At 47.1% G+C, this 142,417-nt stretch overlaps 6 protein-coding genes across 8 annotated transcripts in view; 3 read left to right on the top strand and 3 right to left on the bottom strand.

The window, feature by feature from the left end:
• Positions 1 to 35,196: 35,196 nt before the first annotated feature.
• mrpl19 (mitochondrial ribosomal protein L19) lies at positions 35,197 to 37,276 on the bottom strand. Its single transcript, XM_084700291.1, has 6 exons — positions 37,155 to 37,276; positions 36,766 to 36,892; positions 36,553 to 36,671; positions 36,304 to 36,438; positions 36,000 to 36,181; positions 35,197 to 35,824 (listed from the first exon to the last, which is right to left on the bottom strand). The coding sequence occupies exons 1-6, from the start codon at positions 37,231 to 37,233 to the stop codon at positions 35,603 to 35,605; spliced, it is 864 nt and encodes a 287-aa protein (XP_084556417.1). The 5' UTR covers positions 37,234 to 37,276; the 3' UTR covers positions 35,197 to 35,602.
• Positions 37,277 to 37,790: 514 nt separating this feature from the next.
• eva1aa (eva-1 homolog A, regulator of programmed cell death a) lies at positions 37,791 to 96,567 on the top strand. 2 transcript variants are annotated; one of them, XM_084700800.1, is made up of 8 exons: positions 37,791 to 38,064; positions 53,880 to 54,100; positions 55,586 to 55,712; positions 56,852 to 57,004; positions 65,036 to 65,179; positions 90,018 to 90,152; positions 92,478 to 92,669; positions 94,300 to 96,567. In XM_084700800.1, exons 1-8 carry the CDS (start codon positions 37,956 to 37,958, stop codon positions 94,677 to 94,679), a joined length of 1,461 nt encoding a protein of 486 aa, XP_084556926.1. In that variant the 5' UTR covers positions 37,791 to 37,955; the 3' UTR covers positions 94,680 to 96,567. The 2 variants fall into 2 exon arrangements, with proteins under 2 accessions (XP_084556926.1, XP_084556927.1); XM_084700801.1 differs by lacking the exons at positions 37,791 to 38,064; positions 53,880 to 54,100 and adding an exon at positions 54,930 to 55,093.
• Positions 96,568 to 97,099: 532 nt separating this feature from the next.
• Positions 97,100 to 103,548, top strand: lca5 (lebercilin LCA5). Of its 2 annotated transcripts, none has more exons than XM_084700814.1 (9): positions 97,100 to 97,442; positions 98,374 to 98,772; positions 99,016 to 99,245; positions 99,323 to 99,628; positions 100,350 to 100,487; positions 100,625 to 100,721; positions 100,940 to 101,076; positions 101,363 to 101,525; positions 101,731 to 103,548. In XM_084700814.1, the coding sequence occupies exons 2-9, from the start codon at positions 98,397 to 98,399 to the stop codon at positions 102,621 to 102,623; spliced, it is 2,340 nt and encodes a 779-aa protein (XP_084556940.1). In that variant the 5' UTR covers positions 97,100 to 97,442; positions 98,374 to 98,396; the 3' UTR covers positions 102,624 to 103,548. The 2 variants fall into 2 exon arrangements, with proteins under 2 accessions (XP_084556940.1, XP_084556939.1); XM_084700813.1 differs by having other exon boundaries at positions 98,360 to 98,772.
• Positions 103,549 to 104,488: 940 nt separating this feature from the next.
• fam167ab (family with sequence similarity 167 member Ab) lies at positions 104,489 to 110,310 on the top strand. Its single transcript, XM_084700315.1, has 3 exons — positions 104,489 to 104,668; positions 107,983 to 108,720; positions 109,599 to 110,310. The coding sequence occupies exons 2-3, from the start codon at positions 108,331 to 108,333 to the stop codon at positions 109,860 to 109,862; spliced, it is 654 nt and encodes a 217-aa protein (XP_084556441.1). The 5' UTR covers positions 104,489 to 104,668; positions 107,983 to 108,330; the 3' UTR covers positions 109,863 to 110,310.
• A 4,505-nt stretch (positions 110,311 to 114,815) lies between these two features.
• ccm2 (CCM2 scaffold protein) lies at positions 114,816 to 123,178 on the bottom strand. The gene is made up of 10 exons (XM_084700618.1): positions 122,603 to 123,178; positions 118,734 to 118,910; positions 118,528 to 118,611; positions 117,963 to 118,146; positions 117,320 to 117,456; positions 117,088 to 117,223; positions 116,694 to 116,751; positions 116,469 to 116,607; positions 116,110 to 116,248; positions 114,816 to 115,965 (listed from the first exon to the last, which is right to left on the bottom strand). Exons 1-10 carry the CDS (start codon positions 122,630 to 122,632, stop codon positions 115,664 to 115,666), a joined length of 1,386 nt encoding a protein of 461 aa, XP_084556744.1. The 5' UTR covers positions 122,633 to 123,178; the 3' UTR covers positions 114,816 to 115,663.
• A 6,834-nt stretch (positions 123,179 to 130,012) lies between these two features.
• Positions 130,013 to 142,417, bottom strand: part of xkr6b (XK, Kell blood group complex subunit-related family, member 6b) — a 36,653-nt gene continuing 24,248 nt past the window's right edge. The window contains exons 2-3 of the mRNA XM_084700191.1: positions 132,253 to 132,449; positions 130,013 to 130,983 (exon numbers count right to left, since the gene is read on the bottom strand). Coding sequence (XP_084556317.1) covers positions 130,013 to 130,983; positions 132,253 to 132,449 — 1,168 coding nt within the window. The remainder of the gene's footprint in view (positions 130,984 to 132,252; positions 132,450 to 142,417) is intronic.

The following is a 142,417-nucleotide window of genomic DNA, read 5'->3' as shown; positions in this document are numbered from 1 at the left end:
CTCCCCCCATCCTCCCCTCTCTCAGCATCTCTCATCGACTCTGAGGGCTGAAGGGCCACACTGACACAGCTCCAACACACCCTATTTTACAATCACAGCCCTTCTTACAAGCAGCATCACAAAGGGCTGAACACCTCCCCTCAGATGCCCTGAGCCTACGTGGACCCTCAGAACAAGGAAAACCTCTGACAGGGGGGGGGGGGGTCAGATGGCTGAGCGGTTAGGGAATCGGGCTATTAATCAGAAGGTTTCTGGTTAAAATGATATTGTGTCCTTGGGCAAGGCAATTCACCCTACTTGCCTCGGGGGGAATGTCCCTTTACTTACTGTAAGTCACTCTGGATAAGAGCGTCGGGTAAATGACTAAATGTGAATGTAATGTAAGGAAAACATACAAGTTCAGAAAAGCACATTCTTCGCAAGAAAAATTAATTTAGAAAGCATGTTAAGTTCAGAAGAAGACATCATTGATGTGCATTGATGTGCATAATATATTGATGTGTTAAATGGAGTATAACCAGTTGGAGCAGATAATAAACAATCCATAAATAATTACAGTAATATATGCATATTATGCAGTCTGTGTGTGTGTGTGTCTGCATATATGTGTGCATCTGCATATGTGTGTGTACGTCTGCGTATCTTCGTGTATGTGTGCGTGTGTGTGTATGCTTGTGTACGTGCAGATGTAGCAGTGTAGCTGCAGTAATAAAGTTCCACAGTGGAAAGAAAACCTACCAGACACGACGCACAGCTCCATCTGTCCAGACTTGGCCAGACGTGTGTGTGTGTGTGTGCGGCGATGACGTACACACCAGGAGTTACTGATGGTTCCCGGTCATCATGTAAGCATGCTGACACACACACACACACATACATGTACACTAAAATGTAGAAGCACACTCACTTGTCAATATTGTTATTGATTATTGAAGGAATTCCAATGAGGGTTTTAGTGGTTGGGTTCCTGAATGACACTACAGGCAGAAGACCTGTGCCCTGTCTGGCCTGTACAAGGTTAGTAATCTCACCCTCCTCAAAACCCACCAGCTCCCTTCTCCTGTCTACTCCACTCCAGTATATATATATATATATATATATATATATATATATATATATATATATATATATATATATATATATATATATATATATATATATATATATATATAGTATATACAGAGAGAGAGTACAATTCTTGGTCCACTAATGGAATACTTCCATCAATATACAGTGTCTGTGTGCCTCCTCGGTGTGTGGCTCCCATATTAGTTCCTAAAGAGAGCAGGGCCAGTAATCTCACAGTAATCACTGGGCTAAATGTAACTGGGGGGGATATCAAGCTTAAATCACAGGCCTGTTTATCATTCTCTGTTGTGTATGCGGCTGGATCAAACGGAATGGCGATCTGATAAACATATGGGCTTTGTGTGTGTGTGTGTGTTTGTGTGTATGGCTGTGTGTGTGTATGCGTGTAACCCTCAACAAGTGTTGATAGAAAAGAGGGATTGAAGAAGGATTTTGTGTGTATCATAGATGATGCGTGTGTAGATTATGTGTGTGTTTTTGTCTGAAAGAGAGTTAAAAGCGAATGGAGGAGTGTGTTTGTGTGTGTGTGGAGTGCGTACAGTGGGAGTCGTGACTCGTGCAGCGACGGGATAAGGAAACAGTTACCTTGGGGACCGATTGTGCTTGAGTGGAACGGGGTGGGGGGGCGAGAGGAGAGCGTAGTGAAGCAGGAAGACAGATCGCCTGTGGCAACCAGGACTTCCTGTAAAAGTCAGGCTTGAGAGTAGGAGCATGACTCAGGGGGAAATGGTCTGTAATCTCAATAATCAGCGTGATTAGACTCTGCTAGACCCAGCCCCGGCAGCGACCTACCACCCAGCTCCAGCATTAGCTCCAGCGCCAGCCACGTAACAGAGAGCCGGCAGTGTGTTGCATTCAAATAGCTCCCCCTGGAAAACACAACAGCATAAAATGCATCCACAGCAAATACAGCAACATTTCTGTTGCTTTCATTAAATGTTAGATTCCCATTCAGAAACAACAGGCTGGCCAGATGAGGAATGATACTGCTGTCCAGATCTCTTCTGTCTATATCTTTCATGTCCATAGCTGCTGTCCTTTTCTCTGTTGTAAATAGAAAAAGAAAGGGCGCAGGAAAGGAGGGCGTGGCATAAAAGAAAAGAAGGGGTGAAAGTGAATAATGTTGTGAGAGGCAGAGATTTAGAGACAAAGAGAGAGAAGGAAAGTCAGAGCGAATGGCCAAGTAAGAGAGAGAGAGGGACGAGGGATATAGAGAGAGTTGGGGTCAGGCAGGAGGTTTATCAGTGACTCTGCATTCTCCCAGTATAGATCCTTTGTGTATAAACAGCCTGTCAATCATGGCCTTGACTCTTCCTGTTTACCTGTCCCAGTGACCTCCGTTTTGAGAGTACCGAATGAGTGCTCTGCTCTGCTCTAAACATACACATGCACACACACGCACACACACAGCAGCACATAGAGATGTACACACACTCACTAACGGGGAGACAGAACGTTGTGGGGAGGCATTCTATGATTGTTTTCGTTCTGGTTTAACAACTTTGTGAACTTTTAGGGTCTTTACTAATGTGGATTTGCAAACAGACAATCTGAGCTGTGTGCGTGTGCACGTGTGTGTGTGTGTGAGTACACAAGTGATGGTGTGTCCATGTGTGTGTGTGGCCTCACATTTGGGATCATGTAAGGCACTGCAGAACGCAGAGAGAACATGCAGAACGTAGAGAGAACGTAGCCAGCTCGAGGCCTCAGCCTCTCAAAAGCCCTTTGTAGGATCACAGAGGGACTTCCAGAACATCTCAACAGTTGACCCATTGAGTTGGAGGGGAGCCTCTGGTGTTTGCTCTGTGCTGTACAGAGAGCTAGATGGCTATCTCCAACTTCAGTCGGGATCCTGACCAGCATGGACGGGGTCTTTTGGTGGTCTTGGTGCATGTGCGTGTGTGTCTGAATATGCGTGTGTGTGTGTGTGTCCGTGTTTGTGAGTGCATCCATGTTTGTGTCTGCGTACTGTACATTCGACTGAATATGTGTGTGCATATGTTTCTCTCTCTGTGAGTGTGTCTGTGTGTGTGTGTGACTGGGCCTGTGACCGAGGCCTGAACCTGGACATAATGGCGTTTCTGTTCCTGCCATCCCTCACTGTAATGATACTGTAAACCAAGGCTGCAGCCCTGAGCCCCTGTCCCTCACTGCTGCCCCAGCCCCTGCCCCTGCCCCAGCCCCTGCCCCTGCCTCTGGACCTGGACACACCAGCCCAGTGTTGGCCTGTCTGTCAACATGATGGGTGACAGGAGGAGAGAGGCCATTTCAACTTAATGTATTTTAATTAGCAGCAAACGGAAAAGGGGGGCCTTCCTCGCTCCCAGTCCTTCTTCCAGTGTGTGTGGGAGTGTGTGGTGAGAGGGGAGGGGGGAGTGTCTTACCCCACCACTGCCAAAGAGGTTGTGGGGTGAAATCAGCAGTGCCTTGTAGCTACTATTAGTAAATGAGCAGTAATGTTGCCTGATCATCTGTGCTAGACAGGACGTTTGATTTAGATTGGTTCCTCTCCCTAGCTGGGTCCGAGTGCACACAGGAAGTGCTTGTTTGTTCCGGGCTGTGCTGTTTCCTGTCCATCCGGGTGTGTGGGAGTGAGTGTGTGTGTTTGAGTGTACTTGTGTGTGTGAGACTGTGTCCGTGTAGGAATTTTGTGTATTTGTGGAAGTGTGTGTGTTTCCAGTGTGGTAATCAGGCCTGTAGTGTTACTCCAGAGCTTCAAAGAACCTTCCAACAGCAGGATGGAAGCGGGTTGCAGCCAAGAATGACATCACTACTTGCCCCAAGAAGGGACTTCCTCCCCACACAGGAAGTGAAGGCGCAGCTGAGAGGGAAAGGGCTCTTCCTCTCCTCTCCCCTGCTCTTTTCCCGACCTCCTTCGTGTTTTGTCTCAGAAGTGAGATAAAGTATTTTCTCTCTCTCTCTCTCTCTCTCTCTCTCTCTCTCTCTCTCTCTCTCTCTCTCTCTCTCTCTCCCTGTGTCTCTTTCTCTCAAAGGAAGTGGAAGCTGCTGTGTTAGTGAACTGCAGATAAAACCACACACATGCACACATACACACCCACTCAAATACACGTGCAAACACGCCCACACACAGTCCCATTCAAACACACACACACACACAGTAGAGGCCCCTATAGGACTTGGGAATCCCCCTATAAAGAGATCATCCATCATGGCTGGACAGGAGAGGGGACAGAGAAAGGCTGTGTCGCTGGATCAGAGAACCACAGAACATGGCCCTTTTCTGGCCCCGGAAATCCTTCCCTTCTGTTCTCCAGAACCTTCCATAGCAGAGACAGCTGAACTGCAGCAGTGTTGGACACATTGGTTCTTTACACCTAGGCCTACGCCTCCAAGTCTGCATGTTTGTGTGTTCATATTAGTGTGTAGCTGTCGCACACTTTCACCTTTCACTTTTATTTGGAACTGCAGCTGCCCTTACAAAGTATGTGCTGCTGCATGTAGTAGGCAAGCTGTTGTCTTCTTGGTTGATACCTCTTCAGCTGCATAGCTGTATGGGTCAAAATAACCAAAAAAGCACGATTGTTCACACACTGCAAAGTTCTACCGGATGTTGATGGTATTATCTGGAATTTGGGTGTACTTTAACTATGTATTGGGGCATACTGCATCTTTTTGTTGCTCCCTAAAAAGAGTTGTTGTATGGGATGCAGCCCCTGTCACCATGAAAGATGTGTGTGTGTGTTTAAGACACAGAGAGCGAGAGAGAGACAACTGCCAGCACAATATCACTGGCCGGTCACTTAAAGAATTGAGTTTCATGCCTCGGTTACAGGCCTGAGCGGCCCAACCGGGTGGAGCGCGGGTGCATCAACAGTGAGGGGCTTCTCCCCAAGATGACGCAGAGGAAGGACATGTTCAGCTTGTTTTGAATCTTGTTTCTTTTGATGAGTCTCCGTTGTCTGTCACAGACCTCCTGAGATGTCTCATCTGGGTCTCTGGGGTTGTCATAGTGTGTGTGTGTGTGTGTGCATGCGTGTGTGTGTGTCAGAACATGTCCTGGGGGGTGGCCAGGCTCATGGGCCTCATGTGACTGATTAGAGAAGGGGAGGGGTTCAACAGAGACAGGGTCTGTCTGTCTGTCCTAACCCTGCCCCTACCCTGGAACCCCTCCACTCCACTCCCCCCTTCACCCTCCACACTGGGAGATCATGATGGACTGGTGTGCCCTCACCCTATATCCACACACTTCCCGTCTGTAGACAGGTTCCAAGGTTGGACTGGTTAGCGACTGAGTGAATGAGTGAGTCAGTGAGTGGAAGTGTGTCATAAGTGTCAGTGAATGAATGAATGAGATATTGAAAAAGGGATCTGTCATGTGGGTTGTGGGGATAAGGCATCAGGGCCCAGACTTGAATCTGTGTTTGAGACACACTGGAGGTTGGGAGGGTCAGCGGGCAGAGCCCGGTGGGTCCCCTGGTCCTGGGTGGTGGGGCGGGGTGGGGGTGGGGCTGGGGGGCTGGAGGAGCAGCCAGGGGGTCTGTTGGCCCAGGGACATGGTGCTGGAGGTCACCGGGTCCAAACGGGCCAGCTGGAGAACCAGTGGGACCCAGAGCATAATGAACAGCATTCATTTATTACAGGAATCTCACAACTGATGCTTATCTAAAGGATACATTGTTCAAGTCCACTATACAGGATGTGGAGCACTGTTGACCGTGTGTATGTGTATGTATAAGTTAGAGTGTGTGTGTGTGTGGGGGGGGGGGGGTCTGTGTCTGTTAGTGTATGTGTCTGTGCCGGATCTCTGACAAAGGAACAATCTTCCCTGTTGCTTTTCAAGGCTGTGTCTGTGTCTGTGTGTGTGTGACAGTGAGGGGATCACACTGTCATAATGTTTAAAGGAGTTTGACCTAAAGCTTTCCTGTGTCTGTGTTCACTGAGGGGGAGTTTCTGTGTCTCAGCCAGCACTGGGAGAGAGGGAGGGTAAAAAGAGTTAGCCCACACCCTGCATGGGGCCGCTTACCCTCTGTCTGCCATGCTGTTTAAAGAGCGCCCTGTGATCAACACTTCACCCGGAGCTTGTCTTTACCCCTACGCCCACAAGTAACAGCCCACTGTCCCATTAGAAACCATTTAGTAACAGTGTATATGGATGCGTGGGTGCTTTTGTATTGGGTGTGTGTGTGAGAAAGAGATAGAGAAACAGAGGCAGAAAGAGAGTGTGAGAGAGAGTTCTACATGTGTGGATGTTTGAATCTCGGGAGGTTTCTGACCGTATGGATGTTTGGATAGCAGATGTGTTCATGTTTGGCAGATTGAGGATGATAAAGCCGGGTTGGAGAGCACGTCTGTGGCATGTGGGGTGGGCTGTGTTAATGTGTGACCCAGCCAACCACATCTACAAATCTGTTACCATTTACCCCAGTGGGATCCTCTGGGCCTCATGAATGCCAGACCAGTGGTGTTTGGGATGGGGGCAGGGGGTCACTGACCTGGATGCACAGAGAGGAGCCCTGTAGCTGGGCTCGGCCTGGGAGGACAACCCCTAGGTGCTGGAGGTGGTGGTGGTGGTGGTGGAGGCCAGCTGTTCTGAGTTAGCACTGTCATCCCTGTGCAGAGAGCCTTCAAACAAGGCACTGGGACTACTTTTTCTTCTCGTGTTACACAGCTGACCACTCCAGATCCCTCAGCAGACATGCAGGAGATGGGCGGGGCTTCACCATGGCAGACACTTGACAGGACCTCAGAGAACCCTCCTGCTGTTCAATCAATAGAGACAATCAATAACCCAACAACTGTCCCGCAATGTGTTGATGTGGTTCTTTTACGACAAGGAGTATGTGTATATGATTGCAAACACAAAGTTTGACCATACATAGCTTCTCTTCAGAGACAGCAGAACTCGTACCCATCTCCGCACACACACACACACACACACACACACGTAGCAAAGTGTCAGGACCCGCTTTCAGTCTTCATCTCCACTGTCTCATCATCATGGTCGTGTTTCTCATGGGAACCACGCCACTGTGAGCGTGCAGGGTCTCCTCTCAGCACCGCACACTCTGGGGTCACCTCCCTGGGGCAGCTCCAGGGGTCACAGGTCACAGGATCACAGGCTCCACAATGGCCAGGACTGTTGATTGTTGATGCTGGGCTTGAAGCGTTGAGAGGAGAAGGAGGAGGGGTGAGGACGAGTGGATTAAAGGAGTAGGGCAGGGAGGGGGATGGTGAATTGTGTGTATATATATGTGTGTGTGTGTGTGTTTGTGGGGGATGGGGGGTTTGAAGTGGACCCAGACTTCCTATTCGCCAGACCACCATAGCAGAGGAAGCCTGGCGGACTGGACTGCCCTCTAAGCCTGTGTTGATGGGATCTCGGCTCTTTGACGAGGGAAATTCAATTTCCTCCCTTTGCACTGGGTCAGGGTGGGCTCTGATTTTATAGCTTGGCCTAGGAGTGATGCTAAGACACCAACCTGGTCGCAATGACGCCATGCTGAGGAACATTCACCTGGCGCTCAATCAGTCAGTTGGTCTTGAAGTCAGCCCGTCATTTCCAAAGCATTACCTTTATGTTGTATACATTACACAGACACACACAAGACAAAGGGAAAAAAAATGAATTCTACCACACGCACGCACACACATTCACGCCCAAACACACACAGACAGACAATGAAAACAAACACTAACACACTCTGCCAGGAATGTCAATTACCTTTGTGGTGTCATTTGTGTTGTTGTTGACTGTTTGTTTAGGTCGGTGGGGGGCCAGATTTGGATCTCTGAGGTGGTAGAGAGAAGATGGGGTAAAATTATCCGTCTCTCTCTCTCTCTCTCTCTCTCTCTCTCTCTCTCTCTCTCTCTCTCTCATAGACACACACACACTGCATTCCTACGTCAGTGTGGCTGGGTTTTGTCCCTCCCAAATTCGAGTTGTTCCTGCTCTCGTGGTAAAGATCTCGTTTCCCAGAGATCCCTGGTAGAGAGGTACCTGGAGGGCCCTGGTTTGACCTGTGACGTTGAGGGATACGGAGACAGCAAAGCACAGTGGAGCTGAAAACGTGAGGGTGTCGTGTTTGTGCTAGCAGTGACAGTAAACAGGGAAATTAAGAGATAGGGCTGGAGACAGAAGGAAAAAGGACAGAGGGGGGAGGGAGAGAGAGTTGAAGAGAGACACAGAGAGTGGGGGCTGAAAGTTCATCTCCGCTCTGGTATGCTGTGCTCTTTGGATTCGACCACTTGTCCTCTTCATTGGCTTTCTGAATACACACACACACTCTCTCACGCTCACACACATTCAAACACACTCAAACATGCATGCATGAGTGCACCTAAATCCTAAATGTACACACATCCAGGTACACACAAACAGGCACACACACAGTGCCCCCCCCCCCCACCCCCCGAAATCCTGAAACAGGTCTGGATATGCCTTGGCACCCCACTATCCAACCGTGTAGACGGTAACAATAAAGACCAGACAGAGAGGTGTTAAATAGACTAGAGCAGACACATACAGAGGTGTTCTATAGACTAGAGCAGACACATACAGAGGTGTTCTATAGACTAGAGCAGACACACAGAGGTGTTCTATAGACTAGAGCAGACACATACAGAGGTGTTCTATAGACTAGAGCAGACACACAGAGGTGTTCTATAGACTAGAGCAGACACACGGAGGTGTTCTATAGACTAGAGCAGACACACACAGAGGTGTTCTATAGACTAGAGCAGACACATACAGAGGTGTTCTACTAGAGCAGACACACAGAGGTGTTCTATAGACTAGAGCAGACACACAGAGGTGTTCTATAGACTAGAGCAGACACACAGAGGTGTTCTATAGACTACAGCAGACACACAGAGGTGTTCTATAGACTAGAGCAGACACACAGAGGTGTTCTATAGACTAGAGCAGACACACAGAGGTGTTCTATAGACTAGAGCAGACACACAGAGGTGTTCTATAGACTAGAGCAGACACACAGAGGTGTTCTATAGACTACAGCAGACACACAGAGGTGTTCTATAGACTAGAGCAGACACACAGAGGTGTTCTATAGACTAGAGCAGACACACAGAGGTGTTCTATAGACTACAGCAGACACACAGAGGTGTTCTATAGACTAGAGCAGACACACAGAGGTGTTCTATAGACTAGAGCAGACACACAGAGGTGTTCTATAGACTACAGCAGACACACAGAGGTGTTCTATAGACTAGAGCAGACACACAGAGGTGTTCTATAGACTACAGCAGACACACAGAGGTGTTCTATAGACTACAGCAGACACACAGAGGTGTTCTATAGACTACAGCAGACACACAGAGGTGTTCTATAGACTAGAGCAGACACACAGAGGTGTTCTATAGACTAGAGCAGACACACAGAGGTGTTCTATAGACTAGAGCAGACACACAGAGGTGTTCTATAGACTAGAGCAGACACACAGAGTGTTTCATTAACAGACTCCACTCATGGAGCTCAGGAGACCTGAGAGGAACCAGAGTGGTTCTCAAGTGGGCATCTGATTGGACATTGAGGTTAAGTTGATGAGTGAAGGAGATTACAGGGATGCTGGTCTATAGTGCTGTGGCCTACTGTCTCAGGTCACCAAACCTCCACAGTGTCTGTTGGTTTTATTATACATGTGAGTGCATCTGTGTGTCAACCCAGTGCGTGTGTGTGTGTGTGTGTGTGTGTGTGTGTGTGTGTGCGTGTATGATGATGATGATAGTGTGTGTAAGAGAGAGAGAGAGAGACGTTTCTGTGATTGGTGTGTGTCTGTGTGTGTGTGTGTGTGTGTGTGTGAGTGTGTGTGTCTGTGGATAGTGTGTGTCTAGCTTATCTTTACCTTATTCACCTAGTTTATTTGAGTATGTTTCACTAGTCTCTTTAATAGAGCTGTGTCATTATGTGACTTCCTGTCGCAGTATACCCCCCCCCCCTCCCCCTTCAACTCCCCACTTCAGCGGCTCAAGAGGCAACAGCACTCAGGGTTCACGGGTCAGGGGTCAGGGGTCAGGGGTCAAATGCTGAGGGTCGTAACAATGTCCAGACTTAGAACCACTAACCAGAGATTCTGTGTGCGTGTCGAATGTAGTGTGTGTGCAGTGTGTGTGTAGAGGTATTTAAACGGTTGAAAGGAAACTGTCTATCAGTATTAAATCTGAAACCAATTTGACTGTGTCTCTGCATTTACATCCTCTGATTTCCCTTCAGGCCTCTCATCAATACCCCCCCCCCCCCCCTTCCACCAGACACACAGCAGGGAGGACAGGCAGCCCACTCTGTCACGCACTCATTCCTACTTTCATTTGTCCACTCAGTTCTTCATTTACACATTTGTTTATGCATGTATTCATTCACTATTGATTACATTTGGATCCAGCTGTCATCAGTTCCCAAACAGATGATCAGTGTGGCCCTGTGTGTGTGTGTGCCGCGCATGTCAACACATTATGTGTATGGTCTGAAAGTGTGTGTGTGTGTGTGTTTGCCTGTCAACACGCGTACATGTGTAGTCTCAGTGTGTGTGAATGTGTGTCCGTGTGTTTGTGTCTACAATGTACGTTAAGGTCTTAGCGTGTTGTGTGTGGGCATGTTTGTTGTAACACTAGGACCTAGTGTGTCGGTGGTGTGTGTGTATGTTGTGTGTGTGTGTGTGTGTTGTGTAGAGCTGGGAAACCCAGGGAAGGTGTGTGAGTGTTAGCAGACTCTGCAGCTCTAATCTGCTCCACTCTGTCATATGCTCACCTGTCAATGAGCCAATAACAGATAATCACATGACTGATAACCAAGTAAGTCATGTGACCCCTGCTATGAGTCCTGCTGTGAGGCTTCATCCATACATCTGCTCACAGGCCACTCCTTACACTGTAGAGACATCCATTCATCTGTATCTCACACAGTTTATAAGTCAACATTTATATAGTCCACTTTAAGGCATAGCTGTGACACATTTAAAGATGTGTTTACAGTGTGTGAACGGTGTCATTGTGGTGTGTGTTTTGGTTTACTATGGAGGCTCTGTGTTAATGCTAGCTAGTTAGCTTCATCACCCCGCCCATGTTTAGCAGTGTCATGACAACGCTTCCATCAGTGTGTCAGCCTCCATTCTCCGTAAACAAGACACTCATTAACATACATGAAAAGGCAATCATTATCACACGCACTCACACACACACAGACATTGAAACACACAGACATGCAAACACACATTCAAACAAACACAAACACTCCTCCCTGCATCAGTTCCCAGGACCAGAGCTGTAATCCCAGTGTGTAATCTCTGATCTCTACAGGGATGATGATAGACCTCTCTCTCCAGTCCTCCATTAGAAGGGATCCTGACTCGCCCCACTCTCTTATTATAGCCTCCAGAAGCAGCCACACACACACACACACAATTTGGGAGAAGACCCCTTTGTTTTCACCAGGCGCTCATGCTCATGTGTGCACGCATGGTTCTCCCAAACAGACGTGATGCACAAACCACCATGACAAAGTATGACCATGGAAAGAGACAGGCCCAACCACTATCTCTGCCAAGCTCAACTGATCCAGAAGCTCCTATTCTTAGCACCATGCACTCCCAGACCCACACTCTGCTCTGATCTGGCTGCCAGAGCAAGGAGCAGACAGCTCATGTTTGTCCAGCACTCTGAACAGTTTGTAAATCAGAGTCTGGCTTTGGTTTGTTGCTTTTTTCTGTATGACCAGTGTGTGTCTGTGTGTGTGTGTGTGTGTGTGTGTTTGTTTGTGTGTTTAAGGCAAGGGTCTTGAGTTTGAATAAGTTCATGGATCAGAGTGCCATGTGTTTAAATACCCATTGATGTTTAACAGTAATCTATCAGCCAAACACCACTGATCAATACACATGTTTAATGCTAATCATGTTAAATGCTAATCTTGGGCTACGCCCCTATTGATCCCTCATGTCCTGGCAACTACACCAGGTGGAGCAAGTTTGACACAAAACACACACAAACCACACACACTTACAAAAACATGTGCAGGCAAACACACACACACACACACAGACGTACGTGCAGAAAACACAAAAGTACACACACATCTGAGAGAGTTTGTTTGATGAAACTGGGGTGTGTGGAGACAAGCTGTTGTAGTTATTGATCAGCTGCCATCAGAAGGACAAGGTCGCTGGGTCATGTGTCACTCTGGTGGACGCTGCTTCAACACACACACACACACACATTTCAACACATTTCAGTGCACAAACGTCAACACACACCTACACACATTCAGTGCACACATCAAAGAGGTTGGAGCTGGGCGGGGCGGATAGAGTTGGGCACGAGTGTGTGGGAGGAGGCTGAACTAACATCATTATGCAGTATTTGATCATGTTGAAGGCAAGGCCAGTGAGGTCACTGATAGCTGACCACCACAAAGACCGTCAGACTGGACAGGAATGGGTGAGTTAGGATGAGGATCGGGCTTAGGGGTAAGGTTTGGGTTTTGGTTAGGCTTGGGTTAGGATGATTGTGTATAGGTGTGTGTTTACAAGTGTATGTGTGTTACAGTACATGATTTCACAGCTGAGAGTCTCCATCACTGTGTGTGTGTGTGTGTGTGTGCGTGTGCGTGTGTGTGTGTGTGGAGTACATTCTCCAGCCCCTCCCCTGTGAGAGCTGTGGCTGAATGTGAGCTATGCAGCTGACCCAGCCTGAAAAACATGACTGCTATGCTTGCATCTTTCACACTGCTACATCCTCACTCTGACGCACACACACACACAAACTCACGCACGAGCCCGGACACACACTCTCGCAAACACACGCTCACACATGCACTGAATTCCTAGCTCTGTGTAGCTTCCAGCTCTCCTCTCCCACACTGCAGCGTGGAGTGAGGATGCAGGCTGACAGACAATGCTGGGATTGAGGCTCTATGCATGGGGCCCTTTCACACTTCCTATCTCCACTATCTGCGACACTAATGACTACGTAACCCAGCGTCTTCACGTTGGGCATGGAGTCGTTTTCTCTCTCCTCTTTTTCTCTTTTCTTTTCCTCTCTCCCTCCCTTTTTTTCCTCTCTCTCTCTCTCTCTCTCTCTCTCTCTCTCTCTCTCTCTCTCTCTCTCTCTCTCTCTCTCTCTCTCTCTCTCTCTCTCTCTCTTCCTCTCCCCCTCTCTCTGTCGATGTGTGTTCCTCTTTCTCTCTTTTTCTCTCTCTCTTTCCCTCTCTATCTTCCCGTTCTCTGCATTTGCATAGGAGGACATTTAAAACGGCATCAAAGAGTGTGTGTGTCACGAGGAGGCGGGTGACTCAGCTGACTGGCATGGTGACCGCTGGTCAGAGGTCTTTAGTGGCCGTTGATGCCACACATTCCTCCATGCTTCTTGGTATTTGGTCTGAAGGCTTTTGTCCCAGATTTACAGATCTATTGTCCCAAATTCACAGGTCTTTGATGACAAAAACACTCCTCAAACTTTTCGTCTTTGCTCCCTTTCTTCTTTCACTCTCTTTCCATTTTGTTTTCAAAACTTTTGTCTTCCACAGAGTGCTCGCCAAGCTTGTGAGGTGCACCAGTCATTGAGGTGTGTGACACACATCCACACATGCACACACATGCTATAATTAACAAAGACACACACAATGATCAGCGCACACCTCATTAAGTCATCTTAGGTGATCTGGTTGGAGCATAGGGCAACCTCCATCTTTGAAACTCCTTTTCCCACCATCCTCTCTGTTTCCCCCTGGCTCTGACCTCTGACCCCCAGGCCCAGGAAGTGACCCCTGAATAGGTCACAAAAGGTCATCAGGGGTCGGCCCAGGTCCCTGGGCTCTGATAGGATGCTGATGGTAAGCTATTAGAGGGAGTAATGAGGGGTAAAATCAGACAGGCTCCACGGAGGGGAGGGTGAGTGAGGACAAGGAAGAGAGAGAGAAACCAGATATAGAGAGTGGGTTTGAAGCAAATAGTTGCCATCCAGCCATTACTATTTAAAAAAAAACATGATATATGCAGGTTTGTGATTGGACAAGACAGCTGGTCACTGGATGTATGGAGGGTTTTGATTGGGCATGACAGCTGGACCACCTTAGTTTGAGTATGGTCTTTTAAGTGTGTGTGTGTGTGTGTGTGTAGAGTGTTCTCTATACTGTGTGTGTGTGTGTGTGTGTGTGTGTGTGTGTGTGTGCTGCCAGGAGGTCATAATGTGACCGGAAGCCTGGTTACATGTTTGGTCAATCCTCTCCATCTACTGAACAGGATGTACTGAAAAATTCCACTCCAAGTATTCCCCCCCCCCCTCTCTCTCTCTCTCTCTCTGTCTCTCTCTCTCTCTTTTCTTGGAAAGAGAAGAACACTTAAAAAGGAGCCCTCTGAGCACACTTCCCTCTCCTCCTTTTTATAGGGGGGGGGGGGGGGATCCAGTTGTCCAACCTCCCCCCACTCCCAGCTCTAAAAGCAACCGCGAATATGAGAGCACCCAACAGCCGGATAATCCCCCCCCCATCCCTTAACACCCCCCCACCCCCAGCACTCCACACCATCATCCTTTATACTTCCATAGACTACTATTGTTCAACAGCTCTTCAAAACCGCCCGCCCGCCCGCCCAACCAGCCAGCACCCCCCCCACACCCCCCGCCCCCCCCCCCCCCGTGGTGCAGTGTGAGCTCTCCCGACAGCTGAAGTCATTACATAAGCGTCCTCACACAGCAAACCGTGCCGCTGGTGACTAGAGGGGGGCTGCAGGGGACTCTGACGCAGATGGCTGCCCTGTCTCCACCACACCTGTGAATCATTTGGCCACAAACTTGTTTATTTGGCTTTTCTTGAGTGCTACCAGTGTTTCCTCTGTGTGTTGTGTGTCGCCCCCCAACCTCTTTCCTCTAAACGTTCATCCCCCGCCCTCCTCCCCCCGCCCCGCACCACCTAAACACTCTGTCCCTCTGGGCAATGTAGCGATTGTAGTGCGACCACCGACAAAATAGGGCCAAATTATCTCAATTGAACCCCCCACCCCTACTCCTCCACCCCCCAACCCCTGCTCAACCTACAGCCCCACCTTCCAGAAACCCACAGTCATTGAAGACAAATGGAGAAGCAGTTTTAAAAAGCCCTTTAAGGGCTTCATGTTGTCGTTTGTTATTTTACTGTCCCTTGATGCTGGTGTTTCTTCATTTGCACTTCTTTGCCAGAGGAAAAGTTGCTATGTATTAGTTGAACACTTTTCTCACTCAACTCAGTAAACACAATTACTCAGCATTTCCACATCTACATAAACTCTCCATAAAAATGAATGAACGAAGCATCTTTACATTTTAAAGAGAGGAGTTCTGCTAGCCAGACCATTAGCTTGATGTTACTGTCAGCTGTAGTCAGGATTGTGTGTGTGTGTGTGTACTGTAGTTGTTAAATGGCTTCCAGTCAGACTGGTGGTGCTCAGCTTGGCTCAGTGTTCACGTTGTTAAGATGCCTCTGGACGTCCTCCTTTCTGTGGACCCGTGAACAAAGAAGCACGTCCACAACCTGCATTATCCTGGCGCAGTTCACCCACGCTAACGAGGTCCATTCAATTAGCTAACGAGATAACGAGCATGCTAATGAGCCAGTTTACGAGGGGTCATGATGTAATGGAGAATGAGACCTTCCCCCTCCACATACACACTCACAGACACACCGACACACACGTTCACACACATACACACAGGGGAGCTGAAGTGAGCTCTTTGGGGGAATTAAAGGCGTCTAATAAAAAGATGCTCTGCAGTGTTTTATTAGAGCTGGTCTCCAGAGTTACTGCCTGCCTAATAAGAGCTTTGAAAGGTGTGTGTGTGTGTGTGTGTGTGCGTGTGGGGGGGGCAGGGCAGGTATCTGATGAATGATGTTCCTTCATAACTGGAGGATCAAAACAATTAATGCTGCATACTATTCTCTAGGGAGAGAGCAGAGAAAGTGAGGGGGAAAGAAGGAAAAGGAGAGGCAGAGAGGGAGAAACAGTGTTGGATAGTTAATTAGATGGTTTCAAAGGAATGTGCCAGCTCCAGGTGGTGTTCATCAGATCGTTTTGGTAACAGAAATCAGTTTGATTGTGTGTTCCAGTCTTTGAGGACATTATTATTCTAAGTTCGATATACAGGTGGAAAAGGGAAGAGGAGGAAAAATGAATTTGGGCGTAGGGACGGAGCCTTCACACTCAAGAGCAGCCTTCTTGGTTTGTCTTCAGAAGCTTGTACGTCGTAAACACTTGTAGTACAATGTTTGTGCGTGTGTTTGTGTGAATGGGAAATGTCAAAGGAGATAAGAAATACCTTGTCTGTAGTGGTAGAGTAGATAAATAAACAATAAACAAATAAATGAATCCCCTCCACACACATGCACACACACACACACACACACACACACACACATACACGCATAAAATAAACAAATGGAGTGTCATGCATACACAAGGCCTGGCTCTCTGTGGTCAGTGACGGTCAGTCCCTTGTGTGCGGCTCCAGACCTCAGCAGCCAGCCTGCGCTGTTTGGGAAGTGTTGAAGGAAGCCAGCGGCTCTCCAAACACACAACACACTAAAGCAACAATAACACTGTCCATGTCGAACTCATTGGACACACGCCCAGGAAGATAAGCATCCTCCGTGTGTGTGTGTGTGTGTCTGAACCATACTGAAATAGACTATAGAGAGAGTGTGTCCGCTCTTGCACATTCCCTGCTCATGTTTTTAATCTTCCCATCCGTTTGTCCATCACTGACGGGAAGCTACTTCCTGTCTGTGTCGCCGTAGTGATGAGTGCATTGCCAATAAAAGTCCCAGAGGAAACGGAGCCCAGAGCCTCTAATTGTTCCTGAGGTGTCTGGAACGGGGCTCCCTCACACACATCCGCCTGGCTCTTTCCCTTTTAGACACACACACTCCTACACTCAGAAACACACACACTCAGACACACACACACACACACACACATCAAGACAGAGAGACACACCCAGATACACAGACACACAGACACACATGCACACGCTCACACATACTGTACATTTCTATACAGTCTGTCCCTCACACAGGCAGTCACACAGGGGCTCTTCAGGGGGGTGGAAGTCAGTTATAAAGAGGCAACAGGAAGAAAGAGAGATGGCCCAATGTCAGGGGGGTGGGGGTGGGGGGCATGGAAAGAATAGGCCCCAGACAGGACACTGCAGAGGGGCTATGTGTCGGGGGGTGCCCAGGCAGGGTGTGTGGCACTGGGGCAGAGGGACAGGCAGACCCCCAGTAAAAGGCAAAGGCCTGGACCTTAACCCTGCTAGGACAGGGAGTCAAACTACAGAGAGAGAGAGAGTAATGGGAGTAATGAGACAGAGCTGGCTGTTAGCGTTTGTAGTTCAGAACTTATTCTGTTGTCCCTCGATTTTCCAAGTGGATCCTGTCCACCTCTCCTCCTCACTCCTCGTCTGCGTCCCTCCTCACTTCACTAGAGGAGGGCAGTGAGGGGAGGAGGGGAGGAGAAAAGACTAAGAAGATGTGGAGAAAGATAGACAGAATCCCAGTCTGAGGAAGAGGAGTACTGTTCATTTTATATTCATGGTTGGAGCTGACATGTGCCAACATGCGCCAATTACCTCTGGCACCCTCTCTAGTCTCTCACCATGACTGCCAGTCCTCAGACTACGCACACACATCCTGTTTTCTTTTAACTTTTGTTTTCACACAATATACACTCACATACACACACATATGCACTCACACACACACACACACACACTTCCACTAATTACCAGTGGAATATGATTATATAATATCTGAATGTTTATAGATGTGAGCCATATAAAGATGCTTGGCCAGACCTCAGTGCTGCTAGTTAGTTGCACAAGTCTTAATTGCTAGGAACTCTGAGCTGTGTGTTTTCAGGGAAACAAAGTCAGAGAGGGTGTGTGTGTGTGTGTGTGTGTGTGTGTGTGTTTGTGAGAGAGTGGGAAAGAAAGGGAGAGTGTATGTGTGTGTGTGCCTGGGTGTGTGTGTGTGTGAGGAAAACAACTCAACTCAGACAACAACTGTGAGTGTCACCACTCAGAGAGAGAGGCCTGTGTAGTCGAGTCCCCGCTCGGCCTCCAACACCTCAGCTCTCTCTCTCTCGCACGGCGAGCAGTTAGGAAAGAAGCGCTGGTGCTGTTCTACGGAACGCAGACGTCTCCAATCTCCCACGTTTGTTTACATTCTCCCTGTTTACCCAGAAGCAACACACGTGCTGCGTTTGGCTCGCCCTCTCGGCGTGTCACAGTTCAAGACAACACTCACTTCCTGTTCAGTTGTATGCCTTGCCTTAGGAAAATAAACATGGTTGAGGTTGAATAAAGGATAAACAAGGTGGAAACAAACAATAGATAATGATAATCAACCTGTAAATAAGTAGACCAGGATCCACACACATGCGGAGACACACAACACACATACACACAAAGGTCCCCCAGCACACACCCATGCACACGCATCCCCCCAACACACATCCTCATACACGCATGCACAACCCCACACATTCACACACAAAAACACAACCCATCTAAGTCCATCAGCCAATCAGGACAGCTCTTATCTTGATCTCTCATTCAGCAGGGTCCATTCAGTCTATTAATGGTTTAATTTCTCATAATACACTCTGTGAGTCACTTCACTGTGAAGGACTCTTTTGGAGCACACAGATGAAGGTCTACACACATGCACACACACACACACACACACAGCACACAGATGAAGGCACACACACACACACACAGTACAGAGAGAGAGGTACACACACGCAGCGCAGACAGGGAGAAATAGTAACGTCAACCCCCCCCCCCCCCGGCACCCCCTGACCCGGTGACCCCGCAAACTGAGCATGTACGGATCCTGGGCGGAACTAAAGGAGTGTCTCCTCCGGCGTCATGAGAAGAGTCTGCCACCATGCGTGTAGAATGCGTGTAGAATGCATATCAGGGGATTGGGTAACTCTGTCCGCTGAGAGGACGGGCACAGTACACACTGAACACATTGTTGAAATGAAAGACATCTCACTTACACATGACGTGTGTCTGTGTGTGTGTGCAAGGCTTGAGGAAGCTGGGTGTGTGGTGGTGGTGAGGAAGTAGTGCTGGTTGTGCATGCGTCTGAGTGTGTTGTATGTGTGTAGAGGCAAAGGGGTTGGATATGGGGTTGTGTGGTGTCTGTGATTGTGTTGTGCGTTTGTGTAGAGGCAAGGGGATGGTGTGCATGGGTATGGGTGTGCGTGGCAATGTCCCTGGTCTTAACCCCGCCAGAAAGCAAACATAATTAGCACAACCAAATGACCCCATTACTCAATGTGCCAGAATCTCTCAGGCTGTGGAGGGCCAGAGTGCTCTGTGTGTGTGTGTTTCATTTGTCATTCATGCTTTGTGTTCTCTCAGAGTGTTGGTGTTTACCTGTTGGGCTTATCTGATCTCTCTGCCCGCTGGCTGGCCACACACCAGGTCAGACAGCAACCCATCAACCCTGGGGTAAGATTATGCTTGTCCAGCACCCCCAGGGGCTCCTTCTGTTTGACAACTTTTATGCTTCATTAAGCTCTAGCTATGGCTCAACCAGCTCAAACATTAAATGTTGGCCGGCAAAACGTTTTCCTGAAAAGAAACGTCATGAAGCAGTTGCACCAGAGGAGAGGAGTCATGAGGCAAAGTCCTGGAAGGTCGTGGCTGTCCAAGGTAAGGTAACAGTGATGGATGTTAAACAGTCCATCCATTCCCTCCCGTCCATCCCCAATTCTCTGTCTATTTATGTGGGTTCTTATTTTGTATCCTTGATTTATTTTGTGTGTTGCTTTTGATAAAAGTAAATGAGTGAAATGTGGATGCAATGTTTTGACTAGCTCAAGCGTTCGTCATCATACTTGTCTTTTTTATCTTTAGAGTCCAATCATCATCTCCCCCTCCTTTCCCTCCTCCTCCTCCGCATCCACCTTCTACCCGTCCTCCTCTTTCACCTTCAACTTTTACCCCAATCCTCTTCCTCCTCTTCACCATCGCTGTAACCGCCATCCCCTCCCCCCTGCCGCCCCCCCCCCCCCCCGTGCTGACAGAAGCTCTCGTCCCTCCAGGAGATGTCTTCTCCTGAAGCCCCCGTCAGGACCTTCCTGAGCTTCCTGTCTCACATTCCAGCCAAACCATCCAGGCGAATGATGCTACGGCATGTGCCCCCCCCCCCCACACTCCAAAGCCACCCGCGCCCACGATCCAACCCCACCGCTGCCCTGCCCCGCCCCTCTCACACACCTCCAGGCACAGTCTTCCAGCCTCAACCCCCCCCCCCTGTCCTCCACCCCCCCCCCACCACCCCGTATCGGATACCCAGGAGCGCCACGGCTCCACACGTCTCACAGACAGCTGGCTCCCATAATCAGGGGCTCCTCGTTCCCTGGGATATCACTCCCAGAGTTCCCAGTGTTTCTGACAAGGGGGGTGGGGGCTGGGGGGGGGACGTGGGGGGGCTGCGGAACTCAATAATGGGACGGACAGATGTTTAGATGTAAGGAGCCGAGGGGGCGAGGGGGGGTCTGCCTGTATGGCCTGACATAAACCAATCAGCTTGATCTAAGAGGTACATGGTACTGTTCGCTACAGTCCCCGAGATTGTGGGGTACAGGAAGAGGGAGAGAGGGGCATGAAGACAGGATTAGGGGAAGGAGAGAGAGGGTGAAAGGTAGAGCGTGGGTGGGAAGGTGCCGTGAGGGAGCAGGGGTGGAAAGATATACTGCAGGAAAGACAGACAGAAAAAAAAATAGATAGAGGGAGGTGGGGTGGGGGTGAAAGGAAGAAAGAAAGAAAAAACGAGTTCAGGAAAACGATGTTGAGATGGAAGGAGGTGGAGAGCTGTGGACTGAAATAAAGAGAGAGAGAGATGTTGGAAAGGAAAAAGGGAAGAAGGGATATAGAGGAAAAGAGGAGGGAGAGGGGGATGAGAGTGAGTCATGTTGGCAGGGGAGGATAAGAAGGAGAGGAGGGGGAGGAGGGGAGGGAAACAGCTGAGTGGCTTTTGAAGTGTGTCTTTGGCTCCGATCACGCTTTTATTTTGGCTGTGGTAAGAGGATACTCATGACTGCTGGGGTCTTTCTCTCTGTTCTCTCTGTTCTCTCTGTTCTCTCTCTCTCTCTCTCTCTCTCTCTCTCTCTCTCTCTCTCTCTCTCTCTCTCTCTCTCTCTCTCTCTCTCTCTCTCTCTCTCTCTCTCTCTCTCTCTCTCTCTCTCTCTCTCTCTCTCTCTCTCTCTCTCTCTCTCTCTCTCTCTCTCTCTCTCTCTCTCTCTCTCTCTCCCTCTGCTCTCTCTCTCTCTGCTCTTTCTCTCTCTCTCTCTCTCTCTCTCTCTCTGCTCTCTCTCTCTCTGCTCTTTCTCTCTCTCTCTCTCTGCTCTCTCTCTCTCTCTCTCTCTCTCCCTTTCACTTTCCCTCCTTTGCTCTCTGTCTCCTCAGTCTCTCTCGCTTTTGCTGCTCTTATTTTGCGGTCTCTTGCTTTCATTCGGTAGTCTATCTTTCTCTCTTTTTTTTCTGTGTCTCTCTGCAAAGCCCCTGTCCGAGGTGGAGTGTGTTGGCGCATATAAGAGCCCTGTGCTACTGGTTTGGCCTGTCTCTCCGGCTCCGCACAGGGGCTCCACAGAGAGGGGCAGTGAGCAGGTGGAGGTCCAGGATTAGCTCACTGTACCTGGGTACTGGACACAGAGTCTGTGTGTGTGTGTGTGTGTTTGTATACATTCACTGGTGTGTGTTCATGTATGTGGGTTTGTGTCTGTTTTCATGTATGTGTCACTGTCGGTGTGCATGCGTGTGTTTGTGTGTTTGTGTGTGGCTCGTGTGTGGGCGTACTTCCAGCCCTGTGTGCCCAGGGGAGTCCCAGCCCCTGTTCCTGAGCAGCCAGGATATGTCTGTTAACCCTCTATCTATCACACAGCACTACACACAAAATCAATGTGTGAGTGTGTCTGTGTGTCTGTGTGTGTATCAAAGGTTCAGAGGTTAACCCCGGCCCCCTCGTGGTGTTGGTCAATAAGTGACAGTGAGAGCCGGTGACAAGGCCGGTCAGACACCCTGGTGCTGAAGCTGAACCTCCATCCACCCCCTGGGGACAGGGGCGGGGGGGTGGGGGGGGGGGTGGGGGAAGGTTGGATAGGTACATGGATGTGCTGGGCTGTACCCCCCCCACTCGCCAAACAACACACACACACACACACATTATCTCTCTGTGTTTAACCAAAGGGTGTGGTGATATAAAAGGCTTTAAGACGCTAGCCAACTGAAACATTGCCCAGAGTTATAAAAACGCAGCGTTCACGAGGGTAACAGACAATACAGGGATTTGGTGTGTATGGTTAAGTGTATGTTCGAGGAGCAGGCTGTTTGTGGTTAAGTACGTGTGTATGTGTGTGTTTGAGAGACGCAGAGTCAGTTTGGTTAAGAGTGTGTGTCTGCTCGAACATGCACAGCTCACACACTCTCTGTCAGCACTGCTGATATAGGATCCAGCTAAATGGAGTATGTGTGTGCGGGGGGGGGGGAGCAGTGAGGATTGAAGCTGGCTGCCTGGATGATGGTGGTCACAGAACTTGGGGGGGATGCGTTGATGACAGAGCTAAGGAGGGGAACACTGGCCTTATCTGCAACAGACATGTGTACACACACTAACTCACACACACACACTCTCCCACACACACACACCTTGTCTTGTGTCTTCTCTGTGTGACCCAGCAGGCATAGTGGGAGGCCCCTGGTCTATGAGAAGGTGGGGGGGGCGGGTGGGGGTTGAGGGGCAAGTGGGGGGTGGAGGGGCTGATGAAGGGGAGGGGGGAGGGGGGGAAGGAGAGGACTGGGGGGCTGGGGTGTGGGACTGGGGGCTAATCCTACTGGAATGTTACAGGAATGTGAAAGTTGAGTCAGGGATCGAACAAGAGAAGGCTGGTCTGACCAGGATGGGGAAAAGAGAGGGTATAAAGAAAGGAGAAAGAGAGAGGGGAGGGGGGCTATAGATAAAAAGGAGGCATTCAGGAATAAATGTAATGAAAGAGGGAGAGAGAAAGGGAGGGAAAAGTGGGTTTGAAGAGAATGGAGAGAGTCTGGGTGAAAGAGAGGTGGAGAGGAGAAAATGTTGAATGGGGGAGAGAAGAGAGGTCAAAAAAGAAAGAAAGCCGGGAAGAGACATGCAGAATGAAAGAAGGGAAGGAGTCCGGGTCTTGTTGTGAAACTGTGGATGTTCTGCATGGTCTTATTTCAGTGTTGTATCTGTGTGTTCAGGAACAACATGTCCTGTTTGCTAAGAGATGCCGTTTCTGTCAGTTGAAATGAGCAGCCCTCACAGACACCACACCAGCAGGTGAAACCTGTCTCGTCATGAGGACAAAGTGAACTTTGTGCAGACTGTGGTAACAACGGCAGTGAGGTGTGTTCACATGGAACAGAGCTGCCAGGATGAGTTCCTGCTTGTCTCTGCTTCCTGCTCAACAGACAGGCAGGCAGGGAGGCAGGGAGGGAGGGAGGCAAGTAGGTGGGGAGGCAGGGAGACAGAGAGGCAGCCAGGCAGGGAGGGAGGGAGGCAGGCAGGGAGGCAGGTGGGGAGGCAGGTGGGGAGGCAGGGAGGCAGGTGGGGAGGCAGGTGGGGAGGCAGGTCGGGAGGCAGCCAGGCAGGGAGGGAGGGAGGCAGGCAGAGAGGCAGGCGAGGAGGCAGGGAGGCAGGTGGGAAGGCAGGGAGGCAGGCAGGCCAATAGGAACACAAGACAAGACGGGATCAAATCCAAGACATTTTATATGGTATGCTTCCGATATCTCAAGAGCTCCTGTTGTCAATGCATGTGTGTGTTGGCGAGTGGTTGTGTGTGTGTGTGTGCATGTGGGTGTTTGAGTATGTGTGTGTGCATGTTGGTCTGTCTGGACAACATCCTGAGTGTTTCTGTGTTCTCTAGAGCAGCATAGCAATAAGTTACAGTTCAAAAGATCGAACAATATTTGAAAGTGCAATATTTGAAACAGGGCAGCTGTCCTGTCTGGTGTATGTGTGTGACTGTGTTTACATGTGAGCGCGCGTGTGTCTATGCGTGTGTATGTGTGTGTATGTGTGTGTGTGTGTGTGCGCGTGCGTGCGTGAGGCAGGCAGGACGTGTTCCCATCATTAGGCAGTGTGACGCGCTGTGCTGCTGTGGTCTCTGAATGCCCCCTGAGGCACCCTGAACCAAGGACGAACATCAGACAGACAAACAATACCACAGAGAGGCCGGAGGAGAGGAGGTAGAGGAGGGGGGGAGAAGAGAGAGGGAGAGAGAAAACAAGTAGGAAGCAAAGAAGAGAGAGGAAAAAGACGGTTGGAGAGGATGAGGAATGGGATGAGGGAAAAAGAGAAGGTGATAAAGGGGAGAAAAGGAGAGAGAGAGAGAGGAAGTCAGGAAAAGAGGGATATATGTTGGAGGAAAGAGACATCAGTAATGATGATTGGGTGTTTGAGGGACAAATAGAGAGGAGGAGGAGGAAGGGGTGTGGTCAGAGAAAGAGAGGAAATGGAAAAGGAGATGGGGAGGAGATTCTTCTTCAAAGAAAGGAGAGAAAGAAAGGATGGGGTGACAGAGAGAAAGGAGGAGGAAGGGATTGAGTGAGAGAGAGGAGTGGGAGAGGAAGCTGGCAGATTGAAAGAAGGCAGATGGAAATAGAGAGGTGATGAGAGGTTTTACAAGGAAGGGATGGAGAAAAAAATGAAAACAGAGAGAGAGAGAGAGAGAGAGAGAGAGAGAGAGAGAGAGAGAGAGAGAGAGAGAGAGAGAGAGAGAGAGAGAGAGAGAGAGAGAGAGAGAGAGAGAGAGAGAGAGAGAGAAAGAAAGAAAGAAAGAAAGAAAGAAAGAAAGAAAGAAAGAAAGAAAGAAAGAAAGAAAGAAAGAAAGAAAGAAAGAAAGAAGGGGATTGGCAGAGACAGAGAGTAAGAAAGACAAAAAGAGAAAGAGAAAACAGTCACAAAAGAGAGGGAACAACAAAGAAACAGGTAGAATGGGAGAGAGGGGCACAGAGAGAGAGGGACAGAAAGGGACAGAGGGAGAGATGGAGAGAGAGAGAGAGACATCATGAGAGGAAGGGGCTGCTGTAATAAAAGTCTTCCTGTCTCTGAGTGTCCGTGTCCCTGCTGGGGTTGACGCTGGCCTGGTTGACACCAATTAAACTGCTGTAGGATGACTAGACCCCAGAGGGCCCACCAGATGCACTGACACACACACACACACACACACACACACACACACATGGGGGGCTTCCTCTGTACCAGATTAGGACTACACTCACACATTTTCCAAAGCCATATGTGCAGTAATCTCATTAGGCACATGTGTATCCGCCTCCATCCATGCTTTCACACTGAGGTCAGGGTGGCATTCAGAGGAGCTGAGGAGGGGACTGAGGGGGGGAGGAGGGGGGGAGGAGGCCAGGGCCCGGAGGGGTGAACAGATAGACGGGCTGAGGGTAGAGTGATAGAGCGATAGAGAAGTAGAGGAGTGGAGGGATGGAGGGGTGGAGAGTTAGAGGAAGGTTAAGGCTCTGGTCCTGGGCTCACTGCCCATCCCAGCATGCCATGCTCCGCACCGGCACCCAACACCAATCCAGCTTCAAAGAGAACGTAAATCTCTCCGGAGATCCTCAGACAAATTATAGCAATAAACAACTGCCCCCCCCCCGCCCGAACACACACTCACTCACTCACACACCACTACCACCACACACACTCACACAAGCATACACCACTACAACCACACACACACACACACACACACATCCCTGACCACCGTCTTCGTACCACCCATTGAGGAAGACAAAGAAGCCGGATCCTGAACTCTGACTGGCCCGTCCTCTGAGGCTGGGACCTTCCATTCATGCCTCCTCGTTTGTTTGTTTGTTTGCTTGTTTGTTTTTTATTGTTTTAGTTTTTAATGTGTTTGTTTGTTTTTGTTGGTTTGTGTCTGTTTGTTTGTTGGCTGTAAGACAACTGTAAGGATTAGCTTCACAGACCTGAGTAGAGCAATGGAAAAAACTATGTTAAATTACATGTGATTTTATCGACCCTCTAGGGATAATGGTCTGGGTCATTTGATTGGTCAAGATAAGCGGGATTGTAAGTCAGATGTGGTGATTGGACAGCCAACGGGAACAGTTGGTGTGTGTCATTGGCTGGTTGCTTTAGGGTAAAGCATGAGTTTCCACTCAGAATGGAATGTGAATATGAGACTGGAAAGTTGTAAACAGTCAACAGCTTTTCGGCAAAAATCAAGGGAAAGACTATGGTTGTCCATGTTACACACATATACACATGCATGCCTCACACACACACCGGCCACACATGCCGCACACAGAAACCTGCCACACATACACATACAAACATGCCACACACAAATATACACACTGCCCCCAAGACCATGTGGAGGTGTAGAATCTGACAGGGTGATAATTTGTCACCAAATGAAAACCCTGCCAGGATCTAGGAGACAGATAGGTAGGAAAAGTGGGAAAGAATTAGAGAGAGGGTGGGAAAGAGATGGAAAACAAAGAGAATGAGAGAGTGGGACGGATGGATTAAGAAGAAAAAAGAATAAGAGAAATGACTGTCTCTATATCTTTCCATCTTGGTCCACCTCAGAGGAACCCCAGATAAAGGGGACTGGTGTTGTCCTCAGTAAATCTCCTTATCCCACACCTGAGATAAAGGCTAATTTAACCCTAACCCCACTTGACACAAAGGATACCTCAACACTAACCCAGACCTGAAATAGAGGCTAACTTAATACTAACCCAGACCTGAGAAATAGACTAATTTAACACTAACCCAGACCTGAGATAGAGGCTAATTTAACACTAACCCAGACCTGAGATAGAGGCTAATTTAACACTAACCCAGACCTGAGATAGAGGCTAATTTAACTCAAACCCAGACCTGAGACAGAGAATACCTTAACTCAAACCCAGACCTGAGACAGAGAATACCTTAACTCAAACCCAGACCTGAGACAGAGAATACCTTAACTCAAACCCAGACCTGAGACAGAGAATACCTTAACTCAAACCCAGACCTGAGACAGAGAATACCTTAACTCAAACCCAGACCTGAAACGGAGGTAGGGTAAATGTTTGGTTGGGGAGCGGAGGAGGGGCATCCTTACTGAACTCTCACAGATCAATCACTTTCATATCAGATGCTTATAGGAGGAATGTCAACAGCCATGACCTTTGACCCTTTCCTTTTCCTAGCTCCCCCCCCCCACCCCTCTGGTGACCCCCCAGGACGTCCTAATGGAGACTTTCTGGTATTTCACTGCAGCGACCCTGGGAACCAGGGAAAACTGAATTGGATTTAACTACAGTAGTGGTGGACGTGGTGGTGATGATGACTTCTTCTCGAGAAAGGAAAAAGAGAGAGCGATAGAGAGACAGAGAGAGTGAAGGAGAGAGAGAAAAAGAAAGAGCAAGAGAGAGAGAGAGAGAGAGACAGAGAGGGAGGGAGAGATCAGATGTCACATTTTAACTGGCCTGGAAACAGCAACCACAACTAACAAATGAAGAGACCCGTCTCTCTCTCTCTTTCTGTCTCTTTCTCAATTTCACACTCTACTTTCTCTTCCCTGAAACTACTCTGAATATTTGTGTGTGTGTGTGTGTGTGTAGGTGTGTGTATTGTTAAACAGTCCTGGCTTGGTTCAAAGAAAGGTGCTGCTGGCTGGCTGGGCCCAGACCTGCTGTGGCTGTAAAAAAGGAATAAAAAAGGAGTAAAATGAAATGAATGTGGGGCTACTGCCTCTGAGCTTTTATACCCTGGGGGGGCAGCAGATGTTAGTACAGGGGGGGGGGGGGGAGACAGTCAGGTAACTGGCGTGTGTGGGGGCAGAAGGAGGGTTATTGAGGGCAGTGACTGAACGGGGGACGGAGAAGAGAGAGGGATGATGGAGGAGGGGGAGGAAAGGAAGGAAGAGAATGGAGGAGCAAGGGAGGAGGGAGGAGAAGAGAGGGAGTAGGGAGGGAGGGAGACGTTGTGTGTACTAATGTCTGTATTGAGGACAAGGCCTGCTGGTTGACAGTACATCTGTAGTCCATTTCCCTTCTCCCCAGCTGTGCACACTCACGTGTACACTAACAATACAAATTAAGACCATAAAATCCCTCACTCCCTCTCTTTCTTTTCCCCTCCCCACACCTCGACCTCTTTCTTTCTCTTTTTCTTCCTCTGTCCGTATCTTCTCTTTGTCATTTTTTTAGCTTTATATATTTTCAGCAGCCCCCCTGCCAAGTGCAGCATCTCTGCTCTGTTCTCTCTCAGAGTGCTGACTATGTACATCCACAATCGCAGACTGTCCCCCTCTCCCAAGCACACAAAAAAGGTCTCAAGTGAATGAAATGAATCTCCTTAAGGGGTGGGGCATGGAAAGAGATAGGGAGCTTGCTCTTTAGTTTCCGACAAGACGCCAACACCCCCCCCCCCACCACCACCAGCCGCCACCCCTCCCGTCGCCCCCCTCCCTTCCGACGGCCAGCGGAGGGTGGAAGTATCAGTTGGCTCTGGCGAGGTCCTCTGGGGTCTGGGGCTAGCGCGCTAGATGAAATATGTTAGCTGTCGCATTAGGAAAGCCATTGAAGTTAATGAAGGCCGGTGTACTCTGTGGAGACACAGCTGCTGCTGGTTAGACCCACTCCTCCCCAGACCAGACACAGCCAAGGAGAGAGGCATGGAGGGGGGGGGGGGGCGAGAGAGAAAGGGATGGTGAGATGGAATGGAATGAGAGAGGGAGGGATGGATGGAGAGATAGAGCGAGGGAGGGATGGAGAGATAGAGAGAGGAAGGGAGGGATGGAGAGATAGAGAGAGGGAGGGAGGGCTGGAGAGATAGAGAGAGGGAGGGAGGGCTGGAGAGATAGAGAGAGGGAGGGCTGGATGGATGAGCGAGAGAGGCCGAGGTGAAGAGAGGAAGGGAGACATCGAGGCTAAGTTGAGAGATGGCGGGACATCAAGGAATAGAGGGAGGGAGAAAGAAAGGGATAGGGGGTAGATCGATGGATGGAGATGGGAGAGAGATATGGAGGGAAGGGGAGATGGGGGCGGGAGTAATCCTACCCGGGTATTAAGTGCTTCTGGATAGGCGGTACTGTGTGTGGGGTGGTCAAGGGGTCATAACCTCTGGGTCATAAAAACTGTCTGGATGGAGCATCAGGCAGCAGATATTTCAGATGGGTGAGGAATGGGTGGATGGAGAGAGGGAGGGAAGAAGGGGGGAAAGAAGATGGGCAGTGTGTGTGTGTGTGTGTGTGTGAGACAGAAAGAGAGAGAGAGAGATAGGTTTACCATTCATCCAGCTCCGTCCTAGGACCCCCAACACTAACCTCCTCAACCACACCATCCCATCCCAACCCCTGTAGTTATTACTCATGAAGTTCCTCCAACCAGCATTGTTTGGTAAGTCACGCCAGAAGGCCAGAACGAGTGACTGAGCCCCCCCTCCCCGCCTGTGCAGCTTCATCTCGTTCATCTTCACTTTGTGCAGTCCCTGTTTATCCTTTTCAGTGTCTTTGTGTGTGTGTCTGTATTGACACCATTAGTCAATAGTTCAGAGTGCATCTCCAGTCATCTGTCTTCACAGCACATTCTTACTGTCTGTCCTTGGTCATTAGTGTTGCCTGTGTGATGGATGGATGGATGGAGAGGTAAGTGGCATTCTTAACAATTCATAATAATACAATATGAGCTTCTGTCTGTCTGTTGATCTTTAAATAATGTGGATCATTGTACAAACAAACAATGTATATAGATTCCTCTGAAACAATCCAGCTCTACGTGGGAAAAGACAGCATCAGAGTCTGAGAGCTGCTTCCTGTGTGTGGACATCTGGAGGAGGAGAGAGGGAGAAGGGAAGAGAGGGAGAAGATAATTGAAGAGGGAGAGGTGAGAGGAAAGGAGCAGAGAAGACAGGGAGAGGGGAGAGGAAAGGAGCAGAGAAGACAGGGAGAGGGGAGAGGAGAAGAGGGAGAGAAGACAGGGAGAGAGGAGAGGAAAGGAAAGGAGCAGAGAAGACAGGGAGAGGGGAGAGGAAAGGAGCAGAGAAGACAGGGAGAGGGGAGAGGAGAAGAGGGAGAGGTGAGAGAAGAGAGGGAGAGGAGAAGAGGGAGAGGTGTGAGAAGAGAGGGAGAGGAGAAGAGGGAGAGAAGACAGGGAGAGAGGAGAGGAAAGGAGCAGAGAAGACAGGGAGAGGGGAGAGGAAAGGAGCAGAGAAGACAGGGAGAGGGGAGAGGAAAGGAGCAGAGAAGACAGGGAGAGGGGAGAGGAGAAGAGGGAGAGGTGAGAGAAGAGAGGGAGAGGAGAAGAGGGAGAGAAGAGAGGGAGAGGAGAAGAGGGAGAGGTGTGAGAAGAGAGGGAGAGGAGAAGAGAGCAGAGGTGAGATGAGGCTACACATCCTCCTTCACTCCTACATAATGTGGACTGTCTGTAGTGTTGGCAGAGGATCAAGGTGAATACAAAGTGAGTGTATGTGTGTGAAAGAGAGAGAGAGAGAGAGAGAGAGAGAGAGGGGGGGGGGGGGGAGAGTGCACTGCGTCTGTGTTTAAAGCCCTCATTAGCAAATCGTTCTCCCCTGACTTCACCAGTTTAACACAGCCACCCTCCTCCCCCCCTCCCCCCGCTTTCTGCCTCTCAACTAAATGAGGTTAATAAACCTGAGCGTTTACAATCATCACCAACCCCCCTGCCCATTCTCTCTTCCTCTCCATCTACCTCCACCTACCTTCATCTTTTCCACCACCTCTGCACACCCTCTCTTCCTCTCTTTCATCTGACAGTCTTGCTTTTCCTTCCCCTTGTGGATCTCTTTCTTCCCCTCTGCCTCTCGCTGCTGTGCACCAGGGGTCTGGGGCTTCCTCCCAGAGCACCAGCCCTGCAATTACAGTTCTGGGAGGAGAGGGATTCCAGCTGTGAGGGGAAGTGGTCCTCATGTGGAATGCCCTTGGTGCCCCGTAGTGGCCAGGTTAGGTAACTGCATCTCTCAGTTTGAGTGTAGCCCTCTGTTTGTCTCCCTCTCTTTATTTCTCTTGCTCTCCCTCTCTCTCACTCGTATCCCTACACAGACGTACACGCACACTCATGCACACGTGCAAAAACACGCACACCCACACACATAGCTAGACCACACAGCTGCGAGATCCCAGTCATGGGAAGGGTCAGGATGACCCAACAGGTATTCTAACCCATCAAGGAGAACAATTTCACTTATTTTGACCCGACTGGCAGGATCTAAGCGATGCAACCACACACAAAAAAACACACTTACACACGTACACACAATTACAAGCACACAAATACAAACACACACACACAGTGACAGGAACAGGGGATGATATGAGTCAAATGGGAGGAATGCATCAAATAGCCTTGGCCAGTCTTATCTTAGTTGAATGTGGGAGAACCTTCTCAGAAGCACATGGATACATGGTCCCAGACCTGCTTTTGACCCGGGCCAGGGCCAGGCAGCTGGGGACTGTGTACTGCATGCAGATGGGAATGTGCTGTGTTGTGGCGTGGTGGTGGTGTGGGTGTGGCTATGACAGGAGTAGTGTGGCTTCGGGATACGCACTTATACGCACGGCGTCATGAAAAAACGGTGAGAGTTTGCAGCGTATATACTGTATAAACACAAACAGCCACACACAGGATCAACGTCTGACCTCTACCACACACACACTGCCAAGACACCATCAAAAAAGCTACATTCCCTTTACCTTCTCTCTCTCTCTCTTAGACAAAAACAACACACCACATAAACACACAAACACACTCACATAATGTATAAAGACCCCCCCTCCCCCTCTCCTTCCCCCACACACACCTCCCCATCCCCAGCTCTGCAGCCCTAGCCTGTGTAATAGGCATGTAGGTGTGTGAGGGTGATTTCCTGCTGTCAAGATGATTAAGAGAATCTTTTGCTCTCGGCCCAACCCCTTTCCTGCCTGGGACTGGTGTGATCTCCTGTACTGGGCTGCAGAGCTGGGGCTGCAGAGATGGGTGCTGCAGAGCTGGGGCTGCAGAGATGGGTGCTGCAGAGATGGGTGCTGCAGAGCTGGGGCTGCAGAGATGGGTGCTGCAGAGCTGGGGCTGCAGAGATGGGTGCTGCAGAGATGGGTGCTGCAGAGATGGGTGCTGCAGAGCTGGGGGCACGATCAAAGACACTTTTACTGCTGCTCCGCCCCTTATGGGCTAACACAGTGCAGTAATGTAGCCCATGATTATAACCCTTATGAGATTATAGGCTGTACGTCTACACAATCACTCATCCTGATCTAACACAGGCATGATGCTATCACCTTCAAGACCTCTCCGCTCTATTACATTCTCCAGTATGATTACACTGTAAAGCTGTCTGTCTGCTCGTCTGCCTGGAGGTCAGCGAGTCAGCCAGGGGCAGCAGCTGCTTTTCTCGAGAACCCGTGAGGAAGAAGCAGCTTCCTAACAGCTGTCTGTGTGTGTGTGTATGTGTATGTGTGGGAGAGAGAGAGAGAGAGAGAGAGAGAGAGAGAGAGAAAGGGGGGCGGGGGGTGTAGAGAGAGTGAGAGAGAGTGGGAGGGAGAGATAGTGGGAAAGAGAAAGACAGAGAGAGAGAAAGGGAGAAAGAGTGAGAAAGAGAGAGATGGAAGAAAGGAGAGAGAGGAAGGAGAGAGAGAGAGAGAGAGAGAGAGAGAGAGAGAGAGAGAGAGAGAGAGAGAGAGAGAGAGAGAGAGAGAGAGAGAGAGAGAGAGAGAGAGAGAGAGAGAGAGAGAGAGAGAGAGAGAGAGAGAGAGAGAGAGATAGAGAGAGAGAGAGAGAGAGAGAGAGAGAGAGAGAGAGAGAGAGAGAGAGATGGCAGCAGGAGTCCCAGTCTGGCCCCAGGGACTCAGAGACAGGAGCAGACGGGCCTGTCGTTTCCCTGGTAACATATGGTGAAACTCAAGTGTGTAATTTACCTAGGTCTACGGGTGGCCCAGAAGAGAACACACACAAACACACACAAATACAGTGTCCCACAGTGTAGCTCGAGTGTTATTCACCTGGGTCTATGGGTGGCCCTGTATCCCGTTGTTTATGTCACACACACACAGTAAAAAAGAAAAAAAAAATCACCAATCAGGTACTGGAACCTTAAATCAGACACTACAGGGGGATGCTGGGGGCAGACCATATTCCATTTAGAGGGAGGGCTGAGGAGAGAAAGTGAGGAAGAGAGACAGAGGAGAAGAGAGAGTGAGATGGAGAAGGAGAGAGATAAAGGTGAAGAGAAAGACATAAGGAGAGAGGAAAAAGGAGGAGGAGGGAAAGAGCGAGGGGAGAGCGAGAGAAAAATGGAGAAACAGAGAAAGAGACTGAGTAAAAGAGATTCCATTCCAGACCCTGATGGATATGGAGCTTTCATCAGACCACCATGCTCTGCACTTGGTTGTTATGGAGAGGCGGGATTAGAACCCTCTCGCCTGCATGCCCTACCCTGATGCCAAGGTGACCATGAAGGGGCCTATCTGGTTTCACCGATGAATTGTCACCGTGACAAAGTTGACTCTTCATATTGTTTGGGAAAACTGTCTGTAAGGCTTATATACATTTTCAAGTGCAGTGTATGTGTGTGAGACACTTCTTTTCCAAGCCAAGGGTTTAACATAGCTCCAGGTGCAGTCCACCTGAGGGTCTAGGTGGGACACGCTGTAAGAATCACTTCCCCGCATCATACCCACACACCATTTCCTCTTTTCAGTTCAATCTTTGCAGTTCAATCTGATTTACCGGTTCCGCTGTGTCATTCTGGAATGTGTCTGCAGATGTCTCCAGTTCATACACATGCTACCTTGTACACACCTGGACATCACTTAACCCATCTACCTTCCACACACCTGAACATCACTTAACCCAGCTAAGTAGGTTCTAGGAAAGCACAGAGATGTGGGGTGTGGAGTATGACCAGCATAGCATAAATCTTGGGAAAGAAACATGGACTCAATCATATATAGAGGGGAAAAGAGAGAGAAGAGAAGGGGAGAAAGAGAAAGACGAGATACAAAATATAGTATTACTAAGACAAAGATATCAACAGAGATAAGGAGAGGGATCCAGAGATAATAGGGAGACAGGCAGCTGAAGTAAATACAACCCATTTCTGGTTCAACTGGTTGACTTCGGCAGTCAACAATTCTCAGAACTCCTGATGAAACTGGCTTGGATATAAATGATATCATTGTGTATAGACATACGTGTTTCACTGCTATGGACCCAGACAGTCCTGGGGTTCATTCCTGGGCTCAGCTGGGTGAGGTGCAACCTGAGCTGCAGCCAGGAGGGTGTGTGGTCCAGATCCTGCTCATGTGGCTGGGCTGTGTTAGAGGCCATTATCTCTGTCTGCTCCTGTAATGTGGCCAAATTAGAGTGCAGGGAGTAAAAACACACAGATAAACACACACACAGGACATGCATACACACACACCAGGATACACACACACATAGCAGACTTTACACACCCGGTCCAACGGTTTTTACACGCCATACTTACACTCTGCAACATACCATCTCCCAACCACAATTTTCCATCCCCAACAGTTAAACCTTGTCATAAAAACCTTTGTGAACTCCCTTTCCTACAGCTTTCAGTAGAATGTGGAAGATTTCCTTTGGTTTTTCATGGTGTTTTGAATACTTCCATTCTATTTTTAAACTGTCATTCTATGAAACACCAGCTGAGTTTACTGAACTCTTCACATTCTTTAGGTGTCTGTGGAGACGGCTCCTCGACGTTCAACAGACCAACATCGCCACCTAGAGCAACACTGAAGTATGACTACACAGAACCACTACATCAAACATATGCTATTACTGTCATATCTTGTGCACCTAAAATATTAGGTGCTAAAAATATTTATTGTAGCTCATTTAGAGATGGTCGAAACCTACTGATTTCATATCTGCACCCAAATACAGAGCGCAAAATGCAGAGACTTGAGACAAGACTTGACAGCTAAGAGTAAAAAACCTGGAGACTTTGTAAGCAAGTGCAGTGGCCATGTATAAATCGATCCTTGCTGAACATCATCGATGCAATAGGGGTTCATGCTATATATGATTCCAAACACAATATGCACTATCAAACTGAAAAAATCCCCAAATTATTGATTTTTTTTATTTATTAACAGGATGAATTGACTTGAATTCTGGTAATACAACAAACACAATGGCAGGGACAATAAACTCAGTTCCATAGAATAATAGAAGACATAATCCATCATGATCTCACAGTAACACAGACCTTCTGTCCTGGATAGACCAGCCTGCTCAGAGACAGGCTAAACATGGGCACACCAAACTATGAACACAGAGCAGCACTGTTGAACTAGGTTGTTTTAGATGCAAGGTCAGCAGGGAAGTGTCTGTGTCCTAGTGTCTCTGCTGGTCCTCAATGCCAAGATGCCCCTCTAAGTGATCATGTCAGAGTCATCTACAATGGTTAAAGGCTTTATTTCCTGCTCCAAACAGCCGTTTGTTTGACTGATCAGGCCGGTCTAGGGACCCATCACTTGCTCATCTCCTGCTTCACCTCCTTCAGGATGTTCTCCTCCAATTGGGATGTGTCGTACTCCTTCAGCATGTCGTACTCCCTCCAGGGCTGTGCCCACTTCTGGGCATGCTCCATCTGCTCTGGGGTGAGGCTCAGCTCGAAGCGGATGCCCTTTATGTTGAATATGGGCCGCTCCCAGCGCTTGGACCAGGGCTTGGGCCTCATACGAACTCTCATCTGGAGAGGAGGGGAGGACAGATTGCAGGAGGTTTCGGAGAAAAGAAGAGTTCAAAGAGGACGACAAGTCCGATTTAAACAGCTATACATTTGACCTAATCCAAACTGACATCGAACTATAGAAGCCGTACGAAAAATGGTTACGTCTGTCTGCCCCCCGTGTGGTCCAGCTCACCGTGTTGATGGGCACGTCTCCAGTGGGGGAGGAGGAGACAGGCTTCATGTCTGGGTCCACAGTGCTGTACTCCGGAAGGGCATCTCTCAGGTACATCAGGTTCTCATCCAGCCTCTTTTCCAGCTTCAGAACCTCGATCTTCTGAATTAGAGGGCTGTACATTTCATAGCAGATTTCTACCCCTGGAGTTGGGGGTACAGGGAAGGAGGGAGAACGATAAAGTTATAATAGATCATTATTTCATGTTTGATTGGTTTGTATTATTAATTTAATCTATGTCCCTTTTAATCTAGGTCTCCCTCACCTTGGTTTTCAATGATGTTTCTTAATATAAACGTAGCACCAAGTCCCTTGCCACCTCGTTGGAGGCAGATGCCCACAAAGCGGTTGCTTTTACCGCTGGCATACTGGTCCGTCTTTGTCACAGCTAAGATACTACCTACACAGAGTACCGCAATAAAGCGCGGAACTTGGTTTTAAAAGTAGCAAGGGAGAGCAAAAATACATCTACTACTTTATTATTAATATGGAACATTCGGCATAAAAGTCTTACCAACATAGAACTCCGGAATGTTGAGCACCTTCCTCCGACGATACATGTCTTTCCTCTCGATGGCAGCTTTCAACGGGTTTATCCTCTGACGAATTGGGATGAACTCTGGGCTTAAAAACCTGCGTTTAGAGATGCACAGCGCAAACTTGAGCACAAGACGGGTAGTTGTAGCATTTTGAAAGAATAATATCTGATTCGTTTAATTTGGCATACTTCCGCAGTGAGGCAGCGGTCTGTGTTTTGTCTATAATGACAGGTTTTGGTGGCGGGGTAAACTTGGAAGGTTGGTCAGTTTCGTCATTCCCAAGGGCGAGGCGAGGCAAAGATGTGGACAGGAATCCTACAGTTAGACAAATACATGTAACAAAACACCATTTTGCCACCTTTAAATTTGTGCAGGAAACTAGCAGCTAGCTAACGATAGAGTTTGTCACGGTGACTTCTCCTTACACTCTCGGAGTCAAGGAAAATACCAGATAGGCTATGGATGTTAACTTGCTACTTCAAGTTGAGTATAGTCAGACAACTATTCAAATATACATAACCTAGAATGCAAAATTCACATAATCACCTACAACAGTACGCATATACGTGTGACTTACGTTCATTTTGATGGTGCTGATACCGTAATAATCTAACTGAACACAGAACATTATTGAGCCTCCTTGCGCAGGCAGCCATGATTGAATTGCTGACCTTCTGTTGTCACATGTGAGTACATGGTACGGAAGCCGAAAGAAGAACACAGTGTCAAAAATGCAATTTGTATTTTAACTGCAGCTTCTTCCATAGCCCACAAGATGTCACTAATGTATTATATAGATCCTGTCCAGAGACGCTTTGCATGGATGTGTGACAACCACAGGCCAAAATTTGTAGTATATAATACATTTATTGGAAATCAAGAATGCGATGAAATACATTATTTATTTGTTGTTGGGGATGGAAAGCCTGGTGAGGATGATGATGATGATGATGATGATGATGATGATAATAATTATATGTTGGCTATTACTTTCAAATGTATACACATTTTTGTAATTGCTGATCGAAATATGTTTGATTGTAACAGCCACTGTTATCCTATACAAAGCAATGAAATAACAAGTTGTAACGTGATTGTAAATAAAGATAGAAATTGGGGGCTTTGAGACCACGCGGACAACGCTCCAACAGGTGGGCTGCCGCTCCAGTAACACGCAGTAAGAAATCGGGGCAGTGTTCCGCCGCCACTGTCCCGAGCCCTCGTCCCTACCCTAGTTGTCCTGAAATGGAATGATGAGGAGATTCAGAGCACGAGCCATGGGACAGAGCATCTACTGCTTATGACGCAGACCCTAAACGCCACGCGCCTCCTGGACCTTTTTTGAGGAGAAACTCCGCAACTTCTTAATGTTTCAAGGATGTTCTTCCCAGATGGGAGTCTCTCAGCTATAAATTATGCGCTCGTGTTGGGAATAATGTGCCTTACCGTCTTCTGCAACTTCACCAGAAGTTCCTCCGAGTTTTCAGGTGGGGAAGCATGATTCATATAGTGTGCAATCGTTTGTTGTTGTTGTTGTATGTGCTGCAGGTATAACTGTTTATGATAATGATGATGGTGAAAAGTTATCATCTCGTCTGGAAGAAGCCCATGCTGCTTAAGGAGACCCTGAACACACCATGCTCTTTTAATTGTAATTCTTTACAACTGGTTTTGCTTGCCGTCTGTTCAGTCTGTTCTTCTGGCGTGTTGAAACACGTAGTGTGTTTTCTCTTCATAAATCATATACTGTAACCTTTAAACATGCGGAAAAGCGCGTGTATGGCCTGCAGTGCTGGGGTGTTGTGCTTCGAGCTGACCCACATGCGGAGCGGAGGGATCAGAAAATTAAAGTCTGATCGAGCTGCGGTAATCAGCGAATTGTATTTGCTCATACACAGATTTTAAATAATCCTCATGATCCTGTGTAGGCGAGAGGACGAGGTATTGTAGCTAATATTTTACTACAGTCGTATGGTGTTGTGTTGAGAAGTCTGTCTGCCACAGTCCAGTGTAGGGATGAAGTTTTACACTGCTCCGCACTTATGTGAGAGTTCTGACCTGCGAGACGAAAGTCTACAGGAATGCAGCCCTGTGACAGGTCTACCGGCCGTCCGTGTTTGCCTTGAAATTTTACAACACAAACATGGGGATGAACAGCGCTGGCCCAACAGTGTCAGGTAAATAAACCAAATGTTAAGTGCTTCAACCCTTCCCCTTATCGTAACAAATCGCTAGGCTCTTCTCACCTTGACAAGTTATCATAGAGAAGACATAGTAACATACAAATATACAAGATTGATCAATTATAAGGGAGCCCTAAAGACAGAAATGAATGATAAGAGGATAAAGACAAGTAGAACACTGGCAGCACCCTAGGAGAATGGTGAGGCCCACTGTGCATAGAAAGTATGGATACAATTCAGATTTTTCTTTTTTTAAGGGACACATACTTCAGCACCATAAGGAAGTGTAGGGTAAAATGAGCCTCCTTTGTGAGAGAGGAGAGCAGCTATCTCCACCAGGACTGAGGAGGGAGAGCAGCTATCTCCAGCAGGACTGAGGAGGTAGAGCAGCTATCTCCAGCAGGACTGAGGAGGTAGAGCAGCTATCTCCACCAGGACTGAGGAGGGAGAGCAGCTATCTCCAGCAGGACTGAGGAGGTAGAGCAGCTATCTCCAGCAGGACTGAGGAGGGAGCGCAGCTATCTCCAGCAGGACTGAGGAGAGAGAGCAGCTATCTCCAGCAGGACTGAGGAGGGAGTGCAGCTATCTCCAGCAGGACTGAGGAGAGAGAGCAGCCATCTCCAGCAGGACTGAGGAGGTAGAGCAGCTATCTCCAGCAGGACTGATGAGGTAGAGCAGCTATCTCCAGCAAGACTGAGGAGGGAGTGCAGCTATCTCCAGCAGGACTGAGGGGTTTTGTTTACAGTGTAGTAAAGCAGGAAGGAGGCTTTGTGTCCATGTGAATGGTCCCTAATGACTTTTCTAATGGGGTCAAATGAGCTGATAAACACACTACGGCCCAGGGGAAGGTGCCAGGGAACAGATGTGTTAAAGTGTGTGCGTGTCTAATGAGCCATTAATGGTATCGGTGTCGACACAGGTGGTTTTCAGAAGAAAAAAAAGCACCGAAAGTTTTAGCTCTCTTTTGCATAAAGGGCTCAGGGTTGTCCGGAAACTGACCGAGATTGTGTTAGTCAATAGCCTTTCATATACGAACACAACAGTACCACCCACAGAACATGTTTGTCTAAACCAGTTCCTTCCAGATTTGTGTACCAAAATCCCATCTCAGAAGCGCTTATTGAACCATTGTAGGCAGGAGTTAATGTGCTGAAATCTCGAATTCTCAGCTTTTGAGTAACATAAACACATTTCATCCATTAGGGGACTTTGCCACAGGACTTTTCAATGGTCCATTGACTCTACTTTGTTCTTCTGGGGGATGGGAGGGAAACTCCATTGTCATACAGACTATGTTCAAACATTCCAAGTTCCCAACATTCTACAGGTCATGCGATGTGTAGCCTGGGTGTTCTACTGTGTAAGTTTTGTTCACCAGGAACTTGACACAAGCCTCTTATATGGCATCATTCTGTTTGAATCAAGAGTAAGTGCAGCCTCAGCATTCCCCAGGGGACACAGGGACCCCCAGCCGGCACATTCCAAGCCAGCTGGAGGCTCCTTGGAGACGGAGACTGGCAGGGCAGGGCTGGGATGGACAGATGCTGCGGAGCTGGGGACAGGAGATGACAGAGACATGGCATCTGTCAGGAGAAGGGATAGAGAGGGAGTGTGGGGGGGGGGGGCAATGGGTTGATAGGGATGAGTGTGATAGAGAAAGATGTGGGGAGGGGGTTGTCGAAAGAAACATTGAAATAAGTGAAAGAGTGAGACGTGAGTGAGAGTGAGAAAGTGGGGTAGAATCAAAAGGGATTGAGAGGAAGTAAGTGTGTGTTTGTGTTCCAGAATTAGTTATAAGTCTAGTATATGTTTTATGTTTGCAGATCACCAGTAGGATTGACTGAATACTGGTTTTAGTCTGCAGTCACAGTACAGTACACCTTTTTTTATCAAACCTTGATCCAAACGTAAAAACAAAATCTGCAGGAGGTTAAAAAAACTCATCAATCTCCCTAAGTTATCATGTGTTATTCCAGCACACAGCTGTCTGAGAGACTAATTAGAAGTGAGGAGTGAGTGTTTCATCTCAGTAGGCCTGGGGCAGAGCTAGCTAACACTTAGCACTTTAATATGTTCCCTCAGAATCATCCTGTATCACCTTCCCTTCATTGTTTAAGTGCTGATTAAATTAAGAAAAGAAACATTAGTCATCCTCAGAATGGAGGGCTTCAAGGGACAAACAGTTGTGATAAACCGTTGGCCTGTGTTCTTTTCTTTTGAAGGATACAACCGCTTTCTCTTTCTCCCCAACACACACCTGCCAGTATGACCTCAGCTGCATGCATATGTAGAAGTCTCTCCGTCAGTGTCACCCAGGCCCTGGCCCCATGGAGGGTCCTTGCTAACGCCCCATAATGGCAGACCCACCAGGGTGTCTGAGTGAAAAATGCACCCCTCCCCCGTTCCCCCCCCCCCCCCATACTGTGTCCTATAAAGCTGTAACTATGAGACCCATTCAGCTCTCCACCAGTGAGATGTGGGGCTGTTTAAAGGTCAATGGGTCAACCGAGGTCAAACCATCCCAACTTGTGTGTATGGGCGTGTGTGTAGCTGGAGGGCTAATGATCCATCTTCTCCTCTCCTTCTGGTAGGGAGGCTGCGTGCTCAAGTGAAGAGAAAATAAACACAACTTGAATGTTTTATTCTGCACTTACTTTTTCTTCAGCTCTGTACTGTTGGATGCACAGATATGAACAGAACATCTTGACAGTTGTTAACCAATTTTTTACTGACAAACTGCTATTACCAAATCATCTTTTTACTCTCACACATGGTAGCATGTGTTAGCAACAGCCCACATCATCAAGACCAGTCTAATATCACTTGCATCACTAGTCCAAAGCCTCACAGTCATTAAAGTAACACTAATCTGTTTTGTGTGTGTGGATCCATCGTTTACCTTGTTAGCTCTGTGATGCTAAGTTGGCGCCCGCCAGCCACAGAAAGGTCACTCTACCCTAAGCCTCTGCTGCGTGGTTAGGGCTGTGACATGGGCCGGCCCAGTACGGTCAGCTGTGGGTCGTGCTGGTGTTGCCATGTTCACTAATGGTTGCAGAAAGGCCTCTCGCACCACTAACAAAGCAGCCAGAAGCTTTATTGGCTGGCACTGAGACAAAGAAGCACTGTGGCTCGATGGAAACTCAGTGTATCACAAAGACTAAGTGTTGGCTAAGCTGCATGGCCAGTGTGACTCTACCAGGTAGGACTGGGGAATGCAGTTCAATTTTCTCTACTGACTTCACAAAAACATAATTATGTTGCTGAACCACAAAATGATTGTCTGTCTCAGGAGGTTGGGCCGACGCTGAGAGGGCAGAGAAGAGGGGGATCTTAAGGAGAGGAGGGAGGAAAGTAGGGGAGGGAGGAGGAGAGGAAGGGTGGGAAGGAGGAAGGAAGGAGGAGAGAAGGGAGGAAGGAGAGTAAGAGGGAAGAGCGGGGAGGAAGGAGATGAGGGGAAGATAGGAATTAACGAAAGCTTGACCATTAGGTTTAGGTCAACACACTCACCTCTGGGCATGTTTAGGATTACCTTTCTAAACGCTGATTACTATCTCTCTCTCTCCCATACGCACAGTCACACACACCTCCTTGAGGCCTCTCATATCTTAATCCTGCTCTGGGTTTGGGAGTGACCTGCCCCCCCCCCCTCTCCACTTCTCTACTCTCTCAACACCCCCCCCCCCCCCTCTGCTGTGTGTTTTACTTGACCCCCTTCCCCCTTAAAAAAAATAACCACACTCCCACCCATCCATATTAATGCTGGATGTTCCCTCAGCGCTGATTAGATGTCTCTCCTTCAAAATGACATGCCAATCCACCATGTCCAACTGAATACTTTGTTTACAATGGTGCCCTGTCTAGACCAGAGTCAGACTGGCTAGTCTGCCTACATTTACCTTTACGCCCATTTACTTCCCCTTAACACACACCTACACACACACACACACATACATATTCACACACACATATTCACACACACACACACACACACATTGCTCCTCCCAGGGCTTGCTTGATCACTGTTTCTGTGTCAGTGCTCCAGGTGAGCTCTGTCAAAACAAATCCTGCCTCCTGTTTGTTATGTCTACAGAGAGAGGGGGGGGGGGTGAGCAAGGGGTGCCACATGGACAGTGTTCTGTAGAACTGGAATGAAAGGAAGGAAGAAAGTTAGTCAAACAGCATCTTTTGTATGCATGTTTCTAGGGAGTGGATTGTGAGACATTTTGTCTTATCCCTGGGTTCTAAAGCTTTGTGTTTGACTCACAGAACCACTTCTATCTTGGTTCTAGATATCAATAAACATTTGAGCTTTTATTCGTTTTCAGTAAAAGGTTTTGGCAGTGTACTGTGTTTGACTTCTGTGTTTGTGTTAGCATGAGGCCCTTTGTTGTGTTTGATGTACTGTTTTACAGTCAAATTTACCACATTACAGTATTACTCTAATCCGAATAATAATAATAATCCGAAATAAGTGTGTTCACAAATGTACGTGTGAGTGTGTGAGCGTTCCCATCAACACTAGCCTGTCGTGTCCCTCCCTCCCCTCCCTTCACATACACTCACATTGAGAGTGCAGAAGATGACCAGATGTTTGGCTGTGTTGGGTTCTGTGTTGTTTGCTGAGGGCCCCAACTCTACTATTTTCTCTCTGTTTCTTTTCCATGTGGTGCAACATTAGTCCCATAAATGCCACCACAGGACAAATATCACTCTGTCTTTCTTTGAAAGCCTGGACAATTTACAGCAAATGAGATTCAGCCAGTTGAGGCTCTTTCTACTGCTTCTGTCCTATGCAGTTACCTTCGCCTACGGACTCCAGCTACTCTCTACAGATGTTCATCATGAGATGCATTATCTGAGTGTTTAAATGTATAGCCTCCTAAGTATTTACAGTCGAATGAGACAGAGTTATTAGGTTTTGGCTAGTCTTTTCAGGTCTAGGCACGTTGACTCCTCCTGAGGCAGAGTGCCGCGTCAGCCCGGTGGCCAGTAGACGCGAGCGAGGGAGCAGAGAGCATCCTGAAGGAGCTGACGCCTGCTACATGGTTTGACTGCAGCAGCTGTAGTCATGAAGTGATGAAATGTGAAGACAAGAACAAATACTGTTCAGGAGCCCAACCCCAGCACCAGGGTTTCAGCACAGGGCCTCTGGATCTGAATGGGAGATCTGGATGTTATAATCAACCTCTAGGCAGTGGAGGATTCTTCCAGTAAATCTGTTCACTCCACAGCCAACCCTAACAGGCCAGCCCCTGCATTCTAATACTTGTTTAAGAAAAATGGAATTCTTGATTCCAAATCCCAGTTGAGGCTTAGACAGAATTCTAAATCCCAACTGCCACACACTTAACTAGTAATTCTGTAGTGACTATCTCAAACAAAGACTTTATTCAGCGTTTCACCCCCTCTCCTACCCTCCAACCAACCCACCAACCCAGTGTTGAATCCTAATATGATAATCATTATTTTAACGTAGGCTGCTAACCATTCTTAAAATGACTCTAATCGTCCAATCAGAAACAGTGGTTATGGTAAGTACTGTTATGGTCTGAGTTTCACTCCTGACGTTTTTAAACTTCGACCAGTTCCAGTCCCTACAGGTGTGTTCATGTTTGGGGCTGGGGTTAAACAAACACACACACACACACACACACACACATTCTCACACTGGCGTTTAGGAAGGATTCTTTAGTGACACTCTAGGACAACACCAACTTGAGCTGCTTGTCTCAGCTTTCTCTGTTTAGGAAACAGTGGCCAGGATCTCAGACAATAATGTCTGTTTTGATATTTGACACTTGGTATGTGAACTCAGAACCATGTATAAAAGTAAAAGCTTGAGGTTGCAGTCACCCTCGGCCTTGTGAGATTTCTGTGAAGAAGGGACTATTTTCATCCTGCCTCTATGGCTATGAGAGTATACAACTTTGTCGTTTTTGTATCAACCAACCAGCTTTGTGCTACGTTCCTCGACAGAATCAGTCTACCTCACTGTGTCCTAGAGACAGTAGCAGAATCGGCAGAGTGGAACAGACAAAGTAGACCATCAACGCAGACTGTGTCTGGAGCCAGCTCCTACAGGTGGAGAGACACACACACACACAGACACACACAGACACACACAAGCACACACTAAGACACAACCTATTAGACACAGTCTGTCTCTGTGTCTCTTTCGCAGACTGTTTTGTATGTATTTAGCGAGTATAATGCGTTTGTATAGGTTAGTGTAGGGAGGAGTTGTGGTGAAGCACATATAGACTGATGTGTGTGTGCAAGCGATTATCTACTCTCTTCCACACCACTTACGTGTGGCTATCAAATGATCCTCTCAGCACCCCCTCTCCCCTCCCCCAATCCCTGATCTTGTGTCTGAGGGAATGTCAGACACTCTTTGATGCACCCCTCCCTCAATCTCTCTTCATCCCTTCTTCTCTCAATCCCTCCCTCCCTCTTTCTCTCTCCCCCTTTCTCTCTCTCATTCTCTCTCTTTTTGTGTCTCTTATAGCCTCCCTCTATCTTTCTATCTCCCCCTCACTCCTTTATTTCTCATCTGTCTCTCTCTTTCCCCTCTTCTCCTCGTTATACTTGCCTTACTCCCCTTCCTAGGATCTGATTTATGTTTGACTTAAGAGCCAGCTTGTTCCGCCCCTACCCAACCCCTCTCTGTTAACTTCTCTAATGCTCTCTCCCTCCCTCCCTCTCTCTAAACTCCTCGAACACTCTCTCCCTCCCTTTCCCTCTCCTCTTTTGACTCCTGCAATGCTCCCTCCATCCCTATTTCCTTTCATGTGGCGTTCAGGTGGGAACAGAACAGTGCTATGAAGGAGGAGCTGGAGGTTTTAAGCTCCACTGGAGATGTGCAGGGGTATGGTATGAGGATACCCCTGACTGTGTGTATGTGTGTGTCTACAGTGGGAAAAGGAGAGGAGTAAACCGATAGAGTCTGAGGTAGAGAGAAAGAGAGAGATTGTTAGTTGGAGAGGTAGAGAGAGAGGGGGCAGGAGGATCAGTCTAAACAACGGGGTATTGTGCATGCCCCCCCCCCCTCCCTCCCTCCCCCCCACACCAGCCCAGACTGACAGGCTGTATTACAGCATGCTGTAGCACTCCTGTCTGTATTACAGCATGCTGTAGCACTCCTGTCTGTATTACAGCATGCTGTAGCACTCCTGTCTGGGCACTGCTAATCTGCCCCCCCCAGCCCCTCCTTAGGCACACACACGTCACATAGGCTGGGAGGGAAAAAAGGAGGATGAGGAGGAGAAAGAGAGAGAGCAAGAGAGGAGCCCTAGGAGGAGGAGAGAGAGCAACGCAAGCCGGTGGAGAGCTAGAGAAAGGGACAAGGAGAAGGAGAGAGAGACAAAGGGAGGACATCAAAGTTGAAGCAGGAGTGGAGGGGGGGGGGGGTTAAGGGAGAGGTGGAGGAGCGATGGAACGAGACAAAGTAACAGGTTGAGTTTGAGAGGTGAGACGTCGAGACACGAGCCGCATCATGAGAAGCCGCATCATGAGAAGGAGACCATTCTTCTTCAGCACGTGCTTGACAGCGTGTTAGGGTGACCAAGGGAGCGATGACGGGATGGAGGGATGAGTTTAGTAGGGGGAAAGGGCACCGGCAGGGCACAGGGCCCAGGGAGATGGGCCTGAGCTGGGCCATGAGCAGCAGGGAGAAGAGCCCGTGTCTGGACGTCTGGAAGTGGGCAGCAGTTTGACAGGAAACAAGACGTTCTGAATTGAGGCACAGAGGAGAGTCCCTAGATTTTTCTAGGGTCAGAGGTCACTATACATTGATCACGATGGCTGAAAGAGGATACATCTGTCTCCCCTTTATCTCTGTCCCTCTTTCTCACACGCACACACACACACACGCTGTCTGGTTTTGACTGAGCGGGCTGTCCCCTTACTTTCCAAGGCTATAAAAGTGACTATTAAAAGTGACTGATTGTGTTTGTGTGGGTGTGTTTGACCCTGTGTGTGTGGGGGTGTTGCACATGTTGGGTGTGTCCCGCCCCCCTACAGAGGACACAGAGAACCTCTCAGGAGGAGAGTGTCCCTGAGCTCACAGGAGGGAAGTGACCTCTGACCCCCCAGGGGTCCTCAGAACAGGCACACACTAGCAGGGAGGGCGCGGGAGACGGGGGAATAGTGTGCAAGTTTGTTTGGGGAAGAGTTGGGGGAGGGGAGGCAGTTAGCAAACAAGAACCCACTGAGAGGGTTTCTAAGACCCCCAGATCAAGACTTGGCAGACGTTATGCACCCACACACACACACACACACACCCACGCACACACACACACACACACACACACACAGCCCCAGGAGTAGCTTAGAGTAGAGATCCTTCTCCCAGGTGGGCGTTGTTTTCATCCTGATCTCTGGATGCTGTGGCCCAGCCAGCACGTGTGGACCTGCAGAGCTGAGTCTGGTCTACAGGCTTTTCCTCAAGCTTCCCAGCTTACCTTAGATTAGCCTAGCCTAGCCAGCAGGGTGCACAGCACCAGCCCATTCTCTGCTCCAGTCCTCCTGGGTTCCCAAGCCCATGGTGTCCTCTGTCTCCTCTCTGGTGTGTGTGGTAATGCACAGCAAGCTCTGGCAAACTGCACCATGAGCAGTTACTTGGCTTGCTGTGCTGTGCTGTATAGTGCAGTGTCCTGCTGTGTCTTGCTGTGCTGGGTTGTGTTCTTGGAGAGGTCTTGGTGTCTGTGAGACCCCAGCCGTGCTGTTTGTTTTTGTGTCTGCAGTGTTGATAGTTTCAGCTGCCCCCGGTTCCATTCTCGCACAGGGGGGGGGGGGGGGTAGGAGGGGGGGCGGCTATTGCTAAACTGATACCCCCATGCCCCGACCTCTGACCCCGCCAGAGCGGGGAGGAGTCTGACCCTGCAGGGAGAGCTGGCTGTCATGTCAGTGCGCTGTACTCCTGGGGTGAATGCCCAGGTTCGTTTCAGCTTTCTGTCTCCACACACACATATACACACACACACACACACACACAGGATCAGCTGAGGAGGCTTACTCAAACGGAGCCCCCCTGGCTTGGACTGAAAAAAATGGACTTAACCCCATCAGAGGTAAATAGTTCAGTATGGCAGCGTACGCACACACGCCATAACCACTCATTGGAATACTTTGTGTGTATTTGCATTGTGTGTGTGCTAGGCACCACCCATCACAAGCCATCCATTATATACCATAAGTTCAGCACACACACACTCCCAGTCCCAGAGTTTGGTCGTCAGTTCAGCACACACACACTCCCAGTCCCAGAGTCCCAGTTTGGTTCTATTTTGGGGCTGGGGCCTCCAGAAAGGAGGGGGGAGAAAAGAGAAGGAAGAAAGGAGGGGGAGAGTACAAGAGGAGGTGATAAGGACACAAGAGGAAGAAGGGGAAAAGAGGAGACTGAGTGGAGGTGGAAAGATGGAAAAGATGAGGCAGAGAGGAGGAGATAAGGTACAGGAGAGGAGGAAAGGAGGAGATAAGGTACAGGAGAGAAGGAAAGGAGGAGATAAGGCACAGAAGAGGAGGAGAGGAGGAGATAAGGTACTTAAGAGGAGGAGAGGAGGAGATAAGGTACAGGAGAGGAGGAGAGAAGGAGATATGGTATAGAAGAGGAGGAAAGGAGGAGATAAGGTACAGAAGAGGCAGAAAGGAGGATATAAGGTACAGGAGAGGAGGAGGGAAGGAGATAAGGTACAGAAGAGGAGGAGATAAGGAACAGGAGAGGAGGAGATAAGGTACAGGAGAGGAAGGGAGTAGGAGAGGAGGCACAGAAGAGGAAAGGAGGATATAAAGAGAGAAAAAGAAAAAAAAGGAGGGGAAACGAAGGAGGTTAATGAGAAGTGGAGTTAAAGCCACCAGGCCTGGCCACTACAGCCACATCCTGCAGATCATGCAAACGTGCTTTTAAAAGATCTGGTCCGTGCACTTGCTCTCTCTCTCTCTCTCTCTCTCTCTCTCTCTCTCTCTCTCTCTCTCTCTCTCTCTCTCTCTCTCTCTCTCTCTCTCTCTCTCTCTCTCTCTCTCTCTCTCTCTCTCTCTCTCTCTCTCTCTCTCTCTCTCTCTCTCACTCACTCACTCACACACAAACACTTTCTTTTTTCAAATGCTCCCCACTCATCCTTACTCTAGAGACTCATGTCTCATTCAAGTGCTAGCGGAACGTGACCTGTCTCACTTTGTCTTGCCCTCACTTGCTCCCCCCCCCCTCCCCCCCCACTCTCTCACTCTCCAAACGTCTCTCTGCCCTACTCTCTCCATCCCTCTATCTCTCCCCTTCCCCACCCCTCTCTCTCCCCCTGCCCCCCTCTCTCTCCTCCCCTCTCTGGACGTGCTCCCCTGGGCTCCAGTGTGTTTCTCCTCCTGCCTGTGAGGAGAGCTCTTCCAGAGCGTCTGTGTGGAGGCCCACCTCAGCTCGGCCCCTCAGCGCCACATGAAGGAGGCTCCTCCTCCCGGCCACTGCCTCCACAGCTGGCAGTGGCTCCAAATAACACCAATAAAGTCCCGTTTGTCTGCAAATGTGCCATGTCCAGAAGCGCCAGATGAAGAGCGGCTGGTGCCTGCCGTCTCTGGAATGCTCTGGACGCTCACATGGGTTATTAGTTGATGCTATTCTCAGATGGAATTGCATGAAACCCATTCTGGCATGAAATACCACAAACAGTACAGTGTCCAACAGAAGCCTTTGTGGATGAATTGTTCAGGCTGCTAAATTGCATGACAAATAAACTGTACCAATGCATCGTGTCATGGCTGCACCATGAGAATTGTTTTATTTTGTCTTGTACAGCTGTAAAGTTCAGCTGATTGTTGCTACCTGTTAGTCCAATAGGAAGAGTTGGCATCTTTCAAATCCTGGGGAAACTTGTGAGAAGTCTTACACCTCAGACACCCAGAGACAGACACGGCCCTGAACAGCACCGTGGAATCCAACCTCCATTTTCTCCAACTCCTCCCTCTCTCTTCTCCTCCCACCTCCTTCCTTCTTTTCTCTCCTCTCTCCTCTCCTTACCTACTCATCTCAACCCTCCTTGCAGACTTGAGAACTGTCCAGTTGTGCTGGTTTCCTACTAAACTAGTTGATAACACATTCCCAAATGCACACATACATACACATGCGTAGTATTTACTCTAGGGGCAGGACCATGCCTGTGTGATGACCTTTTCCATGTTTGATCTAATCAGTTATCCCTGTGGAGGAAGTCTCTCTCTTTATCTCCCTCTCTCTGGCTCTGCACCTCTCCCTCTCTCTCTCTCTGTCTCTCTCTCTCTCTCTCTCTCTCTCTCTCTCTCTCTCTCTCTCTCTCTCTCTCTCTCGCACGCTCTCTCTCTCTCTGTCTATGATGTTGACAAAGCACAGCAGTCCGTCCCTAATCCTCTTCCTACCTGACCCCTCCAGTGCCGGGTCAAGCTGTCCTCAGGTCACATGACCACAGATGAGGAATAAATCACTATCCTCTATGATTGGCTGACAGGTCACAGGATTGTAGTGGTTGTCCAATTTCGGGATGAGTTAACATTGTTGGCTGTTGTGGGAAAAATGTGACAATAGCTCAGTCTAGGGTAGCATTAGATGTAGAACTAACATAAATGTATTTGATGTCTGCCAGTACAAGAAGGAAATGTCAGCTTATGTTTGCAACCATGATTATAGTCCTTCTTTGCATGCTTGAAGTACTTGCTAACATGACAGGCCTGGTGGGATGTTGTGTTGTTATCATGCTGGTCTTCTCCTCTTGTGGATTCATACAAATATTTATCCATTAATTCACTCACTTATTCATTAATTCATATATTCATTCATTTTGTCCGCAGACCTGAGATGGTTTCTTTAGTTTCTGTGGCGTTTTATGGAAGACAAATAAACCAGACAGTCATACATACCAGCCCTCTGGCTTTATGGAGGGAGAAGGTCAAACAGCCAGTAAAGGAGGGAGAGATAAAAGGAAGAGATTGTAGAGGAGGCGGAGGAGGAGGCGGAGGAAGAAATACGTCTGGCTTTGTTCCGCCACCGCTGCCTCTGAGGGACAGCTGTCATTGGCTGGCTGGTTTACACAGGTGTCATAACCCCGCCCCATTGTTCACTCTGAAAGGAGGCTTCAATCAACAGGTGGAACGCAGGAACAATGACCACGCCGCCAGAGACAAGGAGAGAGAGAGGGAAGAGACAAAGAGAGAGAGATAAAGGTTAAGAGAGTTGGGAAAGGAATGGGGAAAAAAGAAAGAAAGAAAGAAAGAAAGAAAGGAAGAAAGAAAGAAAGAAAAGAAGAACAAGGCAAGTGAGAGAGGGGAGTGTGAAGCGAGAGACCGTAAAAAGAGAGACAAACAGAGAGTGAGGGAGGGAGGAATGAAAAGAGAGAACGAAAAGGTGTAAGAGATGAGGGAGATTCTTGAGAATACGCCTCAAGGCATGTGTGAGACAATCGGTTTGTTTTTACCCACAATCCCCGAGCAGCGGCCGTGGAGGAAGGTGTATCAGTGTGTCTGTGGCTCCAGAGAGGCTGTTGCTGAAGGGGCTCCAGGCGAGCGACCTACACCTCGGAGAAGCTCTTTATTTAGCCTGTAAGATAGAAGGACAGCTGTTCTTCAGTGTGGTTGTCTTCAGTTTCACCACCCCACATGCCCGTTGTCCTGGTTCAAATGTGTGCTTTTGGGGCATATTGTTCCACAATTCTGTGCATCAAATTTTCTTCCTTGAGATCTGTATGATAAAGACATAAGCACAAGTGTTTTTCCTCAGGATTAGGTTTGTTACTGCTTTATGACAGGAATGATTTTAGAAGTAATCAGACATAAGTCATATTTCAAAAATCTGCTCTCCAGTCATGACTCCCGGTACATGACCCAGAGGTGGTTGCACACTGCCCCCGACACCCTACAGGCAAACACACACCCACACACACCACAACAAGAAGAGCCAGGGTTGTAGCTTAACACTGTTGCATCAGGCCATCATCGCCTGTTGGCTTGAGTGTGGTGATCCTAGTTCTGCTGAGGGCTGCGTTGTTGTTATTGTTTGTCTGTGTGTGGTCCTTTCAGATGCCAAGTTCCCACTCACCCTCTCGGGGAATGTAGCGGGCAAGGCCAACACGCCTGTATGTGTGTGTGTGTGTGTGTCTGCACCTCATTCTGCTACAATGTCAACTGCAGCTTTCAAGATGACATCAGTAAATTGGAAGCGTCTTATTGGAGCTGTCCTGCTGATGCTGTTGTGCCCTAGCCTTCATGACCAGCGGGGGATTCCAGAAAGCAGGTCATGTGACAGACCCGGGTAAGTTAACTCCCCAGCTGACACCCAGCGTTGTAGCAACATTGCCAGTAGGTTGCTGCAACATTGTGAATCAGCTGGTGGGTTAACTAACCCGGTTATGTTGCATAACCTGCTTTTTGGAATACCCCCCTGGTCTGGTTTTACTGCTGCAGAGGGCAGCTCACACATATCAGTGTGCTCTCAGGGCTCCACACACACTCCACACACACCACACACACACTCCACACACACCACACACACCACACACACACTTAATGATGTAGCTGCTTAGGGTTGGTGTACCAATGGACTGATAACACAGTGTCTCAATAAGCTTGTGAGACCGGTGTCAGTTTGTATGTGTCTATACATGATTTGACATGTACTTCTCTACACTATCCAAAACAATAAATAAGCAGTGTTTATCCATACACTGGAGTTATGAAGCTTGTTTTTATCAATGAAGTCCTGTGAGTAGACATGCATGACTGGAAGCAGTTCCCAGCTCTCTGTAGGCTGTGGTCTGAATGGTCCTTCACCAGCTGCCAGTCAGCTTGACTGAAAGGTTCCGGAAAGAAGGAGAAATAGACACCATAGGAAAGAAAGAGGGAAGGAAAGAAAGGAAGGAAGAAAGCAGTACTCTCCCCCCTTTATCTCCTCTCTCCCTCGCACAGGCAGGAATGTTAATGGTGCCGTTGCTTTGTGAAGAGGTTAGGCCATTTGACTGACGGACAAACAGACTGACTGACAGGCAGACAGACAGACAGACAGACAGACAGACAGACTGACTGACAGACTGACAGACTGACAGACTGACAGACTGACAGACTGACAGACTGACAGACAGACAGACAGACAGACAGACAGACAGACTGACAGACTGACTGACTGACTGACAGGCTCTGACAAGGCGTGCAGTGCAATCCCTGGAACTGAGCTTGAGAAGAGGCTCCAAACAAACCTCTCTCAGATGGAAACAGGCTGAAACACTAGACTTTAGCTTTAGTCTTGGTTAGCTAGGCTTACAGGCAGCTTTCAGCTAAGCTAGAGAGTCTTAACCAGCTCCCAATACACATGGTCTATTCTCCAGCAGGGCTGGTTGCTAATGTAGCTAATGACGGTGAGGGTTTATCCTAGCATCTGTGTGGTGTGTGGTATGCCAGGCCTGGAGCCATGTCTGAGATAGTTGACTGAAGGCACTTGTTTGTCAGGGCTTGTTGATATGTAACACAACTAATGGACCATGGAGGGATCTTCCTTAAGGTTCCTCTCACGTGTATTTGAGTGTGTGTGTGTGTGTGTGTGTGTGTAGGAGAGACCACAGAGGCGTTCCCCTTGGTTTTCATGGTGTTTGTTCCACAAAGCGTGGTACTGAACAATAACAACAAACAGAAGTCTTCACACCCGCTACACAGTCACCACGCTACACGATAACGCCTCTCTGGATGACATCACCATGAAATTAGGGATTAGGAGAAAGGAAAGAGGTGAGAGGAGGCCCTGAGGTTGTCCAACTCATGCAAGACTAAGCAAGCAATACTGAACTGCGTGTGTGTGTGTGCGTGTGTGTGGATGCACTAGGTTTCTGTCTGCTTTGCTAAGCTGATTCTATTTATTCTGAATGATGTTTTTGTACAGTGGACCGATTGTAAAGACGGCTTGTGTAAAGACACAGTGTGAATGGTGCGTTTGAACTTCCTGGTGATTTAGACACGCACAGGCCTCCCCCTCCACCCTGACAGACCTCACACACACACAATCATCCCAGCTGTCAGGATGGGTTTGCTCAGAGAGATCAAAACAAGAAAGCCACAGATTGTTGCCTTCCGGGCGTGTCCTTAGTAACCGTTGCTGTGGCATCCTTTCCTTTTAGGTTACCTGTCCAAAGTGTTGAGGAACTACACCGAGCAGGCGTGTGACGGAGACATCCTGTCTGTGCGCTGCCCGCCCCGCACCACAATCACCGTCCAAACAGCTTTCTACGGCAGGAGAGGCCCCTCCCACCCACTGCAGTGCCCGGCCTATCACCAAGCCTTCACAGAGACACGCCCACGAGAGGATGACTCACACTGTTCTGTGTCTACTGCCCTGCAGGTACCAGTGCTGTCTTAGCTGATGTGGTGATGTTGGTTTATCTTCATGGGATTCTCTCACTGTTCGTATCTCTGCGTTTCTCTCTTTCTCCGTCTGTTGCTCTCTCCCTTGCAACATCTCTCCCGATCTTTCCCTCCCTCTATGTCTCTCTTTCTTTCGGTGTCTCTCTCTTACTTTCCCTCCCTCCCTTAATAGACTCCAGGGTCAGTACTGACACCCCAGAGTTGAGCTTGTTCCTCTGTAGGGAGTCAGTCTGGCCCTGGCCCCCACACACAAAGCCATTCTCTCTTCAATTGATTTGGTTGTGGCTGGACCGGAAGCCTTTTGTGTGTGTTTTTTGTGGAGAAACAAACACACACTTACAGACATACTCCAGTCAAGGTTTCTGCTACACAGCCATCTCCTTGGTCACCCCATGAGAGACAAGGGTGTTTTTTTCTCCTCGTGCTCCTCCATGGTGTGGTGTCTGGTTCTGTCTCAAGCCAGCAGGGTTCTGAGAGCGTACCCTCAATCCCCAGCTTTACAACCTGCTGAGAGAACTTCTTATAGTACCTGATGACATCACCCTCTTGATTTACTGCAGAAACTGTGCTCCACCTGTGGTTAGTGATAGGTGTTTCCAGAGATCGAGTGAGTCTGGCAGCATGTGGGGTGGGAGTGTGTGGGGTGGAGGTGTGTGGGGTGGTTGTGTTTCATTTCTCCGCAGCGTCTCCCTGAGCGTTGTGTTCCTCTAATGACGCGTGGCAACATGTCAGCGTGCGCTTTAAGGCTGCAGACACGCTTCAAATCCACGTGGGCGGCGCGTTGGATTTTTACAGGAACACTCGCAGGTCACCTGGCGAGATTCACCCCATGGCGGTAAACCACAAGTTGTAAATACCCAACACAACAGGTGGGCAGTACCGGCAACAACAAAAAAGAGAAGAGAAGAGAAAAGAAAAGAAAAGAAGAAAGAGAAGACAGGAAAGGACTCTTGAGTCTAAGGGAGGAGAGGTGGGTAGGGCAGTGGAGGGGAGAGGTGACTCATGGGAGTTCTCCGAAGCATTTTAATTTCCTGTGGGTCCTGGGAATGATATGCCGAGGGAGAATTCCCGTGTTGTGGAATGCACTTACCTGTGTGACCCAACCACGGGGAGGTACAGGGGAGTAACTGGAGACAAAGAGGAGAGGAGAAGAGAGGAGAAGAGAGGAGGAGAGAAGAGGAGAGAGGAGAAGAGAGGAGAATAGAGGAGGAGAGAGGAGGAGAGAAGAGGAGAAGAGAGGAGAAGAGAGGAGGAGAGAGGAGAAGGCGGGGTTAGCTCTTATGCTAGGTAGTTTCCTGTCAGTAGCAGTATTCCCATAGAAGACCCGCCTTGGAAGGAGGGCGTTTGAAGTGGTTTTAAGTTTGTTTGCCGCCAGTCTCACCAGCGCTAACTTTGTTCTTTGAATTGTTCTCTCTCTCCCCTTCCTCCCCCCCTCCCTCCCCCTCCACCTCCCTCCCTGTAGAAGATGTTGGATGAGTGCCAGGACAGGAGGAGCTGTCAGGTCGTGGTTAACAGCCGTCTCTTCGGGACAGACCAATGTCCTGGCAGCCCCAGCAGACACCTCACTGTGGGCTACAAGTGCAGGCCTTGTAAGTCTCTCAGTGACACCTCCCTCACATTGTCCTCCTCTCTGTTCTTCTTTTGGTCTCTCTTTCTCTCTCTCTCTCTCTCTCTCTCTCTCTCTCTCTCTCTCTCTCTCTCTCTCTCTCTCTCTCTCTCTCTCTCTTTCTCCTCCATCTCCCACCCCCCCCGTTCTCCCTCCCACCCCTTGTCACACTCACCCCATGCCTCTCTCTCCGGAGGTAGCAGAGTGGATCATTCCAGAGGAAGCAAAACAGTGTTCTAATCCCACCCAGAGTGAAGTCACCTTTTACGACCCTGTGTGTGTGTGTGACTCTACAGTGGACAGGCAGTCACACTCAACTGACCAGGAGCGGGCACTAATCCACTGACCCCTCCCCTTTCTCTTCTCCACCAGAAAGCCATCCAATCAACAGCTCTTTGTTCTTTGTCACTTAACCAATGACTTCTCTCCGGGCACAGCAGAATGGCTGCATGGGATGCTAGTGAGGTGCAACGGGCAGGTGTCACTGCCCATGAAAGGAAGGAAGGAGGAAGGGAGGGAGGGAAAGAGAGAGAGAAGGGGAGAGGGGGGAAGAAATGATGCTGGAGCCGCTCTCTCTCTCTCTCTCTCTCTCTCGCTCTTTCTCTCTCTCTCCCACTCACTGCTGCATTCCTTTTGAGCTCCCCTCAGAGCCAGTAGACCTACTCTGTTACAGGTCAACTGTTATGTGTCTCATCTGGAATGCCAGTACATGGCTGCACATGCCCACTGAAAAGCACATCTCTGTGTTTTCCTAGTTATTATGAATCCATCCCTTTCTCATTAGTTTATGACCACCATAAATGGTTTCTAAAGACAGGACTTCTCCCCAAATTCACATTACTATGCAGTCTGCTGCAGCACAAAAGTAATATCCAAGTGTTTTTGTGGCTAACACCCTCATGCTCTACCTCTCTCTCTCTCTCTCTCTCTCTCTCTCTCTCTCTCTCTCTCTCTCTCTCTCTCTCTCTCTCTCTCCTCTCTCTCTCTTGCTTGTTCTCTCTATTCCTCCCTCTCTCCATCTTTCACCCACCCATCTTTCCTTCCTTTCCTCTCCTTCCCTCCAATCCCTTCCTCCATCCCCTCCATCTGTCCACCCGTCCCTCCTTCCCTCCATCCTCTCAGATGAGTATAAGAGCAAGGTGGCGTGTGAGGAGGAGAGGATGAAGCTGAGCTGTAAGCAGGGCATGCAGATCGCTGTCTACTCCGCCATGTTCGGACGGACCCAGCAGGGCATCCTGGAGTGTCCTCCCCACCACTGGAGGGCGCCGTCCGTAGGTGAGACCGCCACTCTAGTCCCCTCCGTGTCCCTCTGCTGTCCCTCTCCACCACCTCCTGCTCCTCGACCACTGCCGCTGCTGGGCCTGGATCTGTACCTGTATTCGTGAACAAAATGAACGTAAAACTTGAATACCCTCCAACACTCTCTTACCAATCACATTCCCAGACACTGTCATGTCAGCCTGTCTCCAATACAGGTTAAATAAATGGTACTCTACCTTCCCTCACTGGCTGCCTGACTAACTGTGTGTAGAGGCTTGTGGTGCAGAGTTGTGGAGGCTTTGGGACTAAACTTCAGATCAGATCTGGACTGAGAAGCAACCAGGTTCACTCTACAACACCTGTAATGGTCCCAAAGCCACTCTGAGGCCAGGCTCAGACAGAGCCACTCTGAGGCCAGACTCAGACAGAGCCACTCTGAGGCCAGACTCAGACAGAGCCACTCTGAGGCCAGGCCAGACAGAGCCACTCTGAGGCCAGGCCAGACAGAGCCACTCTGAGGCCAGGCCAGACAGAGCCACTCTGAGGCCAGGCCAGACAGAGCCACTCTGAGGCCAGGCCAGACAGAGCCACTCTGAGGCCAGGCCAGACAGAGCCACTCTGAGGCCAGACTCAGACAGAGCCACTCTGAGGCCAGGCCAGACAGAGCCACTCTGAGGCCAGGCCAGACAGAGCCACTCTGAGGCCAGGCCAGACAGAGCCACTCTGAGGCCAGGCCAGACAGAGCCACTCTGAGGCCAGGCCAGACAGAGCCACTCTGAGGCCAGGCCAGACAGAGCCACTCTGAGGCCAGGCCAGACAGAGCCACTCTGAGGCCAGGCCAGACAGAGCCACTCTGAGGCCAGGCCAGACAGAGCCACTCTGAGGCCAGGCCAGACAGAGCCACTCTGAGGCCAGACTCAGACAGAGCCACTCTGAGGCCAGGCCAGACAGAGCCACTCTGAGGCCAGACTCAGACAGAGCCACTCTGAGGCCAGGCCAGACAGAGCCACTCTGAGGCCAGGCCAGACAGAGCCACTCTGAGGCCAGGCCAGACAGAGCCACTCTGAGGCCAGGCCAGACAGAGCCACTCTGAGGCCAGGCCAGACAGAGCCACTCTGAGGCCAGGCCAGACAGAGCCACTCTGAGGCCAGACTCAGACAGAGCCACTCTGAGGCCAGGCCAGACAGAGCCACTCTGAGGCCAGGCCAGACAGAGCCACTCTGAGGCCAGGCCAGACAGAGCCACTCTGAGGCCAGGCCAGACAGAGCCACTCTGAGGCCAGACTCAGACAGAGCCACTCTGAGGCCAGACTCAGACAGAGCCACTCTGAGGCCAGGCCAGACAGAGCCACTCTGAGGCCAGGCCAGACAGAGCCACTCTGAGGCCAGGCCAGACAGAGCCACTCTGAGGCCAGGCCAGACAGAGCCACTCTGAGGCCAGGCCAGACAGAGCCACTCTGAGGCCAGACTCAGACAGAGCCACTCTGAGGCCAGGCCAGACAGAGCCACTCTGAGGCCAGGCCAGACAGAGCCACTCTGAGGCCAGACTCAGACAGAGCCACTCTGAGGCCAGTCCAGACAGAGAACACCTGGACTGAAGACACTTTGTAGCTCTGCTCTGTTGTGGCATCACATGGGTTTGGTTTGAAGTGGTTCGTGTCATGTTCATGTTAACTGTTGCTCAAGTTTGAGAGGACATTGAGATATCTATTTACAGTATCCACATACATACACATACACACACACACACACACACATACACATACTGCCAGGGGAATAGGAGTGGAATGTATATCAGATGTCTCTGTCATCTGGAGAGCTTGGCTCGTAGTAAGGGACAGTATTAAGTTTTGTGTGTGTATGTGTACATTGTGTGTGTGTGTGGGTGTGTGTGTATGTGGATACTGTAAAGAGATGATCAGATGTAGCTCATTCTTGTTGAAGGGAATTTTAATAGCTGCATTCTTGGAACCATGACAGGTGTCACTGTAACCATGGCTACTGCTGTGTTGTCCAGGCTCCTGCGGAGCGTAGTGTTAGCTGGGCGCTGTCACACAGGGCCGGGGTTTGAAGACAATAAACGCAGAAATAGGTTTATCGATAATTACACATTAAGACCTTTTCACAATTTCCCGAAGGAGAAGAATCACCCGATGTATCTGGCATTTCAGATGTTTTGTGTAGAGTGTTTGTGTGGAGACATTGCCTTAATATCAGAGACATAGTGGCCCCTGGTGTGTGTGTGTGTGTGTGTGTGTGGAGACATTGTGTTAGGTAGAGGAGGGGTCTGGTTGAAGGTGTGGGTCAGGCAGGACTAGTGTCCGGTGTCATTTGTCATGATTCACTATTCAAACAATGCACTGGGACATGCCCTGGAGTGGGATGGTGTGTTACGCATCTGTGAGTTCCTGTGTTAGTGTGTTCCTGTGTGTTCCTGTGTATCTGTGTCTGTGTGTGTGTGTGTGTGCTCGCACGCCAGTGTGTGTGTTGCGCGCACACATCTGTGTGAGTCGGAGGCGTCACGACTGGGTCAGCAGGCTGAATCAGATGTCAGTCACATGGTAATCAGAGACAGATATGAAGAACTGCATTGTGTGTTTGTCCCCTTTGTGCCGTGTGGGAGCAGGTTGTGACGGGATGCCAGTGTCACCACCACACCGCCAGGTGGTCCTGGGATGAAAGACACAGAGAGTTTCCCAGGGAGAACGAACACAGTAGCTTGCATCTGTGCATTAGACTGATTGTCCTGTACTGTAACAGTAGGAGGATGTTACAATAGGCGAGATAATCGTTTCAAATACGAGTTAGACACACACACACACCATATACACATCCTTCAGCTTCTGTCTTTCTCCATTCTCTGCCACCCCCCCCCCAACACACACACACACACACCAGCACACACACAGGCACATTCATTCAGTGACAGACAGTACTTAGTGGTGACCAAGCAGGAACCCCTGTCACTCAGGCTTTGATGTGTCGTCTTTGTCACTGGAGGAGGAAGATGGCTGTGTTGAGTGACAGTTCTGAGGAACAGTGTTCATTATCTGTAAACGTTCTAACCTCTCTAAGTTTTGTGTGTTTGGTCAGAGCTCTTTATCCATGCTGTATTCACTTATAATGGAAATGTCGGTCTGTGATAGTGTGCATGTGTTGGTGGTGTGCATGTGTGTGAAAACCAACCTGTGTGGGTCTGTGGGTGTGTACGTATGCGTGTGTGTGTGTGTGTGTGGTTAGTGGTTGAACAGTAAGTTGCCTGAGGAGCTCCACCTGTACCACCTGAACCTAGACTGTTCCTGACACCTGCTCACACACACACACACACACACACACACACACACTGTACACATACTGTAGACTGGTCCTGTTTGATCTGTGCGTTCCTCTGGCCTGGTGCTGGGCTGTGGACAGAGCTGTCGGTGTGGGGAGAATCCTCAAAGAGCACGTCCAGCACTCCTCTCTCCTTTCTCATCCCTTCAGCCCTCCTCCCTGCTCTCTTATCCTCTTCCTTTATCTGAGGAAGAGGATAAGAGTCCAGGCCAGCTCTCTCTCTCTCTCTCTCTCTCTCTCTCTCTCTCTCTCTCTCTCTCTCTCTCTCTCTCTCTCTCTCTCTCTCTCCCTCCCTCCCTCCCTCTCTCTCTTTCTCTCTCTCTCTCTCTCTCTCTCTCTCTCTCTCATCTCCTCCATTAGTGTCACACACACCTCCTGACATCCAAATTGGCCTCCATGTTTGGCATGTGTCTTTTCTTTCTTTTTTTCTTTTTTCAAAAACGTACTTTTCTTTTTATAGTCTAGAGTCTCTTTGTTTGCTGGGCACATCACTAGCCTGGAGCTGGAGTCTTGGTGGTTTGAATGAAACACAACTTTATTGTCCATTTTTGTTATGTTATGAGACTTGTTGACCATGTGAGATTACAGAACACAGGGTCTAGATACAGAGTACAGCATGATTCAGCCTGCAGACTTCTCCGGGGTGGCGTCAACACACACAAACATTCACACACTACTCTGTCTGTTTGCTCAGTCCTGGAATAGTGTGAGCAGGTTTGATCGTTCTGGGGTTGTCATAGCAATAGCAGCGCCCAGGGTCCATGCCTGTGTGGAGGGGACGCTGATCCTGAATACCAGGAAGTGACCCCAGGAACTGGCTCGGCCGGCGGGACTGACACATACTGTTTAGACTGGGATTGTTTTCACACTCAGCCCCCCTCTGACTCAACGGATAATCTGATATCAACTTACACACACACCCACGCAGCAGACGTTGCGTGTGCTTGTCTGTATGTGTATACATGTATGTACATGAATGCATATCTACTGTATTTTCTGTTTCTTTGATGTGTGTGTGTGTGTGTGTGCTAAGAAGACTGGGTATCTCCCAGTGACTGCAGATAGAGATATGCGCGTGGTATACCTACTGTAGCTCCTGCATCCGTTTCAAAGGAGTGTTTGTGGTCGACATCCCAGCACCAGGTTGAGGGGCCCCATATCAGATGGTAGAGATGACTCAGTCATGAGAGGAGGTCCAGGCTCCCTCTGGACAACATGTCCTCTCATTGTCTTGTGCCTTCCAGGAAAGTTATGTGTGTGGGCGTATCCTTTTGTGTGTTCTTGCCAAAATATTTGTTTTGTTATAGATCATTCAGGGAAAGTATGTTTAAGGTAGCAGGAAGTACTGTCAGATCAGTTAATTTGCTGCTCTTGATCAAGTGGCAGGTTGTGAGGTTATAAGAGAGTGTGTGTGTGTGTGTGTGTGTGTGTGTGTGTGTGTGTGTGTGTGTGTGTGTGTGTGTGTGTGCGTGCGTGCGTGCGTGTGTGTGTGTGTGTGTGTGGACAGGGGCCTTCATATACGACCCTGTTCTGGGTAGGTGTAGTAGGTCAGGTGAAAAGTTATTTGATTTGGGGGTGGCGGCAGGGGTAGAAGAAGAAGATAGTGGGTACACATGGTCTTCTGTGTGTGTGTGTGTGTGTGTGTGTGTGTGTGTGTGTGTGTGCGTGGACTGCCTGTCACATGCCTGTCTGTCTGTGTTACCTCTGCTAATGGGAGCCAGTGGAGGTCAACCTCCAGGAATGCTGTTTTAATCTGTGCAGATTCTCTGTGTGTGTGTTGTGTGTGTGTTGTGTAGCATGATCATGTTGGTCAGGGATAGGCTTGAGAGAATCTCTAAGATGAGCAGAACTTTGAGGGCTATCTTTGTGTGTGTTTGTGTGTGTGTGTGTGTGTGTGTTTGTGTAGACGGGGGGTGCAGAATCCTCCTCTGTCTTTGTCTGTGTCTGCCAGACTGCTTCCCCCCCCCCCCCCAAACCCCCTGGCTGGGCCCCCTGCTTCGCTAATCACCATGACGGCGAATCAAAGGCCTGGCTAATGGGGGCCTGTCTATCACTCAGCCTTGGGGTCCTGGGGAAGGCTTTCAGCGTGACACGCACTGATAGAATCCTTCAGGAAAGGAGGAGAAGTGGGAGTACACAACGAAACACGGCAGGAGTCGAGGAGATTTACAGAGAGAACACAGACACCTTCACACACACAGACACACACAGACGCACTCACACAAATACCTACACACACACAGACACACACCCACACGTCATCTGCAAGGAAATATTTGTAAGCATAGTCCTTGCATGGAGTGCATTGATCCATTCATTATGATCACACGGCTCTGCGTACTTCAACACCTTACTATCAAAATCAAACCCACCTTCAAACTCCCTTCAATGCTCCCTACAACTCATGTGTTAGATTGCAATTGTGGTCTCAAGCTTCCTTACAGGACTGGAGGAGAGGGGGACTTCCGAGTGGGTTGTGTGTGTGTGTGTGAGTGTGTTTGTGTGTGTAAGGGGTCAAGTAGACAGTGAGAACTGTCCGACCTTCTCAGTGTCGGGGTGTTTTCCCGTGTCTGGTTCCCAGGTTGTGTTCCAGCAGCACCCTGCTACATCCTGGGTGAGGGATTACACTGTGTCAGCCCCCACTGGGTGACCTGGGTACGTCCTCCACCCCCCCTTCATCCAGGACCGGGTCCAAGCGGATCCTCACCACCTGGAGGTCAGCATTCAGCAGGGGGCTACAGATATCTATAGTTCATACTGGTGGGAGCCAGGAGACGCTGGGGAGGGTAGAGGACCGTTTTAGACCCTCTACTACAGAGTTCATGCTTATAGGAAGTTAGGATACTGTTATTTAATGCCTGCCCTGGGGGAAGTTAAATAATAATGATGTGTGTTTGGATAGTATTGGATACTCAACTGTATACAAGTGTAGAATATGGTCTATGTATAAATATAGTTGCAATGTATCCATATATAGTATATCATTTTTGAGTCATTCATGTATTATAAACTATTTGGGATTGGAGCCCGTTTCAACCCGAAGAACATTACTCTTTAGGTATATATTTTGGGTTTTACTCCAAAATAATGATATAGTACATTTAGATTGTGTTTCTGTCAGCTGGTTAAATTGATAATATGTTGAACTTGAAGAATATGCTTCAGTGTGTTTATACATAATGTATATAGATTTGTCTAATTATCTTTGATCAGAAACAGGTTTATTGTCACGGTCGGCGTTCTCTGTGTTTAGTGGACATCTTGGTGTTCAAAACCTTTAAGACGCAGCTTTGATTTTCTTTTATGGCTCCTGCAACCCTTCTGGTTAGAACATTCCAGAGAGGTTAGAACCGGATATGGAGACGTCTCACAGACACTCCCCCGATTGGCTGTCCTTTATTTCCTGAATGGACAATTTGACCCCTGACCCTCATCATCATTCGTCGTAGGCTTGTTGACGTGTGGGTTGACTTGTGACATGTGGGTTCTTACCCCCTCTCATCTCTCAGGGGGCATGGTGTGTTTGGGGGGTGGGGGTGGATTGGGGTCCCGTATCCGGGTTCAAAGGGGGAAGTCCTCTCTCTCTGTTTTGAGTTTTTACGGAGCGTGTCGGACAGGTCTGGGGGGGAGGGCGTTCATGCAGAACCAGGCCTTAGCAACATTCCCAGGGGGGTCGGCCGGCGAGGGGAGCGGGCGGCCTACTTCCAGATGGGCCTGTGGAAAGAGACAAGGACTTGCTACTAGCAGGGGTTGGAGTGGGGCTAGGTGTGATGAAAGTGGGGATGGGGGGGATGGGGGGGACGGGTCAGAGGGAACCGTGTCCCTCTCTAGGTGTTGGGGGTCATCATTGTCCAAATCAGGTTCTGTTGGTGGATTCCATTCGTCTGGTTGTAGTTCCTGTTTATCCAAGTTTACGGAGGTTAAGTGTATTCTAATGTGAACACAACCACACTGTTAATGAACTGTCCTGATCTGTATTAGATCCAGGACATATCTGGACATAGATTTGAGACATACATCTGGATTTAAGGTGCTTCGCTTTGTAGCTTCCCAGGGTCATGGAGTAGATATGCTGATAGAGCTCGGGGGTCAGTCTGAGGAACAGGGATCCTCACAGACAGCTGCTCTGGGTTCTATCTCCTCTGATGGGCAGCCGGTCAGCGTCCTCCATCATACTGGTCTGAGACAGGGATGGAGGAGGGACAGGGGAGAGGAGAAGAGAGGTGAAGAGAGGAGAGGGGATGAGAGGATTGGAGAAGGAAGGAAAGGAGGAAACACGAGAGGAGAGACATGTCCGATGCTCAGTTCGAAGACGGATGACCCTCCCATCCATCACGGTGACAGGGGGTCTGTCTCTTTAAACACACACACACAGATCAGGTGTCAGGAGACAATGGGGGGCCAACGTTGGCTGACTTTTGGGAAGGCTGTCGATAGAGGCCCCTGTGCTGCAGCCATTGTAGGCCAGAGTGTGTCTGAGGTGTCGCTCCCTCTGTTCTCAAAGTGTGTGCACCTCTTTGACTATGGCGATGCTCTCTGTCGCAGCTGACAGAAGCTCATGTAGCCCTTTGTCCTCCTCTGAAGTGCAGCAGCTCGATCAGCACTCTCACATCGCTCATAGACGCGCTGGTTGTTGTACAGTGTACAGTAGACTAGACAGATGTAAACCTAATTTGGCAACTCTTTCTTTGCCCCCTCACTCTCTCTCTCCTAGATTGCCAGTCGGGCGTGTCTCTCGAGGTCTTGACGGCCCGTTGCCAGGGGAGGAAGAGCTGTTCGGTTCGAGTGTCCACAAGGGAGTTTGGAGACCCGTGTTATTCCGGGACAAGGAAGTACCTCAGTGTCATCTACACCTGTGGTGAGTCCCTCACTCCTACCCTCACCCCTCTCTCCCCTCCTTCTTCTAAACTGCAAACCCTTCTGCAGAGTTAGAGCAGTTCTCTCTCTGGCCAGTAGGGGGTGGTGGTCTCTCACATTTGAGACGAGGTATTTCTCTACGTTGCAGATCGTAAAAGCTACAGGTAGTAAGAGCATTGTGTTTGATTGGTCCGTCTGTCTTTCTCAGCTTAGCTCTCTCATTCTCTGTCTCTCTTCAAACACCACTGTAGGAAACAACGTGCTCTCTGCTTTATAAAACTCCCTTCTCTCTTTCTCTTCTCTCTCTTTCTCTTCTCCCTCCTCCCCCCCAGCCCCCTCCACCTCTATCCGTGTGTGGTGTCATCAGGGGTGGAGTCTCCACGGTTGTTAATCAGCTATGTGATGATGGTGAGAGGAAGGGAGGGGTGGTGATGTTCACTTTTGAGCAGTTCCTTTTTATAGCCCCCCCTCTCTCCGTTGCTCTCTCTCTGTGTCTCTCTCTCCCCCCTCGCTCTCTCTCGGAGGAAAGAGAGTTTCCTCTGTCTGTTCCCCACCCCCAGGCCCATCCTGAACTGTCAAACCATAATTCATTAACCACATACACACGCACTCACACAAACACACACTCACATTGTCCAGACGCCCTCAAATCCAGGAATCGATCCATCAGTGACAAGCTCTGGAGCCTTTCACACCAGACATATCATTCACTCACACACACACACTAAGACATCCACACAGACGCATGAACACACATCCATTACCATCTTCCCCAATCCCTCACACCTTCAAATGCTTTCTGAGCCATTCAACCCTTCTCAAGTATACAACTGTAAGAGACCCTGGATCAGTCTAGACTGTGTCCTCCTAAAAGCTCCAACAGGTTGATGTGTGTGGGAGAGAGAGAGAGAGAGAGAGAGAGAGAGAGAGAGAGAGAGAGAGAGAGAGAGAGAGAGAGAGAGAGAGAGAGAGGGCCAGGGGGGGCATGGAGAGAAGAGAAGGCTGGGGGAGGTGTAATGTGTTTGACATTACATGGAGGGAATGTATGTTTGTGTGTGATGGAGGGGGGTGGGGACAGGGGTTTGGGTGGTTAGGGGGCGGAGGCTGGCAAGACTAAATCATTCTAGCTGTAGTAGACATGAAGTCACTTGAGGCTTGAAAAAGTTGTAATTTTAGGGTATCATTTTTCATGGACGGTAATGTGTGCTATATACAAGGAAGAGGGGCAGACTGTGTGTGTGTTTGTAGTCAGGATGTGTATGTTTGGGTGTGTGTGTACCCTATGTATGTGTTTGTGTGTGTAGCCTTGGAGTGTGTTTATGTGTGTAGCCTACTGTATATGTATGTGTGTATGGACGTTACCTTGGTGTGTGTTTGTGTGTATGTAACCTAGGTATGTGTGTATGTAGCCTAGGTATGTAGCCTAGGTGTGTATGTGTTTGTGTGTGTGTGTGTGTGTGTATGAAGCCTGTGTGTGCATGTGTGTGTGCGTTAGCCTAGGTGTGTGTTTGTGTATGTATATAGCCTAGGTATGTACATGTGACTGTGTATGTAGCCAAGGTTTGTGTGTGTGTGTGTGTGTGTGTGTGTGTGTAGCCAAAGGTATGTGTGTGGTTTTGTTTGGTTTGCAGTAGAGGTCACTAGCAGCCCCACGTTCTGAAGAACTTCCATTCCATGATTCAACTATTGGTCATAGATCCAAAGGGCAGCCCCCAGGTCCTGACCCCCCAGGTCCTGACCCCCCAGGTCCTGACCCCCCAGGTCCTGACCCCCCAGGTCCTGACCCCCCAGGTCCTGACACCCCAGGTCCTGACACCCCCAGGTTCTGCTGGATCTCAGAACCAGGAATACCTCCAGTGGAGTTCTTCTAAGAGGGAGGATAACAACCAGAAGGCTTCTTCTTCACGTCATGTATTTGATAAATGGGCCAGCCTGGGGATGTTTCCTTTAATGGGCACAGCTTTGATTCACTCTGTTTTTTCGCTCTGCTTTGAAGTTTCTGTTGTCTGGACATGTCCCCCAATCCATGACTCCCCCAGTACTGTTTGCCCTAGAACTCATGGCCATCATGCTACTCTATACAGTACAAAAGTGGTTTTCAATGGGGGTTCATTGGATGAGAATATAAATATACACTAGATTATGACAGGAGAGGGACCTGCTTTGTTGGGCGCAGGGCGCAGGGCGCAGGGCGCAGGGCGCAGGGCGCAGGGCGCAGGGCGCAGGGCGCAGGGCGCAGGGCGCAGGGCGCAGGGCCATTCTTTATGCTCGGAGATATGGTGTGAGTTGTGTTGGTTCATGTGAGCGCTGATCAAATCATCTCCTCAAGGAACTTCCATTCTCCCTCTCTTGTTCTTTCTCCACCCCCCCTCTCACTCACACACCCACTCAACTTCTCAATCTCTTCTTTCACTCATTCACAGTTCTGTCTTTCACTTGCTCACATTAGTTTTTTGTTTTTTCACATCTTTCTTTGAATCACTCTCTAGATATGTCTCTCTTCCTCTCCCCTACTTTCCCTCTCCTCCATCTCTCTCTCTCTCTCTCTCTCTCTCTCTCTCTCTCTCTCTCTCTCTCTCTCTCTCTCTCTCTCTCTCTCTCTCTCTCTCTCTCTCTCTCTCTCTCTCTCTCTCTCTCTCTCTCTCTCTCTCTCTCTCTCTCTCTCTCTCGTCTTCTCTCTCCCTCTTCCTTTCTCTCCCTCTCTCCCCCTCTCTGTCTTTTCTTTCAGTTCTCTCTGCGCACACACACACATGCATACGCATGCAAGCACACACACAGGACCCAACTCAGGGTAATGAAAGGTTAAGGAAGGCCTAATGAACAGCCAGGATTTCTGGGAGGAAATGGATTAATTGCAGCACTTTGCCTGAGCAGAGAGCCCTGACAGCTCCGGGGCTGACAGCTCTGGGGCTGACTAGAGGGGGGGGGGAGAGGGCAGAGGGCTGGGGGTTCGAGGCTAGGGTAGGGGTAGAGGGTAGAGGGCTGGGGTAGGGGTAGAGGGAAGAGGGCTAGGGTAGGGGTAGAGGGCAGAGGGCTAGGGTAGGGGTAGAGGGCAGAGAGCTAGGGTAGGGGTAGAGGGCTGAGGGCCAGGGCAGGGGTAGAGTGAATAGGGCTGGGGTAGGTGGCTGCAGGCCTGGAAACAGCTGCATAGCATGTCAGTAGCTGTGTGTCCTATCAGTAGTTATAGCTCTTGTAGCTGTAAAGTGTGTCAGTAGCTATATGGTGTGTGAGTAACTATGGTATGTGAGTAACTATGGTGTGTCAGTAGCGGTCCCTCTGAGAGGGGTTTGCTGCAGGGCAGAGGTGGGGGGGGGGGGTCTGGAGGAGCCTGCAGTCTTTCAGTAGGAGCACACAGAGATGCAACCCCCCTCATCACAGCAGTGCTGGAGACTTGGGGAGGGAGGTGTTTATTTTGGCTGGGCCTTGTGTGTGTGTGTGTGTGTGTGTGTGCACGCGTGTGTCTCCAGCTGCAGTAGTAGCCACTTGGCCTCCCTTGGAGCCTATATCTCATATCACAGCTGATGCAGTAGGATACAGTTAAAAAGCTACACACACACCTTTCCATTTATACAGCACATACACACATGCACACACACACAATCCTACTCGTACAGCACACATACACTCACACACACATGTTGGGGTTCAGAGAGGAGTAAGGGGGCGTCTGAGCTCCCAAGCCTTCCATCCTACAGACCAGGCCAGACCAGAACAGGCACCGTGTTGACACAACATCACCTGATCCCCCCAGAACACAAACATCACATCAACCCTTGTGATCTCTCTCTCTTTCTCTTTGTGACTGTGTGTGTGTCTGTCTGTGTGCGTGTGTGTGTGTGTGTGTGTGTATGGTATGAATGGGAATGTATGTGTGTGGGTGCATACATACCAATGCCCATAAAAGGAAGTACATTTGATTAGGATAACGTCATCCCTAAACAGTTCTCTCGTTCGCTCTTGCGGATAAACACACACTCACTCGCTCGCTCACACACATGAACACACACACACGAACACAAACAATATGAAAACAACTCTGGTAGTTGCTCCAGAGCCAAGTAGTCTTTTCCAAGTCTTTCCTTCTCAGCCCAGAGAGGAGGGTCTGAAAGAGGAGCTGGTTTCTGAGCAGACCCAGATCAGAGGGCATTGTTGGGGGTGTGGCCATGAACATGGTTAGGGGCTGGGCCAGGAGTGTTAGGGGCGGGGCCAGGAGTGTTAGGGGCGGGGCCAGGAGTGTTAGGAGCAGGGCCAGGAGTGTTAGGAGCAGGGCCAGGAGTGTTAGGGGCGGGGCCAGGAGTGTTAGGGGCGGGGCCAGGAGTGTTAGGGGCGGGGCCAGGAGTGGCCGTGGCTCATTCGCTACTCTGTCCTGTTATGTCACTCTCAGCAGCGACCCTGCCCGCACACAAGGCTGTTTGTGGCACTGATGAACTGTTGCCGTGGTGATGTGCTGATGCCAGGGGTCAGAGGATTGTGCCCGCTCAGCATGTTTAGTCAGCTGATGTCTAACCCTCAGCAACTGATGTCCACACTCACCACCCAGTACCTGCCAACTCTGGGAAACAACACACACAGACACATGCTTACTCATACGCACACTCACGCACTCACACACTCACTGCATCTCAATATTTCACGCTGTCTCTCTGTCTCATTCAGTTTCTTCTTTCTCTCTTACTCAGTGTTCATAATGCAGCTCAATTATCTTTACACAGCATGGAAACAGCCTGTTTGCTGCAGTGCATTATGGGTGTGGTGGTCTTGTCAGTCATTAAAATGTTTCTCTAACAAAGTGGACTACATCACATTACACTAGGTGTTTGATTAGAAGTTCCTAGACTTTTCTGTATTTCCCTTTCTGGCTAGACTGATAGACTGCAGTGGTAAAAACAAGGGATAGCCCTCTCTCTCTCTCTCTCTCTCTCTCTCTCTCTCTCTCTCTCTCTCTCTCTCTCTCTCTCTCTCTCTCTCTCTCTCTCTCTCTCTCTCTCTCTCTCTCTCTCCCTCCCTCTCTCTCTCTCTCTCTCTCTCTTTCTCTGTCTCTGTCTCTGTCTCTGTCTCTGTCTCTGTCTCTGTCTCTGTCTCTCTCTCTCTCTCTCTCTCTCTTTCTCTGTCTCTCTCTCCCTCTCTCCCTCTCTCTCTCTCTCTCTCTCTCTCTCTCTCTCTCTCTCTTTCTCTGTCTCTGTCTCTGTCTCTGTCTCTGTCTCTGTCTCTCTCTCTCTCTCTCTCTCTCTGTCTCTCTCTCTCTCTCTCTTTCTCTGTCTCTCTCTCTCCCTCTCTCTTTCTCTCTCTCTCTCTCCCTCTCTCTCTCTCTTTCTCTTTCTCTCTCTCTCTCTCCCTCTCTCTCTCTCTCAATTCAATTCAATTCAATTCAATTGGCTTTATTGGCATTAAGAAACAAATGTTCATATTGCCAAAGCAACGCTGGAACCACAGAACACAATATTAAAACACAAAACAATATTCATATCGTTACTATTGATGTCAGTATACTATTGATGTTACCGGATAATACAATTTCAATCAAACATGACAAATTCAATTGAATTGAAAGATTAAAGGAAACTTTACCATAACCTTAAGTACCTTATTATATATACATATATACACATACACGTCAGTCACACACACGGTATATGTTGTGCTTGTGCTTTGTGTGTGTGCATTGTGTGTCCAGGTCACTCACTGTCTCTCAGGTTGTGGCATACTGATACATACTGGGCAGCAAGGTATGCTCTGTCTCCTTCTCCTAGGAGTATTTTTACCTTTGAGAGGTCACCAAGACCTTTGAAATCTGAGGTTACAGAGTGGAATTTGTTCCAGTAACCATTTCTTACATCACTGAATGTTTCACATTGTAGGAGGAAGTGCACCTCTGTCTCAACCTCACCTGTCGAACAGTGACCACATATTCTGTTTTCTTTTGGTTGCCATGATTTTTGGTGACGTCCTGTTTCAATTGCCAATTGGTGGTCACTGAGCCTGTACTTGGTTAGGATCTGTCTCTGCTTTCTATCTCTGACGGTAGAGAGATATTCTGCTAATTTATAATCTCTTTCTAAGGCCAGATAACATTCTAATCTACTTTGGCTTTTAGTTTCTTCTTTCCAATGTTCCAGGTAGTTTTTTTTACATTGTGTTATAATTTGGTTGACTCTGATTGGTGTCTGGAAAGCAGTGTTGGTGTGAGACTGGTCAGGGTGTGTCTGAATGGGGGCGGTTAGTCTCAGCACCAACTGACATAGGGGACTCTTATCTGGGTTCAGTTCTTGGGTTTGGAGGGCTTTGGAATGGAGGGTGTCTAGAGGGCTGGATTTAAGGTGATTGAAGAAATTTAGTGCTCTCTTTTGGATATTAATTATCAATGGGTATCTGCCTAATTCTGCTCTACATGCATTTGTTGGCGTCTTTCTGTGAACATGTAAGATGTATCTGCAGAATTCTGCATGTAGAGATTCTGTTGGGTGTTTGTCCCAGCGGGTATAGCTATGATGACTGAGTGGACCCCATACTTCACTACCATACAGCGCAATGGGCTGGATTACACTATCAAATATTTTAAGCCAGATTTTAATTGGAACTTGCAAATTATAAAATTTTCTTCTAATTGCATTTAGGGCTCTTCGAGCTTTTTCTTTTAGTGCATTCACTGCCATGTTGAAACTCCCTGATGCTGTTATGGTTAAACCAAGATAGTTATAACTCATAGCGTGTTCAATTACATGATTACTTATAATAAACTGGTATTTCTCTTCCTGGCATCTGGGGCGTTTTTGAAATATCATGATATTAGTTTTCTTCATATTTATTGCAAGGGCCCAGTTTTGACAGTATTGTTCAACAATGTCCAGCTGTTGTTGTAGTCCTCGTTCGGTGGGAGACAGTAGGACAAGGTCGTCAGCATAAAACAGAGACTTCACCTCTCTGTCTAGGAGGGAGAGGCCAGGAGCAGTACATTGATCAAGCTTAACAGCAAGTTCATTTATATATATATTAAACAAAGTTGGACTTAAATTACAGCCCTGACGAACACCCCTTTTTTGAGTAAAGAAATCTGTTTGTTTATCCCCAATTTTGACAGCACATTTATTTTCTAAATACATCGATTTAACCAAATCATATGTTTTGCCCCCTATACCACACTGTAGGAGTCTATAGTAGAGTCCTTCATGCCAAATAGAATCAAAAGCTTTTTTGAAGTCAATAAAACAAGCAAATATTTTACCATTTTTTGTTTGGTGTACATGTTTGTTAATTAGATTGTGAAGGGTATATACATGATCGGTGGTTCGATGTTTTGGAACAAAACCAATTTGATTTCTGCTCAAGATGGTGTGTTCGTCAAGGAAACCTAGTATTCTTTTATTTATTATACTACAGAATAGTTTACCTACACAACTGCTGACACAGATGCCACGGTAATTATTAGGGTCTGATTTGTCTCCATTCTTGTGAATGGGGGAAATGAGCCCTTCGCACCAGATGCCAGGAAAACATCCTGACTGTAAAACTGTGTTAAACAACTTCAACATTGCACCTTGCATCTCTGGAGTGCTGCATTTAAGCATTTCATTGGTAATGCTGTCTGGACCACAAGCTTTCCTTGACTTGAGACATTTTGTTTGTTGTGTTAATTCTTCCCAAGTAATTTGGAAATCAATAGGGTTTTGGTTGTCTTTGATTGTTTCTTCTAATTTTTTGAGTTTTTCTTTTATAATACATTGATCTGAATTCATTTGATTGATTGGTATGTCTTTGTACAGATTTTCAAAATGTAGTCTCCAGATGTCACCATTTTGGATGGGTAATGCTTGAGTTTTTTTTGTGTTGAAGTTGTTCCACATATCCCAGAATTGATTTTGATTAATTGCGTTCTCAATATCTTCAAGTTTCATCTGGGTATAGTTTTGTTTTTTGTTTCTAATTGTACGTTTGTATTTGTTTAAAATGTCATTGTACCTAATGCGTAGGGCTGGATTTCTTGGTTGGCGATGTTTTTCATTTGCTATTTTCTTTAGGTCTTTTCTAATGGTTTTACATTCTTGATCAAACCATTTTTCAGTATGTTGCCTTTTAATTGGTTTCCGTTTGTGTTTGATAAGGTCTGCTTTGATAGCTGCTTTGTGAAATATCTCTCTCTCTCTCTCTCTCTCTTTCTCTGTCTCTCTCTCTCTCTCGTTCTCTGTCTCTCTCTCTCTAATGTCTCTCTCTAGTTCTGTATCTCTCTCACCTCTCTTCTATGTAGGTTTGTGCTGCTTCTCAGTGTGTGGCCTTTTCTACACAATGCCTTCCTTCATGTTGAAACTTTTGAGTTGTGTTGGTGCACATCAGCACTGATCAAATCATCCTCTTGAGGAACTCTCTTTCACTCTCACTTTTGTTCTCTTGCTTAGTCTTTTTCTTTCATTTCCTCTCTCTTTACTTCTCTCTCTCACTCTCTACCTTTCCATCCATCCCCCTCTCTCTCTCTCTCTCTGGCCCTCCATCTCTGATCATTCATCTCCAGTCATTACATCCCAGGTCTGATCCACAGTCTTGCTCGGGTCATGGAGTTTGTTCAGTTGCACCCTCATTTCCCTATCCCTTCCAGAACCCAGGGATAATGGCACACCAGAAGCTGATTGGGCAGGCCAACAGGAAGTCTGGCCAGCGCTGCCTTCTGTGGCATGTGTCACGTTACTCGGTCTTTGAAGGGTTAGTATGAAAATAGAGAGAAACCATGCTGGGTGCCAGCAAGCAGCTTTGATCTGTCTATCTGCTGAAGGTTTAGGAAACATGGTGGCGATAATCAGCAGAGGGGAGGAGGGGGGTGAAGGAGAGAGAAAGAGAGGGAACAGACATAGCCGTCTGTCTGTTTCACCTGCACGTCTGTGTGTCTCAATCAAATGGCTGTCTGTCTATCTCACCTGACCCCCCTCAGCCCAGTTTTCACCCCACAGGACAGAGTGCTGGTGTGGTGTGGTGGGTGGGTGTGTTGTGGTGGTCAGAGATATTAATGTAATGCTCCAGACGATCCCACCATCTCTAAGTTAGAGACTTACATGTAAGCTCTAACATGGTTGGTGGACAAAACAGTGTGCACATACCCACGCATACACGGTTTGGAGTGAAAGGAAAGCCCTCAACTCACAGGACAGAGCTGCATTGTTGTGTTCTTCTGGTCAGGTTCTAGAATCTTCTGAAGCCACCCCCTACCTTACTGTGCTGTAGCGCTGTTGTCCTGTTGTATGTTTAGTTTGTGAAGAACAGAGGAACTAATGCAAACCAGTCTGTGGCTGGTTGCAGTTTTCCTACTGTGGTCGAGGAGAAGGAAACAGAGTGAAAAAGCGAGTGAGCGGGAAAAAAGTTAGTGAGGGAGTGAGAGAGAGAGAGAGAGAGAGAGAGAGAGAGAGAGAGAGAGAGAGAGAGAGAGAGAGAGAGAGAGAGAGATAGAGAGCATATAGAGAAAAGAGAGAAAGTGAAGGAGAAAAAAGATAGGGAGAGAGGGTGAGAAAGAGAGGAAGAAGAAAAAAAAGAGAGATCCCAGGGCAGTCACAGACCAGATTCCAAATCTCAGCTGAATGAAATTCTCAGGTCATTTCCTATATCTGCATGCTGAACCCCCCTCCCACCACCAACACCATCTCTCTCTCTCTCTCTCTCTCTCTCTCTCTCTCTCTCTCTCTCTCTCTCTCTCTCTCTCTCTCTCTCTCTCTCTCTCTCTCTCTCTCTCTCTCTCTCTCTTCCCCACATACACACACCCCCTTCTGTCTACCATGCGGTCAATCTCAACCTCCCTCCCTCTCTCTCTTTCTCTCTCTCCCTCACGGGCTCCACTCACAGTAGTCTGCTGTGTAGGTGGACACTCCATGCCTTGCTGTTCTCCCTCTCTCTCTTTCCCTCGTTCCCTCCCCGCCTTTCTTTCTCCCTCTCTCTTTCTCTCTCTCTCTCCCTTCCACTCTTACGTTCCCTCGCTCGCGCTGTCACATTCCAGTCGTCTACAGCCCAGGTCTCACTTTCTCTCTGCGAGAGCAGGACGGAAGGAGGGAAGGAAAAGCAGGAAGGAAGGAGGTAAAAACTAACAGAAGAGTAAAGAAGAAAGCAGCCAAGAAGCCCGTCTCCTCGACGCTCCCCTGCTCTCCTCTTTCTGAATCCCTCCCTCACTACCCATTCAAAAAGAAAAGGAAGAAACTGAAACCCGGTCCATACTCTGGCAGGATTAAAGGGGGGGAGAGAAGCAGTGAAGGAGTTTACCTTCCTAAAGGAATTCAATTTTTCCGTCACCTTCACCTTTTTTTCCCCCTTCACCTTCCATCTCTCCTCTTTTGGGACTGGTGGCTCCGGTTCTCCTCCACAGCACGGTGAGGACTCACGTGAGCGTCTGTTTTTCCTGTCTGTCCTCTCCGACCCCACCCCTCCAGCCCTGCTCGGGTGAGGGCACACACAGACACTCACACCCAGGGAGAAACGGCACTCGTGCCGGGGAGCTAGAGAGAGACTTATTGTCTAGACCTCAGGAGGATTTCCACTCAGTCATGTGTGTGTAAGTGTCATCTTCTCTCCTCAGAACAAGGCTTCACACCGTCCACTGTCAAAAGAGGATTCTCTCCTCGTCGCTAGAATGTGTGTGTAAGAACCTGAGGAATGTGGCCATCCTGAGGCTTTTTGTCGTGTGGTTCCTGTGTTGTGCATGTCTCCCTCCAGTGAGGTGATTCTGCATTACCACACCACTATGCTAAAGCCCTGTCTGGTCAGCCTGTTGTGTGAGGCTGAGTTTGGGTGTTCACCACCTTGGCTTGCTGAGGGAACACTGTTGAGTGTCTTGTAATTGCTGGCTGGGTGCTCTGTATCGGGTTTCTCCAGGTTTTTCTGGGACCAATGTGGAGTCTATTCTGGTCTCTCCTCCATGAGATACCAGTGTTGAGTATTTGTTGGTCTCCAACCAAAATACATTAGTGTTGGCTCCCTGTTGGTCTCTCCTGTAAGTGAGCTCAGTATTGAGTCTGCGTTGGTATCTCGGAGAGATTATTATTGTGTGTATCTATGTTGGTCTCTCTTTGTACACCCTGTCTCTCTCTGCTGTTTCAGTGTCTGGGGAAAGCAGCAAGTGTGTGTCTGTGTGTGTGTGACTTTAGTGTGTTACCTTCTGTGTCTGGTCTCTCTAAGGACGGGTGAGTGGTCAGGAGCCAGGCCTGGGCTGAGTGAGTAGATGACAGGGAACACTGACAGCCCAGCGTGTGGACTGTAGAGAGAGGCACGACAACAACTGTATGACACACACACACACAACTCTTTTACTGTGTGTGTGTGTGTGTTAATGTCATGGAAAAAGTAATTAAGAATGAGAGTTGGTTAGTATGATTACATGTTTGGAAATATGTGTGTGTGTGTGCACACTGAAACAGTTTGGAACCGCAGGAGAGAGCATGAGAACTCTGGTGTGGTTACCATAGATGGTCAGTGTGGTCAGTGATGAGGTGTTGGTCGTATTGAAAAGAGCAGAGCAGCATAGAAGAGTAGAGTAGAGTAGAGTAGAGTAGAGTACAGTACAGTACAGTACAGTACAGTACAGTACAGTACAGTACAGTACAGTAGACCAGAGCAGGCTAGATCTGAGTAAAACAGAGTAGAGCACTCTCTGTTTATTAAACCAGACTTTTGCACTCACTGTGCCACATATAAAACAGTGTGGATTTCTCCCAAGAGTGGTCTGTTGGAGTGTGTGTCTGTGTGTGTAGCAAGCTGCCAGCCAGGTTCCCTCTAAGCGGTGTGCATGAGCACCAGTAGAGGGCCTGTCCCTCCCTAACCACAAGGGACTCTTTGTTTGTCATTTATGAATTAGTGTGTGGTTTGGGTAACGAGAGGCCTGGTCGAGTTAGACGGCAACTGGACCAGCCCAACCCTGAACACACACAAACCAGCTTCATTAGACTGGAGCTTTATAACGTGTGTGTGTGTATGTGTGTGCCCTTTGTTTATTATTTTAGATTAGTGGTCTGAATGTTCTCTGGAGATTAACAGAGAGATTTAGATAATGTCAGAAGAAGGATGTTTAATTGTGTAATTTGCCCTCCCTCTCTCTCTGTCTCCCCTCAATATTTCTCCATTACTTTAGTTTTGATCTCTTTCTCCTTCTTTCTCTTCCTTTTTCTGGTTTTCTATCTCTCTTATTTGCCGTACTGTCATGCAGAAAGGGTTTGGGGTAGTCTGAAAGTTGTCTTTGAAACCCTCTCATGGACACGCACTCTTCAGTGTGTTTGACAGTGGTTATCAGCAGACATCAGTGTTTGAGAAGTAGATGAAAGGTTGTTCAGAGTCATAAAAACTCCACTCTGTCTCTGTCCAGCCACAGGAAATATGCTCTCTATCTTTCTTGTCTCTCTTTTTCTTTCCTTTTCATCCTTCAGCCCTTTATGACCCTCTTACATCCACCCACCCACAACTATCTCTCTCTCCCTCTCTGTCTTTTATTCCCTTGTTCTCTTGTTTGTACTTTTCATCAAGAGGGTTTATTTACTCTAGTCCAGTCTGAATGGAACCTGGCTTCTTGCTTTGGACTCACTCCTTCCTTTTAATGTATCCTTTCTTCCCTCCTCTCCCTCCTTTAATATAGCGTGGTCTCACTCCCTCTCTTCTTCCTTTAATATAGCTTTTCCTCACTCCCCCTCTCTACCTCTCCCTACTTTACTATAACCTCCCTCTCCCTCTTTTCCCTTCCTTTAATAAAGCCTTTTCTCTGTCCTTTACTCTCTCCCTCTCATGGCTTTCTCCCACCTACCATCTCCGATGTGATCGTTTTCGTTCTACCCTGCCCTCTGTTTTTGAAACTTAGCATGCATTCCTCTGCTAGTCCCTAGGTATGCTTACACTTTCTCTCCCGCTCCCTCACTCTGCTCTCCTCGCTTTTGTCCTTAATTCAGCTTCTCTCTCCCTCTCTCTCCCTCTTGCCCTTTCTCTCGCTCACTCAATCCACCCCCACCCTTCGTCCGCCCTCCCCCACCCTTGGATCCCCTATCCAGCCCATGTTTAGGGGCTCCTGATCGTCAAAGCAGATGTGGTGGGCACCGGAACTTCCTGGCATTCTTCAGCCAACAAGCAGCTGCTTCGTGGGGGTTCATCCCTGCCCGCCCCCCCCCCAATCCTCCGTACCCTCAGGTCCCACCCATCCCCCCATCCCCTAAGTCCCCAACCCCATGATACCCCCCCCCCCCCTCCCAGCCACACCATAACCCCCCCAGCACCACCCTAAAAGTACCACCCACAGTACCACCTAACAACACTACAGTTCTGCCCAGGTACACCACTACACACACGCATACACGCACACAAACACACATGTCCATACAAGACCATTCTTCACTAGGTTCTCACACTCATCTCCCCACCAGTCGCTCTCAGAGCTGAACACTGTCAGCTCCTCTTCCAGAAGTTGATCCTTTCTGAGGCAGAACAGCTAGGATCAGACACACCAACACACCACACTCAAACACACACGTATTTTGTGCGTCTCTGCTTGGTCCTGGTGTCAGCAGAGACGAGGTTTACAGAGGAACTCTGGAGGATCTCTGGAGGTGGGACTCATCTGAAGCTGTGTTATTGTGCACACTGGGCAGGACAGGGATCTGAAGATGGGCAGATATATGGCTGTTGGAGGCCATATATGTCTGGATGAGATGCTTGCAGAGCCCCCTCCTTCTCTCCTTGCTTTAGAGGTCACCAGGGTGTGTGTGTGTTTATGTGTCTGGGCGCGTGAGTGTATGTGTGTGTGTGTGTGTCAGAGAGCATACTCAGACTGCTGCATTGCTAAGCCCAGGCATCGAGGCATGTTCTGTACTTTTACAGGTCTGGTTTTGCCTCCTTCCCTTCTTCCTCCATCTCTCCGTCCCTCTTACCATCCCTGCTCAATCCCCCCACCTCCCTATTTCTCCCTCCCTCATGCATCCATCCCTCCTGACCCTTCTGCTGCCCTGTCTTCCTGTCTCCACATCTCTTCCTGACTCCACCTCCCCTCCTGTCTCCACCTCTCTTCCTGACTCCACCTCCCCTCCTGTCTCCACATCTCTTCCTGACTCCACCTCCCCTCCTGACTCCACCTCTCTTCCCTCCATCCCTCTCTCCATCCTTCCCTCCATCTAAACCCCCCTCTCCCTCATTAAACTAAATTTGTTCTGAGGAGCAGGGAATGATTTGTGCCCAGAAACATGTGCTGCACAGAGAGAGAGAGAGAGAGAGAGAGAGAGAGACAAATAGAGAGAGAGAGAGTGTGAGAGAGAAAGAGAGAGAGAGAGAGAGAGAGAGAGAGAGAGAGAGAGAGAGAGAGAGAGAGAGAGAGAAAGAAAGAAGAGAGAATGAGAGGAAGGGAGAGAGGTTTAGGGTAAGTGAAGACTGGCAGAGTCCACACAGTGAAAGCAATAGAATGGGTAAGACATATAGCTTGAGAGAAAGAGTGACAAAAAAAAGGTAGGATAGGATAGGATTAGGATAGACAATACCAGAAATGGAGAGAGTGGTAGACAAAAAGAGAAAGAGTGAGACAAAAAGAGAAAGAGTGAATGAGGCACAGAACTTAATTTCGGTTCAGATAAACATCTATTGGTTCCCTGTCATGAAAACTAAAACTTCTAAGCAACCCCACTCACCTCATAACTAGCCAACCCAACTCTGTTCTGTTTTCAGACTTTCAGTGTCAACATGTTGAAAAGGGGAGTAAAGAGATGGTTTGGGGGTGGATAGAGAGTTTAATTAAGCTAGTTTATCGAAAAGCCAGAGAAAATTTTGTTAATTTTGCTGTGTTTTGTAGGCTTGTCACTTCTTTATTGACATAAACACATGCTGTAGGCAAGGTTTGTTTTCTTGTATGAACTGTAAACACATGTTTTAGGTTGTGTCTCTTCAGTACTTTTATCACTCCCATATTACAGGTCGGGTCGGCAGAATTAGCAGACACCATTAATGATGTAGGCGGCGAGTTTATAGCCCTGGGTTTGAATGAAGCATTAAATCGCTGCAGCCTCCACTCTGGCTCCCATCCTTGTAATGGATGTTGGGTTCAAGAAAGCACACCTGCAACGCTGTAAAGGCTAGGCTAATCCAAACATGCTGTACCAGACAGATATAGGGGCTAAACTATGCTAAGATAAACATTATGTACAGTGTTATAGAACCTACCCTGGGCTAAATTAGGCTAAACTAATCAGGCAGTGCTTATAGCGTGTGTGCACATTGCACAAGACCAAAAGAAAAAGGTTTCAGGTCTCCAATTTCCTTTATTGTTGCACAGTTAAGCACTCATTTGGAGTCAGTGACTCTTACCTGAGTCCTGTGACTCATGATGACTCGTGACTCAGCATGATCCTAATCTGTGGTTAGGTACACCACCTATTCACACAGTCTGAGGGATGCCTGTGGTGACGGTGAAGGAGAAACCAGATTAGAGGAATACAGATTAGGACCACCACTCTCATGGGACACAACTAACCTAAACATTTAAGAATCCCATGTATCAATTTTGTTAACCATCTCGGATCAGAAGTCTCTGTCTTGCTGCGTTTGAGCCTGATGACCATGTGACCAGGTCACGTGTGACCAAGCTCATCCAGAACGAGTCAGCTCTCTTGATACAGCTCCATGTGGGTAATTACCCTGCTGATAATAAACTACCGTCCAACCGCAGTCTTAAGGGGTTACAAGTCACTGGCTAACATAGCGAAGAGCGTCACATGACCAGATGAAAATGAGCCTGCTGTACTAATACCACAGGCAGGAGCACATGCACACACATCGTCAGTGACAAGTATATAAGCCCAAATGAGTGTATGTTACTTAAGGTTGGCCTGAGTTCCTTTTGGCATGTGTTGGGTCATGTACAGTGTTTATAGTGGGGCGTAAGTGTGACAGACGTATGGAGGTAATACCCGTCGTTTCAGAGTCTGGTCAGTGTCATGGTGACTGTGCTCTGTTTGGTTTGGGGTAATCTTCTGGTAGTTTCCTCCTAATAACTGTGATATTACCGCTGGGTGTGTGGGCCTGGATAGTCTCAAGAGCACTTCTCTCTAGATCTTCCTCTCGCTCTTCATTTTTCTCTCTCTCCCTCTTTCTCTCTCCCTCCCTTTGTATCCTCTTCTCTCTCTCTGTTGGTTTTAATCACTGTACATAATGGCGTCCGTCAGCTAAAAGCAGAGCCAGACCTCCACTGTCGTGTTTGTTTAGCAATGTCAATGTGAGTCCAGGCCAGCTCCCTCTTTTCTCTCTCTCCACCACCAACACCATCTCTCTCTCTCTCTCTCTCTCTCTCTCTCTCTCTCTCTCTCTCTCTCTCTCTCTCTCTCTCTCTCTCTCTCTCTCTCTCTCTCTCTCTCTCTCTCTCTCTCTCTCTCTCTCTCTCTCTGTCTCTCTCTCTCTCCTTCTCTCTGTCTGTCTGTCTCTCTTTCTGTCTCTCTGTCTCTCTCTCTCTCTCCTTCTCTCTGTCTGTCTCTCTCTCTGTCTCTCTCTCTCTCTATCTCTTTGTTATCCCGGATGCTCTGCCAGAACCATACTTTTGGAATGACCCTTTATGACCAGTGAAGCCACAGTCTGGACACATATACCCTGATCTTAGCTTGTTGATCCTAACCAGTCATCAGGAGGCCTATGATGTTGGCTTAGCTGTTGGCCTGCTATACACCGCTGCTTTAAATAAAGCTAGAACAGGGCTTCTTAAACTATTTAAACCAGACTCCCCTTTGAAAATGTTCAAATGTTTAACCCCCCCCCCCCCTGCATTAGCATCCAATCCTATTTTGACAGCAATATACTTTCCTTATGTCCTGTTACGACAAAACAGTACAGTCCATCTCTGTCAGAAGAGACCGAGGCCTGAAACAGTGGGAAGATTCTGTAATTCTGTGATTTGTTGGACTCGTCTCAAGACAAGTCAAATCTCATACGTTCTCAGGTAAAAGGCACAGCACAATTATTCATTGTTATCTTGCAGATTATTACCTTTCCAGGCTTGCTGTTCCAAACTTGAATTGGGAGAGCAGGATAGTAGGCCCTTTGTATGGTGGATGCTCACTGTCATGCTTGACCAATCAGGTAGAGTGTACCATACGGATTTTACCCATAAATGTCAAGGGTCAGCTCCTCCCCTGCTCCAGTCCTTTCTCTCTTCTTCTCTTCCCGTTTTCCTCTCTCTCTCTTTCTTGAGCTTTCTTCTCTTGATGGTTCTCTCTCACCCTCGCCTCTCTCTTTTTCTCTCCCTCTATACAAAGGCAGTGTTACCTGCAGCTTTAGTATTTTGGAAAAGAGGAGATCATATAGCCTTATTCAGATGTTTGGAATGCACCATATACCTGTCTTCTGCTCCATCTCATCTGCCTATTACTTTCCCCCCAACCTTTTCCTCCACTGTCCTCCCTCCTTCTCTCAATATTTGCCATCCTCCCTACCTCTCTGCTGTCCTCCCTTCCTTTCTCTCTCTCTCTACTTACTTCTTTCCTTCCTTTTTTTCTTTTGGGTTCGAGTGTTCATATGGGTCTTGTTCGTGTCAAAGCCCCCCTTCCCTCACTGGAACACCACATAAAGCAAGATCGTTGTTTTACCCAGGTGGCTATTTCGAAAATGTTCAACTCCTGCTGTGCTCGCTGGTGAGCTTACCAAAGAGTTCTACCCTCAAGCTCTGCTCTAATGCTGGCATCCAAATGAACCCAACGGCTAGAAGAGGAGTTGAGCTGTCAGACGCAGGGCAGGGAATACATTCCCAGCTGTGTGGAGCCGTCGTGGGGAGTGTCAAACAGAGATGTTGTGGTGGTAATTGAGACATCAACAGAGAAGGAGCAGTTGTCTCTGAGTGTAATGTGCTGCTGTAACTGTGTTAGCTGCACTTCGTTATCTAATCACCAAGATGGATACTGATCCAACTACGACACGAGCCCCAGGCCCACAACAGGTGTTTATTTTAAAGACACTCGTAAAAAGAGAGAGAAAAAGAGAGTGTGTGGGTGCCCCTAGCCTGAAGGACACAGCTGTGAGGTATAGAGGAGGCAACCAGACAGTGTGAATATGGAGCTGAAGTAGGCAGACAGCCACCAAAGTCCTCACCAACTGAACTAAGTCTACCAACCTTGCTAGATCATATTAGACAGACACTAACTGTGGACACAATACTGAGTTTCTGAAATGAGAATATGTATGGTGACAATATTAGAGCTGTCCAATGACACAGAATAGATGACTTTTATATAGATGGTGTGTGTGTGTGTGTGTGAGAGAGAGAGAGTGTGTGCGTGAGTGTGTGCACGCCCGTGTGTGTGTGGTGGACCCATGCCAGGAAACCCAAGCCGTTGAGGGGGATGAGAAAGGAAATGATGTGATGGGTTTACTGCAGCGCACTCTTCCATGTCTTATGGATACTCCCCTCCCTCTGTCTCTCTCTCTCTCTCTCTCTCTCTCTGTCTCTCTCTCTCTCTCTCTCTCTCTCTCTTTCTCTCTCTCTCTCTCTCTCTCTCTCTCTCTCTCTCTCTCTCTCTCTCTCTCTCTCTCTCTCTTTCTCTTTCTCTTTCTCTCTCTCTCTCCTTCTCTCAGTCTGTCTTTCCTTCTCTCTCTTCCCCTGTGCTTTCTCTTCTCTCTTCTCCTTCTTGATAAGAAACAGCCGCTAGTGTAGCTTGTGTTTGTGTGCTTAATCACAGAAGTCTATTTTAGGAGGGGACTCTAATAATAGCCAGTGAGGCTCAGTCAGGGATCTGTAGACAGTAAGGACAGGACCAGTATGTGTGTGTGTATGTGTGTACTACAGCACCAGACACCGGCTGCTGTGTAGTGATTAGTGAGAGCCGATGACAGCTCTGGACTGATACACAACTCTGTGTAATTACCCCTGGCCAGGAAAACTGCCTCTCTTAAGACTGGAGCTCTGTCAACACGCACACACGCGCGCACACACACACACACATCGAGACACACATGCAGGACTGGATAACCTGTGCCTTCTTCCTCAAATAAGAACCACACACACACACACACTTAGACAAGTCTGCCCTGCTAGACTAGTCGTCATGGATTATCACGTGCTGGGTATTTCCAAAGCTGTGGGACAGAGTTCAGCTGTCTGGATGTCTGGTCATGTACAGTATGAGGAAGGGTTGACACACCAATGACATGGAGTATACGCAGACACATACTGGCACCATGATAGACAGTTCAAATATACCTGAGAGAGGAAGGCACACTCATACACACACAACATACACACCTGACTGAGCGAAACGTTCTGGAGGCAGGACCTACTCAGTCGGGAGGGGCTAGTCAGACTCTGCCCACAGTGATGAAGAGATAAAAGGGAGAGAGAATGTGGGCTGTCTGCATTCTCGAACCATGCTTAATGTTCGAAACTGATGGAGAGATAACTATGTCAAACCTACCTTCCTTCATTTGTAATAGATTCAAATTCACCCTGCTTGTCCCCCAGGGAATGTCCCTGTACTTACTTTAAGTCGCTCTGGATAAGAACGTCTGCTAAATGACTAAATGTAAATGGTATTAACTGGATTGGTTTTGTCTCATCTGACACACATTGATACTTCCTGTCTCAGAATACCTAATACCTTATACGGGGTGTTCCCTTTAGCCATGGACTTGTATGGAGCTGGAGACTTCCACCACAGCTTCCACAGTCATCATGACCAACATTGGCTGGGTTTCCCAGATTCATTAAGAAGCTCTTAACTAAGAGTTTCTTAGTGCTTCTTAGCGCTTCTTAGCTCTTAGAACGCTCTTAGAACACTCCTAAGAAGCTCTTAGTGTTAAGAGCTTCTTAACGAATCGGGGAAACCCGGCCATTGTCGTTTCCTGTCACTGTCTAGACGAGCCAGGCTCTTATCTGTGCAGAGGCTGTTGTGAGGCTGGTTTCGCTAGACACCCCCTTTTCTCAGACAATACAAAAAGTTTAATTGTAATGCTTCAGCAGCCCTCTCCCAATCAGACCTTTTGTCTCTTATCTGATTAGCTCATAAACCAGACACAGGCCAGTGAGTTTAGGGTAGGGTGCCCTCTGATGACACGGCATTTAGCGTTTCCTTGTTGACCCAGTGAAACATCAGATAATACTGTTCTGCTGACTCTTGAGTTACCGTGCTGTCCTTCCCTTACCCAGCCCTCTCTCTCTTTCTCTTTCTCTCTCTCTCTCTCTCTCTCTCTCTCTCTCTCTCTCTCTCTCTCTCTCTCTCTCTCTCTCTCTCTCTTTCTCTCTCTCTCTCTCTCTCTCTCTCTCTCTCTCTCTCTCTCTCTCTCTCTCTCTCTCTCTCTCTCTCTCTCTCTCTCTCTCTCTCTCTCTCCCTCCCTCCCTCCCTCCCTCCCTCCCTCTCTCTTTCTCTGTCTCTCTCCTCCACAGCTAATAAAGGGAATGAAACACAAACACTGTCTCCCTCCAGGCCTCTGTTTGGACAGGTCACTTGTCCCTCAGGGGGTCGAAGGTCACCATGGGAGAATATTAGTGGTTGGACACTGCTGCGTGGTCAGCCTTTGAAAGGGACACCCCCTGCCCTACCCACCTCATCTGCAGGCCTGCCACCCTGGGTGCCTGCAGGTCTGACTGGTCCGGTCTAGTTCATGTCCTCAACGAGGATTTGATTATGTCTCTTGATGTTGGAGTTGGCTCTGAGGCTTCCATGGTGAGCTGAGTGTGGAGATGGGGGGGGGGGGGTCTGTGTTGGGAGGACTATGGGGGAGGGGAGTCACACTGAAGCTGGGTCCGTTTCACACTGTTTGTTATGACCTCATGTTATCATCAGCCCACTATTCTGGTGCCTGCATCTGTCTGCCTACTAGCAACTGTTAAGTGTGTGTGTGCACGTGTGTTTCTGAGTGTGTGTGTCTGCTCAACCAGAATTATGTGTTGTCCATTGTAGTTAAAAGGGAAAAACAGACTATGTGCTTTGCAAATTCATCTTGGATGTGTGTGTGTGTGTGTGTTGATGGTGAGGGGGTCCAGAACCCGTCTCGCTGAGCCAGAAGAAGGGAAGTTTGTTTCAGTTCCAGGGTTTTCATCAGTATCAGGTCCCCCTGTGTAACCAGGCCTGGAGACATGACCTGATCCGGAAGAGTCCATTCCAACAACACAGCTGGGCCATGCAGGACCAGGATGAGCACCCTCCCTCACACATCCAGCACATCCTATTCCTCCCCCACACCTCTCCCTCACTCCAGCCCCCCTCTCCCCAGCTCACTGCTACCCTGCCCCCATCCCAACCTCACCAGCCCCACTGCTCACATTACCAGTCCTCAAGACCTAGCTCTGACGTGCGTACCCAACACAAATAATGGCTGTGTTAGTCATCCCCTGTCATATACAACACACACAGCACGTGTGGTGTGACGGCTATGAAGGGACTACTCAGCTTGGGTTTGGAAAAACATTACGTTTATGCTGAGGCTTGGCTAAGGTCAGAAAGGTCCTTTCCTCTCGCAACCACACACACACATTACACACTTATACACTCTGGCTTCACAAGACCCCATCTTCACACCAACATGTGCACTGTTCACGATCACCTATCCTACCATTTCTCAGACCCACCACCCTGCTTACAACACACACACACACACACACACTCACACTCAGGCTCGCACTTCCCCAATCTGCTGCAGTCAGCTGGATCCAGTTAGTTCTCCATGGTGGGCATGTTCCCTGGTGAGACTCTGGACACTGAAAATCCTGTGGAAGAGGGAGGAGGGGTGGAGAGGGGTGGAGAACAGGGGGCAGAGGGGAGAGAGGAGGAGGGGTGGAGAACAGGGGGCAGAGGGGAGAGAGGGGGAGGGGTGGAGAACAGGGGGCAGAGGGGAGAGAGGAGGAGGGGTGGAGAACAGGGGGCAGAGGGGAGAGAGGAGGAGGGGTGGAGGACAGGGGGCAGAGGGGAGAGAGGAGGAGGGGTGGAGGACGGGGCAGAGGGGAGAGAGGAGGAATGCAATCTCAACACCTTTAGCTCGTGGCCTGTTCACCTAGCATATGTTGTTACTCGAGAATGCTATTAGCTACATTCGTTTTTGGTCTGTGTGTGTGTGTGTGTGTGTGTATATATGAAATGAGTTTAGGGGAGCAGCACTTTGATGTCTCAGATTAAGGGGGGCCCAGGCTAACGTTTGATTGAAGCCAGACAGAGTTGCTCAGTCCCCTGACGCACACACACACACACACACACACACACTGCACTGTTTAAATGCACCTCAGTCACATCCAGCTGCAGCTGCCATTCACTCTTTCTCTAAACCCTTTCTTCAATTTTTCTAATTCTCTCTTTCCCTCCCTCTCCCTCTTTCTCTCGACACTTTTCTGTGGTGTCCTCCTGTGTCCCCTCCCCCTCTATTCCCCTCTTCCCAGGTGGGTTGCCTTGTGCTGCATGTTCCCCATCAGGCTCTAAAAGCATTGTCCCACTGCAGTTTAGCTCTGGTCTGGACATGGGCCTCTGTCTCCCTCCATCTCTCTCGCTCCCTCTCTTTTTCTCTCCCTCCACCTCTCTTTTTCTCTCCCTCCAAAGTACTCCAGAGTCCAGTGAAAACAACGTGTGTTTCTGCCAATGTATACACAACCCTTTGTTGCAAGCCTGCTGGTCTCCTGAGCCCTGTCCCCCTCTCCCTCCCCCTCTCCATCGCTCTCTCTCACACCATTGCTCTCTCTCACCCTCCATCTTGCTGTCTCTCATGCCCCTATCTCTCTTTCTATTTTTCTCTCCAACTATCTTTCCTTCCCCCTCTCTCTCACTCCATCTTTCTCCCCCTCCATCTCCCTGGCTCCCTCCTCTCTCTCTCTCTCTCTCTCTCTCTCTCTCTCTCTCTCTCTCTCTCTCTCTCTCTCTCTCTCTCTCTCTCTCTCTCTCTCTCGCTCTCTCTCTCTCTCTCTCTCTCTCTCTCTCTCTCTCTCTCTCTCTCTCTCTCTCTCTCTCTCTCTCTCTCTCTCTCTCTCTCTCTCTCTCTCTTTCTTTCTCCCTTTGCAGTCATCTCCTCATGTTCCCACTCCCTGTGGTGTGCTGGGGTTCTTGCACTGTGCAGAGAGAGGAAGGGAGTGTGGCCAGGATCCCGTTAGCAGAGTTATAATAAGACATAAGAGGAATCATTCGCTCAACGTTTTCACGACCATGTCATTAAAGCGCTGGCAGATTCCACATATAGATTTATACATTGTTTCTCACCCTCGCACTCTTTCTCTCTCCCTCTCTTTTTCCCTCTGTCTCCATAACTCTCTCATTCTCTTTCTACCTAACTCTCCATCTCTCTCTGTGCATAACTGTATTTCTCTCCCTCTCTCTCTCCCTCTCACCTCTGCCTCTCATTCCTCCCTCATTCCTCCTGGCTTCACAATGTGAAGTTAGCTGTGTTCTTGTCCTCAGGTCTTCTATTGACTGCTCTGTTTGCTGACAGCCAGTTGTCACCTGAGCGCTTGTTTCCTTCCTTGTTTCCTGGAGCTGAGCCAGACATAAACCAGGGATGAACCAGGCATGAACCAGGCTTAAAAAGAAACAGGAGCAATCATTTACACAGTTCACAAAAGTTAGAATGTGGGCTGGTATGTATGTGTGCAGGTGCGTTTGCATGTGTGTGTGTGCGTGTGTGTGCATGTGTGTGTGTGAGCATCGATGGTAAGACCAACTTGGCATCTACCAGCTGTGACCCTGGGCTACATGTGCAGCCAATTATAGCCAATCAGAGGTCTGTAATCAAGGCTAGGGGGATGGGCCTGTGGTGGGCTGGGGTGGGCTCATTAGCCTGTCAGAATGAGGAGGTTGGACATGGCCAACAGGACTTTTAGAAATTATACTTCAAAATGTATGTTATTCTGTTTTACGTGTCTTTTTCACCCTATTCACTAGTGCACATTTTGCTGCAAGTATACTGTGTGTGCATACAGACTAGTATACAGACTGGCTTGGAAACGTTCTGGGGGAGTGTACTGTCGGCAAGTATCCATACTGGATAGTGCACTGTGTGTATGAGTGGTAAGTGTGCGGTAGTTTCGATGCTGGCTGGGGCTGCTTCTCGGGGCTATGCGAGGTCTGCTCCAGCTTTTTTATTGGCTCATGGAGTGGAGCCGAAAAAAGTCTCGGGAAATTTGGTTTGGTGTGTTTATTCACGCTGGGGTTTTCGAACAAATAGACCCTTTTTCTCTAAACTCCAATTTGTCTTTTGAGTTTCGTCGTTAGTATTTCTGCAGAGCTCAGCAAAAAGAGACATTATTATTTAAAAAAAAGTTATTCTTCTCCCCCCCATCTCTGTTGTTGTGGGCCAGGGGTTTGAAACAGGCCGGGTGGAGGGAGATGTGTGTGGGGGACTGGGGGGACTGGGGGACGTATGGACAATGTGTAGGCAGTAAATCACCCATTACACAGCCATACAGCCATACAGCCAGACAGACATGTTGACCAGAGTGGTCACTTAACCATATGTGAGGGGGCTGGAATGTAAAAAAACAAAACACTGCTGCATTGTGGGGACTGCGTCTGGGATGAGAGCATGGTGCCTGAGTCACAGGATACTGTGAGGTGGGGGAGAGGGAGGGGGGTTTTGTGAAGGCGTAAGTCGAACGTCGATTTCGGGAATAGCCCTTGCTGGGTCAGAAGTGCTTGACTCACACCCGTAACTCTGTATGACTCTCCTGCCTATACCTCTCTCCCATCTCATCCGGTCTCTCCCCCAGTTTCTTGTCTTACCCTCTCCTGTCTCACCCTCTCTCCACCCTTTAGCCAGCTTCCCTCCTTCCCTCCCACCAGGAAGGGACTTTGTTTTATGTTTTGGTATCTCATCATTTAGTGACTGAACCTAAAACGTAATGTTTTACCACACTTTTTCTTTCTCTCTCATTCCCCTCCTCTTCCCCACACCATCCTCCCTCTCTCCAGTCCCAAAGAAGCTTCTCCAGGACCCCTCTCCCAGGCCCGTGTACCCCCCTCCACCCCATGCCCATGACCCCAATGTGGTTGGAGACAGCGCCCCGCCTGATGGGAGCTCACTCATAACCCCTGACACAGTACCAGGTGAGTACCCTACACACACACATAACCCCTGACACAGTACCAGGTGAGTACCCTACACACACACACACACACACACACTCATAACCCCTGACACAGTACCAGGTGAATACCCTACATACACACACACACACATACACATACTGTGACACACACAGACACTCAGACATTCAGACACAGTATTCAGACAAAGTACACCTGCATACACACTCATTCAAACACACACACACACACACACACACACAGACACAGTCGCCCATGAGCTGATTTAGGTACTGTTCTTAATCAAATATCATTAGTGAACAAAGAGCATGACAATGAGCGATGAACATCTTTGCTATATTGACAAATACTTGTGTAACTTGCCAGGACTCAGGCAGGAAGAGAGTCGAAGGGACACAGAGAGAAAGAAACAGGGATGGAGGGAGAGAGAGAGAGAGAGAGAGAGTCAACGAGAGGGATAGAGAGTGGGAACGAGAAGAGAAACCACCAAGGATGAAACACAAACAAAGCATCATTCATGAAGAAGGATGGCTATATTCCAGACACACTAATGACTCTCTGTGTAGGCCTACTCGCCCGGCACAGATTAGGGAGATAGAGAGATGAGAGAGAGAACAGAACAGAAGAGGAGGAAGAGGAGTGTCTGTTGTGCTGACAGTCCTTCACACATGAATGACTTTACTTCCAGTCGTGCAGTACCTCTCTCACTCGGTCCATCTGGAAAACTCTGTTTCCATCCCAGCAGAGGAGAGACCATGGAGAGAGGACTGAGAACACAACGTTTCTGGACCCCTGCCGCCTTTTCCATTCACTGTAAATCACACAATCTTTTCATCTGTCTCATTTCCTGTTGCTGTTTTATAATCTCATCTAGACTACAGGGACAAACTAAGAACATGTTCCATGGATCCTCATAAAACGATCCGATATCTCTGTTTGACCGATCCATTTACCCGCATTCTATCTGAGTCGTCCATCTGTCTTTATGAGAGCAAGGCAAAGGAGGCTAAATGCTAGCCGATGTGTGCCACGACAGTAGTCAGTCCAGGTGGAAACATTTATCCCCTCAGTCAACAGTTCCACTTTAAACTGCATGTATCAGATAAAGGCTGACACACCTTGCTGCTCCTGCAATTACAGGTCCCAAGTGTGTGTGACAGCTGTGCACACACTCCTCCTCACACACACAAATATATAAACGCAAACACACACTCAAATGTAGACACAGATATAGACACACAGACACAAACACGTTGAAGTAAACATATACAACACAAACACACACACACAAACAGGACACTCAGGCACTTTACCGAGGCCTACAGTGTTTATATGTGTTTACTCTATCTATCTGGTAGGAGTGGTTACTGCAAGTGAGACCCAGAGCCCCCTACACCAGACTCCTCACCATCAGGACTGGTCTAATCTGAACCCAGTCTAGACTCCTCACCATCAGGACTGGTCTAATCTGAACCCAGTCTAGACTCCTCACCATCAGGACTGGTCTAATCTGAACCCAGTCTAGCTAGACTCCTCACCATCAGGACTGGTCTAATCTGAACCCAGTGCTGATTCCTAAACATCTGGACTGGTCTAATCTGAACCCAGTCCAGACTCCTCACCACCTGGACTGGTCTAATCTGAACCCCATGCTGCCTCCTTCCCTGCTGCTCCTTATGGGAGAGTCCACAGCACACACAAGCTGGAGTGTAAACATTGAAAGAAACCCCATATCTAAAACATGTAGATGAAATGGCCAGATTAGCTGTCAAACTGTTTTGTCAAAGTCAGACGTGAAGGTTTTTCGGAAGTTGAAACGTTCTAAAGTTCTTCATGTGGATGTTGAGTGTTTCCTGAGTCAGAAAGATCTTGACAGAATCAGATTAAATGATAAGATCATGATTTGTGTGTGTGTGTGTGTGCTGGTCCAGATATACTATTGTGTGTCAAACACAGCCCATGTATGTGGGGGTGGGGGGGCAGTCCCTAAGGAAGTCAGTCTCAGTCTCTGGAATCCAGTTTGTGACTGTAATCCTGATGCATCACTTTACCGTTCTCTTCACCATAAATGACTCACAGCAGCTTTACTGGAAGTGAAACATGAAGCACTAAAACATAACATGTGCAGCCTGGTAAATCAGAGTTGTGTGGTACTTGTGCTGTTTCAGACACGGTCTCAGATAACAGCGTCTGATAACAGTGTAGGTGACCAAGTCTTATCTTCATTCCCGCTGGTATGAATGAACACTGTAAACACTGCAGTGTTCAAGGAAATGTTGATGTCGTAGTACACTGCATCTCATCCAGCTGCTGTTTCTCTTCCAGGAAAGAAGAAGAGAGGGAGGGAGTCTGGCTCCTACTCTGAGGAGGAGAAGACTTCTGCAGGAGGAGGAGGAGGAGGCGAGGAAGAGAGCCCCCCCCGCTCCCCAGACATGCACCCCGTCATCAACACCACAGCCGGCAGCTCAAGAATGGCTCTCATCAGCAACGCCCTGGCAGCATACACCTTCATAGCAGGTAAGACCATGAGACTATGTAACACACCTTCATAGCAGGTAAGACCATGAGACTATGTAACACACCTTCATAGCAGGTAAGACCATGAGACTATGTAACACACCTTCATAGCAGGTAAGACCATGAGACTATGTAACACACCTTCATAGCAGGTAAGACCATGAGACTATGTAACACACCTTCATAGCAGGTAAGACCTTGAGACTATGTAACACACCTTCATAGCAGGTAAGACCATGAGACTATGTAACACACCTTCATAGCAGGTAAGACCATGAGACTATGTAACACACCTTCATAGCAGGTAAGACCATGAGGTTGTGTAACACACCTTCATAGCAGGTAAGACCATGAGGTTGTGTAACACACCTTCAAAGCAGGTTCTAGAGATCATATTACATAGTTGAGGGTGGTACAACACTTCTGATCTAAACTGGTGGTGGGAGAGTTGTGGGTGGTAGAACATTGCAGGTCTGGTCAGGATAGGGTGCCCAAACTCAGACCCCCCTGTCTGTGAGGGAGAGGTGGATAAACATTGTACTGACTGGAGGAATGCAGATGTGGAAGAGAGATATCCCACACTAAAACACACACTGAAACCCATACACATACATGTGGTTACACACACACACATACATATACACACACACGTGGTCAAACAAACACATTACGTCCATACGTCCATCCCAATTCTTTACCTGCTCCAGCCAGCTGCTAAAACACAAGCAGAGAGAGAGCGTGGAGAGAGAGAGAGAGAGAGAGAGAGAGAGAGAGGGTGAGAGAGAGAGAGAGAGAGAGAGAGAGAGAGAGAGAGAGAGAGAGAGAGAGAGAGACAGAGAGAGAGAGAGAGAGAGAGAGAGAGAGAGAGAGAGAGAGAGAGAGAGAGAGAGAGATGAGTCTTTCCTGTTGCTTTACCTCCCACTCTGGAAAAATAAATAAACCCACTTACTGCATGGAGGAATAACCTCACATACAGCACACACATTTCAATAAACACACTCATACACTACACACTCACACACTACACAGTACTGTACACAGCCGTGGGGGCTGGCCAGTTCACTCTGCAACAGCCTCCGCTGAGCACAAACAAACACAAGCACAGGGGACTGGAAACAGCGTCATGATACGCCAGAGATTACGTGAGGGAGCGTTGGTGTGCGACCTCTATCAGGCTGAGAATCTCTCCTCTAATAGAAGCACCATTGTCCCTGATAACACACACATTCCCAGTGGACATGGGAACTGTGGTTGGAGCTGGCATTGTAATCCATGGCTGACTGTGAACACTTACTATGACACTGTGAAGGTGGGGCATGAGAGCCAGCATTAGCCTGCAGTGCAGACCTGACAGGCCTGGCTGAGTCCAAATGAAGGATGTTTCACTTTCATGCTTTCCACTGAGTTGCATAAGGGGGTTGAGTGCATTTACTTTTACCAGATGAATCATTTCGTTTTTTAAATAAGATCTCTCATTGTGGGTCTTTCTCCATCTCTTCCTACTTCTCTTTTGAAACCTCCACCTCTTCCCCCTCTCTCCACCTCTTTCTCTCTCTTTCCATCTCTCTCTCTCTCTTCGTCTCTCCCTTTCTCATTCTCTCTCTCTCTCCCTCTCTTTGCCTCTCTCTAGATCACCCGGAGAGAGCTGCCCTGTTCTTCGTCTGCGGGGTGTGTTTGGGTCTCTTCCTCACCCTCTTCGCCCTGGTGGTCCAGATCTCCTGTCGCACCGACTGTCAGCCTCGCAAACGGCCGCCCGCCAAAAAGCGAGCGAGGCCCACCGACTCGTCCTCCGACTCCAGCGACTCCGACTCGGACTGGGACACCACCTCGGACCTGTCGGCACGGAGGCACCGGCGATTCGAGCGCACGCTCAACATGAACGTGTTCACGTCGGCGGAGGAGCTGGAACGGGCGCAGCGGCTGGAGGAGAGGGAGAGGATCATACGAGAGATCTGGATGAACGGACAGCCCGACATCCCCGGGACGCGCAGCCTCAACCGCTACTACTGAGGTGGAACCGCAGAAGGACCGCAAATGGGCCACAGATGGACCACGGGGGGACGGCAGGGGAAGCGGTCGATGACAGAGCTCTTGTTACTTGATATGCTTAGGCGTGCAAATGCAAACATGGACCATGGAAGGACCGATGGGGTCTAGGACAGGGCCCTGGACCGCTGAGAACCACAAGGGGTGGAACCACACTTGGGAGCAGAATATGTCTGGCTGTGTGTGTGTGTGTGTGTGTGTGTGTGTGTGTGTGTGTGTGTGTGTGTGTGTGTGTGTGTGTGTGTGTGTGTGTGTCTGTCTGTCTGTCTGTCTGCCTGTCTGTTGTGTGTCTTTCTGCTTTTCTGTGTGTGTGTCAGTCTACCTGTCTGTCAGTGTTGTGTGGTTCCTATTATCAAGACCTCTCTGTGTTTTTATTGTGGATATAAGCTCCTCCCCCCTCCGTCTGGTAAGCTTGGCCAGAAGCCTGCTCCTCATTGGTTAAGGCAGAGGTGAAGGGTCATTCAATGCACTGCCATCAACCCTAACTAAACCTTCTGGAAGCAGAGGTACCTTCCGCAGACCCGAGCAGAGCGGGGCAGACTGAAAGCTGACTGAATACACCACCTTATTTCAGTACATACTTATACTGAGAGCTGAACAACATTTACAGACTAGAAAGATCTTGCAGCTTTGCTTAACAATAACACACCCTCCAGTATTCAGACACAGAAGAGTTTTGAAGAGTACTTAATGAAATCATACGGTAGGATGAAATAACCGGACAGCCGGACAGACTGACGCTGATGTTGCAGACAATCCTAGTAGATAACCATGGTTCAACCATGCTGACTTTGGAACTTTTGAACCACAAGTTGTTGTTTTTGGAATTCATCTCAACCCTTATGAAATCTATTTTATAATATTTAATAGTTTTTATCGTTGTTTTGTATTTTTGTTGTGTTTTTTTTTCTTCCTTTATGGTCATAATGAGATATTTTTATACTGTTGTTGCGATTCTTGTCTGGCACCTCAGGGACCCAACCCTAGTGATAATGTGTCTGGTCGTTGTCTTGTTTCCTAAGAAGGGGATCAGTCCATCGTTACAGATGTGTCAGCGTTTATAAGAAGATAAGCAAACATTAAGCAAAAGCCTCAAAGAGGTCTAGTGATTAAGCTTATTTTTGATATGTTATTTTATGCACAGTGCAGTGCCTTATCCAGCTAGGAAACAATGTCAATTAGAGTCCATAAATTTGTCAAGCTATCAATAGTTAATTAACTTATGAGTCAGTTTGTTCTGGTCTGGTTTTGAGTGTGTGTGTCTGTGTGCGTGTGTGTGCGTGTGACTGTTTATGTGTGCGTGGGAGAGCATGTGTACATGCGTGCTTTGTGTGTTTATGGATGTGTGTGGTGTGTTCAGTATGTGTCCACTCTGCCAAATGGGCTTGTTTTTTAAGTAGTATCATTTTGCCGATGGCTTTGTCAAACATTGCACTTGTTATCTTGCAGGAATGGAAAAACATATTACCAGATCATGCCAACTGGGTACCAGTAGATGCGCCCTGTAAAAGTTATGTGGTCATCAGAAGACTATATTATTGACCCTCACAGGACACCATAGCTCCCTGTCATCATGTTGTCATATAAGCTATTATACATCCAGTTGTGTTGCACTGCACTGGATTCAACCCTCAGTTTTCCTGAGAAGTGTGGGATTGTCTTGGCTGAGAGAAGAGTTGAGAACAGAGGGCAATAAGGTTTATCTACGCCACTCTCATACTGCCTCCCATGAATGGAATTACTATTGAGGTTTTGTGTTTCAGTTTGAATGGGATTATATAATATGCCAATAGCTGGTGAGTGAGACCAAAATTTGACTCCTGTGCTTCAAATAAACCATGTTGAAATTAAATGTTGAACTTGTCTGGATTTTCTTTTGGTGTTAACTTCTTTTGTATTCTGGAAACCACGTCTGAATGATAAAACACTACACATCATATTAGGGTCATGTAGCCCCATCTAGTGGTAAAACATGAAAAAGATCAAAGATAAACAACACATGACAAGTTTGTGATGGTTGTGTAATTTTAAACTGACAAAAATGATACACTTTAAGGAGTTATTCAAAATGTTGAGTTCCTTTCTTTCACTATCATCCGACCATGTTGATTTAGATTTAAACTCACTATTGACCATGTTACCATCTTGAAATGAGACCCACTGGCCAGGAATAATTCACATTTAGCATATTCAGTAGGCTGATATGGGTAATGATAAAATTATGGGTTATTTGTTCATGGTCAATTATTGGATTAACAGAAAACTGGTTTTAGTGTGATGAAGAATCGAATGCAACAGGTGGTTACAGCGCAACTCCCTGGCGCCAAAGCGGAACTACACAGTCACGGTTGCCATGGTACAGCGTCATTATGACACAAGGCGTGGGCACGGAAGAGATAGCCAGCCCTACCAAGGTTTCTGTGGTGGTAATACTGCTATTTTGTATCGGAAAATTAGAAGGCAGATAATTGTATATCGTGAATAGAGTGGCTACATATTGGCGGAAAGGGAGGGTCAATATGTAGTTAGCTAGCCAATGTTAGGGTCGCTGCTGTTCAGGATTAGCTAGTGAGCTAAGCAGCATAAGAAAAGCTGTAGCTTTTCAGACAGCACTTGGACGTACTAGTCTAATACTGTACTGTATTTGAATTTCGAATACATTCGCTAGTTCGTGTGAAAGATCACTCTGAAGGGGACACGTCATGGAGATCAGAAACTGACAAGCTGGTAAGATATCAATGACCCCTATCCGTCAAGGTAGCAATCACGCGTTGCCTTCTTGGATGCTAAAAACATAGAGTTCGTTTGCACAGGTAGCATTGACCAGTACAGTGCCTGCTACAAACAAATGTGTGAGAGTACTGTATCAAAATTAACAGCAACGTTTACTATTTCGATCCGTGCTTGCTGTGCGCCTATTAGCAAGTTACTTAATTCGCTAGCTAAAAGTATAGTGAGAAAAAAGTATGCTTTGTAGTGGTTTGGGTGACATACTGAGTTTTGGGTCTGTTGTAAAGGCAGCTTCGTAGCTGAGCCTGTCAAGAACAGACGGCAGCTTAATCCCAGATAGGCAATAATTGACATGGTATCTAGGCTAGATGTATTATGTTTACTCCAGAGTGCTCAACTATCAAAATGATAACACGATGGTTATTGCTGTTTATTGATTACAAATATGTTTTATGTTGATGGGTTAGGGTATAGAAGTTAATAATATGTGATACTTAATTTAAATGAATCAGCCGCCAAAGAGCGGCTTTATAAGGTTGGTCGGTTCGGTACTATGCCTTGTTCAAAGTCACAATGGAAAGGTTGAATTTGAGAAGCAACCCTGCACATTATCTGTGGATTGTGAAGGCAGAGAGTAAAGGGCAGGTATCATGCAATCATACCTTATTGAACTTTCCACCTGATATGGTCGTCTCTTAGTGACCGGGGAAACACAATAAGTTCACCACATACTTTCTTCTTACATTGGTTGATATGGTTCTTTCAGCTCACAACTAAACTAACCCACCCCGTAAATCCATCCAATCCTGTGCGTGTCACAAGTATTAGTATAGACTGAAACTCAATGTTCTATTTTTGGAATTTCTTAATAAAGGCAATGACTGTGTTACCTCCATTGTCTGATCTAATGACAGATCCGGTTACGCAGCACTCCGGGCCCACGAGGACAACATGGAATCAGAAAGCAGACCGTGTTCCGTGGACGCCAACCGCGACGCCAACCCAAGCCGCCAGTCCCAGCGGAGCACTGGGGAACTCTCCGAGACATCGTTCCGAAGCCGTAAACGGGACAAATGCCGAAGGGACCAGGATGGGAAAAGCTGTGCCAGTGACCGGGCCAGGACGAGGACTCGACCCCCGGGTCCACACCAGGACCGGAGGGCTGACGGAGAGCACCGGAGAAGCAGCCAATCGTTTTACTCTGAGGACTACGAGAATATGTCGCCATCAGAGCGCACGCTCTCACCGTATTCCCGCACCCCCTCACCGGGGCCACGCCGAGGAGTGCCCGCCAAGAGGGTCTCCAGCAGCCCCATCTACAAAACAGGTCTGCACACGCACGCACACACACACACACAGCGTCTGACAACAACCTGTATAGAGGCACACACACACTCCCATACCCCCTCTTCTTCTTCCTTCAGTCCCGCTGTCAGACGCACACTTCTCTAACCTGCCTTCTTCTATACCCTCCTTTCCTCTCCTCTCTTTTCTTCTCTCTGTCTCCGCCCTCCAATCCCCTTGTTCGGCCCTCTCCTACACCCTTCTTTCAAATCTCCAACCCCCCCAGGTGTCCGTCGAGTCCTGTCTCGGCCACAGAGGGGGGGTCTCCAGCAGCAGAGATGGGGCCTACGCTCCCAAAGCAAAGACTCTGCTATGGCCCCTCCCAAGGACCTGGACCTGGTGACCAAGCGCATGCTGTCCGCCCGGCTGCTGAAGATCAACGAGCTACGCAACGCCCTGTCTGAGCTGCAGCTGCGCACCGACGAGCTGCAGAAAGAGAACCGGGTCCTGAGACAGGTCAGAACCCAGGCCCGTCCTAGCGAGGGGTTAGAAACCTCAGACAGGTGACCTCTGACCTGTCCCTCCCCCCACAGCTCCAGCAGCGTCAGGAGAAGGCCCTGCAGCGCTACGACGACACGGAGAGCGAGATCTCGCAGCTTCTCACCCGCCACTCCGGCGAGACGCAGGCCCTGCGGGAGCGTCTGCGGCGGGCGCAGGAGAGGGAGCGTGCAGCGGAGCGCAGTCTGAAGGAGGCGCAGGAGCAGCTCCAGAGGAGCCAGGCAGCCGTGGGGAGGCTGAGGAAGCTGGCAGAGCAGCGGGAGCTAGGACCCAGGGAGGAGCTGAGCCGCAGGCTGGAGCAGGAGAAGGCCAACACCCTGGAGAACGAATGCAAGATTAAGGTAGGTCGTGTTTGGGTACCAGTTTGGCTGATCTGGCAGTTAGAGAGTGTGTGAATGGGAGTGTTTGAACCTGGCTGAGGAGGTTTAAACAGAAGAAGAACAAGGTTAGGAGTATTTTAGGTCCTCTGGTGGACCAAGGTTCTGCTTCATGAAGTCTGAGTAAATGTCAGTGTTCAACCAATTTATAGATGTGGGACAAATTATTTTAGCTTCCTTGTAGGCCAAGACAATCTATATTTAGAATGTAAGATTGATGGGATGTGAGTCCAAAGTCCTTGTTGAGAATTTTACCGATTTTGTATCCTTTGTACAATGTATAGCTATTACTATTATATACTCAGTAACTGTATGTAGCCAAGACATATAGATACAGTGATATACAGGTCATTAATAAGCTCCAGAGAGACAACAATGTGACTGGATATTTCTCCTGAGCCCTCTCAGGATACACATAGCTAGTTTCCCTGGGTTACAACCAATAGGATGTGTCTGCAGTTGAAGGTCACATGAGTTCACTGTTGGACGATTGACTCCGAACACACAAACACATCCTCTTAGCCTGACCTAAGGGGTCCAAAGTGTCAATACCAGTACCCTGAATCTGAGACACACATTAGCAGGTAAGTGAAACAAAGGGTTTTCACTTTTTCTTTGTCACCGTACATATGTTTGTATGCATCTGTCTGTGTGTGCACATGCATCTGTGTGTGTGTGTGTGAAGGATCTGGAGCGCAGCATGGAGCTAAGCAGCAGTAGCTACCAGAGGCAGCTGGCAGCAGAGAGGAAGAAGACCCTGAGCTCCCAGGAGGAGGTAAGGAGCCTGCAGGAGGAGCTGGAACGCCTCAGCAACAAGCTCAAGGTAAACACACACACACACACGCATGCTGTACACACACATAAACACAGTTACATTTACATGTGCGCAGACATGCAAGCAAGCAAACACACACTCAAAGCCCCTCACCCGTGCTCTGATGCTGGCCCCGACCATCCCAGGAGAAGGAGAGGGAGCTGGACACCATGAACATCTATGCTAACCGCATGCTGAAGCCTTCGTCCAGGAAAGACCCTGACAACAGCACCAGGAAGAAAGGTGACGTCATCGCCTGTGCTCCTCTGTCCTGTGTGGGAGAAAAAGAGAGGAAATGCACGGATTGTTTTGAGAGTGATGAAGTATGTGCCTGTTTACGAGTGTGTATGTGTGAGACAGTGGGTGTGTGTATGTGTGAGACAGTGTGTGTGTGTGTGTGTGTGTGTGTATAGGCGGGGGGGGGTGTGAGAGAGAATAACATTGTTACGTGTGCACTCCAGCTCCCAACAGAACCAGCACGAAGGCAGTTCAGACAGAAGACAGGAAGCTGAGTTTGGATTTCCCCTCCCCACCCCCCGCCATCACCGACTGCAACGAGTACAGCGGACAGGCACCTGACGACTACCTTTCTCTCAAGGCAGGCGTCTCCAACTCACTGCGCCCACTCTGATTCACCAGAATCAAGTCACCTGCTCTTAATACAAAACGATTAGTGGAGCTGTGGAGCCCATTCGACTCCAACAGCTTTCCCTTACATTCTACGATGTTGACTGGTTCTATCTAAAACATAAGATTGATATACACTGCGTAGCATAAAGCACAATCACAGCTCAATAATGAGTCTGTTTTCTTCAATGACAGTATTGTTCAAAAGAAATGATGTGTCCTTCTTTCTCTTGCACTCTTCCTGGCCCTCTCTTCAGGAACTTGATGAGACAGACAGGAGACCCCCGGTGACACAGGAGAAGAAGAAGAAAGAGGAGCGAGACCAGCAGAGGAAGAGATCCAAGGAAAATGAGAAGGAGGAACTGAAGAGCGACAGGAAGGAGAACTTGCTGGATGAGAAGGCCAGACGACTGAGAGAAGGTAAGCCCTTCCAAGCGGTCAACCCTCATGGTCAATAAGCAGTTATCCAAACCACCCACATGGTGCTTCCTGCAACCTTGTGGTTAGGGGGAGATTAGGTGGTTAAGAGGGTCATCTGGTCTCAGTAATGAATCTGAAAGTAAACTTGCCTTTGCCTCCTGGTGTTTTACTTTCTGCTACTTTTACTACTTTTCTCTCTATGTAGAAACTCTAGGCTGGGAGAAGGACGAAGAACACAGGAAGCAAAGGAACTTGAAAGAAGAAGAAAACAGGAGGCGTGGCCTGGTACAGGAAGAGGTTGAAAGGCGGAACCAGGAGGCTATAGCTCGTCAACAGGTGGCAGAGGAGGAGCGTCGCAGGAAGGAGCAGCTATTGGCCAAGCTGCGTGAGATTGACCAGCAGAACCAACCGCCCCCACGCTTGTTCTCCGACACAGACCCCGATGAGTCCTCTGGGTCCGTGGTGCGTTCCCCACCCCGGTACTCAGAGCCACGGAACCAGAACCAATCCATCTTCAGCTTTACAGAACCGGAAGAGACGGGGGGTCTCCGTGGGGGTGGGAGCAAGGAGGGTGGGAAACAAAGAGGAGGAGGAGAGGGGGAGGGGGGAATATTGACCGGGGTGGGGAGGAGAGGGGTGAGGGCTCAACCATCAACAGACGACTTGGCTTTTGGCAGCTACGCCCCCTCCTTTGGTCGCCCCGCCCCTCGAGGCCCAGGCTTCCCCCCTCCTTCTCCCAAAGAGGAGAAGGACGCCCACCTGGGGGGGGCGGATATTAGCTTTGGGGGATCCGAGAAAGAGGAGGTATGGGGTACGGGACGGAAGTCCAGCCTGATGCAACAGCTGTTTGGACCGCCATCTTCGACCCATCCCTTGGCCCCGCCAACTTCCTCCAGTAAGATGGATGTCCTCAACAGTACCCCCAACTCCACTGCTGGACGCAATAAGAAGGACGGGCTGTTCCTCTTTGACCCTGAGTCCCCCCGCCCCGCTGTGCCCCCACCCCCTCTACTTACTAGCCTGCACATTGCCGAGAGCCGGCCCACCGTCCGAGCCATACCCTCGTTTGACGACGACATAGAGGAACTCACGCTCTGATTGGCTCTTGAGAACTATGCTTTTAATTGACTAGTTGAAGAGGAAGTGTCTTCTTGTCACCACTTGCTCCTGATGATGTCCACAAAAGAAGCACTTCACTGAATCACTTAAACTGTCATTGCAGATAAATCCTGTTCTAATGACAAGCTGATTATCCTGATCCATTCCTCCTTTCACCACATTATCTAAACATTCCACCAACACTGTGTCTTATCAGGGGAAATAAAACAGACTTCAATTTTCCTTCCTTTAGTTGTATAAACTGCACTGATCCTATGGTACTTCCTTCAGCAACTGAGTGGTATCCATAGAGACAATGACCACTGTTGCGCTGTAGACTGTCGCAATATGGTTTTATATATACAGTAGGCCCTTATCCTTCAAATGACAATGTTTTTGTGTACCATGAGTTTCTGTGTTAAAATCAAATATAGTCTCTTGATATTTTACAACTCAGTTGATATTTGGCATTTACTCAGGTAAAATGACTGAGGCAGATGTTAATTTTGTGCATGTGAAAACTACAGCGAGGTCAAAGTTACAGGATTTGAAATCACCTGTATGCCCCCCAAAAGAAAATGTGTGTTTTTTTAATATATTTTCATGTTTAACTGTAATTTGTTTGAAATTTGAAATAGCTATTTGTCTAAGAAAGCTAGTATGTGAATGTATGTTATTTTAGTCCTATATTCCATTGCAGTCTACAGTTGGGTGCATAGTAACAATCCTTCCAAATGTTATTTATTATAACACATTTTAGCTGGCGACAATAATGTATACTTAGTCATTATGTAAATCTCGTTTTTTTTGCGATGCGGTTTTGAATTATGAGTTGAGTAGTATTAGGAGAGTGTTTTATAGCATTTATACTTTGTTTTATTCATGTGATGTCTTATTGGAGTATAAAAATGGAATATGGTGGAAAGTTCTTACTGTGACTGTGTGTTGCCAAAAGACAAACTGAATCTGAGACTTTTAAAAGACCCTGAGCTTGGCTGTTTTTCGGGAAACAAGGTAGGCTACACCATGCCAAACACTTTAAAATGGTTATATCCATATTCTCTTTTAGGCCTGTGTATTACCAGCGTCGATATTTTTTGTCATGAAGATCATGTTGTAGGCCTGACTTAGGTTTAATATTATATAGCCTACATTTTATATAACATATTCAGGATAGGTTAGGACCAATGTTTAATGAATGTTTCTGTTAATCTGGTCACAGGAGTTAACAGAATATTCCTACATTTCTTACACCAGTCCAGTGTCATAATACACTTAACCCCTGTGTAGGTCTACTTAGAGACCGTTGTGAAACAACAGCGTCATCTGCTGCTCCTTGCTGCTTCTGATAAGTTTAGGGATAGGCCTACACCCCAGTTAAAAATGCCTTGATTATCATAAACAACCACAGTTTAGGAGCCGACCCAAAACAAACCTCACTAATTAGGCTAGCGTGTCTGCAATATTTGTAACTTTTCGATAATCATTGCATAGCCTAATATTAACTATACCAGCCCATTATAACAGCTTCTGTTTATTTATAAAGTTTTATTATTGGAAATAGAATAAACCTATAAATAAAGAAGGTTATCAGTGCCAATAGGCCCCTAGGCTACTGTTGGCTACGATTCTGGAGGGCTGGGACACATTGACATTTTATTCTTGTTTTGTCTCCATCTTATTTTTGTATCATTATTCCTGAACAAAATGCCATTCATTGTGAGTGAATAAAATAAATAACAGAGACTGTTTGCCTGTTCCTGACAGACTGGGGCGCAATTGCTGCGATATCCGATTTTGGGATAGAGACTTGACTTGGATTCCTGAGGTGTCTCTAGGCAACCAAAACCTGACGCAACTCAGACTGCCCCTCCTCCGATGCTGCTAACCATTCAAAAAACAAGTGTATCGGGGAAGCTGCAGCGGGAATCTGCTGAAGAATAATTGCTAGACTGTCAAGTATAGGCTTACTTCAGGTGCTACTCAATAGTTTCAATTAGCCCGCGACGGACCTGATTTGACAGCGCATTACGGAGAACAAACAGGTATGTTCAAGCAGTGTGAATTAGGCTGTTATTCCAAGTGACGACTAACTGGAGCGTCGCTCAGAAGTTTATAGTGTAGTGCGTATAGGGTTTTACTCAGTAAATCGTGTTACAATGAGATTCATAAGAACAGTAACAGCATGTTTATATGCTGGTAGAAAAGGGTGAAATGGTCCGTTTTACTATACTCAAATTGTCAGTTTGTATGTGGTCAGAACAGGCAGTTTGGATTAAAAGCATAGGTTAGCCTACATGACAAACTCGAGACAGAACACATGCCTATGGCAAAGTAATTAGTGCGCCTCAAAAAAGCCCTTTCTATTTGAAATAGCAACATGCGCCTGTGTATGGGTGTATGGCTGCCTTGCTTGGATTACACATTCGTTTTTAACAATATCTTTGGACAGTAGGCTATAAGCCTGTAAAGATGAGCAATGAGAAACAATTTAAATGTTTACATCATTACGTTGACTTGTCAAGTATGCCAACTACAATAGTTTGGTACTTTATGGTTTAACTCTTCTCCTGTCCGTCAAACAAACTGTTTGTTGCAAGTCTGTCTTGGACTTTTGCCTGCATTTGCATGTCTCTCAAAAGTTATTTTTGCTCTGCCCCCACATCAATTGAACTACATTGTTCTGTGTCAAACACTATAATCACAATAATCCTCACCCTCCATGATGTGAAAACTAGAATTGTCAATGCAAGCATCTCTAAGTTGGTAAGACATCTTGGACAAAGGCTTTCCTGCTGGGTGTCTTGGACAGGCACTGTGTGACTGTAGCTCCACTGAGGACACTGTGTTTCTTGCGTAGACACTCACTGCTGTTCACCAGATAGAAATTAAGCCAGACTTCATTTTTTGGCCAGACCAGATGTGGCATGTCATACTGAACACCACAAAATTGATTTTATTGGCACAGCAACCAACCATGCTGCTGCAGTTGGATGTTGCCGAGCAATCAAATATTGCTCTATTCAGTCACTATGAAACACAGATTGCAATGTGGTGAAGGCTGGCTCTCCTTCACTTTACCACCATGCCAAAGGGAAATTCAGCTAATGGCGACACAGGGATCATTTTCTCTCTACTGAGTTATTGTGCTTCCCCCTAAGACGCCGTTTAATATTCAGGAAATTATATTTTGCAGATATGCCCGTGTTTTCTTTCTCTGAAGGGAACACTGTTCTATTCACCCAAGTATACTTTCACTCAATTAAAATTGGCCCCTGGAAATGTTGTGCCGTTAGACACAAGAAGTCAGTGTATAAATGTTTAGCAGTTTTGCTGCCAGCTGTAAGTAAAATTACTTAACTAACTAAAGTATACACCATGTGTAGAGTAAATTACTACAAATGCATATCTTTATTCATTTTTTTTTTTGCCTTTGCAGTCTCCCCTATTGTTCTGTAAAAGAGATGCTAAATTGAGGCTACATGCAAATTATATGAACAATGACCATCCATATATGTATGAGATCTTTGCATGTCTAACAGTTCAGTTCCTACTACTAACAACAGGGGTAAAAGGCCTTTTGTTCACCATTGTTGTGAGTCGTCACCCCCCCCCACACACACACACACACACGCAACTTTCATCCTCCTAGCCCTGTCCCTCTTTACTACAACAAATACTACCCCTTACAGTGTATCTTTATCTCAGGGCTGGTCTTTGAAAATGGATGACCTAGTATTTTTCCATTATTCTGATGTCGTCCAGCTATAATGCATCTCACTGTGGACCAGTATTAATCTAAGATCCTTCATTTATCCTAACCACAAAAGATTGCATAAAGATAGGTCCAGGCAACGTTTTAGCATTGAGAGACAAGCAGTCATAGTAATACTCCTGAGGGTCACAGGGATGTGAGGGAAGTGTTTGAAATGCAATCGTCAAGTGGGTGTATTTTTAGAGGTGGAGATATGTGTCTGGATTGATGTAATGTAACCATGGTCAGGTAGTAAACTCAGACAGTGATCCCATGGTAACAGTGGATCACCTTTGACCAGCATCCAAGGCCGGGTTTCCCAAATTTGTTAAGAAGCTCTTAACGCTAAGAGCTTCTTAAGAACGTTCTAAGAGCGTTCTAGAAAAATATATTGGCGTTAAGAGCTTCTTAACGAATCTGGGAAACCCGGCCCTTGTCGGTCTGTCCCACTACAGCAGTGCTTCTCCATCATTTTCATTCAGCCCACCTTTTGAAAACAGAAGAACTGTCGCTCCAGACCTCTTTCTATAGCCAATGTGCATCTCTCTTCATTCCCCTGCAGTCCCTCGGTGCCCCACAGTTCTGCAGTCACTCCTCCACTGTGTCTACCTATCATGCCCTCTTCATAAATAAGAATGTTCAGGAGCACAACCTTCTATTGGATGCTGGGTCGAATAATTTCAGTCTTGCTGTCCATAATGATGGATTGTGGGTGCGGGGGAATGGGGAACACTAATAGTGAGGGACAAAATGTAATTATGGGATGGTTGTGTAATTCTTATGAGGCAATCCAGTCCCCCTCAATTATATATTTTGGATGAGGTACAACAGTTTCATTAAAGCTACCTGCATTACCCTCATTGCTTAGCTAGGTTGTACCTGAAGCATGATGTACCCACAATCCTGAAGAACCCATAAGAACACACTAATGGTATGTCATAATGGAATAAAAACACCCCTAAACTCCTTAACATGAATGTATGCTGTCGAGTCATAGGTCAGTCTGAGTCCCTGATGCCCCTTTAGCAGCGCAGTTCCTGTATTATCTTACCACCAGTGAGGATAGCTGAAAAGCGCTGACTCACTTAAGAGTGCTCTGTTGCTATGGAAACACCCCCCCCTTTCCTTCACACACGCACTCCCATTTTGAGTGATAATCCATAGGAAGACAGGGGATGTAGCCTATTTCAGAGAGTGCTGATCTAAGGCCTTTGTGGTTGGACATCTAATTATTGGGGGTAAGCTCAGAGAGGTGCGAGTAGATTTAAAAGACTTAGTGCACTGAATCTGTATTGATGGCATGTTACACACATAACAGCAAATACATCTAGACCAATGATATAAAAATGTCCATACTTGGTAATAGTAATCATGGTAATATTAACAAACAATTCCCAAGAATAACAGATGTGTAGATGTTACCACATTTAAAAGTAGACCCTATTTAACAAACACAGAAAGGGTGAGCTTGACCAGTGTTGGCAAGTGTCAGGTTGTGTTCTGTCACACACAAAATAAATGCTAGACACAGCCTTATCTTTTCAGCTGCATTATACAAACCTTTTATACAACGTGTGTGATTCATCTGATATGTCTGACTTTTAGGGTTTTGCAGATCAGCCAGCTAAGGACTTTGTCATCCACAAAAAAAACTTTCAGCAGGCTTTGAAGAGGAATCACTCATTGAAGTTTTTGAGGAAGATTCCAGAAGACACCTGCCTCATTGTTCCCCAAATGACTACATCAGCACAGAGCTAGAATCATACATTAACATACACTTCTTGTCCATTTCTCTTTCTCAAACGCATATGTATCAACAACACACAGGCAACAATCAATTTCCCAATACACTTAACACATCAAACAGGCCGCAAATGAGGAACACATCATTGGACCATTCCTCTTGACTCCAGCTTCTCTTGCAAGGTTTATCTATCGTTCACTAGATTGGCCATGGAGGTCTGTCCAGTTCTTCAGATAAAGGTGGACAGTGCCTGTGACCCGGTCCAGGAAGAGGAGGACAAGGAAGAGGAGAACCAGGAGGAAGTGTGTTCCACCTCAGATGACCACCTGGGGACATTGAAGGCCTTGACAGAGAAACTGAGGCTGGAGACCCGGAGGCCATCCTACCTGGAGTGGAAATCCCGGTTAGAGGCTCAGAGCGCCAGGAGCTCTGTTGTACCGCAGGAGCAGCTTGGACCGGACGTGGAGGACTCCTCAAGGCAGGACAAGCCCAAAGAGACGGACCTGAGCTCGGGTCAGACAGAGCACAGTCTCCCCTCTGGACCGCTGAAGGGGTTCGAAAACATTGATGAGGCGATTATCTGGCTGAGGAAAGAGCTGGTGAGACCAAAACACATTGTTGCTCTATCTTCAATCCATGTCATTACTATCCAGACTCCAGAATACTTGTGTTGCATAAATATGTCATTTTGAAAATGTATGTAGACATACAGTCCATTGTCTTGCAGATCGAAGACAGGTACTGTAATCATGCTTTTACTTCAGCTTCCAGTTAATGATGTGTTCATTAAGGCTGCATGAAAAAAAACACCATCCCTAGTTAGTTAGCAAATTAGCTCTTAACAATGGAAGCAATATCCAAATCTTTATTGTTACATCGCAATGAACTGGAAAACAGACATTCAAGTTTAAGTGAGTGGAAGTGATTATTGGCAGGAAAGTGTGAGCTCTTCATACACAGATTCTGCAACAGTAATCAGTTTTACTTCGCACAATTATGTTGCTTATCTTCCCAGTAAGCATGCTCTGACTGTCTCTTCTGAGCACGCAATGAGGGGCCCTTCACAGAGAGGCCAAAGCTTTGCCCAGTATGTGGCCACAAACATTAGCACAAAGACATTAGACGTGAGAATAAATGATAAAGAGTCTTTAGGCTGAAAGGGATGTTTGTGGATATCATGCTGTGAATTTTCTTTGGGGATTTTCTCACACCAAAGGATGGCAGTAGAAAGATCAACTCCAAATGCATCCCTTAATGGTGCTATCTTATTATAATTGGATTGGTGTTAACACAGAACTTGAGTAAATACAGAAACTTGACTTGAAACTCACAATCTCTGACAGATTGAACGCCAACTGCTCTTAAATTGTTTTTAAAAGAGGGTGACCGGAGGCCCAAATTGCAAACTCTTCATGGGGCCCAACATTTTCAGCGGGGCCCCTGCTCATTGTCTCACTGCCTCTTTTCACCCTTCCAGATAGAGATGCGTCTACAGGACCAGCAGTTGGCCAGGCAACTCATGCGTCTCCGCAGTGACATCAACAAGCTGAAGATTGAGCAGACATGCCACTTGCACCGCCGCATGCTCAACGATGCCACCTTTGGCCTGGAGGAGCGTGATGAGCTGTCCGATCTTCTGTGCGACTGTCCCGTCACGCCGGGCTTTGGTCTTTCTGCACCGCTGCGCCTCATCGGTGTCACCAAGATGAACATCAACTCCCGCCGGTTCTCACTCTGCTAACTATCATTAGGTCTTCTAGCGTTAGCTCCGCCGTGTTTAGCTTTGCTAGCATTAGCCTTAGTCTCAAACGGCTCTTTCAAGGCTTTTCTTGACCTGAAAGTGAACTTGGGTGCTAGAACCTATATGGACATTTGTACTTTAGCACAACTTTGGTTCATTCTTTGCCTGCTTACGCTGGGGTGTCTAGTATGTGGTGCGGTGATGGCCCTTACAAACCCATCCTCTGTAGCCAATCCTGATTTTGCTAGCATCTTAATGATTGTAGATTATATTTCTGAAAAAACTAATGTGTTCTGTGTTTGTACAATTATGCCTTAATATTGTCTCATACAATACAAAATCATTTGGGGAAGATGAGATAGTATTGTTTGCTCAAAGTATGCTTAATATTGATTTAGAATTAAATTGAAATTAAAAGTATTATGGTCAAATTATATTATATTAAATCTTTATATCCTCATATTTTACTTTGTGATTTTTTTGACTAATAATCATGAATTCTAGATTAATTGTAAAACAGTACATGTTACTTCATGTTACCTCTACTGTACAGTAACAGGGTCTTTTCGAGACCTAAAAAATGCGTCAGGCAGGGATTCCAAAATTGTCCTGGATTTCGCCTTGTCGGATATTTGTGTTTCTCTGGGTCTTTCACAAACTTACGCCCTTAGAAGATTTGGAAAGGGTATCTCCTTTACGTTCCACCTTCTTGCGCGAGCTCTGACTGTAGAGAGAACTGTCATTTTGATCAGATAGTGCGGCATGCAATACGACCAGCACCCCCCCCCCCTCCCCCACCCTAAGTAACATGAAGTACAGCATGAGCGTATCAGCCTTTCCATGTACAAATACTTCCTTTCAGTCATGCATATGATTTATCTATCCTAAATGTAAGGACATTGCCTGTCAGTTTGAAGATAAACGTTTAAATACACAGTCATGTTGTTTGACATATATGGGTAAGGAATTGAAACTCAATTTTGAACAAAAAAGCATACATTCTCATCCTGGTACATTTTTCAGTAGTAAGTACAATTGATCTGTTTTTCTTGGCAATTAATTTTAATTGGTTGCATCATGGCCCATTAGATTTGCAGTCAGAGTTGTTGTGCTTTGTGAAGTGATACTGAAGCAGATATTATTTGGATTATGCACAGTCCTTGGACACATTTATTCAATATGAAGTTCACTTTTCAAAAGTCACATCAGTTTGTACTTTCAAACTGCTACTCATGATAGCAACAGGAAAACAGTGAAATCAACTGTACATTGTTCATTGAATAGACTTTTACTTTAAATCCCCGTTATGTCCTTCCATTGTAAAACACCTGAATGACCAAAAATTAGTCCTCAACACACCTGAGATTGAAGAAACAACAAAGGGAGCGGTCCACTTCCTGACCAGACTGGTCTGACCACCCATGAGCACAACACACTGATTATGTTCGCCTGGCCCAGTTCAATGCCAAGGCTTTGTCAGGGTGCAGGATCCAGGGCTCAGTGCCACAATGTCTCCAGGTAATGCAGGAAGGTAATGCAACCCCAAGTTACAAACATTCAGATCCATATCCCTTCACCTCTTCATGCCCTCTAATTCCACCATTGAATACAATGAACAGAAAAGAATATCAGTCCCAGAAAGCACATCCTGGATATTTAAGGTGTGTTGCTGTAAGGACCACGTGAAGGTGTGTTAGCTAGTTATAAGGTTCCTAAAAGCTCTGCAATAATATGAAATTAGGGGTCACTAAGTAATCCCAGCCGCCCCCTCCCTAAAACAGGGCCTCTCTCTGTGTTAGTCCTGACTAGTTGGTTTGGCCCTAGCAGGCCTCTCATCACACGCAGCACCCATGGTATGAGGGCTGCTGTCCTGGATTCTCACAGTCCTGCAACGTATGAAGACATGCATGGGGTCATGAACATGGACTTCAGCGTGTGAGAGTCAGTGTGATGCCTCCGCCCATCCCACCCGCCATCCTCTCGTCCTGTCTCGCTCCCTCTCTGTGAGAGGGTCTGACAGATTGTGAATGACTTTGTTTGGGCTGAGATTCTTCATGGTTGAACTCCAGCTTTATGTGAGTTCACTGTTGCTGAAAGCAACCCCTTGATGAAGAACGGATGAAACCATCAGAGAATATAAGCAGGCAGCATGGTCTCTGTCGACAATAAAATACGTAAAAAATGATAAATACAAAAGGCCTACATTTAGACCATCTTTAACAATTACCTTTATTTGTGAAATTAGTTAAGGGGTTTAAAGGGTCAATTATATTTACATGTAATTCATACATATTGGAGTATGTAAGTATTAGAGATTTGGTATATTTTTTGTACACATGGAAGACAATACTTATTTGTAGTGGTGCTGCAATTGCTCTGTGTTAATTCAATAAAAGAGCACGTGTTGGACATGGCTATTCATATCAACTACATTAATTCTTCCTGACAATCATGTGCATTTCATGATCTGATTTGAGACAATAAAAAATGTTGATGACCCTCAGAAACCTTTTAGATCCATGCACCATGACGGCGTAAACAGACTTGTCTGATAAGAATGATTGGGGTGGCACCTCAGAGAAAATCTGCACCCAAGTCTCAGAACAACCAACAGCATGGATGACTAGTGAAAGATTATGGATGTGTCACATATGTCAGGGAGAGATCCAAAAGAGAAGGAGAAAAAAACATTCAGGCAGCAGCTCATTAGTTTGACCACTGTCATACGTATACAAGTGAATAGAGGATTTATCTTACACACCTGCTTTTTGTTTAACAACAGCCGACAGGGGTCAACTGCATGGGAATGTACTGTACTGAAGTACTAAATAATTCAGAGAAAGTGACAAAAGGCTTTCTTCCTTGGTGTTAATCCCTCCTGATCGTCCATATAGATAAAGGCACTGGGGTAGTAAGAGGATCTTACTTCTAAATAAAGCACCCTTCTCCTGTGTTCATTCACAAGCAATGAGGTCATTAAAAAGCAATGGGATATGCCTAAATAATATAGCATTATCACTTATCATTGATTATACTGTCAACAATCTCATAATGTAAACATTCAACTTGCAGTTCATGGTTCACTTGGGGGGATTGGATATGAATTCACGCTTGAACTCCGATAGTTTGGGAAGTAGGTCTTTACTTGTAGGCTAGTCACTGGGTAACTAACATCAAACAGATTTTTTCTCGGAGGCGCCATTAGAATGTAACTTGAAGGTGAGAACTTGTCAATCAGCGTTGTCTTTCATTACTTTTCACATCCTGATGGTCACAATCTCCATGTACTCATCTGTTACCACTCTGTGTTAATTTCAAGTAAGACACCTCATCAAGGCGAAACATGGGGACATGCTGGCGCAGTTCCCAGAATGCATCACACTGTGGAGCTTTAGCAGTTTGGTTTCAGGACATCTCATCCAGGATTTAAACTGAGTGCACAAAGACCTAGCCAGGACGAAAGGGAAACGTCCAGTAGGCCATTTGTCAAAAACGACTCAAAGTTCAAACAAAGTCTTTGAAATGGTGTAAAATAAAATAAGATATTTGTTTACGAAGTGATTTGTTGTCTAAATATTTGAGTTATTCCCTTTATGTGGATCTGAAGCTCAGTCATCCCAAAAGCCAGTTCAAATCTTCCAAATCACCTGACACAGAGTTTGACCAAAAAAGTAAATGATTCACTCAGCAACAAAAAGACTCAGTGAGTTGTAATTGGAGCAGAACTGTAGTACTGACCCCTGCTGTGCTAACCAACAGAGCACTGAGTCAAGTTTAAAACTTTAACTGACATTAATGTAACTGCTTCCCCATCCTAGAATTCAATCTGTGCGATTCAATTTTTACCTTTACAGTGTCGCTATGGACAAGCTACAATAGGGTGTGATCAGATATATTGGAGTATGTTGGTTCCCCACATACAGATGCATGACAATATCTAAACATTGAAAAGTAATGATTTGTATCAGTTTCTCATTTCTATTTTGGAAAGCACTTCATGTTTTGATCCCTGGCAAGGCATCAAGCTTGTCTCTCCCAATAGCCTGTGATGACAGAGTTAATCTGCAGAGCCAGGATCAACTTCCTAGGCCACAACTCCCTTGGTGAAGACACACAGCCCATAGTTTGAGAGGGTCATCTGGGTCCAGCAAAACGTTTTTCTTTATTTTCTGGGCGACCAAGCATTCGTTCTTGGAGTTGCCCTTGGCAAACCACCTAATGAAAGATCGAAAGCTAGGCAATTGTCAACATGGGTAGATTTTTGTTCAACCCTCCCACCCAATATATGATTAAGTTAGTTTTTTTCAGTAGGCCTATTGGTTTGACAAAAAAGAAAATGGTGGGTCAGTTTGGGGAAGTGGATCGTAGTGACAAGTAGTGTGTAATTTTTCTATTCCAAAAACGAAGATGGGATGTCAGTATTCTACTTGACCATGTTGGTTACTTGTCATTTGGAGCAAGGGTTTGATTTTATAAACACAGCCTTATTTGGTGTTGTGCCAAAGTGGCTTCTTAATCTGTGGTCTTGGCTTGCCAACTTCTCAGTCACAGATAAACTTTAATCCGGTACTTTGAAGGCATTCTTCTTCATGCAATAAGATTTTATTAAGGGATTGACATTTCAGAGTTGTTAAGGAGTGTGTATGCAGGCAAAAATAACTGTAACTAAAAGAAAAAGGTGATTGGACAGCAGTACAACACCATCTACAGGACATTTGATGCCACTGTTAGATATTTCAGAAGAAAAAAAAAATTCTCAGTTAGTTCCATTGGTTAAGTAATTAGACAGGAGACAGCTGGGTTGTGTTCCAGCTGTCTTCATCCAATCACGTTCAATAAGAGAAAATTAGAGGGCTTTAATCCAATTCAAAAGGTATGTCACTGTATGTTGCATTGATAATAGTATACAGCCAGTTCATTCTCAGCAAAAAGAACATGACAACACAGGAAACGTATGTTGACAGTATTTGTTATTTTATAACCACAGTTCACTAATTCATTGCACTGTTACAGTTAGATAGCCTTTCCCCATTGGGTGAGACACTTGGCAGAACAACTACTTTTCAAGGCACAGAGACTGGTCACACAGGTGTACAGGAAATGTCACAACAGTGTGATTGTGATATTTACATGAGTTGGGATGTTACTCCTACTATTATTACAACATAATGTTGAAATGCGTTATTTTCTCAAAATCACTGAGCGGAAAATAGACCACCTCCAACAGTAATGTCGGGCTAGCGCTGTTAAATCAGCCATTGACTAAATGGCTTTGTCAAACGTATTTCCATCCAAATGCTTGAACGATAATTTTCAGTTAAAATTGATATATTTCAGTTTTCAATAACCCCAATTCATTTAGATATTACAACATGGGTGAACATCTATATAAAACATTTAAAGAGTGTAAAACATGAAAATACACAAACCATAAAAGGAGGTATACAACAGTGTGGCATATACAACATTAAGTAAATATGCAGGAATTCACTTTGTGGATTAAGTTACTGACTGACCTTAAAACAACACAACAACATAACACAGTATCTAATTTTTAAGAAGTCCACAAAGTTCTTTGGTGAATACAAGTGGGTTGAGGCTCACAGCTCAAGATGGACTTATTCTGCTACATCATTGTAAGCTGGCAGATACTGCCAATAAAGATTGAAAACTAAACTGATTAGACAAATAATAATAAGAATAGCCTGTTCCTACAAAGGCCAGTATGGAGAGAAGCAGCCTCAGGGACTGGCCAGTGTGGCTGGATCCTTCCCAGGTCCTCCTCCTTCACGTCCAGCCCGTCAGGGCGTGACGGCCTCCAGGTCCATGCTGCAGCCCAGCGCCTCGATGTCGTTACTGATGTCAGACAGCATGCGGTCCCACTCGTCTCCCTCGGAGGGCGCCAGCCCCTCGTCTGAGCCGCCGCTGGCTCCGCCCCCCGCAGCTCCGTTCCCGTTGGTGGTGGAGTCTGAGGCCGAGCTGGCGGTGCGGCGGTAGCGCCCAAAGCTGTCTGTGATGATGCCGCGGCCGTCCTTCACGCCGATTGTCTCCAGGAAGTTCTCAAAGTGCTGGCTGTCCTTCTCAGGGATGAAGGGCCTCAAGCCTTATGGTGAAGACAAGAGAACCTTGATTGGTAAGTGTGAAGGGAGGTGTGGAAAGGGGGGCACAGGGGGTGCGATGGGGGGGGTGGGACCATGTGTTGTCATCTGACGGGACTAGACAGCGAGGCCTGTAGAAGTGCTTTTACCCAGTAGAAGGAACTTCCTGCTGTCGCCGTAGAGCTGGCGGAGGTTGATGCAGAACTCGTGGATGGAGGCGCCGTTACGATATTCATGCAGCAGGGTGGCAAACTGTTGGATCTCTTGAGATGACAGCTTAGTCCTCAACTGAGAGTGCGGGGGGGGGGGGGGGGGGAGAGATGGGGAGAAAGGATGGGAAGTCAACAGAGTGCACAGAAAGGCAGGATTGATGGGAAAGGTGAAGTTGGGAGCCATGATTGTTCATGTCGAAGGCTAAAGAGCACTGTTAAACACGTTTTTAAAGGCTTAGAGAAAAAGACAAGGTCTCTTTCTTGTGCACACCCCCACAACCCCCCCCCCCACCCACCGTGGTCATGTAGTCCTGCAGCAGCTCTGCAGCAGTGGTGCTCAGCTCGCCCTCGCTGGCCGTCTTGGTCTGAGGTGAGGCCGGCGTGGAGGTCGGTGACGGAGAGTTGTCCCCCGCCTCCAGGGAGTCCTGGAAAGAACTGACAGGAGACCGTCTGGGATCAGAAACACACTCTGGGTGGCCTGATCCCCACTGGGACCCGGGAGCGCTGTCTCAGGTACTTACAATGTGCTGGCCTCCGCCTCAAAGGCCTCCTTGACGTCCACTTTGCTGGAGGAGTCATCTGAAATCAAGACAAGTACATGAGGAACGGGGGGGGGGGGGGGGATAAAGGGAACTGCATCCCGTGTTCTAGAGATGCTCCACAAGCTTCTCAACAGATACACCAGACAAACAGGCTCACACAAGACAGAGACAAAGCCAGGAGGCTTTCTGGATTGACTGCATTGTCATGTCCATGCACTTGTGCTTTGATTTCATTGTCCCTCGTATATAAGTGTGAACAGTTGTTTGTGTTGTGTTCTATGTGGAGACCAGGAACAGTCCCTATAGCTAGTGTGAAAACTAATGTAGGCCCAAATAAACAGATCCTTAAACGGACGGAGGGACAAAGTGTTACCGCTGTAGAGAGAGAGGTGCCTGGTGGGGGTGGTGGCTCCGTCAAAGATGGCCCTGTCCAGGAAGTCGATGGTGGACTCAGTGTAAACCATCTGGAAGACCTGGCCCAGGAGCAGGCACAGCTCTTCAGCTGCAGCCTGGGGACAGACAGCAAGCTGCACATCAACACCACCACAGGCAACACATCAACAACCTTGTTCTCTAGGGATTGGGTGTGTGTGTGTGTGTATTACCTTATTCTCTACAGCCAGCACTAGGAGACAGCAGACCTCCACCAGCACGGCCCCGCTCTCAGAGAGGGAGCTCAGGGTCTGGGACTTGGACAGCTCTGGACAGGAGCTGGGGCAGGGGGAGCCCCCAGACTCCTGGGCTGGAGGGAGGAGGGAATGGGGGAATCAGAATTCCATTTATTCACCCATGTATGTTATACAAACATGGAATTTACTGTGGCAGGGAGGTGCAAACAATAAACATAAAAATCTTTAATTAAGTAAGTAATTAAGTACAAAAGTTTAACTACTACTACTAAGAACTAAACAATCTAAGAATAAAACAATTTAAATATAAAATATATATAAAAATAAGAATAAGAATGAGCAGCATGAGTGGTCAAAAGTGCAATCACATACTGAGATAAGGTGGCTTATGCATGGTGTAATTGCCATTAGATGGAAAAAAACAGCAGTTACATCACTGGCTCTAGAACAGCTTGCAGGTCTCACTACACAAGAGCATCAAGTTACAGTTGTCACACACGGAACCTGTAATCATTACATTTCTCCGTTAATCAGATGAAGATATGGCTCCAGGTTCCATAGAGCAGCAAGGCAGGTGTCTACACGTTTCCAGGACAGCTGACCAGCCTGGTGCATATACCTGTTTTGAGCACGACCAGGTGCAGCGAGTCGTCACGGATGTAGGAGACTGCTGCGATGTCGTGGATGGGCACGCGCAGGATGATGTCCTCGCCATCACGCCAGACCAGCTTCACGTTGTAGGCAGACAGGCTCACCACGGCGTCCTGCTCCGACGTGAGCTGACCAGCCAGCTGGTGGGACTTCTGGAGGGAGGAGTGGAACACCAAGAGATCCAGAGTTGAGGTCAGAGTAATGGAGATTTGGGGTAATACTTTTTTGGCGTTGTCATTTAAAAGACGTGTTTGGAACTTTGAAATTTCTAGAATTGTCACCATCAACACATCAGTTGGACGTTTTAAACCCTTGTTAATACAGACTGTTCTTAGACTCCGACCACCAAAATACTTTAAAACTTCTGATCCTTCGGCTGTATTTTCTGACAGGACTATGTTACTTTAAGTAACATACAAATAGTGCATGTACAAAATGTCTGCTGAATGAAAATGTAAATGTCATGTAAACCCATATCTGGTCTCCAGCACTGTAAGTGAAGAGCAGTGTAGTGAAGCAGGATGTGTGCTCACCCTTGCATTATCAATAAGCTGCAGAACCTCTGTCCGACTGGAGGGGTTGAGGTATCCTGGCACTGAGGTCAGCTGCCCTAGATACTACAACACACACACACACAAAGTCAGTGGTCAGGGCCCCTCAATGATACCCTGATCAAACTGCACACCTGTTGCTTGCTATGCCCCCAAGGTGCCCTCCACGCTGGGCCCCGTAGCCTCACCTTGACTTCCTTCTCGATGTAGTCGTTGAGCAGGATGTCAGGGTCGATGCGGTGATCTGGCAGGGAGAGGGAGAAGGTGTGGAGGACACGCCTCTCTGTGGACTTCTCCTGGGCCTTCTTGTCGCGACCCTTCTCTCCCTTCAGAAACACCCGCTTGAACGGAGACACGATTCCAGGCTTCCGGGACAGAGGGGAGGGTGGAGGAAGAAAGAAAGGGAGGGAGACAGAGGGTGAAATTAAAAAAAGAAAGAGTGGGAGAGGGAGGGAAGAGTGAGGCGGGTGAAAGAGACAGACAAAAAAAAAGGAAAGAAATAACAGAGTAGAGAACTAGCCTCGGTTATTTTTGTGTTCTTAAGAAATGTACCACGCTAAAGTCTAACCGTTTTCATGTCACAAAAACACAACCACAGAGGAAAAACTGGCATGATTTATACTCAAAGGTCTACTTTTTGTACTTCCCTAAAACTAGTCTAAAATTAAGTATATGGCAATATGGATCTATATCCCACATTTTATAATAGAAATACTGACAGCATTTGTTGGAACAATGACCATTCCAATACTGGCACTGAAACCTAAGTCCTTTACTGCTACAGTCAAGCACAGCCCCAGAAGAAAAAAAGAAAGAAAATGAAAATCCAGTGAGGCTGTGTTTCCAGGCTTCAGTAGAGCCAGTGCTACAGGCCAGGTCAGACCTGCTGACTCTGCATCTTCTCTGTCGGCCAAAGAGAAGCCAGCCACCACAGATCGCTGAGTCTGACAGCACCCAAGTGGAGCATCTCAAATTCCCCTGTATGACCCATGTTCCCTAAACCCCCCTGGTAATGTTTAGACGCCCCCCTGTTATAGGTATGAAGCATTTCTAGGAAACTATAAAACATTAAGAGGGATGATGAGATCCCCTACGTTCTGAAACGGGCATGCGGCCGTTTCCATTGCGGTTGGAGGTTTTAGACCACAAGACGCTGACGAGGTCTCAGAGAGAGGAGAGCCATCCACATGTTCCTTCCTCCTCCTCCAACTTCCTATCATCCTACCGAAACCGATACGTCAACATGGCTCAGTACCGTCTCAGACCTAGTCTGACCACACAACCAATCTTAAAGTAGAGACCATGAAGAGAGAAGTACAAATGCTTCGCTAAGATGAACTGAAACCAATGTTTAGCAGCAAAATGCTGAAAAAACACCCTTCTTGGTTGCAGAAGAGTCCCCTACCTCATTCTCCATGAGCCCCGGTGGGGGGAGTGACCCTCGGTCAGCCCAGCGACAGGTGGGGGGTCTTGGCTTGGCAGCAACAGACCCTGCTGCTTCCAGTCTCTCACAGGTAACGGTTGGTGTGTGAGTGTGTCTGTGGCCCGTTATACCTCAGCATCGATACAAAAACAGGAAAGAGATCGACCACTGACTTCCTCTGATGGCACGTGTCCCTCGCATTGCTAAACAGCTGCGGAAGTAACAGTGCGCTACAACTAGCCTACATTTACACCAAGTTTTGAAGTTCACGAAGTCAGAGAGAGCCCTCACTGGAGCTCAAATTGAAGTAGGCTTTTCAAACTCAAGGTCAAATAAACAACATTTTCTGGTTGTTAAAGCAGCAAGTTAGCCACAAAACCACCTCTAAATATACCACTGCATTATCCATGTCAGTAGCCCTATTATCAAGCTGCGTTCTGCCACATGAAACCACACACTCCGCTGTGGCTCTCTACACAAACCACACCCTCGGTGCATCATTTGAGAGTGCTGCGCTGCCATCCTCACACGGGAAGAGGGGCATTAACATTTCATTACCCTCAGGTGTAATGACACACTTCTGCAGGTGAGTGACCAACGACAACATGATGCCATGTGGCGGAGGAGGAGGCTTCATTCACGGTAACACTACAGAGGAGAGGATGTGTGTCTACAGAACAGTCAGAGAGAGCTGGGCGACCAATGAAAGAGCACCTTCGGTTTGGAGCCTCCTGACAGGGCACCAAATAGTCTTCTAGTCCCCCTTGGAATACATTTGCTCAAGGTCAATAATGCCAGGGACCACGAGTATCCATTATTGATATGGGTCTTTATCCAAAGCCCTGTGATGATGTCAGTGAGGGCCAAACGGTGGGAGTGATGGAAAGCCTGGCTTAGGTCACGACAATTATCTCAATTATCTGACCTTCTCCTGGGGCTCATTTATTCATGCAGGACCAAACCCATGGAAAGGACAGAGCTGGGAACAAGGAATTTACACCATGCAGTGCTTTTTCCCTTTTTAAACCTCAATTTTTAAAGCCAACATTTCAATTGTATTAGTATATTGATAAAAGGTAATGAGAGAGACGCTCCTCACCTAACTCTGTTAGGTGTACTGAAGAGATAAGACAAGACCACCTGACTGCCCTATTCAACAGCACCATCTAGTGGGAATTTGTATTTTGCCGCCATGCACAATAAAGTATTTATTTTGGCAGTAACTTTCATAGATTTAGCATCAAAATGTCTCGTCTTCGGGGGTAAACCTTGCTCTGGTCATAGTACAAGTGGAATTTTGTTATTGACACACCTGCTTGTGATAACAAACTCTTGGCCTATATCCTAACAAAAACAGACTTATACTTGGCAGATCCAGCTGACCAGTTGTGCATGTCTAGAATTACAGCCTGCCCTGCAGAAGCATTAACCTTCAGATGGAGAGCAAGCATCACAAGGACCATAAGTGTGCCCCACTGTATACATTTAAGGAAAACACAGAATGAGGCCAACATTTTAATAAATACCTTTCTTATTTTACTTGTTCTACATTTGCTCATGACAGTATCAAAGTGATTAGCAGGAAACTCCTCCTTTTTACGTATCTACCCAGTCTCAACCAGCCCACCTGCCAACAACATGTTTCTTCCTAATCAGCAACAATCCCTCCCTGCTAATCTCAGAGGAGGGAACTGGACAGGAAGTGGTGGGCCTAGCGTCTGTTTTTCCAGAAGGAGGTAGTTCAGTCAGAATGACTGTTCTCCCAAAACTCAAAAGCCTAACAGATGTAAGAAGAAACTACACATGGCTCCGACTTTGGTGTTGGCAGACAGAGGTCTATGTCACATCCTGTCTGGTTTCTCCAAGCCCTGCCCTTCCTCCTCCTGGGTGGACCAGGAGAAGGGTGGGGCATAGGGAGTCCCAGAGCAAGGCACACAAATACTTCCTCAAGGAAAGACACATGTGCATGTGTGTGTTCGTGTGGTCAGTCATGTACCTAAAATAAACACTGACCCCCTGCTACCATAGACCAAAGTTATTGACAGCTGAAACCAAGTAGATATCCCCTCTGACACCAACGCCTCTTCTTAACAATGCCTACAGGAAGCAGTCTCAGAGTAAGGGATTTTATTACAGTCAAGAGAAGGAAAACTTTTTTATATTCTCCATTCTATGAGATAAACAATTCACTTTCAGTCAGTACTAAGACCATGGGCGGAGAAAGATTTATCCCAAACCTAGTGTAGGTTTGATGTGAGTTTAGATAGTCCCCCGCTCTGCCCATGACTAAGACAAAGCTCACGGAAGTAGATCATACTGACGTCCAAATAGTACCTCAAGAATGGTCAAATGATCGAAATAAAATTATCTTTGGCATCACGCTGTCATAAGGTATGATCTTGACAGGTGTTTTACTCTTTTGAAAAGCCAACATTTTAATCAGAATTTGTCTCAAGTGTCTCAAACTGAAGTAAATCTGTGGAGTTCTGTATGTATATTACGTATAGGTCATACACTTGTTAGTTAACTAGCAGGCTAACTTTGCCAGATGGCAGACGCAGGCTTTAACTGGCTATCTCGCTAGCTAGGTTGATATTTTGTTAATTTAAGTTGTGGACAGCAAGTACGACTTACCTTTTTTACTTTTTTCACATCATCCTCCATCTCTATGTGCAGGTCATCTTCTTCATATTTACTTTATCATAGTGTTGCTTTCACAACTCGAATGCATCGCTGGTGCCACAGTTTCTGACATTTCTTTCCATCTCGAAAAAGCTAACTAAATTAGCAATCAAGCTAGCTCGCAACAACTTTGGTAGCCAAAGGATGCTCAGTACAAATCCCAAATAGTTTATCGTTCCCTATCATAATTCTTCAGCGATATAAAAGCAATTTCTTTTTTCTTTTGTAAGTAAACACAATAATGGAATTAGTATACAAACAAAGATAAGCTACCAAAAATACAAACTGAGGGAAAACAGGACCAACTTTTCAATCCTGCCGCCATTTTGGGCGTTGAACTCCTACAGCCCAGCATGCATTGCACAGCAAAAACAGTTCTGAAAAGGGTTGGAAAGTGACTTAAAGAGTGACTGGAATAAGTGGAAGAGATATTGCCACTTTGTTAAGTCATAGCCCGTGTTTAAGAACTTCACGGGACCAAACTTTATCGGCAAAATACGGTATGACCCTTGCCTTAGCGGTTCCAAGCTGACTCAAACACAGAGCACCGACAGAAACGGAGTCGAATCAAGAAAACTTGATTGACAGTGAAAGGTCAATTGCCAATGCACCTTCCGTTCCAGGGATAGGCATAAAATTATATTCTTCGAATACTTGTGTAAAATGTGTCATGTTTAGTGATAGTGCTACACAGAATCAACAGCGAGTATCTTTGGTTCCTTTGTTTTCCGCCTCAATATTCGTTTCAGCTGCCATACTCATAATCAGGAATCTTATTAAGGTTTGTTGGAATTTAGGCTTATAATTATTTATAATTTCGGATTGTACGTTATTGCTTTGTATGATATTTCACATCTGTGTTGACATTACCATGGCTAATAACATTTCTCTTTCATATCCATAAAAAGGCAAAATGGATGTTATACTGTAAGAAAGCAATATTTCTTTTGGTTTCCCTTGACCAACTCGGCATGTAAATAAATTGTAATCAGAACCCTTGCTGACGTGACACACTTGGTAATAACTCTTTAATAAACAGCCATTTATTCTGGGAAAACTATGACTAATGTGTACTAAATATCATACATCACACACAGGTACACACTTTTTACCTTCCAAAGAGTGAAATGTGCACGTGGAGACAGTATACATCTTGTGTTTTTGTTTTCACTTTCAAAGACTATATTTATTTTCTCTTCTGGGATGAACAGTCTCATATTTTAATCTACAGTAAGGCTTGACATTACATTTTCGGCATAATATGTCTCTTTTAGTCTAAAAACCAAAACATACAAAAAGAACTTTAGCACCATATGTTATTAATAATACTCATATTGTTCCCCAAAATAAGGGTTTAGTACAATACTGGACATCAGATTTGTTTTTGTTTTTTTAAAGAACGGGGATCCCATTAAACCATTTACTTACATTTTATATTTAACAACAACAAATAAATCATTCTTTATGAGCTTAATCTCAACATGGGTTGTATGAGTACACTTTCATAAACATGCTACAGTTTGTAGCACATAGTTTGCTAACTTACACTGTACCAAATGTTTGAGTACCCCAGGTAAATTATACAGGTTTACCCCAATAAAAGTGTGAAATACATTGACAATCTAACACAGTCTAGAAATTGATTGAATATTTAACAAATCAATGTTCCCATACATTAAAATAAATCAGCAGCAATTAATCTGACAACCATTGTCGCTTGATTGGAATATTAAATCAAATTTTCAACAAAATATTACAGCCAATTTTACAGTAACAACAAAAATTGATACACACAGGTTTAAGACATAGAGATGACAGGAATATACAACAGCAATCACATTCTACACTTTTTACCCAAATTCCATTTTCAGAAGTAATGCTTCTTTTTGGGTGTGGGCCAAAATGATGCATTTTGTCATACATTTAATTCATCCTTTCACAAAAAGTAATCCTAGTGCAGAGTTAATCATAGTAAAATGAAAATTAAAGCTTAAAATATAATGAGAAAAGTTACATAAACATTGGACAACTCTTGCTTTTGTTGTGCAGATTGAAAAATCATAATGTGGCACCATTTTAAGAGAGTTCTGCTGTAAACTGTATAATTGAGGTGCTAGTTCTTCCAGAGCATTGGTGAATCTGCAAGTTTTTTGGAGGCAGGTCTTTCAGTGTAGTACAAGGCAATGCTCAGGGAAAGCCACAAAGTAGACTTACAGTAGCAGTCCAATAACTGTGGTAGCACCTGTTAATGTGTTTTTTCAGCACCAGTTTAAAAACTATGCACCTTTTTTGTCAACTGAGCAAACCACTCTAATTTGAAATACTAATGGCCATGACACAAATACATAGACTTGAACTCAAATACTATGATAACCTGCTGCTACACATCAATGCATTCAGAGAAATTCAGAACGAGACAGTGGGAAGGTTGGAGGGGAGAGGCATTGTACAGTGAAGAGCTCTAACATGCTAATATGCAGATATGCCGAGAACACCTCACAATGAGATCTAAGCACATGCTGGCGGATGGTGGTAAGGAGAAAGTGTCTGAAAAGTAAGTTACTGGGTGTGACTTTTGCTGAGCCTTTAAGATTCCCTCACACAACTCTAAACTATGAACATGGGTATATTTTAATGCTTATCTTTTAGTCAATAGTGATCATGTATTTCAAAACTTGTCCATTAACTTTTACATGTATTCTTTTCATAAACTTTTTTTGCAGGCATTTTTCCATTTGGCTAGACGTTTTGTTCACAAGACAAATGACAGAGAAAGGTAAAGTGTTGGCACTACAAATCATTCATCTTGCAAGACAGAGGAAGGCATAGACAGAAGCACATATCAATCATAGACCAAATAATTCTGTGTCATAGTGGCTTTCGTCTTCTGTCAACACTCAACAAACTTAATTCAGTGTTATTGAGGACATTCTGTGTACTCGCATCATGAACGGTCACATCACATTTGGCTGTTTTAAATCAGCTAGCTCTAACAAAAATAATGTGGCAAAACAACATTCAAGTAGAGAAGATGTTCAGTATTGCCTTACTTTTTAATTAATCTGCCCTCTAAAGAACATAAGAAACATTATGTTCACCGAGAATCCCCCAAATTATTTTACTATCACACTTTGTCCATTGTGCTAACTCAAATTAAGGTTAGTAGGCCTATGAATTTTACCAGCACACCTTTAATCTGTTAACTGAACCCTAGATGAAACCTACCACTCTAGATTGAAAAAAACCCATCTCCATCTTGAAGGATTCATCTACGAAAAAGAGGATCAATCAAGGTCTTAAAGAAAGTGCCCTTAAGAGCCTGGATTGTTTGGTGCAGTTATCGTACAGGTATTCATGCTGGCACATTAATACAGGTAAAAGATAGACACTGACGTTGCTGTTTGCTGACCTGGCTGCCATGGCAATGCAGAAAGCACCCAAAGAAACAAGGCACTACAACAAGAAGTGAGAAGACAGATGTTGCTGTTGGAACACTCTTGCAGTGTGTTGTGACTCGAGGCTCTAAAGGAACGTAGAATTTGGGTTTCTCAGTGTATTTCTGTCTTACAGGTGTAAAGGAATCCGCCAATTAGTCTGTGTGATTGTCTCTTATGCTTCACACAGATAGTAACAACACCTAGATGTGAAGCGATGGAATGTTTGAGGAATACTTCAGGGAATCATGATAAAACATTCCAACTGCAGTTACTGGGTATGTGAATGAGACAATGGTTGAAATTATTTACAATCTGCTCTCAGAACTTCTCAAAAGTTTAATTAAATACATTAAGGATGTAAAATAAAATCCAATACACTGTTATAATCTTGGTCCAAACTTTCAGAACTGTTTTATATTGTTTTGTTTTTGTTGTTTTTTCTTTGGGAGGGGGGGGGGGGGTATTGTATTGAAATCAAAGTTGGTTTCATGCAAAGTTAAGCATCATTGAATGAACGGCATTGTAACTGTATCCTGTACGCCTCACCAACTGGCATAATGGTTTAGTTAGCTGTAAGGAATGAATCACAGTGTACAGTATCTGCACCTGATTTCTGGTCATGCACCCCTAGGCCTAAAGAGACCAATGGCGTTCTGAGAGGACGCTTCATGGAGCGCCAGGCAGCCAACTCACACAATAGCTGGACACTGTGGCCCTCGCACGGAACAAGAACCTTGCAAGAAAGGTAATTCAAAGAAAAAAAGAAGAGAAATCATAATAATAATAAATTATTTTTGTTTTCTAAATTTTTTAAACTTACAACAGTGTTTAAGAATGCAATATGTTAAAGGACAAAATGGACACCCTTGAAGACATGCCTGGGGAAAATGACTGCATTGAGAGACCCCTGAGTCAGCTGGTTCTGTGGTTTGGATCCTTGGTCCTGAGGAACCCCTGTGTTGGCTGTAAGTTGTTTTGCTTATGTTATCTCTATATTAGATCTACAATTGTGGCTGTTCAAAAACTATGTAACTATTACTTTTTTGTGACTACAGTATGGTAAACAATGAAGATGTTGCATACTGACAGGAATTTCATGCAGATGGGTGACTTCCCCACTCTAGCTGACCCAACAGTTCTCAATTAGTCAGGGCTGAACATCGCTGAGCTGAAAGGGTGGCAGACCCCGGATGTTTAAGCTCTTAGTTAATGGCAGTGCACCTCGTTGGATGGTCTCCTACCAGGGTCTCCGGTTGTTCAGCCCTAACCCCTTTAGTTTGGAGGTTTTGGAGACCAGGAAGTGGATGTTTGCATGGGAATACACCTGAGCCCTGCAGAGAGGAGGGGATGAAAGGGCAGAGCAGCAACCAGGGACGGAGCCGAACCTTCGGCAAGAAGACAGAACTGTGTGAGTAGGCTAGGGACACACATACAGGACACATTCAAACACACACACACATACACAGGTGTTCACTGCACACAAACCCGCCAAAGTCACCCTCTCAAATGTACATACACACACACACGCACACACACACACACACACACACACACACACACACACACACACACACACACACACACACACACACATACAAACAACGTACACCCTTCCTAGTCACAGAGTCTGTCCTCATGTTCTTTTCCGAGCCTGGCAAGGACCCTTTCATCCCAAATGGTCTCGGCCCCTGTGACTTGCACTTGTTACATTACGATCTTAGCAGGCGCAGTGGGCCAAAAGCACAGTGAAGGTCAAGGGGGCCAGAACGCAGAAAGACTCAAAGTTATGCAGGGCTCTTGGGTATCCCTGGTTGGTGTCTTGGTTCTAATGCTTCATACTAAATGCATGCTATACACTACAATGTAAAAAATCACACACATTTTACCCAGATGATTCATCAAGTAAATGGATAAACTGGACGATGAAATGCATTCACTTTTTATCTCATTAGTTGTGCAGTAGCCCTCTGTTGAAAATTATGTCAAGCTCCTATGACATAGAAGGCATTTTTTTTATTCTTCTTCCTTTAAGGGCAAACATTGAATCACCCTCTGTGAACAATCGTGGCAATGTAGCCCCTCATATAGTTAGGTGGAAGATAAAGATCTATATGGTAGTCATAGCACACCTCGACTCATCAGCTAGTTGTGGTTAGTGGAAGGGAGCTCGGAGAGATTGTACAGTAGAACATGCAATTTGGCTTGGTTATGACCAGCCCCAGCACTGGCCTGAAACAGTCGCCCTGTTCACCCTAGTAAAGTGTAGTCTCGTCTGGGACACACCTGGTTGAGAATACCTTTGAACACTTTCAACATGAGCAAAATTTCAGGTACACTCCAAATATCATCATTAAATATTTCAATGTGTATAAAAGAAAAAAGGGCACTAAAAATAAAAACACTCATTAGTATAATACAATACAATATAAATATCGACACACGCTTGTCAGGAGTCCTAGAGAACCCCTGCCAAGTGTTTACACCCACCAAGCTTATCACTCAACCTAGAACCTCAGTGAAAGTAAATGGGAGCCATGTTAACCCAGAGGGGATGAGGGTTTGTACACAGAACGGAGTAGGCTGCAGTGGGGAATGGTAGAGGAGTTTCTGAAAGGCAGTCTTTGCACCACACACTGTTTCTGTGCAAGATTTTAGTTTGATTGTTTTTTTGTTGAACATTCACATCATATATATGCTGACATTTCTTTTTTTTTTTTTTTTTACCTTCATGTTCAGCCCTGTTTCTTGTACAAAATGTTTCAGCATTTATAAATGAGTGTTCTTTGGAATGTTTTAACTTCTCTATTTGTTTAAACACTTCCTCTGACAACCCCTTTTGTAATACACATTTGTCAACACATCCCTAAATATTGTGCTCTTTCTTCAATCCCATGCAAAGGCTATAATTAATGAGGTACAATAAACAGTTTTTTATTGATTTCATAGTTATGTTTAGTGTCTATCATTACATATTCATATTGCCTCATCAAATGTCACAGTAGTACACTGCCAGGTGTGGAAATGCCCATATTTGACATGCTGTGAGAGGTTACTATCAGCAGGGGGTGCTCATTGTCACAGATTTAGAGAATGCGTGGACTCTGAATCAGTTATTTTGGGTTACTTCATAAGTTTAGGATTTTCAGGACAGCTTGTACCTGTATGTGCTTAGGCAACAACCTCTGTCTGGAGAGGAAAAAGTGTCACATGAAATGCAGAGGATAACTTCTTTCAGGACTGGAAATGTGCTTTTCATACGTGAAATCGAAAGAATCTTACATGTCCTATTCTTTGATTTACCATAGCCTGGTTGAATGATATGTCAATGTGTCTTCAATATGTTGGGTCAGTAGATTTCTTGGTTTTAGAATGTTAAATAGTGTTGGGGTGCAAAGACCATGCATCCATCACTAGGAGTCCTCCATCATTCCCATCATGCTTTGCACCAGTCCCATGTCACTGGGACACACATATGCCCTTCACAAAAATACACAGGTAGAGTCACCAATACAGTAAATGCATTAAACACTCATCTTATTGACACACTCATACAGTATATACACATTCACACATAGAGCTCCCCAATGAACCAGGGGAGGTTAAATCCTGTTTTGAAAATCTATGTCACATAGGTTAGAATGTATTTTTCTCTTTATGTTTTTTCCAAAATAAACTATGATCATATGTCTATATATATTGTATTGACAGATTCTCGGTTGACAACACACACAAACATGATCACACACACACTCACATACACACATAAACACTCATACACATCCTGGATGAAAAAGTTAATGATCAAGAGTGAGAGAAAAGCACCAAATGGAGGAGTTTGAATCCAGAGAGAGGAAGAACAGAATGGTATAGAGAGAGTGAGGATGAGCGTGTGTGTGTGTGATAGAGTGAGGGAGACAGAATGCCTTCAAAGGGAGGACTCGTACTGCAGGAGTTCATAGAGGAGCGGGCCGTCTCTATACCTGATCCCCACCGCGTTGGGGCTGATGTACTGCAGCACGTTTATGGTCCTGCGGAGACGGCGATCCACAAAGTGGGCGTCCCAGGCCGGGTAGCGCTTCCTGGGCATGTCTATCTTAATGAGCGGCCCCTCTGGCCGGATAGGTCGGCCAGTCGCATCCACTGGCTCCGTAGACCTCACCTGGAACACAGGCAGACACGTGTCTGTGGCTGCATCGTCCGATTCGATGTAGTCCCCAGCAAAGCCCCTAGTAGGGGTGGCCTGGGACCCCCGGGGCCCGGGCGTGGGGGCCATGGGCTCAGCCTCCGGGGGGAGAGGAAGGCCCCACAGCAGCTCGGCACAGCAGGAGCTGGCTAGCACCCTCAGCCGGGGGCCCATAGGGTGCAGAACCCCGTAGTAGAGGACCATGCAGGCTACGCCAGAGGCAAAGCACAGGAAGACCCCGCAGAGCGCAGAGGAGGCGTAGGCGTCAGTGGTGGCCGGGTCGCGGTAGGCATACCAAAGGACACTCAGCAAGGCGTTCTCCAGCAGCACCACCGTGTAGTAGGCCACCATGCGGTAGCGCGTCCGGCCCTCGCGCACGTTAAACCAGCAGAAGACGTAGACCACGCCCACCACCATGTTGAACAGCACCTCCTCCCACTTGGACATGCAGAAGTCGGTGCCGCCGTGGATCACCCAGAAGGCCATGGCGCACCAGTGCAGCACCACGAAGATGCCAAAGTAGAGGTGGAACACGGAAGCGAAGAGGGCAAAGGAGAGCACCCGCGAGGAGATGGTGAACAGGCGCCAGAATAGATGCACGAGGGCGCCACGGTAACTCATACTCTTCTTGTCGTCACGTGAGTCTCGTAGCAGCTTGTGGTAAGAAGCCAGCACCCAGGCCAGGGACAGGAGCGAGGACACAGCAGAGACACCTGGTGATTAGGCGAAGGAGATATGGAGAAGGAGATGGGGAGAAAGAGATGGGGAGAAAGAGATAAGGAAATAGAGAGATAGGGAAAGACAGGATGTAAGAAAAATAGAGACAGGGAGAACAAGAGAGCGAAACAAAGATAGGGATGACGACAGAAAGGAGAAGGAGAAAGAAAGGGAGAGACGAGGGGAAAGAAAAGAGATATAGAGAAAAAAAAAGTGGGGAAAAATCAGACAAAAGAATATGTGTAGAGAGAAAGAGAGTGAAGAGGGTGAATTATGCAAGAACATAAAAGCTGTCAATAAGGGCTGAGCGAAAACCTGCAAAGCACCATTACACAATGAAACTGTGGAGCAGATAACAAAATGTACATTTGGTTATTTCTGAACACCACTGCAACTGTCAACGCGCTTTCATTGTTTTTCACATTGTGAAATATTACTTTAAGCTAAACTAAAATAAGTTTGGGGGAATTTTATCATTTCACATTATGGGCCCTATCTTGCACCCAGCGCAATTGACTTTGTCAACGACGCAAGTATCATTCCTAGTTTGCACTCGACGCAAAGCGGACTTTTCCCTCCACAAACTCACGTCGGTAAATTAGGGAATGACCGTGCACTCCCGGGGGAGCGAAAAAAGGAGGCGCATTCCGGCGCAAACGTTCCCTGGTGCTATTTTGCAGTTTCAGCAGCTGAAATTACTGTTTACTACACCAGTCTTGTTTCCTAAGACAGTCCATGTTGATAGAGACATCAGCATAGCTGTTAGTGCCACCTGCAATGTAAGAAAGGGTTCAGCATTATAGACTGAGCCGGAACATACTACAACTTACTGGAAACACTAAGCTGATGTGGCAGTAGATTCCAGATAGGGAATTTCCTACAAAAATGCAGTTGGTTCATTCTAGAAATTCGGTGACAGTATGTCTAGAGTTGGATAATGTGTAGAATGCAAGTTGAATTTTAAGAGACTTTCTACAAAACCAAAGTGGAATAAGAAATTAGTTAGTCTGAAAAATGCAACATCTGAATCACAAAACAGATATATTGTATTACTATTGACGGTTATGTCATTAACCAATAAAAGACATGTACATTCAATTAATAAACTTTGACAAAAATGTTTTGACAGTAATGTTACTGCAGCTTTGTACTAAACAACCACTTCACAAAAAACAAAAACCAGATGCATACCAACCAACCAACAAAACAGACAAAAACAAGGAAGTAGTAGTGGTCCCAGGCTGGAGCCTTAGGAAACACCTTACATTGCAGCCTCTCAGTCCTGTTCCTCTGAATCATGATGCAGAGCTGCAGCACCAGCTGGGGCGCGCTCTCCAGGAAGGCCTCCAGCAGGCGCAGCATGTTGACGTCTGCATACTCGTACATCATGGCCCAGTAGAATCGACGCTGGTTCTCCTTCTGACGATGGCTCTGAATGCCCAGATACATGGTGCGGATGTACCTGCAAGCAGATGGGAGAGAGGCCACATAAAAGATGATGATACGATCAGGTGATTTTGAGTTGAAGTTCCTGTATGCTTCATTTATAATTTGTGCTTATTGAAGACAAAGTGTTTGAAGATTTGGTTTACTGAGTTTAGTTTAAACATATATAGTTAGTTATATATATAGTTACAAGTTTATGTGTTGGTACGCAATTGGTATTATTTATTGTAGTTAATAAAATATCTACAATGTGTGAGGTATGGAACATACCTCACGCATTTCTGCATTTGTACATAATTGTCAACGTGTGAGAATGTTGATTTTAAGTCCACTATGTCTACATAAGGAGCCACAGTGGAGTTCAAGAGGGTTTGATTGTGTGGAAAGAGAGCTTTCTGGTAGTGTGAGCCAGTGGCCCAGGCAGCTGTGTGTCAGAGCATCGATTGTCTAAACAGGTTAGATGATCCTATAGTGCCATCATCCCCAAACCATTTACTGGAATATAAGTTATTGACAACCTTCACAATTTCATTTCAGACCCATCTGTTTTTCATTTGATTTAACATGTAATAAAAGAAGATATCCCTGGGTGAAGATTTTGAGGTGTGGATTCCGAATCATCAATGTAAAGAGCGGGTAAATTGTAGCTGTTTCTTATTGATAAGATTCATTACAGCCCGGTATGGCAGCTCACGACGGCATTTGACCAGCTGAAAATCAAGACCCTTTTACTCCACCGCTTCTTCCTTTCCACAGCTATTCAGCAGGTTACATATACTGCATGTGTAATAACACTGAGACAACACTAGGTGGCTCAGTTAAACAGGCGTCCCAGTGTGTTCTACCTGCCCGCGACGGAGGCATCTGTAATGAGATGGAACACTCATGCTTACAAAGTGTCGTAAATAATGAGTTAAAAAGCACTTTGATTTGAATGACTTTAAAACTAAAAGTGGTCACCACTGCCAGCTCTGTGGGAGTTCTCCTGTTCATCTTTCATTGTACTGGTTGTTACCCCATCTCTACCTCTACCCCTTCTCTTCTGCTCCACTTTGCTTCAGCTGACACACACTCAAGCAGCACACTTACACTGCAAACCATAGTGATCGCCACTTCATTCACATTACGCCCTGTGTGTACTCGCTTCTCTCATGTGGCGGGGTATTGCTAGCACTTGTGTAACAGTCCCACTCTGTGTTATTGTAGAAAAACGTGCCACTACAGCTCTATCACCTGGCTGTGATAATGATGCCATCTGCTGTGCCAACATTCATTCACTGTTAAGGCCAAATCTTGAGGTTCCTATAGGCTAGTGTGCCACCACTTTGGTGAGCCAGGGAACAAGAAAACCACTGAAGCACAGAAATGCAGGACCAGTTAGTCAGGAACCTGGGGGGAAGAGCCAGGGAACAATACAACTGGAGAACAAGGTCAAAAAGGAAAGGACCAGCAAATCAGGGAAGGGAAACCCCACAGAATGAAAGAACAGGAGAACCAAACAGAGCCAGAACCAGAGAACTGGGCGGTGCAGCAATCAAAGAACTACCACCAACTTTTAAGGGACAAGGCACATTCTTGTGCTTAGTGAAATGTAATATGCAGCTCAGTGCTTTGCAATGGCTAATTAAGATCTTAATCATTGTTGGGATTGAGGTTGTTGTTGAAACATAATCCTGGAGCCGGCAATTATACAGACAGCGAGCAGCCAACAAAGTGGTGTAGACGTTGCTGTGGCCTGTGGATCATCTTTACTGTGTCTTTGAAAACGTTAGCAGGCTACTGTGAAACCTTTCTGGGAGACACTCCAGAGGAAAACAAAGATAAAAAAAAAAAATGAGGGACTGCAGACTAAACCAATCCCTAGCTTTAATGCTCACTATGCCAAAGCTCAACAGTACAGTAGGTGACTATACGCTGTTAACCCCACTCCGCCCTTTCCGAAATACAATCATTGGGAGATCCACGCTAGTTAAATTGGTTTACAGTTCCTCTTAGTTGGGAGCTGCACCATTGTGTGGGGGGTTGGTCTGTGGGGGAGCTATCGGACTGGGCTGACAGTGTCCAAATAAATCTACCACTTGATGTGAAAGCAGTCAGCCGAGGACAATGGCATAGCAAGGACAGGAATAGCCTGGCCAGTAGCCCTAGCAAAACAAACTGTCAGGCTGGGATTCTAAATCCAGGGCCTTAAAGCCTGACACTCATTTGGACCTAACCCAACTTTAAAAAGTGATTGTTAGTGCTTGGAGGCTGTAGAATGCAAGGCTGACATCTTTGTTATTGTTTTGTCTGTCTTAAGAATTCAGCTGTTGAATGTTAAGTGCTTGTTTGGTATGTTGAATGTTAAATGTGTTCAGGTAAGGCTCATATAAAGGCTCATATATAGGCTCTTATTTTGAGGGTAAATTGTTTGTGGTAGAACACTGACATACCCTATGTTCTTAGATATTTCACTTTAAACAACATACTCTGTAATAATCTGGATTCAAACTTGATCGTAAAAAAAAAAAAGGAATATAACTGCAATAACTTTGTCTGGTTAGAGATATGAAGTAAGGGAAAGATAAAACATCTGCACTGACTTGAGAATTCATCATACTATAATTTTATTTTTACCTCTGTACTGTCAGGGGTACATATAATACACAGTACGTAATATAATGTCTTCTACACACACTTTTTTTTGACTACTCAGAGGGGACGAGGCATGTCTAAAGATTTTGATATGAAGACTTTGTCTATTACTTTGGCTAGCCAGTTGCTCAATTAGCTAACCTCCAGAGACAGCTAGAGTTTCCCACTAAGGGAAGAGGGAGGCTGTGAGGAGAAAGCCCCCCTCCCCCCCAACACACACACACACACACACACACACACAAATGCACACACAGGTAAGGCTTAAGGTCTGGACTGCTACTAGGGTTCAAGGTCTCAAAAACAGCTTCAAGATAAAATAAACAACTGTATTGTCGATATACTCAAGAGTTAATCACACATTTAGGACTATCCTACCCTCAGAACTACAGTGAGGATGATTATTGGGTTTAGTGAAAATCTGTCACCACAACTTGGCAGCTCATTTACACTCACTTGTGGTAGACACAAAGCCAGTGTTCTCACAAAATCCTTTCTTTGCAGTCAGTTAGGTTGTGGATTGGAGGAGTGACTGTGGTCTTAAGGGGATGTTAGCGTGAGCCAAGGAATGCTGTCTCAGGACTTTTGGGAGACGAATATGGAGAACGTGATGGAACGTTTAGGGATCAATAGTTTAGGCCTTGGAGAAGAACCACCATATCCAGAGGTAAAGCCTGGCATTCTGTGACATTTTCAGTCTGACTGGTAAATGTCAGCTGGAACTAACCAACCTCCGTTTTCACACTAATGGCATGCCACAGAAACCTGGAAAAGGTTTATAAACTTCTTATTTGGCCAGATGTTCAAGTGAACATTCTGGATGGTACACGACACTCGCCTTTTACAATGATGGCATCCCCGGTCCATGTCCCAGCAGGGACAAGGAGATGTTTTTCTGTTGGTTGCCATAAGGATGGCACATGGTACTACATACAGTGAAGTCAGAGTAACAGTAGACATTTTGATGTTCTTCTCAGTGTGTCTTTTCATTTTAAATCCTTAAAATGTTTGCAAAAAAAATACTGTTTATGCACTGAGTTAAGAGAAAACAGATTCAAATGACAGTCAGATCCCTAACTCCACTACCTATGTTTTTTTTTTTTTCAAGCACAAAAACAATAATAATTCATTAATTACCACTAATAATATCGATTTAATCTGTTTATCAGTGATGATATTCAGTCCGTGTCACTGTCACATATCACATAGGAATGACCCTGTTTCAGATGTTCTTGTTTTTCTGTTCCCCTACAGTTTCAGAAATAGCACTCCAACAGTTTTGGTCACACCACTGTCAGACAAATTTGAATTCCACTCTATCATGTTTTCTAACAGTGTCATGGTCACTGTTACAAAAAGCCTACACAGAGCTCAGCTCTTTCTTTCTTTCTCCCCCTCTCTCTCTCTCTCTCTCTCTCTCTCTCTCTCTCTCTCTCTCTCTCTCTCTCTCTCTCTCTCTCTCTCTCTCTCTCTCTCTCTCTCTCTCTCTCTCTCTCTCTCTCTCTCTCTCTCTCTCTCTCTCTCTCTCTCTCTCTCTCTCTCTCTCTCTCTCTCTCTCTCTCTCTCTCTCTCTCTCTCTCTCTCTCTCTCTCTCTCTCTCTCACACACACACACACACACTGTGAGTAGCACTACCATTGCGCTACATTAGTTTTCCATGAAAACACACAGTGTTGTGTCATCATAATGGACACTCTCATTCAAACTCGTCAATTCACCCTAACTACCAGCCCCAACCCTTCTTACCCTGCTCAGTCCTTACCTCCCTCCCTCCCTCCTTCTCCACAACTCATGGCTACCCATGAATTATTTGTGGCAAGATCATAGCCATAGTTCCCGCCTCGTTAACCAGTGTGCACATGGCCTAACAGCTCGCCGTCACGCTGGTCAACTGTTTGGCACCATGGCTGGGACAATCTCTCCCTTGACGACCTCACCTCAACAACACTTGGACAGCCTCTTACAGTAATTACTTAAAATATCCAGTAACATGTATTGATGAGAAACCAAACAAATTATACTTTCTTTTTGTTCGAAAAAAGCACAGATTTTTTTGTTTTACAAAGATTACTGTCTCGTAAATGAGTATTACGTGGTATATTGGTAAGTGAAAATTATAATTGGGTGTTGGTTGTAATGAATTTTTGTTAGATGAAATCTGTGGAAATTGCTTACAAAAATGTGCACAAATGATGTATCACTAATAAAATCAACAATACATTTTTTGAATGATTCAGATACACAGGCTGTTTCTTTATAGACTACTTGAAGGTATGATCTTTGAAGGCTACACACACACACACATACACACACAATCTGTGTGGTTGACCGCCTGGTCAAGTCCTCTCCTCCAAATACATTGACTGATGAGTCATTCGGTCAGCCTTACACTAATCCCTCGAGTGGGCGGAGGGTGCACCACACACAAAAAAACAGACATACTCTCTCTCTGTCTCTGTCTCTCTTTCTCTCTCTCTCTCTCTCTCTCTCTCTCTCTCTCTCTCTCTCTCTCTCTCTCTCTCTCTCTCTCACACACACACACACACACACACACACACACACACATACACACACACACACACCACACACACACATATTCTTATATATAAAATAATAGTTCATGCATTCATACCACACAGAAACTTAACCGGATTAGCTGGCATCTGAGGCAGACCTGAGTGGTTTAGGGTTCAACTGCTCACATATCTTGTCATGAGCTGATTCATCAAGGGATCTCAGACACGGTCTCACCCAGGCAGAGAGTATCCAGGGGCCTGTGACTTCAGTGCTCTCAGTGCTCTCAGTGCTCTCAGTGCTCTCAGTGCTCTCAGTGCAAAAACCCAAAATGCTATGAGGGTTGTTGTGACGTGTTCCTATATTTGTGTGTGCAGCATGGGTGTGTGTATGTGTGTCAGAGAAAGAGTAAAATATAGAGTGAGCTTGTGTGAGTGTATGTCTGGAAGAGAAAGAAAAAGGCAGACAGAGCACGTTTGTGTGTGTGTGTGTGTGTGTGTGAGTGAGTGAGTGAGTGACTGGCATGTGGAGGTGGCAGTAACAATCAGATGAGTCATTTTTTGAAGTCGCTGCGGAGGCGAGGTGGGACCTTTCTCACATGGGGTCCAGTTAGAGGCACCTTGGCTGCCAACCAGATCTGAAACACACACACCAACCACAGAGCTGCACACACACACACACACACGCACACACATCTGAACACGTCTCCCACCTTCCCCTGTGGGGAAGAATCCAATTTCTCTAGACCTTTGGTGCTTTCCTTCCCTTCCGTCTGCCCTCTGCCTGCCTGCCTGGCAGGGTGTGGGGGCTCGGTGTTACAGACTCTTGTTTTCTTATTTAGCAACTCAAACACAACCCTCTTTCACCCCTCCCTCCCTCCCCCCTCCCTCCCTACACAGTATCTGTCTCCGCAACTGCCTCTCGTTCTCCCTTCTCCGTTCCAACCGTCTTTTTTCCATCCCACAGGAAAACACCCCAGCATGTCTCCTGCTCCTGGCTCGATTGATTTCTAGTGCAAGTCAACGTGGCACGAGCTGTGGCTTCATCATCTGTTCATCTGTCTCCCTCTCCAGTGGGTACGTCTCTCTGGTATCTCTTTCACTTGTGTCTCTGGGAGCCCTGTCTCTTATTTCTCTGTAGTGTGTCCCCTGGTATCTCTCGTCTCTCTGCCTGTGTAGTCTCTCTAGTCCCTCTTTTTCTCTCTGTTTCTCTGGGCTCTCTGGATTTCTCTTGTCTCTCTGGCTTATGTATCTAATCTCTCTGTCGCTAGTGTCCTACAGCATTTGGCAGGAGGAGAATACTTGAGAAAGTGTGCAGTGATAGCTAGGGGCCCCTCTGTCCTGCTCTGGCAGTCATTAGAACATGTCCATGAAACGCCCGTCATAGTTCATGGGATTAAGCCTTGGTTGGCATAGTTGCAGTCCTCAAAGAGAATGGTGAAAGCTGCCTTTTTATTTAAATGTAGACTTTTTCATTACAATATGACAAAGTTGTATTGGTCATGTTAGGGGTTATGTGGAGGGTTCTTTGATGTATGACATCATCGGGGCCACAGCTAGTGAAGTATGAGAGGTTGTGTGTCTGAGTAGCCCACAACAGCCTTTCCATAAGGAAACAGGGAGCACCTTGTAATACAAATGAATAAATAACCATATACGCTACCTATGTGACTGGTTATAGAGGAAAATCAACTTCTGTGTCCACAGTACTGTATCGCCTTTTTTAGTTCAAGCAATAGAACAAAATGTCAGAGTGATTTTCTTTTCCAGTTAATGCGAGAGCCAGCTCTGTGTGGTGCTGCAGAGCATGACGCTCCATCAGAACCAGAGGCATGGCGGGATCCTGAGCCGAGGAGGAGCGACACCACCACATGACCAGCACCGTGGCAACGCTGCGCTACGCCTCGTCACTTTCCTGTGTCTGTGTCAACCGGTTGGACTAAACTACCTCTGACACCCCTACAAAATATTATCACCATTATCATAACACGCCATAAATACACGTCAATTAACACAGTCGGTAACAAAAAGTGATTAAGTATAGATGCGAATGCCACCAGAATACCAGATTCTAGATTAATTATCCAATGGAATTTAAATCAGTTCAATAATCTGCAATTTTAGCAAAAGGAGAAATATGCAAATGAATATCTAAGTACTGTTCAGCTTTCAGGCAAAGCAATGCAAATCATTGTCACATGACTTGCATAATTGAATTGGCTTCAGAGCAAACTATTCAGTTGTCAGTGATGTTGCCTTTTTCATGTGGCGTTGCAAAAAAGCCATTTCACATCACGCGTCTGTGCATGGAGCACACACAGTGACCCTCAGCATGTAGCGAGCAGTCTACACTCCTCCCTCCCTCCCTCCTTCTGTCTTTCTCTTTTTTCTCTCTCTCTCAGTAATGGCTACGGTCGTTTGTCACCATTAGCAACGGTGCTCAGGTAGCGCTACATGGAGCCACGCTCACGTGACCATGAGGTCACCACTTTGAGGAGGGACGTGCGTTTGCGATGAGTGACGCAGGGTCCACACTCGGCTGTCCACACTTGGACACGAGCTTCAGGCTCAGCAGGCGACCCTGGTGAGTTCAGGGGCCGTTTGCAGATAATGAAGGAGCGGGACGATAAGGAGAAGCAGATAGAGAATCTGCTCCAAGGAAGACATTCAGATAAGGGATGTTGATGATAGCTGGGCTGGGTCTCAGCAGTTATCAGCATGCCTGGCAGGCCAGTATTCAGTCAATCAAGATGAGAGGCCTGACTCTTGGACAAACCTCTGATAGCGAGTCCATTCACCCAACCTAGACTGGGCAGACAGAGTAGGGGGCAGTTGGTCGTGTGTGTGTGTGTGTGTATGTGGAGAGGGGTGGTAGGAGTGGTGGTGAAGTAACACAGCTTTTCTGCTAGGTTAGTTAATGGAGTTATTGATGACATTGATTTCTCACCTCCCTCCCAACATACACACACAGACGCACACACACACACACTCCAAGCCCCTCTCTACTCCCCACTCTGAGCAGGTTGAGATCCAAAGGCGTAGATGTAAAAGAAAAATAGCAATTACCAGTGCATGGATGTGTAACAGGCTGGACATAATAATCATTAACTGTACTGTTACTGACTGGACACATTGGACTGGGCACGTTTGGCAGTCCCGCTTGTAGACACACAGTGCTACGTTCCACCTGCTCCAGAACACGGTCCCGTCTGCCTGGCTGCTCAGGCAGCCTCATGGTGGTAACTGAGGAACACCGGAACTTCCTGTCTGCCAGCAGGAAACAAGATATGGGTAATGGAAGTCAGGTGGCTGAGCGGTTAGGGAATCGGGCTAGTAATCAGAAGGTTGCCGGTTCTATTCCCTGCTGTGCCAAATGACGTTGTGTCCTTGGGCAAGGCACTTCACCCTACTTGCCTCGGGGGAATGTCTCTGTACTTACTGTAAGTCGCTCTGGATCAGAGCGTCTACTTAATGTAATTGGGTAAAAAACACCACCCTTTTCAGTATCTCACCTGTTTTTTTCCCCCAGCCAATGGGCAGGCCTTGGCTTTGCCAAAGACCTCTTCCCAGACTCCAGTTGGGCGTAAAGGCTGGCCTATGCCAAGGGCGGCTTCTGCCAGTCAATGAGCTGCTTAAGTGCCATGCAAGGGGATCCATGTTTGTAAAAGTCAGTTGGGGCATGACTTGCCTGGCTGGTTTAGAAAAAAGGCTGTAGGCTTGTAGTAGCAGTTATATTTTGGACTCTGGGCACAAATAGGTGTTTCCATTTAATCTGGAAAGCATTTTAAGAGACCTTTCAGAACTGATTGTTTTACACATGATTTCAGAAGGGACGGATTCAAAAAATGGAACAGACATGCTTTGACTGAGAAGGACAGAATATCTAGTTCACAATACAACTCGTTTCGGAACAGACATTCACACAAAACAGGTTGGGGTAGACGTATCACAGAATCCCAAAATGGCAGTTTAATGTAGGCGACAGTCGGGCAGTCCTGGTCTCTCCCATGTATACCTCAGCAGACAGGAGAGAGAAGGATTTGGCCGTGAGGTCCCGGTCTCCAGCCCCTCCCTCCTGTGGAGGTTCGAGGCCTTTCTTTCTCAGGACGCCTCAGATTAGTCTGGATTAAACGGAAAAGGTTGGATCTGTTTGCTTTTCACCGAGCACAGACTCATAACAGAGAGGCCTGCTACCCTTTCAGTGTTTCAGTGTCAGCACTCCTGTCACATGCTGAGACACTTCATGTTGAAGTTTATTGCACTTAAGACTATAATTAGCAGCAGTAGTTTGTGGTGTTACGGTAAAGATCTTTCCTGACAGACGCAGGAATCAAAGGTAGAAGATTGAAAGCTGTTTGTGTAAAACTCTTTTGAAAGCGTTGTGAGGCTTTGGTGTTTGTGTGCCTTTATACACCCATCCAGGAAAGGAGTGTTTGGACGTTAGGGCGTTTTGGAGGCTTATGTGGATTTGGCAGGCTCGTTTGTGAATGTGGTGTCATCACTTGTCCTGAGGAAGATGGCACCAAGATGGAGGGAGGAGAGGAGCCAAGTCAGCAGACAGGGTGGTGCGGGGAGAGAAGAGGGGAGACAACCACCGAGAAACTGGAGAGGGAGGGAGGGAGGGAGGGAGGGAGGGAGGGAGGGAGGGAGGGAGGGAGGGAGGGAGGGAGGGAGGGAGGGAGGGAGGGAGGGAGGGAGGGAGGGAGGGAGGGAGGGAGGGAGGGAGGGAGGGAGGGAGGGAGGGAGGGAGGGAGGGAGGGAGGGGGAATGACAGTGGGAGGGGGAGAGAGGGAGAAGTAGGGAAAAAGACAGAGGAAAATCCAGGGAGGAGAAGCACAGA

Source organism: Hypomesus nipponensis, chromosome 6 (assembly GCF_054491055.1).
Source record: "Hypomesus nipponensis isolate SF chromosome 6, ASM5449105v1, whole genome shotgun sequence".
Classification (NCBI taxonomy): domain Eukaryota; kingdom Metazoa; phylum Chordata; class Actinopteri; order Osmeriformes; family Osmeridae; genus Hypomesus; species Hypomesus nipponensis.
The sequence above is the reverse complement of the archived record's forward strand: the minus strand, read 5'-3'. Positions and strand labels throughout refer to the sequence as shown.

Excerpts from the sequence above, each read along its gene's own strand:
- mrpl19 (XM_084700291.1), bottom strand. The coding sequence starts at position 37,233 with ATGGCTGCCTGCGCAAGGAGGCTCAATAATGTTCTGTGTTCAGTTAGA. Across the intron at positions 36,439-36,552 it reads CATTCCGGAGTTCTATGTTG|GTAGTATCTTAGCTGTGACA; the intron begins GTAAGACTTTTA and ends TACTCTGTGTAG. Across the intron at positions 36,182-36,303 it reads AAACATCATTGAAAACCAAG|GGGTAGAAATCTGCTATGAA; the intron begins GTGAGGGAGACC and ends CCCCAACTCCAG.
- eva1aa (XM_084700800.1), top strand. The coding sequence starts at position 37,956 with ATGTTCTTCCCAGATGGGAGTCTCTCAGCTATAAATTATGCGCTCGTG. Across the intron at positions 54,101-55,585 it reads CTGTGTCTACTGCCCTGCAG|AAGATGTTGGATGAGTGCCA; the intron begins GTACCAGTGCTG and ends CCCTCCCTGTAG. Across the intron at positions 65,180-90,017 it reads CAGTGTCATCTACACCTGTG|TCCCAAAGAAGCTTCTCCAG; the intron begins GTGAGTCCCTCA and ends CCCTCTCTCCAG.
- lca5 (XM_084700814.1), top strand. The coding sequence starts at position 98,397 with ATGGAATCAGAAAGCAGACCGTGTTCCGTGGACGCCAACCGCGACGCC. Across the intron at positions 99,629-100,349 it reads AGAACGAATGCAAGATTAAG|GATCTGGAGCGCAGCATGGA; the intron begins GTAGGTCGTGTT and ends GTGTGTGTGAAG. Across the intron at positions 100,488-100,624 it reads GCCTCAGCAACAAGCTCAAG|GAGAAGGAGAGGGAGCTGGA; the intron begins GTAAACACACAC and ends CGACCATCCCAG.
- fam167ab (XM_084700315.1), top strand. The coding sequence starts at position 108,331 with ATGGAGGTCTGTCCAGTTCTTCAGATAAAGGTGGACAGTGCCTGTGAC. Across the intron at positions 108,721-109,598 it reads TCTGGCTGAGGAAAGAGCTG|ATAGAGATGCGTCTACAGGA; the intron begins GTGAGACCAAAA and ends TCACCCTTCCAG.
- ccm2 (XM_084700618.1), bottom strand. The coding sequence starts at position 122,632 with ATGGAGGATGATGTGAAAAAAGTAAAAAAG. Across the intron at positions 118,612-118,733 it reads ACATCGAGAAGGAAGTCAAG|TATCTAGGGCAGCTGACCTC; the intron begins GTGAGGCTACGG and ends TGTGTGTTGTAG. Across the intron at positions 117,457-117,962 it reads CCTGGTCGTGCTCAAAACAG|CCCAGGAGTCTGGGGGCTCC; the intron begins GTATATGCACCA and ends TCCTCCCTCCAG.